Genomic DNA, 123,530 nt, shown 5'->3' on the forward strand with positions numbered 1-123,530 from the left:
TAAAGAATGCAGTGTGTACATAAAGAGTTCACAGTCTTGGCCTGCCTTTACATTGGGCAGAACACTCACCAAAAATAGTGTTTGTCCCACTAGAATCACAACATTTCACAAATTGTCCTGCTCTATCCGACCTGTTCTTGTTACTTTCACCACCTGTGGCTGCAGGTTTCTTTAGTTGCGGCTTGTCTGGATCCTGGAATGTTGGCGGCCCTATTTGGAAAAAAAAATGAGTACATTTAGAATATTCCAACCAGTCCCGGCATTAAATTAATAGCAGCCACAATTAATAAATAGGCCTTCCTCCAGCCTCAACATTAAAATAATAGTATTCCCATTTAATAAATAAACCTATTTCCCTCGCTCCAAACAGCCCCAGCAATAAATTATTAGTATTTACATTTCATAAATATACCTATTTCCCGCACCCATCACTGCCATTAAATAATTCATAGTCACATTTAATAAAGAGACCTCATTCTCTCCAAACTCACCCCAAAATTCAATAGCCCCCAAACCACCCCATCTTAAATTAATAGTCCCCACTATTAAATTGCCCCACCATCACCCCACAAACAAAATAGCACCCATTAGCCACCACCTACCTCACAATACATTGCCAGCCCCCTGTGTCATCCAGGGGCAGGCGGGCATCTGCACGCCGGGCCGGTCCCATAATGGGCTACCTTGGGTTGGGTCACTGGACCACCTCCATTTTTTTTTAAAATAGGTTGCTGAGTCGAGTCTTGCCCTCCCCTGGTGCCATGACACACACACATTACCACAAGACCCCTGTGCTATCACACTCACATTACCACAAGCCCCCTGTGCCATCACACACACATTATTGTGCCCCTTCATCATCACCACGCTGTGCCCCCTTATGATCACACTGCACCCTCCATTCTGCTTTCCCCCCTTCACCTGGCCCCCTTCATCACACTGTGCCATTCTGCTCCCCCCCTTCATCACCCTGTTCCATGCTGCCCCCTTCATCATCATTCTGTGTCATTCTGCCCCCCCTCCCCTTCATCACACTGTACCATGCTGCTCCCCCTCTTCATCACATTGTGCATTGCTGCTCCCCCCTTCATCACATTGGGCCATTCTGCCTCCCTCTCCTTCATCACTATGCCATGCTGCCCCCCTTCATCCCTGTGCCATCCTGCCCCCCCTTTCCTTCATCACTGTGCCATACTGCTCCCCACCTTCACACTGTACCTTCCTGCCCCCTCTCTTTCATCATTCTGTGTCATGCTGCCCCCTCTCCCCTTCATCACACTGTGCCATGCTGATCCCCCCCTTGTCACATTGTGCTATCCTGCCCTCCCTCTCCTTCATCACTGTGCCATGCTGCCCCCTTCATCCCTGTGCTATCCTGTCCCCTGCTCCTTCATCACTGTGCCATGCTGCCCCCCTTCTCCTTCATTACTGTGCCATCCTGCCTCCCTCTCTTTCATCAATGTGCCATGCTGCTCCCCCTCCATCACTGTGTCATGCTGCTCCCCCCCTTCATCACTCGGCGCCATCATGCCCACCATTCTCCATCATCACTGTGCTGTGCTCCTCCCCCCTCTCGTTTATCACTGTGCTATCCTACCCCCCCTCTCCTTTATCACTGTGCCATGCCGCTCCCCCCCCTTCATTACAATGTGCCATCCTGCCTGCCCCTTCTCTATCACTGTACCATGCTGCTCCCCCCCTCTCCTTCATTACTGTGCCATCCTGCCCCCCCTCCTTCATCACTTGGTACCTTTGTTTTCCTCCCCTTGCCTCTGTTCCTTTACTTACCTTTGTATTGGTTTCTTTCATCACTTGTCTTCTCTCTTCTGTCTTCTCTCTTGAGTCTTCTGTCTTCTTGCTTGCTCCACTCTGCACCGCTCATCAATGATGTCGGGCATGACTTGATGACGTCACGACTAGAGATGCTCACTGACCCCTGTGCTTTGGTTTTGGTTTTGGATCTGGATTACCGTCGTGTTTTGGTTTTGGTTTTGGTTTTGCCAAACCGCCCTTGCGTGCTTTGGTTTTGGTTTTGTTTGGTTTTGTTTTGCAATTTGTTAAAAAAATTACATTTGGGCTAAAATAACATAATTTAGGTATTATTTTGTACCTACATTATTATTAACCTCACTAACACTAATTTCCAGTCATTTTCATTCAATTTTGACAACCTCCTAGGTCACAATATGATTTTCATAAACTTTAAAAGAAAAATTGCTGCAGTTATTGCCAGTGATAAGAAAAAGGCCATTGTCATGCCTCGGCATAAGACCAAAAATCCACCTCTTAAGTGTGGAATTATTTTTACACAAATCCTGACAACAGTTGTCTAGCCATTTGTAGCGTTTTTAAAGCCACACTCAGTAGAGGTAGGAACCTTAACCATCTGGGATCCTCATCCATGTTACGTCATTTTTCAGCAAGTTCTTGGAAAGCTGTTGGGAAAATCAGAAACTTAGGTTAAAAAAAATAACAACAAGCATTCCAGCATAATCTACCTCCCTTCTCTCATCTACATCCCAGCACCTGCAATCTACACCCCCAACACCTTCATCGTCAATATCCCCAGAACCAACAATTTACAGTTAAACAATCCTTTGCAAGAGGAAGCAAGTATGAAACCTGTCACCCAGTCGCAAAGCGGATCACAGACGCCCTGGGTACTATGCTAGTATTAGATCTGCGTCCAATGTCCACTATTAATACAGTTGGTTTAAGACATTTAATGGAGGTGTTCTGTCCCTGTTAGCAAATGTCATCACTATACCATTATACTAGAAAAGCTATTACCCACCTGTACCTGAAGGTTCCTAAAAATGTAATTATTGGGCTACAAACTGCCATTCTACCCACTGTACACTTAACCACAGATATGTGGGCAAGCGGAATTGGGCAAAGTAAAGATTATATGACTGTGACAGCCCACTGGGTTGGTCATTCGCCTTCACAATCAGGGACAGCAGCAGCATGTACCCAAGTAGATCACATTTTTCAGAAGTAGGCTACTCTGTGTATCAGCAACTTCACTAAGAGGCATACAGCTGACAATCTGTTCCAAAAACTAAGGGATGTCATTGAAAGATGGCTAATCCTGCTTGGACTCTCCTGAGGATATGTAATTTCTAATTACGACCCCAATATTGTTCAAGCATTACAGCGGGGTTGAATTCCATCACATTTCCTGTTTTGCACACACAATCAACTTGGTGTTACAGAACTTTTAAAAAATGACATGCAGGAGATGCTGTTTGTGTCCAGAAAAATTTAGGGTCAATTTCTGGTTTCTGCAACAGCATGTAGGAGAATACAGCAGCTGAGGGGAATGTACTTTAGTCCAGCGAAGTAGTCTCCTGCCACTGGTGCCACACTGCTGCCTCTGGTGCAGGACTTACACAATCAACCGCATCCTCATCAGCGACCTCGTCGGCTACCCAAATCTCACTCTCATCCTCTTCTAATTCCAAAGTGTCATCCTTACTTGGTGTATCACCGGCTACACTCGGGTTGTTCAGGCACACATAAGCAGAACTGCTGAAAGGGCCCTTCTTTATGGGTACATTATCAGAATGCTCACAATTAGACATACCACTGGTGGATGGACTCTCCACAGGGATTGGTGTCATTTCTGATTCTGAGCATACATTATCCTCTAATGCCTTACTGTTTTCTTGCAGCTCGGCTTTGACGCGTAACAGTAGTTGTGCACCACTTTTAGGCTCCAAATTACTTGGTCTTGCTTGGTCACGAGTGACCGTGCAAGAAGAAGGCTCAGTAACATTTTTAGATCTGCCACTAATAGAGAAAGGCAAAGGCCTCATTCTTTCTTTGCCACTGCGCGTGTAGAATGGCCTGTTGGCAATTTTTTTTTTATCAGCAGTTAACTTTTCCTCAGTTACACTTCTTTTTCGATTCAACATGGCAATTTTTTTTGGTGTGTGTTTATTTCCCTGAATTAAAAAGACTATGTACTTTTACATAGGCTTTACCAGATGACGCACTGGGAACACTACTATCAGGAGTGGTGCCAGCAACGGCTTGCTGATTCCGCTCATATGTGGACTGCTTTGAATCCATTTTAATGAGCCCAAAGCAATTGTAGTGCAAAATATTGTATAGATACTGCTGATAAATATGACTTTTGACAGCCAGAAAAATTAGTGTTTCACACTGGGGAATATGGGACACCCCAAAGCACTTGTAGTGCAAAAAATTGTAGAAATACTGCTGACAAATATCACTTTTGACAGCCAGAAAAATTAGTGTTTCACACTGGGGAATATGGGACACCCCAAAGCACTTGTAGTGCAAAAAATTGTAGAAATACTGCTGACAAATATCACTTTTGACAGCCAGAAAAATTTATGTTTTACACTGGGGAATATGGGACACCCCAAAGCACTTGTAGTGCAAAATTCTTTAGAAATACTGCTGATAAATATCACTTTTGACAGCCAGAAAAATTAATGTTTCACACTGGGGAATATGGGACACCCCAAAGCACTGTAGTGCAAAATATCGAAAAAAAAAAAAAGCCTCCTCTATCCTCCTCTCTTGCTGCTCTAACAATTGCTAATACAATTGGAATTAATAATAGAATTGAATAGATTAGAAATGAAATAATATTACAAAGAATAAGGTGTACAATTATTGCTCTGTCTCTGCTCTAATGCAGTCACACTTGTTTCCAGGGATATCTCAAGCTGATGCTCGACTCCTGGTGCAAAAATCCATGCTGATGATGATGATCATAAGCATGGATATTTGCAGTGCTTAAAAACTTATTAAATAAATAATAATAAAAAAACACCACCTCCTTCCAAAAATGAACCGAGCACCAGCACTCAGAGCATGAGCTGGTTACAGCTAACATGGGGGGACAAACAGCATGAGTTCCCCTGCGCAAGCAGCTGGTCCCACTATTCCAGGGAGACCCACTGCTATATTCCTTTGAGTAATATGTTCCCCACTCCAAAAATACAGTCTAACCCAGCGGTTCTCAAAGTGTCACAGGGGTGCCGCCCTGGCAAAAGAAGAAAGAAAAAAACAAACAAAAACACTCCAGTGGCGCTGGATCATCCTCCGCCCTCCTCACTGTTCTCACTGACTGTCGGGCGTGACATCATTATGTCTGACAGTGTCAGTGAGGAGCAGCAGCATAGAGGAACAACAAGAAAGAAGACATAGGAGAATGAGGAAAGAAGGTAAGAAAGGGAATGGAGAGGAAACAGCGATAAGGGGGACACAGAGTGATTGGATGAAGGGGAACACAGTGATTTGATGAAACGGGACACAGAGTGATATAGTGAAGGGGTCACAGTGATTTCATGAAAGAGGACACAGAGTGATATAGTACAGTTGGACACAGTATGATCTGGTAAAGGGGACACAGAGTGATTTGATGAAATGGAACACAGAATTTATTTTGACCCAACTACATAAAAATCGGGACTACCCTGTATTTATTTAGGAATTAAAATTATGGAGCCTCTAAGAGTGCCTCAGACTGAGAAAGTTTGGTAACCACTGGTCTAACCCCTAGGAAAAAGCATCCTTATGGTGATGGCACTGGCGCCTCCCTACACCCCTAGGCAGTAAATGTTGAGGTAATAATATACCTTTCAGCCTATCACCCGCCTGATTTATCATGGACATGGGGGAAGTATTTCACACCTAGGTGCACACATCCACAAGACCCGCAGGGATAAAGGAAGAAAAGCTCCAGTCTTCACAGTCCTTCTCTGCAGCCTCTGATCCTTGTCAATCCAGCAGGAGCTGTAACTCTTAGTCATAGCCTTGTAACCTCTGGGTACAAGGTGGGCGCTCCCTCTTTTTGCTCCCTAATGTGTTTCTTATCTACTGGGGACTGGACCAGTACACAGGCTCTAACCATCTCACTTCGGGACAGACTGCTGTCGACAGCTCAGCAATGTTTGCAGATAATTGGTTCGCACAATGGATCTCAACAAAGAAGCCTAATTACTGTAGATGTAATTAACAATGTCATCATCTCTGGATTAATCTTTTGGCCGTTTTCTGTGCGTTAACAAGCTTTGGGCTGACTAGCACTTCAGGTAAAGTCTCTCTGGATGCTTAGTATCAGTACTTGCAGCAGCCAGAGCTTGTGCTTAACGCACTTTGGAGCATGTAGCACACTTTGGAGAAGCTGCTATTGGAACAGTGGACTCAGACTCCAGCTACAATTATTTAAAAGACATATTAAATGTTAAAATCCCAGTTTATATAACATTTTATTTAGACACATACAAGGGGGAAGCATTATTTAGCTGACCGAGGACCGTAGTCCATTTAATATGTGTTATGAGGTTGAGCATTGGTAGGGCGAGTTTAACCACTCATGTGTGTGGAAAATAGGCTCTTTTGCACAAAACTAAATCTCTAGTGCATCGGTATTTCTTGTTGTCCCACCTCCGCACGGTCCAACCCCGCACTATACCTCCGCACAGTCCCACGCCGCGCACCACCTATACACGGTCCCACCCCGCGCACCACCTATACACAGTCCCACCCCGCGCACCACCTATACACGGTCCCACCCCACGCACCACCTATACACGGTCCCACCCCGCGCACCACCTATACACGGCCCCACCCCGCACACCACCTATACACGGTCCCACCCCGCGCACCACCTATACACAGTCCCGCCCCGCGCACCACCTATACACGGTCCCACCCCACGCACCACCTATACACGGCCCCACCCCGCACACCACCTATACACGGTCCCACCCCGAGCACCACCTATACACGGTCCCACCCCACGCACCACATCCGTGCGGCCCCAAATGATGTTTGGTGGCCAGAAATGTTTGTTATATAGGCAAGCTATTACTATGATGTAACAATGACCCTCCTAATGTCAGTCATTTGTGATGAAATGGGTGTGACTGGTGGGTGTGACAAAACTTGTGGCTGTTTGCCAGCCATCCCTAATTTCCAGGGACAGTCTCATATTTTATAGGTTTTTTTTGTCCCATCAAAATATCTCTATTTTTCAATATCGATCAAGCGTACATTATAATTCCAATTATTTTACATATTGAAACCTATTCTTGCTATCTTTTTTCCCTTGGCTCTGTAAGTGCAATTTAATTACAATACTCTTCAGTAGATATAAATAAATTTCCATTATAATCATGCTCAGTATTCATATTATTGTGTGCGGTTCATATATTATGATGACCTGATTTTTTCGGTTTTTTTTTTTAATTAAAAGCGTATGTGACCCTAGTGAAGTGGTGGCATAAGACCAGAGGGGGCATGATCAGTTTTTGGAGGGTGTGCAAATTATGGATGTAGATTACAGAAGCTATGTTTTGTAAATGAACAATAGTACAGCACGTGTCATAGCTGCAACTATAAATATACACAACATGCCTAATCAGAACATTTGCCATCTCCTGCCAAATACATTGCTTCCTGCAGACATCTTTCTCACCATTGTCATGGAAGCTTGAGTTATAGATCCTTTTAAGTGGGTCAGGGAGCATGGAAGGAAGTGACAAAACGCGGTTCCCGCACCTGGAATACGGTGTACAGTTCATCAAAAAGACAAAAAAATGACAAACTATTCAGTGAAGGGCTTCTAAAATGGTGCATAGCTATATAACAAAAATTATCAGGAGAGACTACATGCTAAATATTGTACTGCTTAGAGGACAGAAGGGAGTGATAAAAACATAAAGATATCAAATATATTAATAGTTCAGGATGGCCGTATTCTTTACAATAAGAGAATTTCTAGAATAATGAGACACGTTTGGAGAAAAAAAGACTGAAAGGTAAGGAAGAACTTTTTTTTACCAAAAGAGTGATGGATTCATATAATAATCTTTCATCATTTGTGGTAAAGAGTCAGATCCCACTCCCACAGTCGGTACCACCATATTTGTGTCTCCACCTTTCCTTTAGGATATAAGCTCTCACGAGCAGGGCCCTCTTTCCTTGTGTTCTCCTTCTAATATTCCATCACCCTCTGTACCTCTTGGCCTGCTTCCCTAGCCCTGTTTTCTTAAGCTTAGGCCTACTTCCTGCTGATTACTACCATCACTCTCACTCACTGTCCCTCATATAATTTGATCTACATTATCGTGTTTCCTGTATTTTTATTCATTTATTATGTCTGGTATTTGTATTTTGGTCTTCCTGTATCATGTTATGTGTTATGGATCACAGCTTTCTGTATTTGTCATGTACGGCGCTGCGGACCCTTTGTGGCACTTTATAAATTAAGATTAAGATAATAATAATAATATATGTACACTATGTACAGGGTCGGACTGGCCCGCCAGGGGGCCAGACTATCCCCCGGTAGGCCCCGACCCTGATCGCTCCCCTCTTCATTGGTGGGGGGGAGCGGGAATCTTATAAAAAAACATTTAAAAAAATTACTCACTTGAACGTGGCGCTGGCGCCCCTCCTCTCTGCTCCGTTCGCACTGAATGTTGGGCATGACATCATCACGCGTGACGTTCAGTGAGGAGCGCCGCAGAGAGGAGTCGGCAAGAAGACAGAAGAGAGAAGAGAAGAAAGAAGCAGATATAAAAGGTAAGTGAAGGAACGGAAGCAAGGGGGGAGCATGGCAGAGTGGAGGGGGAGTACAGGCAGCATGGCAGAGAATGAAGGGGGAGCACAGACAGCATGGCAGAGAGTGAAAAGGGGCCAAAGCAGCATGGCACAGTGTGAAGGGGGAGCACAGACAGCATGGCAGAGAGTGAAGGCGGAGCACAGACAGCATGACAGAGAGTGAAGGGGGAGCGCAAACAGCATGGCAGAGAGTGATGGGGGAGCACAATCAGCATGGCAGAGAATGAAAAGGGGCAAAGACAACATGGCAGAGTGTGAAGGGGGAGCACAGACAGCATGGCAGAGAGTGAAAAAGGGTCAAAGCAGCATGGCAGAGTGTGAAGGGGGCCAAAGCAGTATGGCAGAGTGTGAAGGGGGGCCAAAGCAGTATGGCAGAGTGTGAAGGGGGGCCAATGCAGCATGGCACAGGATGATGAAGAGGGGCCAAAGCACCATGGCAGTGTGTGAAGGGGGGCCAAAGCAGCATGGCACAGGATGATGAAGGGGAGCCAGGAGAAGGGGGGGGGCAAAATCAGCATGGCAGAGGGTGATGAAGGGGGTTCAGGAGAAGGGGGGACAAAAGCAGCATGGCACAGGGTGATGAAGGGGAGCCAGGAGAAGGGGGGGAGCAAAATCAGCATGGCAGAGGGTGATGAAGGGGGTTCAGGAGAAGGGGGGACAAAAGCAGCATGGCACAGGGTGATTAAGGGAGGCCAGGAGAAGGTGGGGGGCAAAAGTCTCATTAATGTGGATGTCACACTCAACCTTATTAGCACCATTTTAGCACAGGCATTTCTCTTGAATTATGATTGCAATGGCTCAGTAGCTTGTCGATTAAGGGTCTAGACTTGCTTAGATGAGGTTTGGTGATCACTTTCTTCAAGAGTCCAGGAAATATCCCTGTGATAGATTTTGTTGGGTGATATGGTCAATCCACTCCTCTAATCGACCAAGATCTATATAACAATTACTTTTTGGAGCCCTTGGATGACTGCTGTTTTTCTGCATTATATAGTTTACCCATGGAGATAGGGAATTCGCGCTCACTTTCCTGGATCCTCACTGTTATGTTTATGCCACCTATCAGATTATTTGTTTGCACCTAGAGCAGCTGGATTGCCATAAATACTCCCATCCAAGCAACAACAATGCAGGCTTCAATGTACAATTAACATAAGCAAAATCTCTGATTTTGCTCCAATATATATATATATATATTCTGCGTGCATAAGCTATATAAAAGTTTTATACGTTACTTAATAATATTCCTAATTAGAACATGTAATAGCAAAAACTTCAACAATGATAATCCGATCTGCTTTTTTCCCCCATATTTAATTTTCAACATTAATAGCCTGATTTACAATATATTAGCTGTGCAGCACATCATAAATTGACAAGTAAATTGGCTTGAAGTCTGAAGAGATTACAAATGACTTGATAAACACGGGAAATGAGTCTTATGGCTTTATAGTACAATATTTGACTAATTAGGCAAAATAACTGCTTCTGAAATGAACATGTCTTCAGTGATTCACCAGTCAGACGATAGCGGCACAGCAGGCACAGTCTTATATGAAGGTAACTTCCCCTGAGCTCTTACATGTCTGGGGGGGGGGGGGGGGGGGGGGAAGCATTCAGATATTAAACCCTTTGTTGTTCATATGAGTTACAGATTTAAGATGTCACCTTTCATTGCTCTATTTATTTTAATCAATGTTGTCAGATCATTTATCCCCTTCAAACATCCAAAGCGATCGCACAGACTAATTTAAAGAAACGTTATTAAGAGCAACTGGCTGTGCAGTACAGTGTTAAGAAAAAAAAGTGTCAATTTAGCATAATTTCATTGCCACAAATTATTAGGTGCCTGTTGCTGAGTTTAAGGACAGCAGAATCCATTCCTGGCTACACATGTGGACAGATCCAGTTGTTTGGTGCACAGGCTGACTGACTGGATCACCTGTTAGTCCGATCTGCAGATGACCTCACACACAGACAGACAGTAGTCATCTGCCAGCTGGATTTATGGCCATTACTGAAAATGACCTGAACGATTTTGATCAGATTATTCATTGGCATAGTGCTCTTGGGTTATGTGCAGAGTGATATTGGACCAAATATACCTGCTTATATCATTGCATACATGTGGTCAGCAATAATAGACCTAGTTCTCATCTGTTTATCAGTTTTAGATACATTGGGGTCTATGTATTACGCTGCGATCAGCCATTAAAATGAAGAAATGACTTTTTTTATGTAAAATCTCAAAATGTATAAAGGGTTTTTGGCAAAAGAAATCATAAAGAAAGCTACACGAAACAAGGATGCTTCAAACACATCAGTAGCGAGTTCCAAATTACCATCAGACAAACGAACCAACATTCACCTATCAATAGGCCTCCTTCTATCCTCTACAGTTAGAGAAAATCTAACCTAATTCTTTAACTCTTTGAGAAGTAGAAAAATGTTAGTAACATCACGAAAACCTGCAAGAAAAAGGAGATGCCTGACAGTAACGTCACCATATATGCTTTATATTTTCCCACAGTAAAACAATGCCAAACAAAGGACAAAATGGGCTGTTCATCAGTCTTACCTCCGGCCTTCCTTAATGAACAAAACCCTTCCCAAACTGACCAGGCCTCCTTATACTTCTTCATAGTACATGGAGCTACTGTATTTTTTGCAAGGCCTTTTATACCGGATTTAAAATCTGCCAGACAAAATCAAGGCATGCAACACCAACATTGCTAGCATAAGGGGCTTGGTGACGAAATTTCCGCCAATTAAATTTTGACAAAGCATCCATTTGAAGACCCAGGCACATGTCTTTCCTTAAACACAATGTTAAAAGTTAATAATTTATAAATCAAATGTCTCAGTAACCTCAAAGCAGGAGGGGAGATACTTTTTTGATTATTGATAGCATGTACAACTCCTAAATTATCACTCCAGAAATTTATGTACCAATCCCCAAGGAGATGACCCCACAATTCCACTGCAACAATAATTGGAAACAATTCCAGCAACAAAAGGTTTTTTGTGAGGCCCTCCTGCCGCCAATAAAGGGGCCACTCACCATCCAAATAAGCCCCAAACCCAGAAGAGCCTGGAGCATCAGTAAAAAGCTGAAGCTCAACATTACTGGCGGGAGGAGGAGTCCACAAACAAACCCTATTGAAATTTTCCAGAAAAAGGCGCCACATAGCCAAATCATCCTTAATTTCCTTAGAGAGCCTTACAAAATGATGGGGGTTAGTTACCCTAGCTGTAGCCCTCTCCAGCTTACGACAAAAAAACCCTTCCCATTAATCCAGAGTGTCACGATTTGAGTATTTTTTTTAATGATCCCTTGCCTCTGTCTATAATGATCTACCTCAAAAGTGACAGAGGATAGTGGAGGCAACACTCAGGCTGAATATCAGTAGCAATAAGACACTGGAGAGATGATAAAATTGAAGGATATATTGCTTGATGGCACAACAGGTATATATGCTGATGGTATAATAGCAATGGAAGAATATATATAACATGGAAAGCACACACGGCAATGGAATACAAACAGAATGCAATTCACCATATATACTTCAGTTTGTTAGTAACTCTGAGCAACTGTTATGGGATGAAATAGCAAATAGTCCAGACATTAAGATGGTATATTCCACAAAGCAGGTGGTCACTGGTATCACGATAATTCTTGGACAATATATATCAATCCCAATATGATCAAATAGAGCAGAGAGCCCTTAAACAGTCCCTTACTTAGAAGTAATAGAAAAGCAAAGAATCCCAGCCGCGTGCCGCCCCGTAAGGCTAATATTCTCCAGCAACGATCCAACACAGAGATATCGTAATATATAGCAAAGTTCACAAGAAGAAGTTCAATAGTAGTAAACTTAATAGCAAGCTCGCTATGGAACACAGTCACAGTAGAATAGCGAGCAGAATCACAGGAGAGTCTTTAACGGGAGCCAGCTTGAACATGCAGCACAGGTGCATAGAATCAACTTGAATATGCAGCGATCAACTCACGGAAGATGTTTCCAATCTGTAACTTGACAGCGGTAAAGTTCCACGGACCACAGAGTACTACAGGTACCAGGTGCATAGATGTAAAAGCAAAAGTTCTATCAGCAGACATCCATGATAGTAGATTCAACATAGTAGAACTACAGGTACCAGATGCGAAGATGTCATAAGCGGAAGTCCAGCTAGCAGGTAACAGCAGCAGCAAACTCTGGGCACAGCGTAGAACTACAGGTACCAAGTGCAACGACGAATTGGGTAAGTCCAGCCGGCAGGTCACAGCAACAATAGACTCAGGAGACCCAAACAAAGGAACAGGTAATGGTAACCAGGAGCCAGGCAATCTGAGTAACACGAAGAACAGGCAATGACCCAAAGGTCATGGGTAGTTTAAATAGTACTCAGGACCAATGAGAATCAGGGAGGAGGTCCTGATCACACAACCAGCAGCACCTGTATGAAAGTAGTGTCTCTGAGTGGGAACAAGTCCAAAATATAGTTCATAGGGAAAAAGTTACAATGCCGGCACCTATCTACGGGACCGACGCGTGACAGTACCCCCCTTTTTAAAAGTGGCCACTGGACACTTAGCGATGATTTTCCGAGGAAACTTAATATGAAACTTCCGCAAAAGTGCCGGGGCATTAATATCAGAGGCATTCACCCAAGAACGCTCTTCAGGGCCAAACCCCTTCCAGTCCACTAAGTACTTAATTGTTCCTCGAACCTTCTTAGAATCCAGAATCTGAGTAATTTCAAAGTCCTTTTGTTGAGAAAATTCTGGCAAAACTGAAGAAGATGTAGCATGTGCAAAATGATTAATGACCACTGGCTTCAACAATGATACATGAAATGAATTGGAAATATGCAGTGATGAAGGAAGCCTTAATTTGAAAGTAACTGGATTAATAATCTTCAAAATTTTATAAGGACCAATAAATCTAGGAGCAAATTTCATTGAAGGAACTTTCAGACGAATGTTTCGAGTAGACAACCAAACTCTATCCCGCACCTTGAGGGCAGGAACAGCCCGACGTTACTTGTCTGCTGCAACTTTATAGCGAATAGAAGTTTTCTTGAGCTGAGATGTAACTTGAGTCCAGATAGAAGAAAAGTTCAGAAGAAGTTCCGCAGCAGCAGGAACATTGGTGGGTGGAAGGGCAGAAAACTTAGGTAACACAGGATGTAAACCATACACGACAAAAAATGGAGTAGAGGCCGTAGATTCATGGAATAAATTATTATGAGCAAACTCTGCCCAAGGCAAAAGATCCATCCAATTATCCTGTGTGGCAGAAGAAAACATACGAACAAAAGTCTCAAGATCTTGATTTACTCTCTCTGTCTGTCCATTAGATTGCGGATGATATCCTGAAGAGAAGTTAAGCTGGACTCCCAATGCTTTACACAAGGCTCACCAAAACTTTGAAGTAAATTGTACTCCTCTATCCGAAACGATCTCTTGAGGACAGCCATGTAACCGGAATATCTCCCGAATAAAATGTTGGGCCAAAACTGAAGAAGACGGCAGACCTACAAGTGGAACAAAATGAGCCATTTTTGAAAAACGGTCTACCACGACCCAGAAGGTATTATGACCCTTGCTAGTAGGAAGATCAGTTATAAAATCCATGCTGATGTGAGTCCATGGTTTAGAAGGAATTGACAATGGCAGTAACGGTCCCATAGGAGCCAAACGGGAAGATTTATGCTGAGCACAAACATCACAAGCAGCCACAAACTCTTTAACATCAGTACGAAGAGTTGGCCACCAATAGGAGCGAGAGATCAGTTCATAAGTCTTCAAAAATCCTACATGACCAGAAAATTTAGAAGCATGATACCAACGCAATACTCTCTTCCGGAGTGTTTTAGGAACAAAAGACTTGCCAGGAGGAGTAGATGGAGAAACTGTAGACACTTGCAAACACTTGGGATCCAAGATGGAATGACTAGTAAATGAATCCAAATCAGATGAAGTATCAAAAGCTCGAGACAAAGCATCCGCTCTTTTATTTAAATGTCCTGGTTTAAAGGTGACATGAAGATTAAAACGAGAGAAAAAGAGGGACCATCGAGCCTGACGAGGTTTAAGACACTGTGCCGTCTGTAAATACAAAAGAGTCTTATGATCCGTAAAAATGGTCACCACATGTTGAGCTCCCTCCAACAAATATCACCACTCAGCTAATGCCAACTTCATTGCCAATAACTCTTTATCTTCTATCGCATAATTCTGTTCTGCTGGCAAAAATCTCTGAGAAAAAAAAGCACAAGGCAACAAACGATTGGTAGATGATCGCTGGGAAAGAACTGCTCCAACTCCAACCGCCGATGCATCCACCTCCACAAAAAAAGGCAAAGACAAATTTGGTTGCTGAAGAATAGGTGCTGAGGAGAAGGCTTCCTTGAGATAGGAAAAAGCCTTTAAAGCCTCTTCTGGCCATTTTTTCGAATTTTCTACTTTTCAAGTCAAAGCTGTAATGGGAGCCACAATACTAGAATAGTTCAAAATAAACTGTCTGTAATAATTTGCAAAGCCCAAAAAACGTTGCATAGTTTTGAGAGTAGTTGGAAGTGGCCAATTTAAAATAGATTGAACCTTTTCTGGGTCCATTTGAAGGCCTGAACCGGAGATAATGAATCCTAAAAAGGGCATAGAAGCTGCTTCAAAGGAACATTTCCCCAGCTTACAATAAAGATGATTTCTGCGAAGTCTAGTCAAAACTTCAGCCACATGTCTCCTATGAATGTCCAAGATTTCAGAAAAAATGAGGATATCGTCCAAATATACAACGACATAAGAATACAAAAGATCTCGAAATATCTCATTAATAAAACTTTGAAACACTGCAGGAGCATTAGAAAGTCCAAAGGGCATTACCAAATATTTGTAATGGCCATCATGGGTATTAAAAGCGGTTTTCCACTCATCTCCAGACCGAATACGAATTAAATTATAAGCCCCTCTGAGGTCCATTGTGGTAAAGATTTTAGCACCTTTAATTCGATCCAATAACTCAGTGGTCAATGGAATAGGGTAACGATTCTTAATAGTTATTAAATTAAGTCCACGATAGTCAATGCAAGTACGAAGCGAACCGTCCTTCTTCTTCACAAAAAAAAAACCGGCCCCAGCTGGAGAGACCGATGGTCTAATAAAGCCTCTTTGTAGATTTTCTTTAAAATAGACAGACATGGCTTCAGTCTCTGGTTGAGAGAGGATAAACTCGACCTCTAGGTGGAATTTTATCAGGCAACAATTCTATAGGGCAATCCCATGGACGATGAGGTGGAAGGATCTCTGCACGAACTTTATCAAAGACGTCAGCAAAGGATTGATATTGAGGAGGTAGTGCAGAATATTCCAAAGACATAGCAATTTCAGAAGAACGAAGTGGTTTCACCTTAGTTAAACATCCAGAATGGCAATGAGAACCCCAAGATAGAACCTCAGCAGTCTTCCAATCCAATTGTGGAGAATGTAATTGGAACCAGGGAAGGCCCAAAATAATTTGAGAAGTAGTACAAGGCAAAGTAAAAAAAAGAAATTTTTTCAGAATGTAAAACACCAACATGCAGAAAAATAGACTTGGTCCGAGTGCGAATTATTCCTTGAGAAAGCTGCGATCCATCAATGGCTGTAATGGACATTGGGGTCTTCAAGGAAACAAATAGAATTGACCATTTATCAACTAGTCCTAGGATTTCCGTCTGTAGAAACAGGTGGGATAATTACTGACCCAGCCAAATAGATTAACTCAGCTGTGCATGATTAAAGAACTCCTAAAAACATGAACTGTTGATGGCCCTTGAGGACTGGTTTGCCCATCACTGCTCTAGAGCGAGTGTACATCCCTTGAATCAAGTAAATGTATTTTATGACATTCACATGTTCCTCCGGCCTGCTCTCTAGATCACATGCAGCAAAAACAAGGATGCCCGCTAACTAATTTTAAAAACTCTGATAGGCTTTCTCACCGATACCAGAGCATAACTTTGCTGCAGCCAAAGCGTCGTTTGCCTTATTTGTGATGGCAAATATATCCACAAAATGTCTTGTGATGGCAAATATATCCACAAAATGTCCTGTGATGATCTTACCATGCACCTTACTTTTAACGTCCCTAAGGACGGCTGTATTAGATCAGCACACTACATCATCACCCGTTTTTCTGCCTAGGGAGCTTTCACTTGCATCCCTAGCACGGCGGCGGGCACTGCCCAACTTTCTCTCCAGCAGCACTATTAACATCTTGTCTTTCCTTCCGGACCTCCTGGGAACCTCACTCTCAGAGGAAGAAGAGCCAGACTCGGAGCTAACACCAGAAACATTGCTGCTATGCTCACTGACAGCAACAGACCCTGTGCGACTATCGCCAACCACTTGCGACAATGATCCCTGGGCAGACATGGATGCGGCTTCCACAGTAGAAGTGCGCTTGCTCCATCGTCTTGATGCCATTTGCCTGGCTGAACCTGCAAGAGGAGTAAACAGAAGCAGAGCTCCCTGGACCAGGAGCAGCACTCCAAGAAACAATTGGCTGTGTTGAAGTAGTCAATAGTATTGGGCTCTATCAAATTTGAACTGGCCACCGCAGTCTGAGCCTGTTGCTGAACTGTATTGGTTTTTTAATTTTAAGCAACTGTGCAGGAAGTAACCAGAGGAGCCACCAGGGTGGACGCATAACCCAGCCCATGACCTGGACCACCAGCAGCCAACTGCACGGTGCTATTGGCCAGTGATACTGATGGGGTTAAAGCAGAGGCCTCTTTTACTTCTGACCCCATTGAAACTAAAGAGGATATAGCTGTTGAAGACAGAGCACTTGTGTTAGGCAAGGGATTGCTTTGAAATGCAGGAACATCAAAATAAGGACCATAAACAGAGAGAAGGGGATAGATAGCAAAGAGGAAAACCAAAAGGTTGGCTCGGAAATGGACAAGGGAAAGGGGGTGGCACTCTTATTAAATGGAAACCAGTCAGAACTAACAGTCTGCCAGGGAAAGGCAGGGTGAGAGAACGACAGATAGAACGTGCTGCTAGATGCCTGGGTAGAGGACCATGATGCAATATAACGCGAAAGCGGGGCCCATAATGTAATAGAGGGGTGCGAATGTAAAGCCAGGGTCCGTTGAAATGTGAGACTGCAAAAAAGAGTTGGGGGAGACGGGGGGTATGGATGAGTTAACTAGTCTTTCAGATGAACTGGAAATGTTAGATGGTGAAAGTGCAGGACACACAGGGGAAATGAGAGGAAAAGAAGGGGGGTGGGGGAGTAAGTTGAGAAGAGGAGAGAGGGAAGCTACTAACCGAGTGTGGGGAGGTGGGTTGACGTAGTGGAAGGGAAACGAGGGAGGGAAGGAGTGGGAATAGCATTTATATAGACATGCCCTGAAGGAGTTATAACAGTGCTTACTGGAGGCATATGCGCTGGATTCAATTGAAAATTGTCTGCAGTATGAACAGTAGAAACAGGGGGGCTACTAATTATACTTATATCTTTAAAGACTACATTGGAGGAGGTGGGGGGCAGCCAGGAACACTGCCACCACTGCAGTCAGGAAGGAAATTGGTAGTGAAAACTGCAGGAGGATTGGGCATGCTGCCCTGTAAAGTTAAAACAGAACTCCCCTCCCCGCCAGGTATAGGGGAAGGAACATGGTGGTGTGGGCGAGAAGAAGATGCCTCTCCCCTCCCGACGCTAATCTCAGCTAGTCGCTCGGGGAGAGAGAAACATAATCCCGACTTTCATCGCTGGCAGTGAAGACAGCTGCGGGCGCTCCCGGAGTGCCCACTGCCGACATGGCCAACGAGGAGACCGTGCGCATGTGTCAGTTTAGCTACCCTGCCCGTCTTCACACTATGCCATTCAGCATGAACTGTGCACTTAATATCTCTGTCCATTTAAACTGGTTCTCATAGTTATTATTCCATAGAATGGATATGTGCAAAAACATATAAGTCTGAGAAAGCCTCCATGTAGGTCTCTTTTTAGACTTTTATTTGTCCCTAAATTTTAGGAACAGGTGTAGTTCTTGCTATTTTCAATTTACAACTGGAAATGTCTAGAATACATCCACCATAAATATAGATCTCAGTTGACCCAGATCACAGTCAGAATTAGTATGCTTTTAGAAATTAGCAAACCTGATATGGAAATGATGCCCCAGTCTGCCATTAAAACAAATGAGAAATATCTGAAAATATAATGTACAAATGCCAGGGAAATAATAAATGCTGCTAACAGGACATACTGAAAATTTAATAAACTGCATAGATGATATGTCCTTCTCCTTGTACTTAAACCATTAACAAAAAGTATCTCTTATTACTTTAAATCATGAATAAACACATGGACAACGGATATAAATTAGAAAAAGCTAATAGTTTATTTTAGTTAAATGAAGTAAACTAGATTTGGCAGCGAGAGCAGAGCAGTCAGCAGTCCAAAACACAAAGTCAAACAGTGGAAGGTCATACCATTACCCACTGGTCCCAGGAGTAAACTCCTTTACGATTGACTGGTGTTAAATTTGGGCTAACGAGGCAACTGCGTGCCTCCTGGACTCAACATTGGCGCCCGCTCAAAGCCTGCCAAAGGGCCCTTCACTCAGGACCATGAGTCGTGATTCTTCGAAAGGGGCAATGACGCCTCCGTACCGCCAACACATCTGCTTATTCTCCCGCTCTCCTACCACAGCTGAGACTTCCTACGAACTCACAGCCCGCCACTACACGACCTTACTGCCTTAATCAACTGTGCAAAAGTTGTCCAATAAAGATAGCCATTCCCTCATTGCTCAAATGGACACCGTCTTGCCGAAACAAGTGACCTTGCTCCACCCTTATTAAAGGATGATTAATAGATAAACCCCCTAGCTCTTTTATGACTAGCCCTATGGACATTTTCAGCTTTCTCATGATAATGCCCATCTTTTTGCCAGGGACCGGGGATCTCCATGTGATTCGGGAAATAATATTTGACCACAGCAAAGTAATTGAAGGCCATCTTGACCGAATGGTCCGTAAATCTTCTCTTATAGCTACAAGCAGGCCCAGTGACTTACCTACGCCTAGGTCGTTCCCGCCCAGGTGAATCACTAATATGTCTGGTAACCCTTGCTTCTTAATTTTGTCCTCAATTAATGGAATAAGAGCCTCCCATTTTAATCCCATTTAAATGGCTAAATGGTGTCTGCCTTCCCAGTACACAAAAGAATGTCCCATGATACAAATCTTGATCATCGAAGGGATGAAACCTAGAGCAAATGAAATGAAGCTCTTAATACGAGTTTGCAGTGTGGGAATATACGAGGGGAGGGTGGGGAGGGGGGAGCGCGGTAATCCAAACATAGGTAAAAACCCATAAAAACTCTGGAGACACACCACTAATCAGGCCTTTATCCAAGGAAAAAATGGGAGAAAATCCCTTCTAGCCCCTGCTAAAAGCGATGAGCAGACCAGCCCTGGATTACCAGCCGGGAGAAAGGGAATTCACTTTTGGGGTCTAATGTAGTTTTGTTAGCTGCGGATTTCCAAGGACCTAGTTGTTTCATGGCCTCCGTAGAAGCCCCCATTTTGGCCACAGTGGTAGCTGCCCCAATTCTGAATGAGTGGGTGCCGTATAGTTTAGAATCATAACCAACTTGAGCGAGGGATAGCTTCATAAGTGCGTTGAACTGAAATTTTGTCAGGGGGGAGCAATCAGTATGTATCCACCATATGTCTCTCACCTGAGGAAGTGCCATCTTACACAAAGGGCCACTGGGCATATGCTTTGGTCGTCTCTGGCCGGCAAAAACAGCCATTGGCCCTTGCCGAATAGGTCAGTCTTGGACTTAACAACTTTACAGTACAAATAGTATCAGTGCTCACCATGTTCCTAGTTAGCAAGGTAGTGCCATGACTTTCCCTGAACTGCGCAACTAACTCGCATACACGATAGGCTCCATGAAAAACGAGGGAAAAGGCTATGCTAAAAAGGAGGGCTTCGAACGAATCAGTTGCCATGACTGGCAAAACATTAATGATTTGTTTAAGTATATTATTATCAATGGGTCTTCTTTTATCTTGAGGGAGTCAGCTATTCCGTTCTCTGTACCGGGAACATGCCGGGCTCGAAATGTGATATCGTGAGGGAGACAATGCAAAACTAGTTTCCGCAGCAAGTTGACTGCTGGTAACGAGGCGGTGGTTTGGCTGTTAATTGCTTGCACCACCCTGAGGTTGTCACATCAAAATTCCGGACAATGGGTGGCGCACCAATCCCCTTGGAAGAAAGCCTGAAACCGATGGCATCGGAGGCATCTGTGTGTAGATTGATGGATGGGTTGGAAATAGCTGGGGCAGGCAATATGCCAATTACGTTGAAACTCTGTAGAAATTTCATCCAAATCTGCATATCTTGTTTTACCTCTCTCTTAAGGCGGACCCTAGCATGTGTCTTAACTAAACCGGCCGTGGCCCACTGAAGCTTCCTACAGATTATTTTACCCATCGGGATGATATGACAGGTAAAATTAAAGGAGCCTAACAGGGATTGAACACGACGAAGAGGGCTCGAAAGGCCTGACAGGAGCTCCACTATTAAGTCAGATAGCTTCTTGACCTTATCAATAGGCAACCTGTGGCACCCGGCATCGGTGTCAATCTCAATGCCCAAATAATACAAACAGGTTGTGGGAACTTCCGTCTTATCCTAAGCGATTAGGACACCCATTTCATTGAACAAAGCTTGAGCTGAAGATAGTGTGTCTCTATATGCCGGAGACCCATGAGCAAAAAGTCATCTAGGTAGTGTGCTATCCCATGGTGGCCCATACTAGCCTGGATACACCAGTGCAGGAAGGAGCTGAACCTCTCAAAAAATGCACATGAGATCAAACACCCCATGGGAAGGCACCTATCTATGTAGAAATCGTCTGGAAGCCTAAATCTCTTCAACTGGAATGAATCAGGGTGGAGAGGCAGCAGTCGAAACGCGCATTCAATGTCCAGCTTCGCCCACTGCTTTCCAAAATGTTTGACTAAAGTAAGGGCCTCATAAAAAGACTGATAAACTACCGAGGTATTGCTTACCTCGATGGTGTCATTGACCAAGCACCGTTGTGGATGGGAAAGATGTTGAATTAAACGTAATTTTCCTTCAATCTTTTTAGGTACTACACCTACTGGGAAAATTACTATATTAGCTATTGGTGGCGATTTAAAAGGACCAACCATGCGTCCCAATCTGACTTCCTTACGAACCTTTTCTAACAGTATGCAATATGTAAGCCAATTTAAGGTTTTTGATGCTGCCGTTCTCATCTCCCTATATGTGGGAATTCGGAAACCGTCTTGAGAGCCTTGTTTTAGGAAGTGGGACTGGGAGGCATTGGGAAATAAATTAAGCCATCTGTTAAAATCTGGAATGTTAATTGGTGACGGGGCCTTGCCCAGAGTCTCCGAGGTTGTTGCGACCTCTGCCCACATTCGCTACACTCCATGGGCAATCTTTTGCTGGGTGAGCCCCACGGCAGGTGGAGCATGCGAGCTGATACATGCGAGCATGTGGCGGAGTGAAAGGCAAAACAGCGGTTCCTGGAGCCCGGGGAGGGCCACGCCTCTCCGTCGCTGGAAACCTGTTGTCCGCTGTTGTTTGGGAGTCTGTTACGCTAGGTCGCATCAGCGCTATCCATGTCTCTACGTCCTTAAATGCGAAAGGAATTATTAGTTGGGCTGAAACTTTCCCTCTGAAACTCTCATCGTATCTACGCCATATTATCAGTCCGTCGCAGATGGCCATTTCTGTGATAAGGTGTAGGTAGCGCCATACGTCTATGTTGGCCTGTGGTCTAGTCTCTAAGTAACAACCAGCAAACATACAGAAAGCTATTAACCAGTTAAGAAAACAAGTAAATGCCCCTAGACCTATACCTCCTCTGGAGCAGGCTGCTATGGATTCCTTTCTAGCCTTTTCCGTGAGAGAGAACATAGCCACGTAATAGACTTTCTGTATCATATCCCTTATGCTAGGGCGAATTAAAGTGAGAAGTACCCTGTTTTCGCATTTAACTAGAAGTCCACCTAACTTTACCAGACTGACCGTTCCCGGATCCGCTTGTCTCTGTGAACTTTTTGCTTGTTTAATATTCTTATTAATTTGCGCGGTCCCTGATCTGAACCTGAAGAGCCCTCGCTAGGTGTTGATCTAGATGGGCTGAGTGTATGTGTTGACAGAGGGGTGCGAATGTCATGCTCACCCACTTGCCCAGACTGGCATTCAGTGTTTGCTTCTTGTGTTGCCGAAGTTGCTGTCCCCTCTCCCCACTGCCTGCAGTGTCGCTCACTTGTGCTAAAGATCCGGAGGCCTACTACTGGCTGCCCCACCTGCCGGGTGCCTCCTTGTTGTGTGCCACGGCGTTCACTTCCTCTGTGAGGGCCGGGCGGATAACTTCCGCCACTTGATGCCGGGACTGGGGTAGAAGTAGACGGGGCTTGTGTGCCTGGGGTGCCTGACTCCTCTCGTCTGGAGCGGTTGGACCGCTCCCCTGGGTCTGGGCATAGCGAGGGGCTATAAGGAAAGGGGGGGAATGTACTGGGAATAATCTAATGACGATGGGACGAAGATATGAGGGGAAGGTGGGAAAACGGGGGAGGAAGGCAGCAATACAATGCAAGAATAAGTCTTGCGATAGAAGAGGAAAACAGATAGAAAAGAGGTTGCAAGGAAACAATGAAACTGCAAATAGAGTAGGAAAGGAAGCTGCAATAAACGATACTGAGCCTGTAACTCCTGTGTGTTCTCCCAAGCGATGCAGGAACCAAGAGACCGGCCCGCCCCCAGGGAGAGGATATGTAATGTGAAAACTGTGGACCCTCCCTGTGGCACTCATTGGCTGGCCTCTGCATCATCATTAACCCCCTTTAATGTTAAGTCCCTGCCAGACTCATACCATCAGTTTAGGCACGTTCAGCCTATTACATCTCTCAGTACAAATGATTGACAGACCAAAAAAAGAACATGAGCATTTTTGGTTTGGGACCAGGACAGGTTTTTTTTTCTTCCTTCACATCTTGTTCTATTGTCCTAATGTTTGATCCATCAGATATTTGGCAAAGTGTCAGAGTGTACTAACGATGCTGTTACTATAGGGATTAATGATTCAGATTTTAATAGTGTTCAAATTGCATTGAGAGCATCTCAGGCAGAAAATACAGCAGGCATCTACAACTACCCATGTATGAGGACCTTCACACACTGGGAGCAGTACAATAATAACATTACAATTGATATCTCTGAAATAACTGAAATTTTTAAACTTGTAAAATAAATTAGGATTGGCCTCTGTCCCATTCTGTTCCCAATTTCCCTTTTTGAAAGTTGCTTAGATGGGGAAGATTCTCTATAATGCAATTACTATTAACATTTATCACATGTTAAAACACATAAATTGCATGGAATTCTTGTGTGAGTATAATATGCATTTTATAACCATTTACAAATGTGTTAATCTGCATTTTTTTAAATATGCATCTGAGACAAAACAGGAAGTTTATTGCATTCACAATGAACTCTCACTTACAAGTTTTCAACTGTGTTGATGCGTGTGAGACGGAATGACATGGAAAAAGAAGCATCATTCAGTATAATGATTTTTATTTATTAAGTTAAAAGCTTTATCTCAACACCAGTATTGAGCTTTGAGGCTGTGCAGGAACATAAGTCTGAATGACAGGTTTAATGGCTCTTAGTTAACATACATGCGATGAATGGTTCTTTCACACACAGATGCACAGCCATGATGCAAGTTTAATATATATTAACTGACATGCTATTTTGCTATTTCATCTTTTTGCCTTATATTAGCACCCTTTTGGTTATCACTTGAAAGGATGTGCATGGAAGCAGGATATGCTTTTTGCCGTTAGTAAAGGAAGAAGACGAGTATACTCCTTCACACTTTACTCTTAAAAGTGCAGTAAAAAGACTGAAGAATGCTTTTTAACTTCATTTATGCAAATATAAGGGCCTTTTTGACAATGTGGACTAGCTAATCAAATATTTATTTCATTTGGTTTCAAAGATATATTTTTAGCATATATCACAACAGCACAACATTTATTTCCTATGATGCTGGTATTTCATCCCTCCATTTAGTTGCTTCTCAATAAGTCTGTCCTTGTATGCTGTCCATCTTTGGAGCGTAGCGTAGCTTTCCCTGATCTTCGTCTCTGTTGGGAAAGTATTTACCAACTCTTGGGCAATTTGCTTAGATTTGATTGGTGCTTCAGACAGAAATAGCTTGGTTGGAATAAAAATGCACTCAGCTCCTTCACTTATCTGTTGTAAGAAAAATAAATATCGAACACAAATAAAACTGGTATTGCTTACTAAAGGCAGTGATTTCCATTTAATCCTGGACACGCCTGTATTGTACTGTTGAACAAGGTTTGTGACATGTGTAAAGGTAATGCAATGTAGTGTGTATTGTGGAGGGTAATATGTATACATATATATATATATATGTATATATATATATATATATATATATATATATACACACATACACATATATATATATATATATATATATATATATATATATATATACACATATATATATATATATATATATATATATATATATATATAAATATACATATATATATATATATATATATAAATATACATATATATATATATACATACATATCTATATACATATATATATATATATATATATATATATATATATACATACATATATATACACATATCTATATATATATATATATCTATCTATATATATATATATATATATATATATACACACACACATATATACATATATACATATACAAGCCAGCCCTTGCTAGATGTAAACCCCTATACCTGGGAGGGTCTCGCTTGGTACCTACTTGGAGAACCGCCACCTGTGGGGCAGAAGTCGCTAAGCCCATATTCCTTGTGGCGGTCACTGGTGAATACCTCCTGTTCTATTAGACTCCACGACTTCCTGTAGGTGACACTAAACCAAACAGACCTTGAGGATCCCAATTCACCTGTTTGTTTGTGACAAAACCAGAGGGGTCCACGCCACTGTTATTGTACTAGGATCTTCTGGATCAGCATTGATTGAGGTAACCAATTGGATAATCCATGGTGGCTGAAGATTGACTACATCCTCACAGTCTACAGGATAATCCTACAGATAAGCCATTAAGCTTTTGGCTTCTGGTACGCATACATCTATACTGGTGTGACCTGTTTGTCTATATACTATCTTGAATGCCATTTGGCCTTGTGTGATCTCTCACCCTATGAGCTAACATATCTATCTTAGATATTGTGGATATCCACATGGTGGGAAGCTCTGGCTCACTCCTTTCTGGTGTTTTGGTTCCTTTCCTGGATTCATACTTGGCTCCATTAACTTGCTATACTACACTATTGTGCGCCTCCTCTCATTTATTTTAGATTTATTCCTGCTACACCGCTTGCTACAGAGGATTGGCAGCCGCCCGCACAGGGGAAGTGTTACATAAGAAGGAACCAGTTCAAGACATTGGACTCTAATATTATTGTACTGGTGCAGTGTCATAGCGCCATTTGTATCTATTTTGTGATATATATATATATATATATATATATATATACACACATACATACATATATACATATATATATATATATATATATATATACACACCTGCAGTCATACCCCCCCACCCGCACCCGTGTTTGCGCCCCCCGGCACCTGCTATGAAGCACCGGGGCCCACCGGGGAACAGGGCCACCATCAGGGGGGTACGAGGGGTACTGCTGTACCGGGCCCGGGCTCACCAGGGGGCCCGGTACAACAGTGCAGCACATACTTACCTGGGGGCCCGCTGTCTTGCAGTCCGCTGGTCTCCGCTACTCTGTCTTCAGCCTGGCTGTCACCGTGATCTGCCTGTGACAGCCAGAGCACATGATCGCAGGGGGAATGAGTCCTCCACCCCTGCAATCGCATTTTGGTGCCTGGCTGTCACAGCCAGGCTGAAGACAGAGTAGCGGAGACCAGCGGACTGCAAGACAGCGGGCCCCCAAGTAAGTATGTGTTGCTCCATTGCTCATGGGGGGGTGCTCATCGGGGGGGGGGGGGGCATATTGGGCCCCATGATTTCTGAAGGCGGCCCTGCCGGGGAATACCCTGGCTCCCCGACGGTGGTTGTAGAGAGCAACTTCAAAAGTTGCAAGATATTGCAAAGCCTTAACTGAGGTTTTGACGTCTTTCAACTCTTTGAGGAGGGACACAAAGTCCTGATGGGTAATAGGTAATCCGACCTGGCCTCCTGGAACCACCTCATTATCTCCTGGCTGGGCAGGATTATAACTGTCAAAATGAATATCATACCCAAATGGCTATATATTTTCCAAACATTACAAGTCACTGTCCCTGCTTCCCTCCATGCTAACCAGAATCCCAAAAAACCCTCAATTGATTCATATGGAACCAGAGACACACAAGGGTTTCAGGCAATGTATTAAAAAGACCCAGAGCTGGAGGCAGCAGGGGCCTTCAAGATATTAAACTATACTACCTTATCTCCCATTTTTCCCAAATTGTCGCATCAAAAGCCTCTTCTGGTTCCACCTCCTGACTAAATATAGAATCGGCCATATCACCTTGCCCAATCTCACTAATTTATGGGGCCTACCCCTTATAAACCATGCTCCCTCCGCCAAACTGCTTCCCACCATTAAATTTAATGCAAGCTTTGGGATTCCCACTCCTTCAAACTGAAACTCACCTCAGCACTTTCCCCCCTTACACACATTTGGAATAACCCTGTATTCCCTCCTAGATTTTCCGCTGCAAGACATCATCTCTGGACCTGGCTCGCCTCAAATTTCTGAAAGACTTCTCCAAGCTGGGTCATTGGCTTCCGCTAGCAGAGCTCCAAAGCCGCTCCCCATCCTGGGCACTAAGCCCATTTGAATTTCAGTCACTTCCTACGGTTCTTACCGCTTATGTATGTACTATGAGATCTCACCCCCTTTAAGCGTCTCTGTAAACACCATCCCATGGCTAAGGGTATGATCTCTAAACTTTACAGTATCTTTCTTGCTACCACCCTTCCATCTCCAAGACCCCATGAAGAAGACTGGGAGAGGGACTTTGCATCCCCGTGCCCGAGCAAGGAGGCCTGTGAGGACTTGAAACTGGGAATAGCTAAATGCTCCATGTTAACCAAGCTTAAAGAAACCTCCCACAAAATTTATTATCGTAGGTATTATACTAGTATTTTATGACTCCATAAAATTTTCCCTTCCTCTCCAGCCAACTGTTGGCAGCGCTGTGGCCACAGGGGCTCTATGCCCCATATTTGGTGGACTTGACCGGTTATCGCCTCCTTCTAGAATGCGGTTCATGGCTTCCGTAATTCTCTGTTTGAGGCTCCCGTTGCAAAAGACCCTTGGGTTTTACCCTCTCCAGGATCTTGACAAATTTTCCAAAAATCTGACCACACACATACAAGGGGCTGGCAATTCCCTTATAGCACTCAACTGAAAAGCACTTCCCCCCGTCTCTCTCTACTCTTAAAAAACATATTTGGCACATTGTGACCATGGAAGAGATTACCTACTGCCTTCACGACAGAGGCCAGGTTTTGAACAAAATATGGGCCACATGGCAGTTCGCAGAACACACATTCCACTCTGGCCCTCAGCTCTCCCATCATGACCCATGTGCGATGAGTGTTATGTTCTTCCAAGCACTCCCTATGCACTATTCCTCCCCCAAGTACACACTTTGCTCGACTTGACGATATGCCCAATTTTTTAGAAAATGAATGTATAACCATCTGGGCCAAGTGCTGAGGCATTTTTTATTGCTTTACTAGAAATGAAACTCTCCCCTAAAGAGATTTTAAAAACTATTAGAGAGCAGTGTCGGACTGGGGAATGAATGGCCCACCGGGGGACTGCAACGGTAGGGGCCAACCAGAGGGTGTGTGGCCAGCCATCATAGAGGCGAGACCAGACACTAGAGAGGGAGTGGTCAGCCCACAAAGGACAGCTAACACCATAGTATTGTATATAAAGAATGCAGTGTGTATATAAAGAGTACACAGTCTTGACCTGCCCCTTAGATTTGGCAGAACAGTCACCAAAAATTGGGATTTTCCCACTAGAATCAGAACATTTGACAGACTGTCCTACCTGTTCTTGACAGTTTCACTACCTGTGGCTGCTGGTTTCTTTAGTTGCGTTTTTTCTGGATCCTGGAATGTTGGGGGCCCTATTTGGGAAAAAAATGGGTACATTTAGAAAATTCCAACCAGCCTCGGCACTAAATCAATAGGTAAGTAATAATTAGGCCTTCCTCCAGCCCCAACATTAAAGTAATAGCATTCCCATTTAATAAATAAACCTATTTCCCTTCCTCCAAACAGCCCCAGCAATAAATTAATAGCATTTACGTATAATAAATATACCTATTTCCCGCAACCGCCATTAAATAATACATATTCACATTTAATAAATAAACCTCATGCTCCTCAAACTCAGTCCCACATTCAATTAATAGCCCCCAAACCACCCCATCTTAAATAGTCCTCACTATAAAATTAAATAGCCCCACCATCACCCCACAAACAAAATAGCACCCATTAATTAGCCACCACTTACCACACACACATTACATTGCCACAAGCCCACTGTGCCATGACACACACACACTACATTGCCACAAGCCCCATGTGTCATCACACACACACTCCATTGCCACAAGCCCCATGTGCCATCACACACATTACATTTCCACAAGCCCCCTGTGCCATCACACACACATTATTGTGCCCCTTTATCATCACCATGCTGTGCCTCCTTATGATCACACTGTGCCCCCTTATGATCACCACACTGTGTCCCCTTATGATCACAATGCGCCCTCCTTGCTGCTTTTCCCCCCTTCATCACACTGTGCAATGCTGCCCCCTTCATCATTCTGTGCATTTCTGCCCCCCCCATTCTTCATCACTCTGTGCCTTTCTGCTCCCCCTTCCCCATTACTCTGTGCCTTCCTCTCCCCTCTTCTTCATCACTCTGTGCTCCCCCCCTCCTCTTCATCACTCTGTGGCTTTGTCCCCCCCTCTTCATCACTCTGTGGCTTTCTGTCCCCCCTCTTCATCACTCTGTGGCTTTCTGCCCCCCCAACTCTTTATCACTCCGTGCCTTCCCTCCCCCTCTTCTTCATCACTGTGTGCCTCCCTCCCTCTTCTTCATCACCCTGTGGCTTTCTGCCCCCCCTCTTCATCACAGTGGGGCTTTCTATCCCCCCACCTCTTCATCACTCTGTGGCTCCCCCCCTCTTCATCACTCTGTGGCTTTCTGTTTCCCTCCCCTTGTCTCTGTTCCTTTACTCACCCTCCTATTGGCTTGTTTTCTCTTTCCTTCTCTTCTTGTCTTCTCTCTTCTGTCTTCTTTCTTGCGTGCTGGGTCCTCTTTGCGCTGCTCCTCACTCAATGTCGGGCTTAACGTGATGATGTCATGCCCGACCTTCAATGCAAACAGAGCAGAGAGTAAGGAGGAGGGGCGCCGGAGCCGCAACATGGTAAATATTTTTTTTCCATTTTGTTTTAAAAGTACCAGCTCCCCCCACCAATGAAAAAGGGCGGAGTTTACAGGGGTCTAGGCCTACTGGGGGATAACCCAGCTCCCCGACAGTCCAGTTCGACCCTGGTAGAGAGACTTGATAGGTTATAACCGTGGAAGATTTTACTTTGGAGTTCAGGATATGTATGGGCAAAATGTGTTTCTTGAAGTGAAATATATACATTTTTTAAGAGCATCTCCCACCCAGGTTGGTTCAATGGTGGGCTGGGTCACTGGGCCATCTTCATTTTTTCCCTTTAAAATGTTCCTAACAGGTTGCTGAGTCGAGTCTTGCCCCGCGGGCTAAAATTTGCCAGCCCTCCACTGCCAAAGTCCATGTAGAAAATATCACATATGAAATATTGTCAATTATGAAACTCTTTCAAAATAACTGATGATTGTTTATTGAGCACATGTAAAAGACAGATACAGTTGTAATACCCTGCAAATAACAGGTATATTACTGTATGCAATCACTCAGAACACTACAGTTCCCCAGAGTGCCCCCGGGAAGTTAAATGCAAATTGCAAATGCTATTGGGCAAACAGTAGTGAATGAACTAGAAGGTTCCAGGAGATTCTTGGAAAAACGGGAGGAGCCAAAAATGGACTGGCTAGTGAGAGAAGTGATGTATGTGACTGCTAGATGAGCAAATGAAGGATCTTCCTACAAAGAGCCACTGAATGCTATGGCTGAATTGTTGTCCTGAGGGATGTTGGCAGCCAGCCCAAAAATAAGCACCATTGCAGTATAGGAAAAGACCTAACTTGCACTGCCCATGAGATGTCTGCAGGACTCATATGAAGACAGATAAGTTTATTTTGCTTTGCTATGTTCAAGTTATTTAAGTGAGACATCAAACTATGTTATTAAAACCTCTGGGACCGGGACTGTAATATTGCTATTGGGAGCTGTTATAGCACTGGCTAAAGGAAGAGTTTGTTCCAGCCAAATCTGCTGTATTTAAAGTTTTGTGAAAGCTGACTGAAACTGCCTAAACTGGTTGCTGATGAGAGAATTGCAAGTTATTTAACCCTACAGTTGCTGAAAGAGAGCTGCTTATTCCATTAGATGGATTGCTAAATGGACACTGTCCTTTACACTGAAAATTATTTACTGTGCAGTATTGCTGTTGTTTACTGAGCTCAGGAGTCATGTATGCATCAAAGTGACTACTGATTTCAACTTGTATAAGTAAATAAGCTTCATGTGTCATCTGAAACTTCGCTTAAACCTGTGAATTATAATTTACTCCCTTGGGTTCTGTATATGATAAAATAATCTAGAAAGCATCTAACCTGAAAAAGCTGGATTAATCCTTGTTACATATCTACTAATTTTTGTCTGACAAGTATAATTGCACTAAAAGTATTGTGATTGATTGGTTTAAATTATCTACTGCCACAGCATTTACTATAATGGTCTAATTAACTTGTAGCAACCAGTTGTCTCCTAAAGTATCTATCCAGTGAAATCCATTTCACTGAAGCACAGGGCCTAAATTTAAGATGGGATATATTTATTTAATGACCTATGTCGATTGGTTTGCATATTGTTGAACAAAGATTCCTAAAGTGTTATTTATTTTGTGACATGTTGAATAACATTGCATGTTGATTGTATCGTGCTATCACTTCTCTTCACTACTGCTACTTATCTGCTGCTGTGGTAAAGCCTTATGTCACAAGCAAACAGAAAAAAAAACAAGTTTATGCAGTTTTAGCCCTGTGTTCCTTGTTTTATTCCAAAACTACTGGGCGGACCTTCACCTCTCTACCATAACACCGGGCCTGTGGAATCCTTCCTTATACTACTTTTGGGTGGTCAACCATCCACCCCCTTACACAGTCATATCAGGTCAGGGGAAAAAGCTCATTTGCCAAAAATACACCTACAATGTGACTGCAACATGGTTTGGAGGGGCATCTGCCCCTCAGACCGGGCCTATAGTGGGCTACCTGTATTTTTTCCTTTAAAATACTCTTAATAGGCTGCTGAGCTGAGTATCGCCCCCCACCCGGCCTAAAATTTGCCAGCCAGCCCCAGTCTCTGAGAACAAATTCTGTGAGACATAACATACCAAAATGTACACTCTAGAAATGTTTTATTTAAAAATGATCACTTCTTTTATCATGAAGAAAAGTGATGTTTGTCCCTTATTTCCAAACCTTCTAAAAAAAAGTGTGGAGTTGTTGCCCAGGGCAACCAATCAGATCCTGCTATCCTTTATCTAGAAAATGATAGATAGACTGATTGGTTGCTCTTGGTAAAACCTCCACTTTTTCCTTTTAGAAAGTTTGATAAATCTACCCCTAAAACTACTTTGTCCATTGTTTACAGTCTGCAATTGCTGCCTTACAAATAACTGATCACATCCTTAATTACAATATACATGAATTTAATGCTGTTTGATATTCTAGTTAAATGTTACCAAGAAGGTTAGAGCAAATACTTGTTTGTTTGAAGTACACGACTAAAATATAATGTAATATAATGTAATATACAAATGTGTGTGTTACAACAATGGCCTTTCCTTGTACTTCCTCTATTCATTACTAAAATCTATGTCAAAATTATACTTACTAAATAACCTTTAGATGCAAAATGACAGGCTGAGCACACTGGAGAGTTTGTCCTCACTAATTGTTACCAGAAATGAGCCCCAGGGGATCTCATTACTTATCAATGTGGCAATTAAAATATTCAGTATAGTTAGTTTGCAGACATTTGTGGCTTCCGGATCAAAGTAATAATATTATTAAAGTGTGATTGTTAAACATTCTTATTGCTGAATCACCCCAGTATAATTTGTACTGGGCTTATTGCATTCAGTACAATTTACTTATCTATATTTTAAAATCCAAACTGAAAAAATCCACATGGACAAGATGGATTTAAAAAAAATAAAAATCATCCTTAGTGTTATGTCTCATGCTCAAATCGAATCAGAAGATTATTTTACTTCTTAAACCATCTGTAAGCCTTGTTGAAGGTTAAAGAGGTATGCTGTCATCATACAATTTTAATTCAATGCTTTGTACATATACACCTGACACCTTTACTAAATATGGACCTGTAAGTGTTGTGTTATCGTATATGAAATGATTTGCAACACGGACACTCACGGTTGTTGCTACCTTGTTTTTATCGTTAATATATATACATTTTTTATAGCATACTTCAGACTTTACCCCAGGACAAGATATGTTGATTGAACAATTTGTATGTGCTTGCCAATAAGCGGTTTATGTAATCCTTATCTTGTTAAAAGTTGTAGTAATGTTTATGTATATGTGGATTGCTTTGTATTTTTGGGAAAAACAATAAAAACAGACTTGACTAAAAAAAATAGATTGTTTTATGTTTTCTAAATGCACTGTCCTCTCTGTCGGGCTTCCTTTTGTGGTTTTCAGGCATGTCTTTGCATTACCTGATATAGTTGTTTATATGTCTTGTCCTGTAATACAATACAAAGCTGCTCCCTGGATACAATTTTTCAAATACAGACAGTACAGGGGACTGTGTCATACCCAAAGGCAACGCGAATAATCAACTCTGACTGTTGATATCAATAAAAGACTAAAGAACACAGTAGAAAGCCAGTAAGACAGAACAATGTAATTAGTAAAAGTTGCATGGCGGCACCTACTAGCCAATATCCAAAGATAAAAGCTTGGCGGTCTCTGTAGGAATGAAATACGAGGGTGATAATTATTGTCCTAATGTGCTATGAAAACAGATACTGGGATGGGATATTTATTACATCAAGTCTTGCGGTTTATATTACATGCTTTTCAATGGAGATATATATTAATGTAAATTGTAGGAGTAATATGTATATTTTAGATCTTGCCATTTGTAGACTTAATAGGATTGCTTTCCTCTATGGTTAGGTAGCTTTGCCAAGAAAGCTGATTTTTAAGGACACACACTTGGTAAGCACAGTAGCAGAGCTACATATATTATAGTGGAACAGGTGTAGCAGGATGCCATAAACTATGTAAGCTCTCACGAGCAGGGTCTTCTCTATCTATGGTCTCATGTCTGCCTACTGTCCATCTCCCTCATATATCCTGTCATGTCGTTTGCTACATTCAGTGTGTGTCCTAACAGCTGTACTCACACTAATCCATTCTACTTATCTGTAATTGCCCCATTTATTTGTGATTGATTTTGCTTACTGTATTAATAATGTCCTATCTATATTCATATGATTGCACCTATATATATATATATATATATATATATATATATATATATATATATATATATATATTGTAACAAAGGGAGGCAATTTATTGACAAGAGGCAGAGAAAGTATACAAACAGAATAAAACATTGGCACAGTTATGCACCTAGGTTGAGATTAAACCAGGTAAAAACGTATGTGTAGTGTAAAGTTTGTTAGCTTACATGATTTCCTCTCAGCAAACAGACAGGGTGTGTCTGGGCAAACAGAGCCACTGATGGGTGTTTTCTTTTAAAGAGAAGGTGGGTGTGTCACCTGTCCAATAAGCTAAGGCTGGGGGAGGAGTAACATGTATAAAAGCTTGTTTGTGCCATTTGTTCAGGGAGATCAACGCTGGGGAAGCTGGCTGGTCTTGAGAGAGCAGAGCTATGTCTAGCTAGCGTTGAGGGTCTCCAAGAAATGCTGTGAAATCTGTACGGTGTCAAAACATTTACCATCCTGACAATAAAACTACATAAAAGGAAGAAGTTGTTCGCGTGTGCTTCTGCAGTAGCGGGCTTATGCCACAAGTGGTGTCAGGAGTGGGATGCTCCGGGAAGCAAGTTTCCGCTACCCAACCCGCGCAGACGTCAACATGGAGGAAGTACTGAGAACACTCGTGAATGTGGCTGCTGCGCAGCAAGAACAGCAAGCTCGGATGCTACGAGTTGCCGAGGCACAGGTGGAAAACACAAGGCTCTTAAGAGAAGAGTTAAGCCAGGTGAGGCATGACAGAAATGAACCACTTGGTCCTGTTCTCCAGAAAATGTCGCCAGGTGATGACATAGAAGCATATCTGGTGTCCTTTGAGAGACTTGCAAAAAGGGCATAATGGCCTCCTAAACACTGGGCTGAGAGGCTGGCACCATATCTGACTGGTGAAGCTCAGCGAGCTTATATGGATCTAGATGAGGAACGGGCCTCTGACTATCTGTGCCTAAAGTCTGAGATATTGGCTCGCATTGGAGTTTCTGGGCCAGGCCGAGCCCAGAGCTATCACCAATGGCGCTATGATAGAGAAAAACCGGTCAGAGCGCAAGTGGCTGAGCTTTCTAAAATTTTAAAGAAATGGCTGCAGCCTGAGGAGAATTCGCCTTCTCGGATTATTGAAGTTCTGTCAATAGATCACTGCATCCGGGGGCTGAACCGCGATTTGCAAAGGTGGGTTCTGCAATCAGACGCACAAACTTATGAAGAGCTTGCCACCGTGGTAGAAAGGTTTTGTGCGCTACAGCAAATGACTAAAGACCTGGCATTTGTGCCAAAGCCACTGCCACGCCAAAAGCCAGGTTTGACAATCCTTGCTATAGGGCCCAATGGCAAAACTGCTACGGACAGAGGGCCAGGTGCAAAGCTGTCATATCTGATGTGTTTTGAATGTGGTGAGCCAGGCCACTTTAAGGCAGAGTGTCCTAAACTACCGGAACCCATGGACTGTTCCGTGGCACATATTGGGCCTGCTTTTCCAAGCTGTTTTACCATGAGTCCCACATCAGGAAGTCCTTGTTTGTTCCGGGTGACTGTGCTAATCAACCAAAACCTTGTTCTGGCCTTGGTTGACTCAGGGAGTGAACTCTCATTGGTTTCCAGCTCTGCCTTACCCGAAACCATAACTTCTCGGTTGCCCAAGGTGAAGGTTCTTTGCGTACATGGCACGACAGAGGAGTATGAAAGAACAATACTACCAGTCACAATCAAAGACAAAACTGTTATGGTGGTAGCTGCCATAGCACCTGAACTCCCATATCCACTCATTTTGGGGCGAGACTTCCCACTGTTTAATGATGTCCTCGGTGAGCAGATCCGGCCGGACATGCCGGCAATTGATGCAACGGTCGGAAGCCCGGTCTTAAAGGAACCGCCTAAGAATCCAACATCTGGGCATCGATCTTTGGGAACCGCCAAACCGGAATGCCATCCTAGGAGTCACAGCAGGAGTTCCACAAAAGCATCCAACTGTGGGGAACCATAGATAGTCCAAACTAGCATTGGTCGGTGATGTCGCAGATGAGCCCACCCCGCCTGTCAGTGAGGATACGGACTGGTCCGCAATACCAATTTTGTTTCCTTTGCAGGACTTTGCTCGAGACCAACTTAATGATGCCACTTTGGAACATGCCTTCAAAAGTGTGACTGAGGTAAATGGGGTAGCAAAAGCCGCCCAGCCTGCAGAAGGTATACCATATTTTATTGTTAAAAATAATTTTCTGTATAGAGTTGCTACTGTACAGGGGGATAAAGTAGAACAATTAATGGTTTCTCAGGTCCATGTAACCCTAGTGTTAAAAGCAGCACATACACATGTCTGTGGGGGACACCTAGGGGAGGATAAAACACGCAAACGAGTTCTGCTTAGGTTTTACTATCCCGGTGTACACATGGCAGTGAAAAAGTATTGCCGGTCCTGTCCCATTTGTCAGAGAACCTGTCCCAAACCCATGTACAGGGCACCTCTCATTCCAATACCAATAGTACATGTTCCCTTTGAACGGATAGCTATGGACCTTGTGGGGCCACTGGAAAAATCCGCACGTGGGCACCAATGTATACTAGTGGTGCTTGACTATGCAACCAGGTATCCAGAGGCAATTCCCCTACGAAACATAAGGTCCAGCACCATAGCTAAGGAACTTGTATTGATGTTTACACGCTTGGGAATACCCAAAGAAATTCTCACAGATCAGGGTACTCCATTCATGTCTAAACTAATGAAGGACATGTGCCAGTTGCTAGGGGTTACGGCGCTTCACACCTCTGTATACCATCCACAAACAGATGGCTTGGTGGAACGCTTTAACCGCACATTAAAGCACATGCTCAGGAAAGCAGTGGCTCAAGAAAAAAAAGATTGGTCTCCAAGAAATGCTGTGAAATCTGTACGGTGTCAAAACATTTACCATCCTGACAATAAAACTACATAAAAGGAAGAAGTTGTTCGCGTGTGCTTCTGCAGTAGCGGGCTTTTGCCACTATATATAAAAATGAGATAAACAATAATACAAATAATAATAATAAACTACCTACAGCTACTAAGTTTGTTGAATAATATCTGCTAATAAATATTTAAGTAAACTGCATGAAAAGACAACAAACATTGTTGTAATGTTCTAATCAAATACGTATGCACATACTAGCACATTACCTAAACAGGGAATGCAATGAGTGAGTGTGGTTACAGTGTGTAAGGCAGAAGCAGAGGAAGAGAGAGGATGCTTCAGTGTGTGGCTTGAGTAGAGTGTTCAAAGTGAAGTCTGGTAATGGAAACATCAGAATGCAAGAGGTTCAAAGTATGAAAGAAAAGCTGAAAGTTATGACTACAAGACAGAGATCAAACGGCACCTAAAATAATGTAAGCAGAGTTGGATGTTGAGAGCATTGGAGAAAACTAGAAGATTCTTGAGTGAGTAATTACAGCAAATACCTGTTCAGTAATTGCGGATAATCTTGATCTGTGAGCAGGGGCGGGCTGGGCCGGGGGGCAGGGAGCAGATGCCTCCCAGGCCGGACACGAAAAAGCAATTTTGGGCCGGTACAGGGACCTGCCCAAGTTTCTATTACTTTCTGGCTGGCCCCGCCTCTGGAAACAGCCACAATCCATCACTGGCTCCGCTTGTCTCTCCCCTCCCTGGTGTCACATGGGATGCGCACCATGTGACAGGTGCCGTCCCATGTGTGAAGATCAGCATGTGTGGAACAAGGTAAGTGATGTGTATGTGTGTGACAGTAAAGTGTGTGTGATGTCAGTAAAGTGTGTGTGTGATGTCAGTAAAGTGTGTGTGAGATGTCAGTAAAGTGTGTGTGTGAGATGTCAGTACAGTGTGTGTGTGTGTCATTATAATGTGTGAGGGAAGTGGGGTTTTAATTTATTGTGGGAGGTAGTAAGGGGCTATTTATTTAATGGGTGCTATTTTGTTTGTGGAGTGGTGGAGGGCAATTAAAATTATTGGTGGGGCTGTTTGGAGGGAGGTAAAAAGGTTTATATATTAAATGTGTTTGCTATCTAATGTCAGGGATGGTTGGAGGGAAATAGATCTATTTAGCAAATGTGAATATTATTATTTTAATGTTGGGGCTGGAGGAAGGCCTAATTATAAAACGTGGGTGCTATTAATTTAACACCGGGACTGTTTGGAGTTTTCTAAATTTTATGTACCCATTTTTTTTCCAAATAGGGCCTCCATATTCCAGGATGCAGACAAGCAGCAAATGAGTTAAGAAACCAGCAGTCACAAGTGGTGAAAGTGACAAGAACAGTTAGGAGAGAGCAGGACAGTCTGCCAACTGTCCTGAATCTGGTGGGACAGTCCAAAATGTGGGTGACTGTCTCGCTTAGGACAGTTGGGAGGTATGTCCTGCTTCACCGTGTACTGCTCGTGAAGGCAGAACTGTGTGCACCTAACTGTAGAGCACACAGTATTGCTTGTGTATTTGTCTAAAATGATAACCATGTTACATTATAGGGACCCTCTGTCTAAAGTACACCCTGGCGCCCCAGCTCTGAGCCAGCGTGTCAATTTGACACCTAGAGCTCTACTCCTCCTTCCAGTACCACCCCTAATATTATTTGGTTTAGGTTAACCCTAAAACAAATAACCCTATTAGTAAATAGGGCTTTTTGCATTTTATAAATTGCATTATAATCAGCCAGGTATGTTTAAAAAGTAAAAAAAATGGTGTAGGGAGCAGGAACATATACAATAAAATGCAATATAAAGTGAGGTTTGTTTTTGTTGCATTATTTATTTTTATTATTTAAGATTTATTATTTATAATAATAAAGTAGCGCTGGATTAAGCAACACTAAAATAGCCTCTTTTTATATTGATAAATATATATTGTACTGAAAACCACCCTTTAAGGATGGGCCACTACTTATGGGTCAGTGCTGTGTGCTTGCCCCCAGGCTAAAGTCTGCCAGCCCTCCCCTGCCTGTGAGTGGTGTCAGAATCCGAGACACCATAATGTGAAGGCTGGTGACATAAGTATTGAGAACCCATGTTTCCAATATATGTAACCATCCAGTATAGTGACAGATATTACAGTGCTAGAGGAAAGAAGGGAAGTAAGGAGAGACAGTCCATAAGCAGTAGGTGTTAGTTCTTGAGCCAAGTGTTCCAGTTATGACCTGATAAGCCTAATGATGGGTGGGATAATAAAGGATGACTTAATTGTAAAGTAAAGTTATACATGCCACAAAGAGTTATCAGATGTGAAGACAATAGACTATGAAAAGAGGCTCTAAACACACACACATTATATATATATATATATATATATATATATATATATATATATATAGACATACGTATATCAAGATTTCCTGGCACCTATTATTTTCATCAGGCATGCCTTTATTCACCTGTGTTTCACCTTTTTTCACATCTGGATGTGAGGGGACCTCTGCTTGCCCACACTGACCCATATCCCCTGGGATGGACAAGAGACTGAGCTGCAGTTGGGTGTTTGACCAGGTTATCACCAGGTATGTGTGGGTTGTATAAATGTATGTACAAATAAATATAAAAACATAAATACTTACCAGGCTGTATCGGAGATTAGTGGACTTGGTTATTAATTCTGCCAGTCCCTGTGAAATGATAGACAATAAAATAATAATGTATTTTCATAATGGCAATAAATCAATGAAAACACATCAGTGCAGTCTTCTATTATATTATCATATTACTACCTGGCAAATACTGAATCTACAAATAGTGTTAATAAAAGTGTATCATGTATGTTTCTCTATTATATACTGATACATCGCCCCAAATTCCCACTGGTATCTTCAAAACGCTCATATCGGAAAAGCACCATTTTTATATTCCAGTGTGTTCATGTCAATGGAAATTTTGGAGAGGAGCCAGTGTATAGTATGCCTACTTATGTGAGAGGGGCCCCCTGAATGTGGGACCTGAGAAGTGGGTGCAGAAAAGAAGAAGAGAAGATTCACCTGTCCAGCGATCTGGTGACGGTAAGTACTTTCTTCTTCCAGGTTCCAGCGCTGGTGACAGCGAATGAGAAATGATTCACTGCCAGCCAATCAGTGGCCGGAATGGTGAGCCAATCAGGGCTTACCTCTGCCCATTTGAATTTTTGGCACTGTGGCAAACCAATCAATGCTCACCGTGTCACTAGTCCAGAGGAATTAGATGCCACTTCAAAAATACCAGACCAGTCATCCAAGTCCAAGATCTCCCCCAAATTTGTTTCACATCTAGATTCATAGGGATCTTTGTGCCACTTTAAATAAGGAACAAGGAGCTGTATAGGGTAGGGTCTAGAGGAGATCAAGGTCTTGATGTAATGATACAAATTTGTAAATAGCAATTTGTAAATAATGGTGAAAAGAGGTTGTGCTAAAATCACAGGTAGATCGTAAAACAGAGAAAGAGAGGAATACCCCAGTCTTAGTAAAGTCAATTAGGGATCTAAAATTTAATTTATGCCATGGCAAAATTGTATGTAAAGAGCAACCCAAAGGAGAAGCTGAGTTGTTCCAAATAGAACTCAGAGTAGAATGAGAAGAGGCTAATAGCTGCCTAAGTAATCTATCCTAAGTGTTAGGGTTTGGTTTAGGCTGTGGGACACAGAATTGCCGTATTAAAACCGCTAATATGACAGTTGCACTTTAAAGTGATGTCAAAACGGCGTCTCGGAATTTCTTTCCTTTGGAATTTATGTCAAAAATGTCGGATACCTTAGGGGTCATTTTTAAGGTCAGTCTATATTTATATATGGTTGGCCATGTAAGCATTGGGTTTTTTATGTCGCTATAATAACTGTCGGGCTTATCATTATCGGGAAAATGACTACCACCGAATGTGGAGTGGTCAACAGATTATGTCACTATTCAGGTTCCTGATCCAGAGGGGGAATGACAACTAGTGTACTGTGCCTGATGAGCCCCATAATAATATTATGGGAGAAATTTTACAAGCTGGATCTAAAAAGTTATAATAACCTTGATAGGATGTGGTCATCTTGTTTCAGAAGGTCAGATGCTTAATTAAAAATTACAAATATTTAATTAAGAGGACATGCCAATTAAATTAAAATTTAGTTGTAAGAGCTTTTTATTTTTATCGAAAATAAAAAAAATCTAGTATTTCAGTTTTGTTAGAGTTAACTTTAAAATTGGAAAGGTGGCCAAATCGATTGCCCTTGTGAAAGAAATTAGGGAGGGGTGTTAAGGGGTTAGTTATCCAGAAAAGGGAATCAGCAGCATAAAATGCTATATTATGTTTCTGGGGGTCAAATGAAATTCTAGTATCATCAGAGTTTATATGAATCCTGGTGGCTAACAGCTCAATTATGAGCGTGAAGACAGGTAGAGAAAGGCAGCAGCCCTGCCTGGTGCCATTCATAAGACTGAAAACGGGTGAAGAAAACCATTTATAATACAGAGGCATGGACTGATATCCCTTATAATAATTACCCCTAGAGGCCAAACGGTATCAAAACATCAACAAAGGCTCATTATGGTCATCTCTGTCTGCTCTAATTATAAAAAAGAGTGGTGGCCCAAGCAACTAAGTGGGCACAAATCACACTGTTTTACCTGTTTATAATGCAAATGGTGTGGAAGATTTCCAGAAAGAGTCTCACAGTAAAAAATGTAATGGTGCAGCAACAAAATACATTCTCTACATGTGGATCCAGAGCTCCCCCCACACTCAACTTATTTAAGGTAGAAATGTTCTTACTCATGCGGATGGACTCTGTCACGGCAATAGGGTTTCTGGGATCCGTCTCGGGACCCCTGGGACTAGCTGTGGCAGTAGTGTAGTAGAAACTGGGCGGGCGGATGAATGCCTTGCTCATAGATATTGCTCTAATCCTGTATACTGGATGTTAGGAGGAGGAACCACACAGAAGATAACAGCAGAACTCTGTACACAAGCAGATAGAATGAAGGTGAATCCACACGAGGAATAAATAACGAAAGTATTTATTTTGGCAGGCAGAATGAAGCTGAATTCACACAAGGGTTAACGGTTTGCAGTTCATATAACAGCAACAGGATGAAGCAGCTGAATTCACACAGAGAGTTATTGGTTTGCAGTTCATATAACAGCAACAGGATGAAGCTGAATTCACACAAGGATTACTGATTGGCAGTTCATATAACAACAACAAGATGAAGCATCTGAATTCACATAGAGCGTTAATGGTTTGCAGTTCATATAACAGCAACAAGATGAAGCAGCTGAATTCACACAGAGAGTTATTGGTTTGTAGTTCATATAACAGCAACAAGATGAAGCAGCTGAATTCACACAGAAAGTTATTGGTTTGCAGTTCATATAACAGCCAGCAAGATGAAGTTGAAGTCACACAGAGAAGTCCATAACACAGCTGCAGGATGTGACTGAATTCCCTCAGAGGATAAATGGTGGAGATCTGTATACAGCAGGAGGATTAAAGCAGCAACCAGGGTGAAGCTGAATTCACATGAAGGGTTGAGAACTGTACATCTGTACTATACAGCAGGCAGAATAAAGCAGCAAAACATACAGCAACTGTGGAGATCTGGAGCAAGGAACTAGGAAAGTGTTGCACTGACACTTTGCTGAGTGTAGGAGGAGACTTTTATAGTCTGCAGAGGAAGCCAATTGGTGGATGAGATCAGGCGTTCAGACTCAGCAGGATGTTTAGCAAATGTCTCACCCAAGATGGTAGCCTCCAGTACTGGAGACAGAAGTCAAGCATGTCCCAGAATAGAATGCTGCATTCGACCAGGAGGGAGATGTACAGTGATATGGTACTGCCGAATGGTGTAAACAGGACTAAGACCCCAATTTGTGACAGACTTGTTGCAGGCATCCCTCCAGAAGGAGAGGTTAACCAGTAAATTCTTTGAGACATTGTCCACCTCTTTGAGGGAACGGCTTTGAGAGTGTTTTCGCCAGATGATCTGGTATGAAGTCTAGAGTATTCCTCCAAGATCCTCTGATTTGCCTGTAATGGGTATGTGTGTGCCTCCCCTCTGGTCTCCCCGCACCTTGGGTCTCTGTTCATAAGTCTTTCAGTTGTTCTGCCAGGCTAAGAACACTTTGAATAAATGAATCGCATGACCTCTGAAGACAACGTTTATGATTGCTCATTTATATAGCATCACCATACTACACAGCAATGTACAGAGAATATGTCTTTGGAGCGTGGGAGGAAACCACAGTACCTGGAGGGAGCCCACACAAGCACAGGAAGAACAAACAAACTTCAAACAGATAGAGCCCTGGTCAGGAATCTAACGTGACCCCAGCGCTGTGAGGCAGCAATGCTAACCACTGTGTCACCATACTGCTTCAGGGTTTAATTAGGGGTGAATACATATGTAATCATTATTATCTGTTTTTTTTATTTGTAATTAAGGAGGTTTAGCTTTGTTTTTGTTTTTTTACATTTGTCATTACAGAGGTTTTTTGTGTGGATCAGAGGTAATCATTCACAAACAAATCCATTATAAATTCTAAGAATAAAATAAAATGTGAAAAATGCCAAAAGGGTTGAATACTCTACTAGCCACTGAAACTTTATCTATAGCCACAATAAACTTTCCAAATTAAAATTAGATACAGGTGCTAATTGTTACCATCAATGGAATTCTCATATACAAACAAAATATTTAGAACATAAATATGAAATTTGATCTTCATCAGAATACGTTTTACTCCCAAGTGAAATTAATACTTAAGCTGTATCTCTAAAACTAAATAAAACACAGTCTGAAATGCTCAATGAATATGTATCAAAGGACCCCCGTTACAAAACATTGGCATATTTTCAATCATGTTATATTAAAGCTGTATTAACAATAATACAGAAGTGTCAAATCAATTCATTTGCCTGGTTTTCGCCCAGGTCTGTGAGAAAAACCAGAGAAGCCCTGGGAAAAATGGCAGCAACTAGGGGCTCCACCTAGGGGGAGTAAGTAAGTAAAATGTAACATGTAGTATAGGCTTTCTCAAATGAAAAATAATAGGGTTTTATAAAATGTGCACAAAAAATATTTGTAGGTACTTGAACCAATAAAACTCACAAAGACACCTCCGTATCCCAGTGTCCCAACAGTTACAAAACGAGGTGGCAATGATGTGTTTTCCTGCAAAACAATAAAAGTAAAACAATTGCATGTTACATTATGGTTATTTTAGACAATATTATAGTAAAAAATGTATTTGCAACCATTTATGATGTCATTATCATATTACATAATGTAGCTAAGTACAGCAAACGCCGCTAAAGTCTACCAACAGTTTATTTTCCCAGATTTTCTTATTCCTATTCTCCTACTATACATACATTTGTTTTCAACAGGCATTTTGTAGTTTTTACTTTTACAGCCTAAAACTATGTCAACTTTGAAGTGTCTAAGCGTTTTCATTATTAAATGCATTATTAAACTTAAAATAGAAGTGGTTAAGTTACTGTTTGAACTTCGTATGTGAACAGAAAGGATAGAGAACAATTTCTGCCATAATTTTCAGTTACATAAAAATGATCTATTACAAACTTGTTTTACAAATGTTGGTTAGTTCTAAAAATGCATCAAATTAGAAAACAAATAGTTCACATTTACTACTGGATGGTAAGAAGTTATAGGGAATCACTGGGATGAAGAAATATAATATATGATAATATAATTAACCAGCCATAGGAGCAATGTATCATCCTAACATGCCATTTATTAAAGGGTTTTAATTTATCTTATTGTCTTTTTATCTATGATGGATACTGTCTCAGTATATTTTGTTATCTATTTAAACAAATACTTGTATTTTATTTTCTATCATAAAAAATGGGGAAAAGGAGTTATATAGTTATAGATTTATAATTATCATTGTCGTTAAAACTATACAAGGGGCTGGATTGATATAACGGGAGAATGTAGATACCGTAATTCATCCCACAAACAGAATATTCCAGTAGTCATGTAAATCCCATTAAAGATCATAATATCATCATCATCATTTATTGATATAGCGCAACTAATTCCGCAGCGATGTACAGAGAATATCTGTCACTCACATCAGTCCCTAATGACTAATGTGAGTGTGGGATGAAACCGGAGCTCTACACAGATAAGGCCATGGTGGGGAATTGACCCTAGTGCTGAGAGGCAGAAGTGCTAACCACTGAGCCACCGTGTTGCCCTAATATATAATATAGTGTAATATAAATATAGTGTAATATAATATAGTGACCTTACTTCCTCATTTGACTGAGGTTGCCAAGGTTATCCCACACTTTAAAATGTTGAAGCTATATCACTTTTCTTTATTGGTAAAATAAACCGTTTGACATTTCAACAGTGGAAAAGAGCTGCCTCTCACATACAAATGACAAAGTTTGTTCTTAAACTATATCTGAATCGGAGTGTACATGGTGAAAATAAGATCCATGCACAGACAAATTTAGAATATAAAATACTTACAACTCTTTAAACATTTGCATAGTATGGCTATGTAACCAACGTTGGAATATGAATATTAATGCAGTGTTAAACCAGTCTTTCAATTTCATTTTTGTACATATTACATTATAATATATTCCATTATCTTCACATTCTAAATCACAGTCAATCTATACATCACAATAAACTGGTAAAAAACACATTTTCTGTATTAATTTTACGCTACAGTTATTTCATTTGTGTTCTCAAAAGTAATATTCTTCTTAGATGTGTAACCCCCTTGTTATGAATATATATATATATATATATATATATATATATATATATATCATACTTACTAACTTTGGAAAAATAGGTTTAACGTGCCTATTTATGAACAGATGTGTTAATACAAAATCAAATAATCTAATAATTTTGGGTGCATAAAAAAATTTTTAAGAAAAATACCATTATTTAAATTCTATTGCACAATAAAAATACACAATTAAAATGTTCATACATTATTTTATACTGAATTGTTGGAAATACAGGTAGAAGCAGGTGGTCAGAGAGGAGGTAGCGGCCCAGGAGCGAAAGTAGGGAAGCCAGCAGAAAGAGGATGCGGCCCAGCTGGAGGAGCAGGAGAGGTTCCCAGAGAAGTTCTATATTCTATAATATAAATCTCATATATAACATGCCTGACACTGTATGCATTTCCTCATATGTGCGTGTGTGTTTATGAGCAAATTCATATATTATTGTGCATTTTAAATGTTCTTTACCAAAAGCACATAATGATTTGTTCTCAGTTCCTGCATTTGCTCTAAAAAGTAAATTAACCAAAAACTGTTTACTTAATCAGTCAAAAAATGTTATATTGTACAAGAAACTGTACTGTAAATGCTGTTTACAAATAAATGTCACCAACATAATTATGGCTCTTGTAGAAAAGCACTGTTATCCTTTAATTTTGCAATAGAAATTTTATAACATGTTCAATTTGTGCCTTTACACTAAGCATTTGAATCAGTAATACTGAAAGATAGAACATCAATCTATTCTATGTAAAGAACAAAACAATATTAACCAAGTTAGAGATAATACATGCTATAACACAGACACTTATGAAGCATTACTGGAAGAAGTCTAGACTTAAGAGTATATTTTACAAGCTTGCAGAGGCAGGTTAGAACCATGCAATACATCCTATTTTTTTCTAACGTTATTATATTATTCTTTTGTTGTAATTGGCATTTACTGTTAATAAATATCATAGTTTTCTACAAAACCTGTGTTTATAATTTGCTAACCTAAAAAATATAGGTATATTGCAAAACCCACAGCATAGATATCAATTGAAAACAAAAAAAAGATCATATCTAGAACTAAGTTATATCACTAATATGAATTAGGTTGGAGAGAAGTTCACATATTTAATAAAACACACACACACACACACATATATATATATATATATATATATATATATATATATATATAATTAAAATGTAGGTCTGACTTATTCATATGCACAACCCTACTGTGTGCTACTATATAATTCATAATATCTCATGATCCATATATGTATCCTATATATTTTTATTGTATTCCATAACATTGGCAACTACAATCTCCATATGAATGTAAAAGAGTATTCTCCATGAATATTGAGCCCTATTTAGTCAGACAATAGAATCTGAGATTCAGTTTGACTGGTCTCACCCACAACTCACAGAAGACAAAGATCCCCAGACAATGTAGTTCTATTGCAGGAAAATTATGTGAAAATCCAGCCTTGAAGCTCTCTTGAGTAGAGAGGGCAAATGTTCCTATGACTGCAATGAAAAGTTGATCACTATTCACTCCTCCACTTACGACTGTGTAGCAACTCCATTCTCCCATATAAGGAGTTACTATGGATAGGAGGAAGAAGGAGTAAAAATATATTCATTCATAAAATAATATTATACCATAGAGGTCCTTCTGGACAGGTAGAAGTACTTTATCACATTTCACTAACATGCAGACCATTTCTTCAGAATTGTTTAATGAATACATTAATTGATACATAGAATTGATTTTACACTTAAATTAGCCAATCAGTGTAACACACAAATTGCTTATTTAGACACAAGTTTTAGTAACTTCTCATTGACTTGATTAAAGCGTAAGCAATAATATAATTTACAAACAAGCAAATAAAAAGAATATACAATTGCAAATGTATTTAAAAATACATGTTTAAATTTATATTAACTATATTTTTATTAAAAAATTAAAAAAGAAACAAGGAGATCTGATGTCTTTGCAGACTAATTGATATTTGCCAGGTCCACAGTTTTGCTGAGGCCAATGGCATGTAAAGTTTGCAGTTGCATTTTTCATGGATTTATTCTCATAATTTGTAAATAGACAATCAAGACACTGTGATTAGATACACCATTTACTATATTTCTACAGTGATCTAAAAAAATAACAACAATATAACAATCTTGTGACGTGGCCCATATATTAAAGGCCGCAACCACATTTCAAAACATAGATCACGAAAGTTGTATTGCAATTTATGAAATTCCTAACTTGAAAGATCTCACCCGAGCAGGCAGAGTAAACTTCTAGCAATTTGTTTAAAAAAATATATAGGTAAATATCCTATATCACTAACACCCATCTAGCTTTGTAATTAACATACAACATATTTGCCTTATCTATATGCTTCTTCTTTTCTTCAAAAAATGTAAGGCGGAAGATTCCACTAATTTGTAGATTTTGAAAAAACATTTTACGCTGTCAGACATTGATACACCCTGGGATCTTGTTTAAAAATTCTATAAGATTTTCTTAGTATAGTTTTTATCAAATTCATCTGTTAAATTTGGAAACAAAAGAAGGAGAATCATCATGCTAAAGTATTTTGCATTTTAAACTTCTATTTGGGCTAGTTTCCAAAAGACCATATTGAAATCCGGAGGGTAGCATCTCTAAAAATTAATTATTTAATACTACACTTTATTCTACGAAGAACAGTTCTGTTTAATATACTGAACTAACCAAATGGTATGTTGTTCGACCAATGTCTATGATGTTGACTCTTATAACATGAATCATTAGCTTTTTAATCAGCTTCTGATAAGTCTAAGAAACTATAAGATTAGTGATGTGAGTGAAAGACAACTTATATTTAGAATTTATAACGTGATTAAATTGACTAGAAACAAAGACTCCCCCTTCCAAATATTAATCAAATAATTAATATACAGGCCAATATAAAAGCCATAGAATATTTGATTCATGGCATAAGAATGGGACCAAATATATTGGTCCTCAGAATCAACCATGTATAAATTGACATAACTTGGAGTGAATCTGGTGTCCATGGACATCTTGTGTAACTGTAAATAATATTGAGAATTAAAATTGAAAGTGTTATGAGTAAGTGAAGTGAATGCAATACAAAACCCAATAAATATTCGCTGACTCTCCAAAATCCCACTATCAGTTTCCAAATATTTGGAGTTCAAAAGTACTCCCTGTACAAAAAGATGGCACATTGCATTTAAACTTTCACAGTGCTGGTTACTCCTGGGAGAGAACCAATTGGCTGAAGTTGTTAATAGACAAATCATGACTGGCTCTTAGTCCTAACAAGTATGGGTCAAGTGAGACAAAGTTGCAGCCAATAATTTGGAGATTGGAGAATAATTAGGGATGAAGCCAAAATCAATAAACAGGCAAACAAAACAAGATTCTTTGAAGCACTAGCAGAGAAATGCAATTACAATCTTTGCTTGTGCAAAGCTTGATAGGAGAGTGGACCTTATAAAGGCTGCATACAGGTGAGATCTCTTAGTCCTATCTGACAACCTTTAGCAGAAGTCCTGGTAGTGGTAAGTGATAAAGATTGTACAGTGTCAGCGAAAAGTTGTGCACTGACACCTGTAGCTGACACTGCAGTGGATTCTCACGTAAACTAGACATATTGGTTACTCCAAACTATATTAAAGAAAAGATTTAATAGAGAAATGGTGTCTTTGATATTGGACAACAAATGGTTGAAAATAAAAATCAATATAATTTGATAAGTTCCTGAAATATATGAATGCCCTGGTGGATTGTGAGAGACTTGTTTTGGGAACATGGTACTAAATTGCAGTGGTAGAGTATTCAACATACAACAAAGATTTAGTGCCCCTGGAGATCACCTCATCCACAGCCACAGTGTCCAAAATCGCACTTAGCTTAGATTGATATGACTTAGTATGATCACAAGAAAGAGGCTTATAAAATGTAAAACCGATGAATAAAATTTAAGCTTAGAACCTCCTATTGGGCTTAATTCTTTAATGAAAGTAATTTAAAAAAAGAGGAGTTTCCTCCTGAACAAAACCATGTTACAATACAAGGGGGGCAAATTAGTTTATTATTTTGCACATAAGTTAAATACTGGCTGTTTTTTCATGTACTACACAAATACTTGATAGCTTTAATTTTACCCTAAAATTTGAAGGTGATCTAGGACATGCTCTAATCAAACTAGAAATCTGCCATCATATTTTAAATTAAGGTCCCGCTCCAATGCAACATGGTTTTGCCAAGATGCAAAGTTATTCATTTTTTTGCTTTACTTTCCTTAATGAATCAAATCCTTTGTCTCCAAGTTTGATAATGATATCATCATTTGAAATTCAGGACCTTAAAACTGTTTGTTCTGACTTGTTTATATTAGAGAAAGAAAGACTATCTCTAAATAAAATCTTCTAAAACAATTATATAAAAACTCATATAAACTAACACATACTCCTTTAAATTAAAATGGCTAAAGAATATTTAATTTGTAGAGATGCAAATTTTCCAAGAATAATATAATTGGTAGCAGAAACATTATCATCAAATTTTATCCTATTAAAAAAAATGGTATTGAGTGTTTACAATCCACTGAGAATATTCAGTCCTATTTAATAGGGACATTTTGGGGTTACTTCCAAGCATTCTGTTTCATTCATATGGGGATTGCTGTTACCAATGTTGTAGCCTACAATTAATATATTTGTGCATAATTTATTAGAAAATAGGATAGAAATATAGATGGTAAGGTGTTTATATAGAAATATTTGGCTTATGAATTAGTAAGACCTAAGTTTTAATATTATATTTTAAATATATGAGTTTCAATAAATATGTGAACTTTTATTCCACCTGACTAATATTAATGATAAAATTTAGCTAAAGCACTTAATGTTTCTTTCCTTTCTAAATCAGGCCCTGTAGGCATAACAGTGTTTTTTAGGAGATATCCAGAGTATTATTGGAAATTTTCCCCATTTCATTTAACCAGAATACACAAAAGACCTTGTTGTATTGTTTATTATAATTGACTAATTGAATTAATTTACATGACAGTAGTTAGCTAGGACATTGGGAATGGTTCCAGCAGTAGTTCTAAGCAGTATATAACTTTTAAAATCATACCTACAGTACAGTATTTGAGTTTGTAAGTGTACATCCCATCCTATGCTGTTTTCTTAAACTTTTAATACATGAACTGATGTGAACTTTTCTACTTTAATCTTACATTAATAGCCATTGCTTTTTTTATTTGACATTAAAACATTTATACTACACAGTTATTATGTTTTGATCAGATACAGTATGAGTGAAAATGCACCATACACATTACTCAAAACTACTCAAATAGAAAACATACTAATAGTATTGCATACTATGCATTTACCTTTACATTTAGACACTATGAAGCCATATCTCTAAGCTATTGTTGTGTGTAAGTATATACATTTGTATGCCTGAAATTAAAATACCGCAGGGTTTTAAGTATTTTGACATACAGTATGTGCAACTCAAAATGTACATGTAAGTCCACAATTGAACTGTATATTTTCAAAATGTAAGAAAGTATCAAACGCTAAATTAGGCCCAAAGTGACCTTCAATAAATTTGCTGTCATTAAGCCTCAGACACTTTGTAATAGCTACAAAATATGTGCCATTTTTATGTGCTGAAGAACATGGAGCTTACACAGCATAAAAAACACTGTTAGAGGTCTCTGCTTGTTACATAAGTGTGAGCTTGTATAACATAACAAATAATATTTAGAAAATTGTGACTTTTCTTCTGGGGTTGTGGACCAATTCTAACTATCTGCCTCAGAATCAGACATGCCTCATCAGAGCTGTTAGGTTTTCATCTGCTTTGTATTCTGATTGCTGCTCAGATCTGCTTTGTAGTGCATGTGTGTCTCCTTCTTACTGCTGATTGGAAGGAATCACTTTATAAGCTCTCACCTGTTCTGCACTCATTGCCATTGATAGCGTTACACACAAGCTTCCTGGTTCCTGTATCCTGTGTAAGTCTGACCTTGCTTCAAGTTCCTGGCTCTGCATTCAGCAGCACCCTGGTTCCTAATTCCTGGTTGTGCAACCTATTGTCTCCTGGTTACTAATGCTTACAGTCTGCCTATCCCTGATATCTGACTTTGTATCTGCATGCAATTCATATAGCTCTACACAGCATGCAATTCATATAGCTCTACACAGTATGATCAGGCACGGACTGCAGTAATTATCATTGCTCATTCTGCTGGGCATTCACAGTAAAGACTTATAACTGCATTTCCATAAAAACTGTGTTTATTTTTGCATTGATACTTACTTATTTGTAATAGCATTGCCACAGAGACAGTGTTATACCTGCATTTCCATAAAGACTGTGTTTATATGTGTATTGCTACAAAGACTGCTTAATCCCAGAAGTGCCACAGAGACCATATTATATACTTGTAGATTTCTGAATTACCTCAAAGATTGTATCACATTTATGCATTGTCTTTTGGCTATGACTGCATACTTTAGAGTGTGTGTTTTTACCAGGCTTCTCCTGATTACTGCAATATCCAGTGTGTTTATATTCAGACCTTCTTTATATGTACTGAACTGCAATAAACTCCATTATATTTTTCACAACATCACCTTGTATTCCTGTGAATTACCAACATCTGCATTGGAGCACCCTATATATTTTGATTCTAATTTACATTGGTTTATGTGTGCATATTAGTGCACTTCTACTGTGAAATGTGCTTTCATGGCCCAAATGGCATCCCAGTGAAAGCAGTGTCTGAAAAACCACACGCAGTGGCTGAACTACCATAGCAGGGGGTGAAACAGCTACAAAGCTCAGCGGTGAGGGTGGGTGGGGGCGGGGTAACCTCGGCTCTCACCGCAACAATGGCTGTAGTTCTGCATCTGTCTGCACCCACTGTCATCTGAGAGCAAGAGCAGCAGGGCCAAAACAGGTCACAACTGTGCATGCGTAGGCTCCTGCACATGTTCAGGAGAGCAGAGCAGGGGCCATAGGGCATAGTGCACCTAGCCCGTAATCTCCATAGAAACCTTCCATGTCCGCTCAACTCCTCCCATCATAACAAGAAAAAATGTGTTCCTATTGAGATTGACACCATCTTGCAGCTATGACCTTTGGGAGTTCAAAGGTATTGCATAGAATCCTGCATATGCAGATGCCTCAAAATATTTTAGTTAGTAAGTGGCCACAAAAGATTACACACACTGCTTGAGATCTGATGTGGACATTAGCAAATCCAGAGGCTACCCCCATTGATGATGTCACAGTGATGTCACAAGGATGTGGAAGTGACTTATATCATTACCAGTAAATAAGCCAGATTCCATGTGTCACCCAAATTCCAGCAAGTTCCTTAATAACACCACTGTTTACTATTTACCTGATAGGCTTAATTCTCATGAACATCCTGCAACATGCTGCCTCCGCTGTGCGTGGTCAATGCTTCCATTTAATTGACCTTTAGTCTTTTTTCATATTATCCCACAAGGATTCTTAGTTGAAGCTATAAAAACTGACTTCTACCACTGAGCAGAAAATAATGAATGCTTCTAGTACTTCTAGACATGATACAGAGGTAACATAGAACATGGCAGTGGTACAAACTGTTAAGAACTGGAAAAAAATCGGTTTGAGCAGATAAAATTGCTTTACTGTACTCCTGAAATGAATGTTAATTAATTCCAAGTAAAATATATCTTACATGTTGCTGGCCACGTACTCCTTTGTCATTCAGTCTTTTGTCTGTGCAGAGAAAGAACACAGTTTTTATATTATCACTCTGTGAAAGTCAAAACATTTTAATCAACAATTGTTTTCTATTTGTGTTAACATGTATGTGTTATGCAGCTGCCATCCAATATAAACAAACTTAATTATTTTATGGTTGCCAAAACACAGTATAAAAATAAAAAAAAAGTCACTAAACGATTACCACAGGGATTACCTGATCACATTGAAAACCTTTAACACGCTTGTTTGTATTAAAGAAACGTCTTTTTCCTCAATAATCCCACATTCTCATATAGGAGAAGAATGTATTGTACTATACTGTATACACCACAGCTATGTACACTGGTTAACTGCTTCGTAAGAGTCCAATTATTTCCATCTTTAAATGGCATCACACATTTCAATGTGCACACACACACACACACACACACACACACACACACACACACACACTGCACATTGTGGGCCTTATACATTCAGGAAAGTAAGGCAAAAAATGAGTACGTCTTCTCCTGGAAAAACCATGTTACAATGCAAGAGGTGCAAATTAGCTCTTTATTTTGCACATAAGTTAAACACTGGCTGTTTTTTATGTAGCACACAAATACTTTAGCAGTGTAAGCATAAGGGAGGTGTGGCATTTAGACTAAACGAAGTTAAAATCATGCGGGTGAGTGACATGATGAATCACCAATCATATGTGGCTTTCAAAGTGTTTCAGCCAATAGGGGCTGGAAGGGAATGGTACTTTTACACAGTTATAAGGCAGCTCATGCAGGACTTAGGTGTTTCTGCTTCCGGATTCCTCCCTCCCACCCTTCAAGTGGATTTAGTAAGGGATTCAGGTTTGGTTATGGTGTTTTAGACGGGGTGGGAGAGCAGTGCAGTCAGTAAGTGTGCATATGGTGCTCGGTTTATCTTGTTATAGGTCACTACTCCCCTTTGTTCATGGTGTCACCGTATGGTTGGTCCGCCAGTGAGGAGGACCCTCGGCCGCTATTTCCAGGTTTATACTGGCGTTTTATAGGGGGGTGTAGTCTTGCTGTTGGACTTGATTTTTAGCACTGGCCAATAGATAAGGTATGATCCTGGGTTGGTGGTACTATGGTCTGTCCTTTCCACCTTTATTGGTTTTGCTGTTGCTGACTGCCTTACAGTCCTCTTTAGCTTCTATTTAGAATTCATTCCAATGTTAAAATTTATAAATCAAGTTAATAAATCCTATAATTTATTCCAACGTTAATTTGGTGTCTGTGTCTTTATTGTGAATGGTAAAAAGGTTATGCTACAGTGTGGTGTGAGTCGAGGGGAACTTCCCCGCTATGCATTTTAAATAGCTTTATGCTTACACTGAAATTTAAAGTTGATCTAGGACACGTCCTACCCCAACTATAAATCTGTCCCCACATTTTACATTTACATCCCCCCTCCAATGCAACATATTTCTTTATCCAAGATGGAAAGTTACTCATTGTTTTTGCTTTATTTTCCTCAATGAATCAGACCCTTTGAGTTTTAAAAAAATAGTTTATGGTAATTAACTACATATTTAGCTAGTAATACAGATCTTTATCTACCCAGTTATCATTTCCTTTGCATATTGGATCTCCAGACATAATATTTTGTCCAGAGTAAATTAAAAACTTAAGAATTCTTTTTTACTTTTCTTGCATTCAAAGACACACATAAACCTTGTTTAAGTTGTGAATAAAACTCTTTAGAAAGCTCACCATATTATACTGATTTAAAGGCATACAAATAAATAAAGTGTGGATAGACTTGCATTGTTTAATGTGTTTCATATTATACTTCTTTTGTGCTAAAAAGTAGAGATACTTCATATTTTCCTTTGTCCCTGATACCCATCCTGAACATTAAATGTCAGTCTCTACTCCCTATGGCAATACTAGCATTGATACTACCCACCTAACAACTTTTCTGATGAAAAACCATTGATACCCTGCTGAAAGATCTCTTCTTCACAAAACATATAATGATAAACATAAATGACCTGTATCTTTGTCATTGAGACGTAACAAAGGCTCTACATTGAAAATATTATACATATAGTACTTGACCCTCAACTAACTTGACTGTATGGAACTTTGAAACGCATCAAGCCTGATTAAAGTTACCCTTAGTCTAAGTATTCCCAATATATTGTCTTCTACTCAAACTTCTCAAAAGTAATAATTTATTTTTTAGCAAATCTGCCCTTAATCCACGACTGAGCGACAATCCTCAAAAGCTTGAAGTTAAATACATTTTGTTTGACTGAAAGAGCTATGTTCTAGAAGAGAGATCCTTGTTCAATATCCATTGAAACTAGATAGACGATGCCTGGTGGTTTGCCAAAAGAGGGGGAGTACAGGGTGATCCATAAGTATGGAAACACTTTAAAACGGAAATGACTGAGAAAGGAAATATTAATCCAGTGTCTACACATATGATCTGGGTGTGGTGGTAATCTTGTATGCGACTTTACTTTCAATTGTTTTTTTCAAAGGGTATTTCCACGCTTATGAACCACCCTGTATTATGACATACTTTTGCTCTCAGAAGCACTCGGGCATGCCCCATCCTGCCTGTTGAGCATACTCAAGCCTCTACTGTCCTTTTGTAGGATGAATAAATCAATTACGCAAAGATTTTTAACATAGAATATCAACATCCCAGACAAGCACATACTTGTTCAATCTAACAAACTAAAGGATCACTAGAGCTGCAATGCAAACAGGGTCAATGATTATTCTTCTGTGTTTTTCGATGGATTGAAATATTACACTGTTACGAGCTGTGGTGACTCGCGACTCAATCACGTCCTGGCTGCTATGGCTACAGTCGGGGCGTCATTTGCCTCTTCTCTTTCTGCTAAGCATTCAACGTGGCGCCATGGCCAGCGGGACAGCCGGGTGTGTGCGTGTACTACTTTAATTAAACAGCCTACTGAGGCTGATCGTGGCAAGTATGATTGCACCTCTCTGATTGGTGCATGTCAGTATTTAAGGCAGTGGGGGCTTAGCCTACCTGCCGGTCATAGTGTGTTTGCTGTGCATAGCTGACCTGCTCTTGTATCCCAGTGTTATCTGTGATATTTTGTTACTCTCCTGATTGACCTCTGTTGTGACCTTTGGCTAAGTTTCTGGACCCTACTTGTTATCTGATTACCCCAACCTTTTGCATGTTTCCCGGATATCCATGATCGCTGCCAACCCTAATCATTTGGCCTACTCTGCCTATGTCGGACCCTTGACCTTGGTCCGCTTCTGACTACCCGCTATCATCTTGTGTACTGCCTCCTATTTCCTCACTGCAGTATTACTCATCAGCTTACACTGTGCTAGAGCTTATGATCTGGGGGCATCTGAGTACCTGTGAGTGTGACAAGCTCTATGGGAAAGGCGGCTGCTAAAGCCGAAGATCTCTATTCCTGGTTCTGCAAGCTTATGATAATAGCCGATAGCCGTAACATAAACTAACAGTAACGGTTAATAATCAGAGATTTCAGAGCTCCTATTCATCTCAGTTCTCCCTACTTGTACATGTTCTAATGACAGAGGGCAAGACCCTTTTCTTAGTATAATTCATTAGCTGAAATACTGACAGGATGTTTGCCTACAGAGAAAAATATTTCTTCACATCACTTCATTTTTTGTTCTATTAGAAGATGGCTATTTTTGCATCACATATTATTCTGTCAGCGCATTTCTAATGTTTAGGAAAAAAGAGACTTTTGTAAACTTTTTTTTTCCTTTCCAAAATATACCCCATTTATTTGCAAGATTTGCTTACCATAATCTTTAGTTAGTGCATGTATACATCTGGATTTTGATACTGTGAAATTAATTTTAGATGCTTTTTAGTGGATATGTTCACCGACGCCCGTGTTTTGGTTTTGGTTTTGGCTTGAATATGGATTAAGTTCGTGAGTTGGTTTAGGCTTTGGCAAAACCGCCCATGCGTGTTTTGGTTTTGGTTTTGGATCTGTATCTTTTAGAAAAATAGCTAAAATTACTTAATTTTGCTCTATTTTGTTCTTACATTCTTATTAACCTCAATAACACTAATTTCCAGTCCTTTCAAGACAATTTTGATCACCTCACAGGTCACAATATTATTTTCATACACTTTTGGACAAAGACTGCAGAGACCTGGCTGGATGCTTAACGACAGAGCAATGACACAAACACACGGCAGTTCATAGCACATCTAGGAAACATGGCCACACAGCAGTGGCAGAAAAGAAAAGTGGTGCAAGATGGATTTGGGTGTCAGACTGTGTGTCAGGCTCAACAGTCAGGCTTTTACTATTTAGGATGATAGACCTCATTATTCTTTTTGGAATCTAGATCCATTATTTGTCTAAAATGAGAATCTCTCTATATGAACATTATTTCAGGGAATAACACTCTTATGCATTCTAACTAATTACTAATAACAATTTATTTGGAAGGTTTTGCAGTACGAACTCCACCTAGTTCAGTGCTCTCACTATATTTATGGGAGACTAACCCAGTATCTGTGACGGGTTCTGTATATGCTTGATCAATGGTCAGACTCATACACTTTAGGATCACTGCTTAAATGATACTATTGGGAGATATTAACCTGACATTTATGGCAAATTACATATACCCCAAGCTAATAAACAAATCTATATGCCTCATGGGCCTCAATTTGAGAGGTATTATCGGGACTACAATTCACGCAGTTAACCCGGCATCTGTGATTGACGCCATATACATCTGATCAGCATGCTCTAAGATTACTGATTTTTGGGATATACTAACTTGACCTATGTGTGCCAATCTTATATATCCCAGGCTAAATAATCACATTTAGATGCCTTATGCTCATGAATTAAGAGATATCATTGGGGCTGCAATCAATTTGACATTTATGATGGACTCTGTGTGTGTCTGATCGGTAGCTGGGTTTTCGGGGAAGTTATTTATATTATTAACCCGGCACTTGTGATGGATCCTGTGTGTGTCTGATCGGTGGTCGGGCATTGCATGTCCCGTAGACTGCGGCCGGGAGTTACCAATGGGGCCCGGTTATTAAACATCAATCATTAGATCACTGAGATGCTGACATGCATAATATTAAATATCAGATTACTTAGGAAATACTATAAGATCAGCTATGGGTAGGAGTAAATACTGATTGAATAGACTCCTGATTTATACACTTGTAATTTATGATCGATTTATGAGTTATCTTATTTACATATCCCATCAATATTTAGGAGGTTATCTTAATATTATATATTAACTTATAGCAAAATACAATAGATAGTACAGCGCGTAACTCTGGGCAGACAAATAAGTACAAATTAAAGTCCCTTTAGATAAACGATAGTCATATGTTCAGGCGGCTGCCAAATCCCCACAAGGCCAGATGGTGAACTGGATAAAATCTAAAACAAAATAAGCGGGAGGGGGCGCCACATAGTATAATACTGTATGTAACAACACAGGCTAATGTGCCAAGTAGTAGAAATAAAGATCACCACGTGGGTACAAACACACAGGTTGAAGTGAATCAATAGAATAAGTGCACTCTGGAGTACCAGCACCTAGCAAATATAATATGCGTACCAGATACAATATCTTTAAGGCTTATCTGTTGGTATCCTGCATCATCAAGAGCTCAGGTTTTTCTTCCAAGTCAGTATTGCCTCACACAGCATTAGGGGTACAGAGCTGGCACTTCATATGTTCTCAGTAGTAACCAGAATTGCAAGATGAAAAACTCACATAGTGTGATACTGTAATATCAGAGATTCCTTATCACCTTCAAGTCGTGTCAGTCGTTCTTGATAGGTCTCATTGTTTACAACTGTATGATTAACCTGATTATTATTTATTTTGATGGTGACTTATCTGGTTTCAACCCCAGCTCTGCATATGGTGTATATTCCTCCAGGCTACAGGATTACAAGTAAGTTTCTGGCTGCTATCTAGCACTGAGTCAGCGTCCTATCCTATATATTAACTTGTTCATGGGATCATACAGGAACTAATTTTCCTAATATAACGCTACCCATAGACAATAATATTATTATATCTTTAAGAACATTTATATAGAGTTATCCCGATTATATATAGATTTATCATACCCATCTCATGCCACATCCCTATAATTCATGATACTAGGAATTAAACCTTGTATACTATAATATATTATATTCATATTTCGCTTTTTAACCAGTTATTTTATTTTTAAAGCATATCAATACATTTTGTTTTTATGTGTGGTGTTAATTTATTTTTCTATCCACTTTTAGGCTCATATGAATTTATAAAGAGGGTCCTCATTTCATTTGATTTATAATTCATATTTTAGGTGTGCCTTCCTTAAAGTAGTACTTTTTCCTTTTTTTGTTTATGGTAACTATTTACTACTGGAAGTAGCACCCTTTAATGGTTATCTCAATATTACCTTTGCAAATACTATCTTAACACCAGCTGCATATACTGTTCATCTAATTGAATTTGATTAAAAAAACATACTTAATGTATTACTATATTGATGCCTTCTCGAAGAAATGTTCTTGTGCGGTAGATAATCTTATTGTTCCTGTTAAGCTTTGTAAGAGGAAGACGAGGAGATAGCCGTCACCCAGAGTACTCCTATAACACAGTTGGAGATGGTGAACCATTTTCTTAAATGTGATCTTCCAATCATCTCTTACTTTAATGAAACTGGATTGTAGGCTTCCAGTGAAATAAGTTTCTAGAATATAGATGTTCTTTGTATATGATTAAAGATTTAGGAATGTGTGGAAGAGGGTACTGGTTGTTCTTCATGAACATTTTCACCAACTGTAGTCAAAAAAAGGATTTAAAGAATGATACCTTTTTCCATCAAAAAAAGTAATATATTTTTCGATGGACCCCCTTTAAAAATGTTCTTTTTTTGTGTTTTGAGTTACCTTGAATTCAGGTATGGACAGAGCCGTGGTACCTGGGATTAAATCAATAACACAATTAAATAGATGACATAGTAATATGTAGTAGAGCAGGACACACCTACACCTGAATTCATCAGCGCACGCAGATCCATTCCTTGTTGAAATCAAGAGTACGCAAAGCCGATATACATGTGTTTAAACGCAGGTTGCGCTCAGAATGCGCGCCTTGATGAATCAGGCCCATAGAGAGTTGAAGATCACAGGTTTCTTGTAACAAAAATACCAAAATAAGGAAGGTTAGGACAGGACCCGACAGGAACTCCAATTGATGACAGAGTTGTTGTTAGAGCCAATGTGCCCTTAAAAGGACCAGTATCAGGAACTTTTAGATGACATAGAAACAGATTTCCTCTTTATAGAGAATCCCGATTTGTAAATTAAGGGAAGAGATTTATGGCAAAAAGACCCTCTATGAATCATACTTCTGTCAATTGCATGAATATATAGATGATATAGATGATTTTCAAGAGGGACGACTGGAATCTGATATTTTTAAACCAAGTTTTCTGTAATAATATTACACAGTCGCAGTCCTCAAATTTAAAATGTTACAAAAAGCATACACTGAAGATAACAAGTGTAATCTGGTAACTGCTTGTAAAACTGGTCTTTTATACTACAATACATAAAAATAAATTTTATGCAGGTGCATTCCTCTTGAATGATCCCCTTCCCTAGGCTCCACTGTCGAACAAAGAAATGATCCCTACAATTTAGGGACCAAAGGAGTATCTCTTTTACGAGAGCACTCTCTGACACAGACATCCATGTTATTGGAGAGAAAATGAGCTGGTGAAGAAAACATCATGGTGTGCCAATTCATCTCTAAGTGTCTTTGAAAAACCAAGAAATGAGGCCAGTGTATGAAATCCCACAGACATTGTCAGAAGCGCAACAGTCTTGAAGAAGAGAAAGAGACTCAACATGGGTCATCAAAGACCCTTCAAAATTCCTAACTAAAGGCAGCAGTGTAGTGCTTAATATTATGTTCCTTACTAAATAGGATTAGGTCAAAATGTAAGCTTTTATAAAGAGTAGAGAAATAATGTATGCCACTTAAGCATGTTCTGAGATGGGGTTTGCAGGCTGTAGCTCAAATTGGACAGAACATTTATTTAAGAAACTCAAACAAGCATGTAGCAATGTAGCAAGTCGGAGAGGGAATATTCATGGTTAAAGCAGGCTAAACAGGTGCAGAAACTTAGAAACCAGACACCAGGAGTATGCAACTGCATAATTGGACACATTTGTTATCCACTCCCAGGACTGGGAGTCACACCTACCCAAGGTGGAGGCTGTGTTAGCATCACTCAGAGCAGTGGATCTGACTTCTACTCCTGAGAAGTGTGCATTGGCTATGCAAGAAGCCAAGTACTTGGGGTACGTGGTAGGACAAGGCAAAGTAAATCTCCAAGTGGATAAAGTGTAGGCTGCCAGAGCCTGTCAAAACCAGTGTGGAAGACTCAACTGAGAACTTTCCTGTGTTTATTAATGTATTATCGCCGGTTTATGGGAAATGCTCCCAGTCGCACATTTTGCAGAGAGAGAAGAAATAGTACATGGTGGAACAGAAAGGCTTAGCCTTCAAATGGGTCACTGAGGCTCTCAGGTACTACCTCCTAGGAAGAGAGTTCACAATGGGAACTGACCATGCAGCATTAAAAAGGATGAATATGAACAAGGAGGTGAATGCCCGGTTAACTCAGTGGTTCTTAGCGCTTCAGCCCTACCGTAGAGCATATTCCAGGCAGTCTGCACAAAAATGCTCCGTGTCACCGAGGTTGACGAAGCTAAGGGAAGGGGTATGTGACAAAGAGGGTTATTTGCCACACCTCTCCTGCATAGGGATAGACGAAATCCCAAAGAGTCTGCAGGTACAGGCTGCAGACAGGGTTAAATTCCCACTCATGCTTTCATACAGCACACAGACACACAGGTGCACCACATGGCTGGAATTAGTTTGTTTTCTTTACTGATTAATTAGTGTTTTGGCAGAGAATAAAATACTAATCATATATATAAAAATTATTGGTTTGTTTGTCTGTCTGGTTATGCATTGGGACACCCATGCACCAATTGGGATGAAACCAATGTGAGGTCATCTAATTGGATCCTGGCCAGATTTTAGGAGGGTTAGGGTCCCGGTTGGACCTCCCATTGGTTTACGCTCAGCAGAACTTTTACCCCTGGAGCCTGCTCTGAGCCTGCATTCGAACACCCCTGCACTGAATGGGATGAAACCAATGCAAAGTGGTCCAGTTGGATCCTGGCCAAGTTTTTTGAGGGGGGGTCCCAGTCTTAGTTGCTAATTATTTTTAACATTTTGACGGTTACATCCAACTGGTAGATAACTTAATAACTTGAAGATTTAAACCTGGGCAGTGCTGGGTACTTCAACTAGTACATATATATATATATATATATATATATATATATATATATATATATATATATATACATACATACATACACACACACACACAATACTGTGCAAAAGTTTTAGGCAGGTGTGGAAAAAATGCTACAAAATAAGGGTGCTTTCAAAAATGGAAGTTTTAATAGTTTATTTTTATCGATTAACAAAATGCAAAGTGAATGAACGGAAGAAAAATTTAAATGAAATCAAATTAATATTTGGTGTGACCACCTTTGCATTCAAAACAGCATCAATTCTTCTAAGCACACTTGCATACAGTTTTTGAAGGAACTCGGCAAACATCTTGGAGAACTAACCACAGATCTACTGTGGATGTAGGATTGCTCAAATCCTTCTGTCTCTTCATGTAATCCCAGACAGACACAATGATGTTGAGATCAGGGCTCTGTGTGGGCCATATCATCATCATCATCAACATTTATTTATATAGTGCCAGCAAATTCCGTAGCGCTTTACAATTGGGAACAAACACTGATAAGACAATACTGGGTAATACATACAGACAGAGAGGTAAGAGAACCCTGCTCGCAAGCTTACAATCTATAGGACAATGGGAGTTAGAAACACAAGGGCATGTGCTACGTCATATTGCACAATGGACCAGCTAGAAACCAAAGGTAAAAGTACTGAGTGGGCTGTGTGTGTTGCAATGTTGGTCAGAGGGTTGTTGTCTTGCGTTAGCAGTGTAGAGGATGGTAATAGGGTAATCTAGGGAAATTAAGATGGTGGTTGAGGAATATCATAACCTTGTCTGAAGAGTTGGGTTTTCAGTGAACGCTTGAAGGTTTGAAGACTAGAGGAAAGTCTTATTGTGCGTGGGAGGGAATTCCACAAATTGGGAGCAGCTCGGAAAAAAATCCTGTAACAGATAATGGGAGGATGTGATGAGAGTGGAGGAGAGATGTAGATCTTGTGCAGAACGGAGGTGTCGAGTAGGGAGATATTTTGAGATAAGTGAGGAGATGTTTGTCGGTGCAATTTTGTTGATGGCCTTTTATGTTAGTAGAAGAATTTTATATTGGATTCGTTGATATACAGGCAGCCAATGTAGAGACTGACAGAGTGGCTCAGCAGAGGAATAACGGTTAGTAAAGAAAATCAAACTAGCTGCTGCGTGCAAAATAGATTGTAGCCATATCATCACTTCCAGGACTCCTTGTTCTTCTTTACGCTGAAGATAGCTCTTAATGACATTAGCTGTATGTTTGGGGTCCTTGTCCTGCTGCAGACTAATTTTGGAGCCAATCAGACGCCTCCCTGATGGTATTGCTTGATGGATAAGTACCTGTCTGTAGTCTCAGCATTGAGGACACCACTAATCCTGACCAAAACCCCAACTCCATTTGCTGAAATGCAGCCCCAAACCTGCAAGGAACCTCCACCCTGCTTCACTGTTGCATGCAGACACTCATTATTGTACTGCTCTCCCTTTGGCGAACAAACTGCTCTTTGTTACAGCCAAATATTTCAAATTTTGACTCATCAGTAGAGAGCACCTGCTGCCATTTTTCTGCACCCCAGTTTCTATGCTTACGTGCATAGTTCAGATGCTTTGCCTTGTATCCACGGTGAAGGTTGGCTTTGTGACTGCAATTCTTCCATGTCTGGCTAGACTTCTCCAAAATGTAGATGGGTATACCTGGGTCCCACTGTATTTTTCCAGTTCTAAGCACTTCTATTTTTGCAAGCATTCTAACTTTGCAGCATTTCTCCACACCTGACTAAAACTTTTGCACAGTATATATGTATGTATATATATATATATATATATATATATATATATACACACACACGCATACTAGTTTAAGTACTCGGCACTGCCCGGGTTTCAATCTTCAAGTCATTAAGTTATCTATTAGTTTGTTGTAACAGTCAAGATTTTAAAAATAATTAGCAGCTAAGATGTCATACGAATCCATCCAGTGGAAGGTCCAGAACAGGCTCCCTGTGTCAAGGTTCTGCCCAGTGTACACCAACTGGAGGTCTGACTGGGACCCTAACCACGCTAAACCTTGGTCAGGATCCAACTGGATCACCTCGCATTGGTTTCATCCCAATCGTTGCAGGGGTGTCCGCATACTGGCTCAGAACTGGCTTCCTGGGTCAAAGTTCTGCCCAGCGTACACCAAAGGTAGGACCAACTGGAACCGTAAACCCGGTAAAACTTAGCCATAATTACTGTTTTTGTGTTGGGAATTACTACTTCTCAAGTATTATTACTCGGAACTCCTCACAGGAAACTATAATATTGGTGGTGTACCTATCTATGCTACTGCCTGAAATGTGACAAATGAATTGGCTCTCCTCTTTTTCCCTACAATATCATAACATAAACATTTCTATTAGTTTGCAGTACACAAAGTTTATTTTTAATTAATGACATATTCTGCTACCTTTATATTTTTTCCTGATAGATTATACAATTTTGAGAGGTTACTTGCTGCCCTTTTAAAACCTTGTATATGTTTGATTACAAAATATTGAGCAACTAGTTAATAAAACTATAATAACATCATGAATTAATAAAACTAGCATACTGTACAATTAGACCTCAGCAATTTTCATTTTTATTTTGTCATAGTTATTCATGAACATCTCTATTGCACCTTACACACTATTGCCATAAGCTAAAGGTGACAGACTTGCAAAAAAAACACAGCCATAACCATAGGTCTCTCCTTCCACATCCCTTGTTTACTATGTAATATGGCATAGCTCATTTCTTCATGACTCACAAATTCCATGATGTTACTATAGTGACATAACACATCAACAGCCTGTTTGAGCATCAAGCAAAAGAACCTATCACCAGTGAAAAATTGTGACATATATATAACTTGTTTTCCCCTACAGATTTATTACCTGCACAGACTAAATCACAGCGATTGTTCCTGTCTCTTAATGAGACGGTTGATGGGCCTGCAGTCTGCAAAACATTAAACAGGAGTAAAATTAAGGCCATTTGTCACAAAAAATAGACTGCTCAAGGCTGTTTAACTAGCGTCATGACAGCAATACGTAGACTAAAGAAAGACGCACTGTCACTTAAACTTCATTGTGTTCTGTAATCTATCATTAAGAAGTGTTATTGTGACTACTGTCACTAATAGGTGGGCTCTCAAGTTTCTGGGGGGCTGCATGCCGTAAAATAATCATTTTAATGCTATGCCTGGACAATTACCATTCTGTAATTTTCTTTTTTTATTATGTGTAGACACTGTTAAAGGTCTCTCGGAGAAAACTGACATATTGTACATGTTAAATTCATTTTTCTTCGACCTACAAAGTGTTGGATGGATTTATATTAATTTATGTTTCTGTGAGCTATTGCCATTATACTACGCATGACTTCTTCTTGAACTGAATGAATAGGTCAGTGAAATATCCATTTTTCTGAGAAATATTCATATTAGTGTTCAGAGTCCTTACACGGACCAAGCCACTGATTACGTTGCTTAGTTTGTTTAGTGAATTGGGGAAGTATCCTTCCTATAAACCTGTCCTTCTATATATTGAAGCTTCGCTCTCACATGGAAGGAGACTTCCTTTGAGTACCTAGGAGTCAACTTATCCAATTAATGCTTAGGTCTATACAGAGCCACCTACCCAGCCATTATTAAACAAATTCTGACATTTATGGGACACTCTGTTATCCTAGAACTATCCTAGGTCGGATGAACAGCAGCTTTAAAAATTATTTTACTGCAGAAAATGATAATAATTTTTCTATATGCTTCCAATCAGTTCCACCAAGAGTGCTCAAGCGTCTTCAGAAGTGTTTAACCGATTTTATATGGAATGTGAAAAAACCCAGAGCGTACAGCACTATCTCACAAACAATAACTACATCTCAGAGCCGACCGACATTTCCCAATGTAGATAAGTATTACAAGCTGCTCAAGAACATTTTTGTCCTGGGGGAGTCATCCCGGTACTAAGTATTGCCTAGAACTTAAAAAAAACATCTGAGGAATAGAGACCCCATGGGAAGCTTTCATCTACTGACATTATGGCCCACACATATGTTTCACTCCTAATTTACCACTTTCCAGAATCTTAATAGGAAATCTTTATAAACTAAAGGCCTCACTTCTCAGTGATATCAAATAATATCATCACCAAACCAATACACAGGAGGAGTGTTATAGTTTCCAGTGGGAAGAAGACATGGATTGACCTTTAAGTTAAGAGGAATGGAATAGGAATTGGGACATGGCAGCCAGGTCCAATGTCTGCATCCCCACAAAAGAACGTCACTACTCTCCAAAGAAAAGCATATATATCACAGTAGTTTACACAGATATTCACACCACTCATGTATTATATGCTACATACCAACCCCACTTTACTGAGCTACCAAACAGCTCTCACAACCGTATTTCTTTAGCGAAACAGAATGATAAAGGGCAATATGGTAGAGACAGGTAGTATACAGAAACACTACAAAATGTACATTACCTGAGGCCGGGCTCTCATATGCATCTGGTTAGAAGCATTTCTATAGTAGGCTGAATGTGACACTCTTGGTAGAAGAGACCCTGATTACAAAACAAAAGCAATAATATATTAATATTACTATTAGCAGCCCCTCTGTACGAAATCGGCTAATTTGATATGAAACGCAAAATCAATACCTAGCCTTTTGCACTGGCTGATGGCAAATATGTAATGGAACCCTATATTTGTATTACTATTTTATTTGTCCAATGTAAATATAAGGCAATCAATATATAAAATATAAGATATGTGTATCATCAGGGGTGGGGTATAATACAATTGGCTAGGTCTGGCAATTAAGAACAATATGTCAGAAAGCAGGTAAAGAGGTATGAGACACAACATGTTACGCTTGTGCAGAGTGATATGTCCAGCATTCATATTTCCCATGTACTATGCACAACTAAGCAAATCAATTTTTGCGGCTTAGTCTACTTAAAAAGACATTATACTAAAATGTTAAAATATTGAACAAAGACAATTTTCTGTTAAATAGAGACAATAATAAAGACAAAGACACACTGTTATAATTTAAACTTTAAGATGATTCTTATATTGCTTATACAAGCACTTAAAAGTCTCCTTGTGTCGCCTACTGCAAATTTCCTTGTAATTGGGTTCTCTGGAAAGACTACTTACTTATTCATACAGTTTGTTTTATTGAGTACCTCTAGAACAATATTCTAAACACCCTACCTAGGAACACAGAATATCGTGACCAATAATCCTGTATTAAGAGTTGGCACCTGGAAGAGTTTCATTATACATTTTCAATTTCATTATTCAGATTTCTTCTGATGTACACCATTATGTCATTGCGCATGTTATTTCCATGCTACAGATTTATCATAAACCAAGAGAAAGAACACTTTAACTGAAATTGAAAGCTATATGGTGTTGCCATGTTTAGACAACCTTTTCCTATAGTAAATGGTCTTTACGAAATAATTATGCAGTATCATCATCATCAGTTATTTATATAGCGTCGCTAATTCCGCAGCGCTGTACAGAGAACTCATTCACATCAGTCCCTTCGCCATTGGAGCTTACAGTCTAGATTCCCTAACATACACATACACACAGAGACTAGGGTCAATTTAGATAGCAGCTAATTAACCTACCAGTATGTTTTTGGAATGTGGGAGGAAACCGGAGCACCGGGAGGAAACCCACGCAAACATGGGGAGAACATACAAACTCCACACAGATAAGGCCATGGTCGGGAATCAAACTCATGACCCCTGTGCTGTGAGGCAGAAGTGCTAACCACTAGGCCACTGTGGAGTATGCAAAAGTTACTCTTTTTTTTTTTTCTGCCTATACTCCTATCCCCACACTATACATTTCCTTATATTAAATGAACATGATATGTGGGATCAGACGAATAGAGGATTCAGTGAGGATTCATCCTAGGAATCTTAGCAGGATTTGGGTTTGGCTAAATATGCAACAACTGTAGCCAAAAACTGACTTTTCTGAAATTTTAGTGTGCAGGACATAAATGTATCATTTACTGAACCTAAATTAACAATAAGTAAGAAGCTTATCTTTATTTCTCACATAAGGGTTTTGTTTAGGTTTAGTGTGTGGCAGAATCTTTTGTAATAAGATTTGGACAAATTCTTGAATAAAGATGTGGTGCATTTCTAAAAGCTACAACACATGATGTTAGACAATATTGATCTTTCTGAGCAGCTTTTCTAAGCTCCCTGACAGTGATACTTATGGCATATCCCCAAAAGCCTGCAAGAAGTTGTGAGATATTACTGCCAGGACCATGAGTGACTTAAGTCCTCATATGTAGATGCTGCTTGTTCCTCCCTGATAATAACTCTGACTCATGTGGGTGAGCTGCTTATTTTTTCATGCAGATAACCTATTCACATTATAAACTTCCCATACATCAGAACTAGAAATAGCATCTATATATAAAAGAAGAAGCTGGTTTGTTTGGCTGTTGGCGAAAATCTTCGACACCCCTGCACCGATTGGGATCTAACCCATGTGAGCTGGTCCAGTTGGATCCTGGCCAATGTTTTAAGGGGGTTAGGGGTTGGACCTCCCGTTGGCGTACGCTGGGCAGAACTTTGACTACGGGAGCCTGTTCTGAGTCTTCCACTGGATGGAATTGGATAAAAGTGGTAACATTGGAACCCAGAAGACATACTAGTTGTTAGGAACCCCAACAGCCAGCACCACAAAACCCAGAGTCTGCTCTGAAGTCTGGTGTTCACTGGAGCCCCTAGTGGTGGGGACAGAGTTGGCCGCAGACAACAAAGGGTCGTGAGTTGTGCACTGACTGGGGAAAACCCAGCGATAGAGTATAGGAGCACACAGCGGAATGAAGTCCAGGCAAGAGTATCCAGTAGACAAGCCAAGGTCAGAGGTCACAGGCAAAACAGCAGCGTAAGAGTCCAGGCAAGAGGTCAGGGGGCACAGGCGATTAATCGTAGTCAGTAAACAAGGCAAGGGTCGGCAACAATAGTCAGAATAATCAGAGAGCAAAGGAACACAGCAGGCTTAGTATGAACAAGCAGGAACTATAACCGGCAGGAAGGGCTTGTCCTTGTGCCTTATAAACATGCAGGGGCCAATGAACAGTGCCCTGCACAGAGAATACTTAGCCCAGCTGGGCTATAATTATTTTGCACATGCGCACGCGCCCGGCTGCCCTAGATGCCGGGACGCGGCGCTGATCACTGCTGGCGTCCGGACCGTTGCCTAGGCAACGGCCAGGAGGAAATGATGTCCCGGTCGTCATGACGACGGCCAGGACTCAGAGACAGGACAGGAAGCGAGTCGCGGCGGTGGCCGGGGCCGCAGCGGCTCGTAACTCTAGTGGGTTGAGGTCCCATTCGGACCTCCTGTTGGTGTACGCTTGACAGAACTTTAACCTGGGGAGCCTGTTCTGTGCCTTCCACTGGATGGATTTGGATGACATTTAATATAAAAACAAAAATGACACTGGGCAGCCACCTAATGAGTGTGTTGGAAGAGTTGCAAAGCTGCTAATTATTTTTAAAATGTTGACAGTTACAACCATATCATTGTTAACTTAATAACTTAAAGATGTAAACCCGGACAACGCCGGGTACTTCAGCTAGTAACCTCTAAAATGAGTAATCTAGAGCGGAAAAAGTTGAGACTACTGTATATTGTCCTAAAAGACAGACTCTACAGAATGATCTTTTTCCCAAAGTATCCAAGTCTTTATTTGCCAGGTCCAGAGTGATGTGTTTGTAAGATGCACAATGTGCTTAAAAAAACATTCAATTTCCATATTGTGATATAACAGGAAGAAACAACTTACTTTCAGCAGGATAAGCAGAGCTTTCCCTTTTCTCCAGTAAAAATGGCAAGGTAGGAAATCGGTTCAACAGTGAGCAGTATTTTCCTGTGTTACTAGAAGCAGTAGATGGTCTCTCCTGGGTGATCTGCACCATTATCAGACACTTTCCCTGAGAACAATAACATAGACCTGCGTTAACAACTTTTCAATGCAGCCCTAGTCACACAGAACATGCAGCAGACCAAGTCGGTTCTGGTAATTTTAATACCAAGTTCTGGTAATTAACATTTCTTATTGCAATGATAAGAAATAATTAAATGTACCTATTTTTTTTTTATTATTGTTTATAAAAACAAAATTAAAAAACAACACTAGAAAGATTAGACATGAAAAGTATCTAATATGTCTGGAAGTTATGTAATTAATATATAATGTTTGCATTACTGTATACATTAATAGACTTAACATTATATAGCATGTAAATAGTAAAATTTCCATGTACATTTTAAATGTACCTATTTATAAATATTGCTCAGTCGGGACATCTATAGTAAAGTAATTGAAATGACCTGGCCTATGCACTGCACATGCAGAGCCATCAGGCTGCACATGCTCAGAATACAATTAGCGGTAGGAGGAGAGGAGCACAAAGCCTGGCGGGAAGCATCTGAAGATCTCTCTTCTGTGATACTCGCCCTGTAGTATAGAATGACTAACGGTATCTTCAGATGGTGTTAGATATCAGGAACAATTTTTAAAAAGCTAACCTTTTGGAGCTTTGTAAATTGATCCAGAGAGTAGTCTCCATTGAGAATTATGGGGACTGTGGTATTCTGCGATAGTCTAATGTAGGAGAAATCACAGATATCTCCTGTGTTAGACATTTGATAAATAACAGCCTGTTAACTTAATTTTGCCTAAACCATGCAGTAACAGATGTTTCCGTGTGATTTGAGGGCTGATAAACAGGCCCCTTTAGATAGAGACCATGCAGAATGTGGTGCAATTCCTCCATACCATGTGCTGTGTAGTAAAATAGATGCATCTGGTACACTGGAGAGATAGCGTGTGAAATAATATAGTGAATATTCTGGAGCCTACCAGACATTCCGGTAGAATAGGCAAGTATGGCTAAACATTTTTACAAGATGGAAATAGGGGGAGTCTTACTTAATGAACTTATGCCATCTCCATACGTTCCAGAAAATCAGTTGGACATGTAATAGGAAGTGTATAACAAATAGCACAAGACACTAGGATACACATTGTTATTCCTCACTTGGCCACTGTTTACCACTCCAGGAGCAGGGCACACAAGTGGAGGTGGATACAGAAGTGCTATTCAACCAGAAATTACATTCACTATGCAAACAGTGTCCAACAAAATTTGAAATTTGATAGCAATACTTGATGTGCCACATGACAAAACAATGAAGTTACATTTCATAAAAAATTATTGCAACTACTTAACTAGCTCTTTTCCTGTTCTATAGCTCTAAATATGTGGGTGAAGTCCTGTCCTGTACAGAGCCACTAAGTCCCCAGAGACTTTTGTAGCTTATGGAAGTCGTCTTCAATGAACAAGGCACAAATTTCATGTCCTGATTAATGCAAATGGTCCTGAAACTATTGGTTTACTTGGTTAAGACATCAGCCACCCATCTGCAGACTGGCTGAGTGATTTATTTGCACATTAACTGAAGGTCCTCTTAGTTTGGAGATCAGCCTACCATCCATAGCCTGGCAGCTTAGTCGAACAATTTAATTGCACATTGAATACAAGACAATGCTAAGAAGGTTTGAAGAAGGACTTCTTTGTGGTCTGGGAGGTCCCCAGTTTTTTGCTGTTTGAACATTTATATGGCAAGAAGCCTTGAGGTATGCTTCACCTTTTGAGACAATTATGTTAGGAGCAACCTTTTCTGGAAGAAAGGGTTGCTAGACATAGTCGATCAGTTGACCAGAGAAAATTTGAGAAATATGCAAAAGACACTAATGAGGTTGTATAAACCCCCACTTATGTATTTGCTCTAAAGTCATGTTGCTATTCCTCAAATAAGAGCTTATACTGGGTAGATGGCAGGGTCATTTTGGGCTACTTAGTAGAATTGATGAGGTAAATGAGATGTATTTATTTATACATTTATCTAATTATCTATTTATTTACTAAATAGGGGAAAACAAATTTATCATTTAAACTTTTGACGGCTCGGGAGCCTTGTTTGTACATTCCCTTATATGATTATGATCATGGCCTTCGGGTTACAGTGTCAGTGCCCTGGGCCAATCGTAAGCTGTTCCTTTCTTCTGATCATTAGGAGTCTCTGAATGCATTGGCTTTGTAGTTTTCACATGTGTTCTTTGGCCAAAGAGCCTTTAGGTAGAAGAAAAAAAAAGAACCAGTAAATAAAGAGGTTCAAGAGATTTTGAGACTTGATTTTGAGGAGTCATCAGAGAGAAAGGTTTGGGCATTGTTCTTGTCCCAAAGTCTGACAGGAAACATCTCTTTTGTGTGGACTTGTGTACGAACAACAAAGTTTTAATTTTTGATGCTTACCCAATGCCACAGATAGAGAAGCTCTTCAGCCATCTTTGGGCTGCCTGATATACTTTCACACTGGATTTCATAAATTGATATTGGCAGATCTAAATGGCCAAGGCAAAGCAATGCACAAAACAAACTACTTGTGTCCACTGTTCTGTCGAAGTCAGCAAATTGGAGTCATTTCAATTAAAGTCTAGCAAACTTGGTTGTCTTTGTCTGAAAAGATGCGTACGGTACGCTATGTCGTACAAGGGCACGCTACGGCGTGAAAGGGCGTACGCATCCACTACACGTGGCAGCAACAGTAATTGGTCTTTTACCATACATTTGCACAAACACGCATACTTATAAAATAGTACACATTATTGGTAGTTGCAACACATAGTCAGTTATGTCGAAATATAGTAGTATTTATATGTTATATCAGAGTTACATGCATATTAGTGAAATACACAGAACGGGTTAAAGGAATAACATCATGAGTGGTATCATAATGAACCTTGTTACATATCCTACTGTTTGGTGCGCTCTGCGAGGGAATCGCAGAGTGCATACGCAAGTTATGAATGATAGGGAATTATGAACTACTTAAGAGGAAGGAATTCTGGCGGGAAGAGCAGAGCATACCCCCTGCAGAGATGACCCCCTCCTTTGGATTCCTTAGGATGAACCAGCCAATGATTGACGACCCCTTGGACATTCCTGAGACCCGGACCAATAGATGCAAGCCATACCATCTTCATTGTATTACTGTACTTGATTGTGTATATAAGCAGCAGCTTGTGATCCAGAGTGCAGACTTCTTGTCCCCAGACTTCAGGATTGAATGACTGCACTGGATCCAGAGCGCCTGCGTTAAGTAACGGCTGTATTTACTATTACATCGCTTGAGCATATTTTTTCAACTTATTGCGAATAAATATTTGTGCGTTGGAAACACAAATCGAGGTTCGACAATCGTTATTGGTTAGCGACCATACGCACATTACAATTTGGGGGCTCGTGAGCTTTGGAGGTTTCGTTGCCGATGATACGCAAGACCAACGGATTTCGGTTCCTCAACAAAGGGTGGAGACGCGTCATAAACAGGTAAGAACGCATGGTGTTCAAAACCTGAATTTTACTCTGTGTTGCGAAACCGAATGTCCGTTTTGCATTATCTAGGGCACTCTAACTAGAACCTAGGGACAAAAGAGAAAACTGTTTCTTTTTTCTGTCATTGTGCGTTTTAACTGTATTGCATTGTTTAGCGTATGTGTACTTCCTGCTGTGCGTACGCGAACTTCCGGTAAACTTGCCACGTGGTTAAACAATCGTGTTGATAGTTATTATACATGCATAGTATAATTACTTGTGAAAGCCTCTGAGACATTATTACTATTGTTGGGAACTTTTGATTTTCTGCGCAGAAAAGGTGTATAGTGTGTGATGTTGTAACGTAGATACACTGTTTTATTGTTGAGGTGCTCAGTTGCTGTCTGACGAGGCGGATTGCCCAACTGAAGGACGGTATACAGGGCAGGTATACCGAATGCGAAAACTGGGTTTTCTCAAAGCGCTACCAATAGATCGCAAGGTTTGCTAATAATTAGTATTGGTAGGCAGTGCGATCCGGTCGCACCGTTAGTGCGAATTGGTGAAGCAGCTAGGAGGAATTATACTGGAAAGGCAGGTTGATTGTATCGACTTTGCGCTCCCAGCGATAATAAACTCAGCAGATTTTGTGGTTTAGCCAGGGTATCGAGGAGCTGATAGCCCTTGGGGCCCACAGTGATATTTCTGTATTAGGGAAAAGCGAGTGAGCGCGGCTAAAGGAAATACGTTCACCGAGGATTATAGATCTCTAGCGGTGAGTATAGCAACAGAGTTGAAATTATTAGGTGGAAAGAACAGAGCATTGCGGTGTGTCTGTATTTCACATTTGGCCGGAAGGAACAGAGCATTGCGGTGTGTCTGTGTTCCGGGTAGAAGGTATATTGTTCAACATGGGTGCTAAGCATACGCTAGAGATGGTCAGTGTACTGCCTAAGGAAGGCCCTATTGGTTCAGCGAGGTTTCTCATGTGTAAGAAGTATGGTGCATATGCAACTGTGTATTGTGACACGTGGGTCGGGATGACCAAAGCTTGTGATAGGCCTTTCCCAACAATAGGGAGTTTTAATGCAGAGGTACTGAATACTGTAAAAGATAGAATATGGTTGATCAAGTCAACGAAAAAGAGAAATAGACATAATGATTGTTTAAAATTGTGGCAAATGGAAGGTAACACGTTGCAGAGCAGCGAATGCAAACCGGAAATAGGCGTGGCGAAAAGCGCGCGCAAGGCGGATGTAACCATTGAGAAGCGTGACGAACTCAGCGCAAGTGCGACCCCGCCACCTTATGTGGCGGGAGGGGTAAGTACAGCCGTTGTTAAAACTGAAAATAGAAAAATTACTAAGTTGTACCCTGTTTTAAATCAGTTTCAATCAAGTGTATCTGAAAACGAAGATGAACCCACTGTGATTTCGGCCATTGCCCATGCTGTTAATGTACTAGAGGCTCAGCGCAAGTATGAGAAAATGGCTGAGATAGGTGAGAGTAGCGTGATCACTAGGAGTGAAAGTGTTCTAAATCTAGGGCCTGTAAATCCTGTAGCGTCCCCTGAAGTTAGTGTACCAGAGGGTGTGTTCCCGGTCCGCACAATATCAGTTCCCAATGGGAAACCAGATAAGGATGGTATAGTTCCTTTAAGAAATGTTACAATGCATTGTCCCTGGACTAGATCAGAATTACGTTCCATTATGACTGAATTCCCAGATCCTAGAAAAGAGTTAGCTAAATGTCAGAAATTTGTTAAAGACTTAGGGAATGCTCATGAACCAACCAGTAAGGATTGGCGGGTAGTGTTGAGGGCGTGTCTTCCTCCCAATACTAACATACAAAAATTTATTGGAGATTGTTTGTTGGAGGAAGATGACACCCTGACTGATGAGATTAACCAACGGAATATAGAACAAATTGTCAAACACTTAGCCATCTGTTTTCCAGTAGTAGTAAATTGGAGTAAGATTTTCACCATTAAACAAAAGGATAGTGAAACTGCCTCAGATTACTTTGCTAGAGCTATAACAGCGATTGCACGATTTACTGGGATATCCAACATAAGTGAGGACCCACATCACAGAGAGGTAGCTGTAGGGGTACTGATGGATGGCCTTAGGGAAAATTTAAAGACGAGAGTACAAACCACATTACCTAATTGGAGAGGCGTCACGGTAGACTTCCTTAGGGAGTCTGCTGTGGAGCATGACAAGAACCTTTTTAGAAAAAGGGAAGAGAAAAGTGATAGGTTAATGACGGTAAGTATACAGGCTCTAGAAGGGGTGCATACACGACCACCAGCATACAACCCATATAACAGGAAACCTAAAGTGATCAGGTGTTTCAACTGTAACGAGGAAGGACATTACAAGAGAGATTGTAATAAAGAAAGACCCAATACACATAGGGGTGGGTCACATAGATATCCTCCAAGAAAGGATTCACATAGACTAGAAGACTCACATCTACCCGCGCATATTACAGCAGCAAATGCTGCGCGGGAAATCAATAGTCAGCGCTAGGGGTCAGGTCATACCTGTAGTCTACAGCCAGTGAGGTTAACTGAGAGTCAGAGTGAAGAACCAACAATGATAGTTGACATAGCTGGCAGGAAACAAACTTTTCTTGTAGATACAGGGGCGGGCCGATCTGTGATAACCTCTCCTTTCAATCTACAGGTGACCAGCAAAACTATTCCAGCTATGGGGGTGACGGGAAAAGTGTTACATTATCCTCTAACTAAACCCGCCGAAGTTACTATCGGGCCTCTGCATACTAAGCATTCGTTTCTCTTGGCTGCAGCGGCTCCTACTAACTTGCTAGGGAGAGACTTGTTATGTAAAATGGGATGTGTCATATACTGTACTTCAGATGGTGTGTTCCTAGATATACCCGAGAAGGTTGCACATGAGGTACAGGACATATTGGACACCCCTCCAAGGTTAATGTTACACTCTCCTGTTATAGAACAAAGTCCATCTCAAGTAAAGGGGATGTTGCTGGAAATACCAGGTTCCCTATGGACCAGAGATGGACAGGACACTGGACTGATGGCAAACGTAGCCCCTGTCATGGTCAATCTAAAAAGTGGTAGGATAGCCCAAAAAAATCCCACAGTATCCATTAAAACCGGAGGTGGAACTAGGGGTATATCCTGTTATTGAGAGGCTGTTACAACAAGGGATTTTAATTCGTACAGCCAGTACAGCAAATAGTCCCATTTTCCCTGTGAAGAAGAGTGGGGGGAGGGGCTATAGATTAGTCCAGGACTTAAGGGGAATTAACAAAGTTGTTGAGAGCCAATTCCCCGTAGTGCCGAATCCAGCTGTCATCCTCATGCAGATTCCACCGTCTGCCAGTCATTTTACTGTCATTGATCTATGTTCTGCTTTCTTTTCAGTCCCTCTTCACCCTGACTGCCAATACCTTTTTGCATTCTCCTACAGGGGAGTGCAATACACATGGACCAGACTACCCCAGGGGTTCATTGACAGCCCCAGTATTTTCTCCCAAGCCTTACATGACTGTTTGCAATCCTTTCAACCCCACAATGGGTCTGTTCTAATTCAATATGTGGACGATTTGTTGTTGTGCTCTGATTCTTTTATGTCATGTTTACATGATACTAAATTGTTGTTGCTTCATCTTTCACAAACAGGGCACAAGGTGGCAAAGGATAAATTACAGCCATGTCAGACTAAGGTCAAATACTTAGGACACTGCCTCACTAAGGGGCTAAGACACCTGACAACCGACAGAATTGAGGCCATACAACACATGACCCTGCCGCAGAGCCAGAAGCAGATTCGTACTTTCTTGGGGATGTGTGGATACTGTAGGTCCTGGATCCCAGGTTTTTCTATTCTGGCATTACCATTGCAGGAGCTAGTCTCTTCCTCAAAACCAGAACGTGTCGTACACACAGAAGAATCGGAGCAAGCGTTCTTTAATCTTAAAGATAGTCTGACAAGAGCACCTGCATTGGGAATACCTGATTATGAAAAGCCTTTTGAGCTATTTTGTACAGAAGCTGATGGCTGTGCAGCAGGTGTCCTCACACAGAAACATGGTGACGCTAGCAGACCGGTAGCATACTACAGTGCACAATTAGACAATGTGGCAAGGTCACTCCCAACATGTCTCAGAAGTGTAGCAGCAACGGCCCTTCTAGTAAGTAAGAGCGAGGATGTAGTATTAGGACATAATTCAACCATCTATACACCCCATGCTGTATCAGCTCTGTTAAATTCAGCCCAAACCAGACATGTTTCTTCAGCTAGATTCACAAAGTGGGAACTAGCCTTGATGGCACCCTCAAACATCACCATCAAACGATGTAGCACCCTAAATCCAGCTACATACCTTCCGTATGTGTCTCAAGAGACACAAAGGGTGGGAGGTGAGGAGACCCTGGTTGATGATGAGTTAGGCAAGAATACTGACACGCATGACTGTATGGAACACCTGAATCAGACCTTTACTGCAAGGCCCGACATATGTGACACCCCCTTAGAAAATGTAGATTTTACGTTTTATACAGACGGAAGTTGCCATAGACAGACAGAGACAGGAGAGCTATGTACTGGTTACGCTGTTGTAGACGATCAGGATGTGGTAGAAGCTGAACCCCTTGGTCCACCTCACTCAGCCCAGGTGGCGGAACTAGTAGCACTAAGGAGAGCGTGTGAATTGGCAGAGGGTAAATCAGCCAACATATATACTGACTCTAGGTACGCCTTCGGGGTAGTGCATGATTTTGGGGCCCTTTGGCGTCTTAGAAACTTTACGACAGCAGCAGGTACACCAGTGGCACACTCACAACACATAAAAGGACTTCTGACAGCGATACAGTTACCCAGAACAGTAGCCGTCATAAAGTGCAAAGCCCATACCTTTGAAGAAGACCCAGTGTCATTGGGCAACAACAGGGCAGACGAAGCTGCTAAATGGGCAGCAGGGCAACCTATGACTGTATCGACCGAGACTATGATGGTTTTTCAGACATTAGACACGCAGAAATTAATTGAAATGCAAGATTTGTGTTCCCTGCAGGAGAAGGCGGTCTGGAAGGCGAAGGGATGTGGTCAAGAGTCCTCAGGACTCTGGAGGGATGGACAAGGTAAGCCTGTAGCTCCCCGAACATACTATCCAAGCCTGGCTGAAGCAGCACACGGCCTGACTCACCTGGGTAAAGAAGGTATGTGCAAACTGGTGAGAGCATACTGGTGTGCTCCCGGATTTTCCTCTCAAGCTGGTAAGAAAGCAATGTCATGTCTTACTTATTTGAGGAAAAATGTTGGGAAAACTATTCCAACTGAGCCATCCCACATCCCTCCTACAGACGGACCTTTTCAGGTAATACAAATTGACTATATCCAACTACCACCGTGCAGGAATCTGAAGTATGTGTTAGTGTGTATTGATGTGTTTTCCGGTTGGGTAGAAGCATATCCGGCAGCCACTAATACTGCTGTGTTCACTGCAAAGAAAATTGTACAAGACTTTGTGTGTAGGTTCGGTATCCCTAGAATCATTGAAAGTGATAGGGGTACCCATTTTACTGGTGATGTCTTCCAAAATATGTGTAAACTCATGGGAATCAGTAGCAGACTTCACACCCCTTACCGACCACAAGCCAGTGGTAAGGTGGAGAGAGTAAACGGTACTATCAAGAACAAACTAGGTAAGATAATGGCTGAAACTGGGTTGGCATGGCCTGAGGCTTTGCCGTTGGTCCTCCACAGCATTCGAACCACTCCTAGACCTCCTCTTAATCTGTCCCCCTTTGAGATACTGTTCGGACGACAACCTCATTTGATCGTGAGTCCACAAGACGACTTAAAGTGTAATAATGAAGTGACTGTACAATATCTTATAAGAATGAGTAGACAGCTGAAACAACAACAACAAAAACTAAAAATGCTGTCACCTGGTATGCCAGAAACGAACTGTCATGATGTTGAACCTGGAGACTATGTTATGATCCGCAATTTCTTACGTTCAGGTTGTTTAACAGACCGTTGGGAAGGCCCGTACCAAGTGCTGCTGACCAGTACTACATCACTGAAGGTTGCAGAGAGAGACACTTGGGTCCATTCCACCCACTGCAGGAGAGTCCATAATCCGGAGAAAGTGCAAGACAAGACTCAGACCGACGATATAGAGCTGTCACTTGTGAGCCTGTTCCGGGAGACCTAAAGCCTGCAGTTAAGACACCTGAACCAGAGACGTTGCCTCAGAACTATCTTTCCAGCGATGGAGTGGCGGTTTTTGTTTTTCTTTTGTTCCAGGATTTTCCTTGTTTTTACTTTTTCTAGGACATTCTATTTTTGTGAAGGAGAATGGAGGATGGAGGAGAGTTCTGGGAGTGATACGGATGAAATGGAGGCCGAAGAAAAGTTAATAGGATATCCTGAGCAGCCCATTATCAAACTTGGTCCAGGGGTTATGAAAAGGTCTGCTAGCTCAGGAACTCGGAGGCAGTGTGAGGGGCTATTGTCTGATGAGTATTGTATCTGCAAGTTCTGCAACTCCCTAGTTGACGAGAGATGCATCCAACGATGCCAGTCCCCCAGTACTCTGAATATAGGCGGGCATCCATTGGAGGATTATCACTCCCTGGTGGGTAAGGTGCTAAACCAAACTGAGTGTTGGGTGTGCTCTCACGTGCCTCAAGGGCAGCATAACATAGGACTAGTGCCATTCCCGCTAAACATATCCGAAGTACTCGAATTAAGGGGTGGGAGGCCCATAGAAGGGAGGTACAATAACACTAGGTCCCCTAGTCTGACGCTTCGACAATACTCCATAGGCAGATCGTTGCTGTGCCTAAACATATCTCATGCAAAGCGCCTGGAGAATTGGGAGGCTGACCTATCAGATCAGACAATGGCTCGCCACACTCATTTTAGAGAGAGACCCACAAGGTCACTACTAGGCAGGAATGCTGATGGAAGTCACAAGTTAGGGCGTATAACCAAACATAAGAAGGTATCTATTGGAAAAGTCTCTACAGATAAATGTGAAAATATCATTAATGCCGACACGTGTCTAGAGCAGATGGAGACACTAGGCATGGGTAGTTTTATCAAAACTCTGTGTGATATAATTCATGGGCATACTGTTCCTTATGTTCTCCCTGATGATGTGTATTTTGTTTGTGGGAGGAAAGCTTATTCCTGGGTGACTCCGAGTTCCAAGGGCTTGTGTTTCTTAGCTAAACTGGTTCCTGAAATCATGACTATTACTCATGAAGAAATGGTAGATATTCACAAGACTACATCACCACCATACATACACACACAGTATGAACACCGTGGCAAGAGAAATATGATTCCTGGTGAGGAACCCATAGCTACAAAATTGATTAGTGAAACTGCTGGTTTCCAAGTTATGGTTGCTCTAGATCTCACCAGGACCACTCGGGGAACATTAAACTTTAAGTATATCCAAGACCTAGCTAAATTAATAGATAATATCACCGAGATGTATGATGACACTTTCAGGTATACTGGAAGGGAGCTACAAGCGTACAAGAAGGAGTTGGTGCAACATAGACTGGTACTAAATTATCTCCCCTCTATTACTGGTGGGTACTGTGTGACACTGGCCACCCAGTTCAGTGTCAAATGTTGCACGTACATTACTAATAATACGGAAGACCCTAAAGAGGTTATAGACCGGAAGATGGATGAAATTTTGCAGCTGAAATGGGAATTTCGAAAGAGCCATAATTCTTCGTTATATGAGGTCGGGGAAAAGGTGGCGGGTTGGTTCTCATGGTTGAACCCAGCAAAATGGTTCTCTGGTCTGGGGGAGTGGGTACAGGAAATGATTGCGAGTGTAGGTAAGCTCCTTCTCCTTATACTGGGTGTCATCTTAGCAATTGGTTTAGTTGTCAAATGTGTTCCTACTGTGTTGAAGTGTGGAAAACGGTCTCATAAGAGTAACACTGAGAAAGAGACTGAAAGGGTGGTACCAGATACCGAGATCATGGTCTGTGAAGAAGTATTGTATAATCCTGAACTTGAAACGGTGATTGGGTGATAGTTTATTACACTATCAAAGGGTGGAACTGTCGAAGTCAGCAAATTGGATAAAGTCATTTCAATTAAAGTCTAGCAAACTTGGTTGTCTTTGTCTGAAAAGATGCGTACGGTACGCTATGTCGTACAAGGGCACGCTACGGCGTGAAAGGGCGTACGCATCCACTACACGTGGCAGCAACAGTAATTGGTCTTTTACCATACATTTGCACAAACACGCATACTTATAAAATAGTACACATTATTGGTAGTTGCAACACATAGTCAGTTATGTCGAAATATAGTAGTATTTATATGTTATATCAGAGTTACATGCATATTAGTGAAATACACAGAACGGGTTAAAGGAATAACATCATGAGTGGTATCATAATGAACCTTGTTACATATCCTACTGTTTGGTGCGCTCTGCGAGGGAATCGCAGAGTGCATACGCAAGTTATGAATGATAGGGAATTATGAACTACTTAAGAGGAAGGAATTCTGGCGGGAAGAGCAGAGCATACCCCCTGCAGAGATGACCCCCTCCTTTGGATTCCTTAGGATGAACCAGCCAATGATTGACGACCCCTTGGACATTCCTGAGACCCGGACCAATAGATGCAAGCCATACCATCTTCATTGTATTACTGTACTTGATTGTGTATATAAGCAGCAGCTTGTGATCCAGAGTGCAGACTTCTTGTCCCCAGACTTCAGGATTGAATGACTGCACTGGATCCAGAGCGCCTGCGTTAAGTAACGGCTGTATTTACTATTACATCGCTTGAGCATATTTTTTCAACTTATTGCGAATAAATATTTGTGCGTTGGAAACACAAATCGAGGTTCGACAATCGTTATTGGTTAGCGACCATACGCACATTACAGTTCATTGACAGATAGGCAGTTCTTATGTACTCTTGTGCCACAGGCCTATTAAAGTAATGCTATTGTTTTCAAATAAGCATTGCCCAAGCGATTGTATTGTTTTTCTAATGCACAAAGTGATTTATTTTAGCAGATGCAAAGTTTAACAGTTCAATACATGATTATACCACGAGCCCCAGTGAACAGTATATCTGTTTAGAATACTGTAGTCAGAGTAGACTGAAAACTGGGAGAGCAGCTATGATCATATATACATTCAGTGTTACAGAGAGAACAATAGAAAACACGTGGCTTGCTTCTATAGGTCCAGACTTTGGGTGGGTCCAGGGTAAACAGGTCATAGGCTAGACTAAGGAATCCAAAGGTGGGGGTCATCTCTCCAGGGGATGTGCTTCAGTTACAATTAGCCCATTAGCATTTTACAGTCTGATATCAATCTGGCTATTTATTCCCTAACATCAATAACTAGAGTATGCAATATGCAATCTCTTCGGTGATGGAACCGGACAGCTGCTGATGAATAGGGGATTAGAATGATATCAGACATGACATATTTCATATAACCTGAAGCTTAAATAACACTGAAGTGTACATATAATCATAATATATAAACTAATAATAAACTAAATACTATCTGATCATAAATTACTGTGTAACGGAACCAATATGAATATGAATTATATAAATAACTAAATGTTGTAATGCGAGTGTGTACGTGCTTATTTTACCTTGCGATCGCCGTATGCCACGTGTAGCATGGCATACTGAGTGCAATCGACCAAAAAAACCAATATTAACCAATATACTTTCGTTCATCCAATTATACGACTTCGACAGTTCCACCCTTTGATAGTATAATAAACTATCACCTTAAAGATGTTATATGCAGGATCTCAGTACCACGTTTCATTGCTATGTAATGCAAGTCCCCCTTGGTGTATGACCATGCTGTTTGTAGCTCTAAACAAGTTATCATAAGAGAGAATCTTATTCCTCAAAACGATTTCTTCTTTTACTATAGACCGTACACTTCTGGAGCTTGGAGATAACATTTTGTATACCCTTCAAGGGTGCAATAAAACACGTAATACATTATTTTGAAGGGTACAGAATACAATAGAACATGTATCAGTTATCCAGAATACTCTACTACAGTTCTTCATGTCTAACAGGTTCATCTGTACAATGCATGTCTTTAAGCTCAGAATACATTTAAACAATTCATGTTCATCAATAGCATCATCCAATGTCTATCAATAATGCCATATACAATCTCCTTCAGCTTGCGTTAATATACACTCTTCTAATAATGTCATCAGTTCTTTTCATCAACACTTGTGGGCGGACTATTGTCTGTTCGTTCTTCCCAGTCTCCCAATACTCAGGTTTCTTTGTACCTGAATTAGTGGTCGGCTTACAAAATATTGGGAGACTCCAGACTAAGGGACCTAGGTGTCGTACTTTTCCCCTAGTGACCTCCCACCCATAATTCGGGTATCTCAAGAATATTTAGTGGAAAGCGAACTAGACCTACTTGATATAATCACTGAGGCTCGTGAGAGCACGCCCAGCACTATGTTTGGTCTAAAACCTTACCCACCCAAGAATGATAATCATTCTCAAGGATGCCTGCTCAAGTCCGAATATTACTGGACTGGCATCGCTGGGTGTACATCTTTTTTTTAACTATGGGGTCAACGTACTTACGGACGTAATGCTACTCAGACAATAGCCCCTCGCACTTTCTCCAAGCTCCAAGGTTTCCACATTTTCCTTTACCCCTGAATTGAATAGAGTAATTGGCTGGACGTATTATGCTACTAACTTCTTCTTCATCCCCAATTCCTCAATATCATTACTTGAACCAGCCTCTGTCACCTGTTAACAATTAAAAGAATTGACCGTCCTGAGAAGAGGATGAAATGAGAGAGACACAGAACAGGAAAACTACAACTTCATGATGGACAGCTGTCTTAGCCTTTGGCTCAGGTGCTGCTAACTGCATTCAAGGCCTTCCATAACAGATTCACGAGTGCCCTGGGACCCTTCTCTGAGTGTTGGCTCCTCTGCAGTGGATGGAATGGGTGTCTCTGCTACTCTTGGTGCTGGTAGCTTACACTTGGCACTTGTTTGTCAAATAACCTGAGCCTAAGAACTTTACTGTTCCACAACTTACTCTCCCGGTCCAACATCCTGACAGTTAGTGTTTCTTTTCAGGAAACAGTGTTTTGAACGTTCTCAGTTGCTGTCTCACTATTTACCTTCCCTCTCAAGGTCTAAACTAGTCTCTCATTTACAAATTCATCCCAAGAGGGGTCAAGAACATTTCAAAAGTCAACAGGTTAAGAGGCAGCTCAGGAGTGGTATTGATAGTGTGGAAGGACTAGTGGCCAGAGCTATCAGCCACCTCAATCAAGTTCCAACTCTCATTCTATTCAATTTGTTCTAATTAGTACCGTTACTTTATGTTCACACTGGTTTGTGGCTAATCGAAAGCATGTAATTTGTTACCACTACTCATACGTTATACATTATCAATAACATGAGTACCCCTATCACCTATTATAACTCTAGGGCTATCCCATTGAATAACAAAAGCTTTGAGTATGACATAGTAATACATTATTAGACACATTTCAATACACCTTTACCTAGACATATTTTATCGGTACACCAGTGTATACTTGAGGATCCTGCATGGTGGTAATTGGATGACGTGGATTTGTTTTATCTGGAGAAATTCTTCAGGTAACCCAAATCTTCGTATATTAACTAATATGTGTATGTGTGCATGTGTGTGTGTGTGTTCACATTTTAAAACAGTACAACGAAAAACAAAACAAAACATAAATTTGTCAGCTGTCACATAAAACCCTGCTGTCTATTTAACAGCTATGTTCGCCCTGGTGTGACAGCCATGTATAGTCGTGTGTGTAAGTGTGGACTTTACTAGCAGCTACTTCAGTTGGTAACTGTGTCACTGTATAAAGTCCTCTATGTAGTGTCCTACTTATGTGCTGGTATTGCTATAAAAAGATTTTTCAGTCAACTCAACATCGCCCCCTAGACTAGAAAAATGCTGAAGACCAATGTATATCAATCGATTTTCCCTCTGCCAACTCACATGCCATTCACATTCAGCTACTTGACTAAGTGAGAAAGACAAAGGGGTCTATTTCTATAACACTTTCTTCAAATATAACAGTACCCAGTACATGTCTGTCTAACAGTGAAAAAATATAAAACACGAAAATTCTACATTTTCTAGGGTTTCACATTATGTCGTATCTTGTGGTAAAAATCCTACTCCAATGTTCTATACAGAGATGCATATCTGTATGCTAAACCTCTAGCAATCTCCTGTCCTCCCCACCCTTTGTGCATCCATATAAAGGCACATTTTTGTACAGGAAGCACGAACCACAAAAACAAAAAAACAAAAAAACAAAAAAGATATGCAATCTATAAAACATGACTCGTATTTCCACAACAGAACCTTTTTGCTTAAAATCAGCAGCTTTTATACACATGAAAACAAAACCCCTGACTGTTTCTGTAACTCATGTCAATCTAGTGTGTGTATCCCTGAATTTGTCTTATGTAAAAAAATATGTCTTAGCCCCATTGATGAGACTGTGTCTGTCTTTTTTTGTTATCTCTACCAGAGCAGAGAGAGAGAGAGAGAGAGATAGAGAGAGAGAGAAAGAGAGAGATACTAGCATAGATGTAAAGAAAATGAGAATAATAGGAATACAAAGATTTTAATACAAGGGTTTGAAAACAAACATACATGCAGAATGGGAGATTTTACAGCAAAAATGACAGCTGGATTGGACTCTATGGGAAAATGGCTGTATTCATTTCACTAATCCGCTTAGCTATTCACCAAACTATGATCCCTCCCCCTACTTGACTAGGGGGTCTTACATCAACCGTGCAATCCAGTGCCGTCTGTCATTTGTTCATTAAGAACTCGGTATCACCATAACTACATACCTTTGCAATGGACTTTCCTAACTTATGATAGAGAAATGAAAAATTTACTCTTAGTGACTCATATTTCTCTGAAATACATAAAACGATATTTTGGAGCAAAGTATGTACATACTTCATTTTTGGATAATGATTCTCAGCCAAACAAATTATCATGAGTCACTGCAGCCTAAAACAAAGAGTCTTCCAATGATCTATTGTTAATTTGTCTTTCAAGAGTAATTTTTTTTATTTTTCTCTATCCCATCCCCTTAAGCACTAAGTCTATATTTCCTTTGTCTACATTTATCTGTGAAGAAAAGACAAGATAGTTATCTTTAAACAACAAACAAACCAAACATTTTCATTCTTTACCATCGACCAGCGATCAGGAATGCAAACATATGATACATAAAACAAACAAGCAATAACAACAAAATATACTTTTAAATCCGTTTCTTTCTAAACCTGCACATTAATACTTACCACGGATTAACCTTTACCTTGCCTGGTTGTAGGACTACAGGTCTGACCTAACCTCTAGGGTTGGCTATAGTTTTCCCCCAAGGCATTGGCTGCTATGAGGTACGCAGGCAACTGTTGATAAGCCTCTGAGACTTCTGTGCGCCGTCTCTGTGGGTGTCTGTATGATTCCCCCTTAGATGGGCCAAGTCTCTTTGCTTCCGCTCTTGTCATTGTACAGTCCTTTGCTTGGTGTCCCGTTTTAGTGCATCTAAAACACTTCCTCAACTCATGTTGTTTCTTTTCCTTAAACCAAATGTTATTATGCTGTGGTTGTGTGTGTCGTCCCTCTAGTGCTTGGATACTCACCATCATTAACCTATCACTTAGTGTCTCTTTCTGTTTATTTATATTCTTATCATGTTCTATAGCTGACTCCCTGAGAGCATCTACAGTGATCCCTCTCCAGTTCGGTAATGAAGTTTGCACCCTTGTTTTCCAATTTTCTCTAAGGCCATCCATTAGAACTGAAACAGCAACCTCCCTGTAGTGTACATTATCCTTTATGTCTGATAACCCAGTGTATTTGGCCATCGCTATCAGAGCTCTAGAAAAATAGTCCACTGCATTTTCACTGTCCTGTTGTTTGATAGTGAAAATTTTACTCCAGTCCACTACCACAGGAAAGTATATGGTCAACTGAGAGATTATGCATTTAATATTTTCCTGATTATCATCATCTGTTGAGGACTTCTCTTCCTCCAACATACAATCCTTAATCAGTATATCAGTACCGGGAGGAAGACAGGCCCTAAACTCATTCACCAATCTTTATTAGTTGGCTCATGTGCATAACCTAAATCTCTAACAAATTTCTGACACTTGGCTAAATCTTTCCTAGGGTGTAGGAACTCAGATATAATTGCACGCAGTTCAGATCTAGTCCATGGACAATGTATTTCTACATGTCTTATGGGAACTACGCCATCTCTGTCCGCCTTCCCATTGGGAACTGCTATTGTGCAGACAGGATGCAAACCTACTAAATCACTACATTCTGAACTAGTTGCTGGAATTGCTGTTGCAGTATAATTGATGTCTCCCCTGCTATTAATCTCTACATTATTCTCACCGATTTCAGCCGCTGTCCCTGCTGGTGGAACCGTTCCCTTTCCTTGTCCATGTGGTGCCTCTTGCATGTTACTAGCATGGGCAGTGGCCGAAATGACGGTGGGTTCACCTTCTTCCCTTGTTAGCTTATCCTTAACGTAAATTATAGGATACAAGTTACTGGTTACATTCTTAACATTTTTGGTATTGGCTGTACTTACCACCTCAAATCGCATTCGGCTGCGAGGGCGCACGTGTGCTCAGTTCTCCACGTTTCTCAATGCTCACTTCCGCTGTGCGCGCGCTTTTCGCAACGCCTTCTTCCACTGTGCACTCGCTGCTCTGCCACGTGATGCCTTCAATTTACCACAATTTTAAACAATCATCATGTTTAATTCTCGTTTTTGTTGATTTAATCAACCGCACTTTATTTCTAACATTATTTAACACCTCCGACTCAAAACTACCTATGTTTGGGAAAGGTTTCACACACCCCCGGGTCATCTTGACCCATTTGTCGCAGTATGCCATTGCATACGCATCATATTCATTATGCATAACATACCTTGCCGAACTAACCGGCCATTCATTAGGCAGCACAACATGAACTATCTCTGGCGTTTGCTTCGCATCCATTGTGAAAACAACCTATTTCTCAATGCTACGCAAAAAGGGCCTTTTTAACTGTTCTCGTTTCAAACAAAGCCTACTAGAGATTAACCGTGGACGATTTAATCAGGCTACGCCATCTACCTCCTAACACAGAAATATCACTGCGGACTAAAGGGCTATCAGCTCCTCGATACCCTTGACTCTCCAGCAAAATCTGTTTTCACTGTATACCTTATATACTACTTATTCAAAATCACGTACTTCTTCAATACACCGTATGCTACTCAAAATACCACATACTACCATAAAACCACAGCATATACTTCTTAGAATACCGTATATTACTTATAACACTGTATGCTACATAAAATACCACATACTACTTACAATACCACCGTATGCTACATAAAATACCACATACTACTTACAATAACACCGCATGTTACTCAAAATGCCGCACACTACTTAAAACAACACCGCACCATATACTACTTAAAATACTGTATATTACTTATAAAACTGCACTGTCTGCTACATAAAATACCACATACTACTTAGATTAGTGTTCTTATTTCAAACACAACCTTGGTCATCCAGTCCACCTCGTTAGGCAGCAACCGATATCCCTGTCTTTTCAATTGTAAATCACCTCTTTGTCTGTCTTCAACAGTATGCAAATTCTTCCCTTATCTATCTCTTTTCAACAGTATGCAAACTCTTCTCTTATCTTTATGCATACCATTCACATACAACCTTTTGTTTTCTGCACAGAAAATAGATTTCCCAAACAATGGTAGTTTTACAGAGGTTTTAACAAATGCTTATACTATACATATATAACAGATTATGAACATGATTGTTTAAACACGTGATAACAATACTGGAAGTTTATACACGCTAAACAGGAAGTACACATACACTAGGCAATGCAATACCTTTTAAAAAGCAAAACGACAATAAAAAGAAACATTTTTCTTTCTTGTCCCTAGATTCTAGTTAGCATTCCTTCAGATTATGCAACAATGGACATTCGGTTTCTCAACACAGAATGGACAACAGGTTTTGAACACATTGCGTTCTTTCCCGTATGTGACGCGTCTTCCACCCTTTGGTGAGGAACCGAATTCCGTCAGCGTTGCATACCTTCCGGCAACTTAACCTCCAAACTCAGAGCCCCCAAATTATTAAAGTAATTCTATTGTTTTCAAATAAGCATTGCCCAAGCGATTGTATTGTGTTTCTAACGCACAAAGTGATTTATTTTAGCAGATGCAAAGTTTAACAGTTCAATACATGATTATATTATGATACAGTACAATACAGCCAATACCAAAAGATACATACATACCGCTGCGCTACCACGGGCCCCAGTGAACAGTATATCTGTTTAGAATACTGTGGTCAGAGTAGACCAAAAACTGAGAGAGCAGCTATGATCCTATATATATTCAGTGTTACAGAGAGAACAATAGAAAACACGTGGCTTGCTTCTATAGGTCCAGACTTCGGGTGGGTCCAGGGTAAACAGGTCATAGGCTAGTTCAGACTAAGGAATCCAAAGGTGGGGGTCATCTCTCCAGGGGATGTGCTCCAGTTACAATTAGCCCATTAGCATTTTACAGTCTGATATCAATCTGGCTATTTATTCCCTAACATCAATAACTAGAGTATGCAATATGCAATCTCTTCGGTGATGGAACTGGACAGCTGCTGATGAATAGGGGATTAGAATGATATCAGACATGACACATTTCCAATAACCTGAACCTTAATTAACACTGAAGTGTACATATGATCATACTATATAAACTATTAATAAACTAAATACTATCTGATCATAAATTAATATGAATATGAATTATATAAATAACTAATTGTTGTAATGCGAGTGTGTACGTGCGTATTTTACCTTGCGATCGCCGTATGCCACGTGTAGCGTGGCATACTGAGTGCAATCGATCATATCAGTTATCCACTCACCATTCATACTGTTTTACAGTGTAAAGGCCTGCAGATACATGCATCACAGTGCAAGTAGACCAGTCTACCCAAGGACAAACCAGTGCAGGTGTCATTGTCCAATAAGTAAGAGGTGGTGTTTGTCCACTCCCTTGAGTATACTCAGCCACCTTCACCATTGCCACCAAAGTAACAGGAATGGAACAATGTCTGAAGATTATTTACAAACAGAACTATAGTGACTTTAATTATTACATTTGTTTTTCTTTCACCTAGCCATCTATTGTTCCGCAGTTATCAGCACTAAAACATTCATACATACAATGTTACTAATTATGTTCTAGTGTTGAATAAATCCAATTATTGGGTGTGTGTTCACATTGCCTCGATGGAGACTTGTACTTTACAATTGGGGATTTTTGTGATAATGTTAGAAGTAAATTCACCTTCATGGTGTACAGACTTAGGAGGTGGCGCATCCTAGCTGAACTATAAGCTGCAGTGTGAATATAAATCCCCATTATTTGTGTACTATATGTAAAAAATGCAGCATTTTCCCTGTCCTTAACACAATTAGACTAGCTATTAGTGTGCTTGAAAAAGTAAGGAATGGGAACTGAAATGCATTAGGAAAAGGCCTTTAATCAGACATTGGTTAGCAATCAGAAGCATAGCCTTGCAATATAGGATTGCTTTGGATTTTGTGTTTATTAATAAAGGCTGTGTGTGCTGTGTATGTACTGTAGTTGGTAAGAAAAGCTAAATTAAAATTCAATATAATTCCCAAGTAACATTTGATCATGCCAAAAACCTAAGAAAAGAACTGAGAGTTTACTTCAAATTAATTCTTGGAGCCTTTTTTAGTTGAATGAATATATTAAGTACTTGAATATTATACGGTATCCTTTATTTGTTTGTGATTTGTACATGCTTATTGCCTTTGTTAAATGTTGTATCTCTCACACAAATAAAACTTTAAAGATATTTTTGTAACCAGCCCTAAACAGTCATACAGGCTATACAGCACATGCTGAATGCTTGCAGGAAACTTCAGAAATACAAGCTTCTATCATTGTAATCGCTTCACAGACTTCTAAAAGCTTCTGACCAGGTACACTGCATAGAGCTTCTGTTGGTCATTTCCATAACAACTACAGATTCTGTAAAGCAAACATTCCCTATACTGCTTTCCTTGCATCACTGCTAATGCATACTGGCCAACTTTTTAAATCTGTACTCCGGGAGATCGGAGTACAGATCATGTGACAGAGGGTAGGAGGGGGCATGACAAAGTCATTATGTGACTATAGCCCCGCCCCTGCCATAAAATACAAAAATTCACGGTATTGAAAAGTGGGGGACAGGGCTTAATGACGTGATTAAGCCCCCCCTCCGTTATTCAATACTGTGAATTTCGGCAGCTTACAGCGTCCGGGAGGTTTGCCAACTCTCCTGGGAGGACTCCTGGAAATTCTGGAAGAGTAGGCAAGTATGTGCTAATGTTCTGCACTATACCTTCACTGTTACCTTTCTTTTAGATTAAACTGTTAGAAAATTAGGTTTCATTCCTGTGTAGATGTAGTGGAATCGAGCAGCTGAACTCAAAATTAAATATCTTTATGTATGAATTCATGTTGTCATGGCAATGTGTTCATATTGAAATAGTACTCTTATTTATCCCACCAAGACACTTCGGTATTAACAAGTGAATATAGGCTATTTAAAAGTGATTGTCTTTTTGATTTTACATGTGTAAATAATATCTGTAAATTATGCAGGTTTAATTTTTTTTATTCTCTCAATATTTGCAATTATTAGGACCTGATCCATCAAGACATGCATACTGAGGTCAACGTGCTTGTGTTTTAAAATGCATATAAATCGTCTATGTGGAATATAAATTTGCAAAAGACACGTAGAAAAAAAATGTAATTAATGTAACCTGTTAATAATATAGGCATTAATGATAAAACAGTTTAAAAAAAAGTGCTTTTTTTATTTCTATTTTTACCATGAAATACTTTTATTAGGATGGTCTTAATGTCTACTGAACATAAAATACATTTTTACAGTTGCTCCTGATTATAAACACATGTTAGAGCATTTATAGGAGACTGTCATCACTACTGATCAGGACATATACTAGCCGTGTAGCTGGAGCTACGGCAAATAAATAAGTAACTTTGCGATGCCCAGAGCTTGATTAGGACGTGGCTGTGTGCTGCGCTTGAGTTTAGCACGCCTGTACTGTAAAATGAGTATAATCGAACCCCGGCTTCCTACCCGAAAAAATAGGCTGTAGTAAGGGTCCTTTGCATACGAAGACAGTGCAGACAGGGCTGTGTTTACTGGCGTATGGTCCAGTTCTGGGCATGCGTATATTGATTTAATGTATGATATGTTCAAAATCGTCAGATATGTGCCTTGATGAATGAGATCCATTCGTGTTTAAGGATTGTCATACTGCTTGCCCAGGAAAGGTGTAAATAATTAACACACACGTTCCTTCTTATACTTCATATGGTTGTAGTTTTATTTGTTTATTTTTGTTTGCTATATACAAATCATTCAATAAAAAGACAATGAAAAAAACAAACAAACAAGCACTGACTTTAATGACTGATATCCCAAGTGGCTAAGGTATCGCAGAGTATGGTAGAATTCTTTTCAACGAAGCATCTCGGAGTCATGTGTAAGCAGTCTTGTTTTTTAGCATGTAGAATATAATGTTTTAAATCAAGAAATATTTCAGTACTATCAATGAATATATAGGCCCGGCGCTTCCATCAGGCAACCTTAGGCAGTTGCCTAGGGCGCCGGGACCTGCAGGGCGCCGCTGACTAGATTTTCTAATCTAGTCAGCGGTTTGCAGCAGAAGTGCAGTAGTGGCTGTTTTGTAGTGTCTTGGTTCTCGCTCTTAAGATGCGCCTGGGCCGCCGCACTCGCACAGTCAGTGATCATGTGATCTGACTCTTCGCTGACGCCTCAGTCCACCAATGTGCTGGTCCCCAATATTCTCACACTGTCTGTCAGTGACAGTGTGAGTAAAGTTATTTCCTGATGCCCCTCTCCTTCCAGCATGCACCGCTCCGCTAGCAAACTATGAGGTAGAATTTCTCCTCTCCCCTCCCCTCCTGTTGGGCGTGACGTAATTATCACATCCCAGCAGAGAGGAGCAGCTGTCTAAAGAAAAGTTTAAGGTAAGTGTTCCTGGTGTACAGGAGAGAGAGTGGCGTGGTAAGCTGCAGGGGAGGGGGACACTGGCTGGATGGATACAGTGTGATACAGGGGGGGGGGGCAGTGGGAGACACTGTGATACAGGTGGGGCAGTGAGCTGGAGGTGGACACTGAGCTGGAGGGAGACACTGTGATACAGGGGGGCAGGGAGCTGGAGGAAGACACTGAGCTGGAGGGAGACAGTGTGATACGGGGGGTGGGCAGTGGGAGACACTGTGATAAAGGTGGGGCAGTGAGCTGGCGGTGGACACTGAGCTGGAGGGAGACACTGGGATACGAGGGGGGCAGTGAGCTGGAGGTGGACACTGAGCTGGAGGGAGACAGTGTGATACAGGTAGGGGGCAGTGGGAGACACTGTGATACAGGGGGCAGAGCCATAACTTAGAATTCTAGCGCCTGGGGCGAGAAAGACAAATGTCGCCCCCCTAGCCCTCAATTTTAACCAAATGAACCTAAAATATTCCTAAATTGCGCCTCCTTGAGCATTGCACCCTGGGCGGTCGCCCCTGTCGCACAGCCCTAGTTACGTCCCTGACAGGGACTCGGGCGGGCAGTGGGAGACACTGTGATACAGGTGGGGCAGTGAGCTGGAGGTGGACACTGAGCTGGAGGGGGATACTGTGATACAGGGGGGGGGGGGGGCAGTGGGAGACACTGTGATACGAGGAGGGCAGTGAGCTGGAGGTGGACACTGAGCTGGAGGGAGACAGTGTGATACAGGGGGGGGGCAGTGGGAAACACTGTGATACAGGTGGGGCAGTGAGCTGGAGGTGGACACTGAGCTGGAGGGGGATACTGTGATACAGGGGGGGGCAGTGGGAGACACTGTGATACGAGGAGGGCAGTGAGCTGGAGGTGGACACTGAGCTGGAGGGAGACACTGTGATACAGGGGGGGGGGGCAGTGAGCTGGAGGTGGACACTGAGCTGCAGGGAGACAATGTGATACAGGGGGGGGGCAATGGGAGACACTGTGATACAGGTGGGGCAGTGAGCTGGAGGTGGACACTGAGCTGGAGGGAGACACTGTGATACGAGGGGGGGGACAGTGAGCTGGAGGGAGACACTGTGATACAGGGGGGGGCAGTGGACTAGAGGGAGACACTGTGATACAGGACGGGGGCGTGAGCTGGAGGAGGGCAGTGTAATGCGGGGGGGCATTGAGATGCAGGGGGGACAGTGTGTGATATAAGGCAGGGACAGTAGTGTGATACAAGGCAGGGGCAGTAGTGTGATGCAAGGGGGGGGCAGTGGTATGATGCACGGGACATATAAGTGTGACGAAGGGACATGTTAGGGCTGTCTATTCGGATTACTTGTCATTTCCCTTTGGACCAATAAAGGAAAGAATATGCCCGTTACTTTTAACAAGTACATAATACATAGACTAATTGTGTCAAGTTTGTTGTTCTGAAATCTAACACCTGGATACCTCCCCTCTAGAAATCCTGTGTCTGCAGTGGAGTCCGGACAGCGTTCTGCATCAAACATCACTGCATCTGGACCACTGGAGGCGGTAAGGCTTATCTTCTTTTTTTTTGCTTTTGAAAAAAGTCAAGTGTATCATGGTCTTGGAAGTGGGTACTTGATGTGTGCAGGGAGGAGGGTGAAATTTTGCCTAGGGCACAGAGAAACCTTGTACCGGCCCTGTGTATATAAACAAACATTCTGGAGCCCAGTTAGTAACATGGTAAAACATTACAATGATGTGCTGTAATGTCAACTAATCAGTTATCAGATTTTAGCAGTCTAGTGCAGTAAGACTAAGGAAAGGTAATACCAGGTTGCTATGATTTACTGCACTAATTTATTCAAATGTATGCTCGCTTTGGGACAACCTTCCATCCCTCTTTGCTTAGTCACAACTACATTATCTGTGAATGTCCTAAGCAGGGCCGGATTAACCCAAGATCTAACTGAGCTACAGCTCAGGGGCCTCGGACATCTGGGGGGCTCGCTGGCATTCATCGGGTCGGGGGTGTCCCCGCCCCTGGCTCCGACTGTCAGCTGGAGAATGGCAGGCAGCTAACAGCAAATGTTATGCTGTTAGCTGTCTGCTGTTACACGACGCACAGTAATCTCCTTACTGAGGGGATTTCGAGCCGCGGAAGGACAACAGTGACGGAAGAACGGAAGGAGGTAAGCGCACAGGGAGGAGGGGAGCTCACGTGGGGGGGGGGGGGGGGTCAAAGTACCCTTAGCCCGGGGGCCTCCATTCTCTTAATCTGGCGATGGTCCTAGGCCACCTTCCCGTTACATCATAGCAATAGTCTCTAAGAATTGATGCTGAGCAGTGACTGTTATATATAACATCTGGACCCTTACTATACTTCTTCCTCACAGTAGAGGGAGAGCTGTCCTATCATGGATGACTTATTTAAAATAAACTATATTGAGTGCAGTGAACCTTATACTATATTATGGCTTGTCTAATCTTCATTAATACTAAGAATAAGACGATAACCATAAAAGAGAAATGTATCGTGTAATATAAAACAGACATACACATTGGGGCTGAATTGGTGTTAGGAGCAAATACAGATCCTCGATGCATAATTTTGCACTTGGAATAAACATTTGATATTGCAGAGAGGATATAAGTAAAATGCGCACTCTGATTTAGAGTTGTGAGGGGGAAATGACATGGCTCAACCCTGGAATGTAGTATAAACATAGAGCTGGCCAGTGTGTGTGTGTGATGTGCAGGGTTATGCAGTAGTTGGTCTGCATACAATAACATTTCTCATTTGCACCTATTGCAGTGCAACATTGTTTGCACATCTGCAAATTCTACACCCAAAACTGCACGTAACTGTAAAGCAGCCCTAATATGTTACAATAATATATTTTAGTACAGCAATGATTTATGTTATGTATGTAATATAGTTACTATTTGCCACTACAATCTACAAATGGGATACTAAGAAGGTCCCATAATCACAAATGTAATTGTATCTACGGAACATAAATTTGATTAATGTGTCGATCACATGCTAAAAGTTATATAAATTCAACATGCTAGAATTAAAGTAAGGTGGATTTTTTTAGTGGCAAATGTTATGTACTTACGGATTTGACAAACACCAAGAATGAAGATTTGGTACTATCCACGACAACTGTTGTCCCAGCTCTGTAGAAAGAAAGTGAGAGATGTTAGTACAATATGGGAGCAGACAGGACTGTGCACATAACGAGGCAACCTGAGACAATAAGTTTCGGATGACAGCAAAATGAAGGGAATCAATTAAAAAAATTACAACTATCTTGATGCAAAGATATAAATCAGGCATATAGCATTATAGCAAGAGTTATGTTAACAGCCGGAGAGTCACTTTGCCATTCGTGTAATGCGCTGCTATGCTTTCAGGAAACACATCGCATCTCTTTCAAATCTTAATTACATTTCTTTACACAAATTTGCGATGGGGCCTGTATGAGAATTGCCAATCAGAGCAGCTTGTCTCTGATTGGCTGGAGCGTGGAAAAACTGTTCTGGTTGGTTGTTCATATATAGACCACTACATGGTCAATAAATGAACTTCATTGTAAACCAGGTCAATCCCACTCTTGTGAAAGGGTAAATTAATCAGCAATGATGAGACAGAGAACATACTTGCAAACAATGCGAAGAACAAAACAATAATGAATTATTGTACTTTACAAATCATATAATCTAATACACAGATACTTTTCAAACTGTACAGTTTATATGCTTATATACAGTGACATAAGCTTTTGGACGAATAGTTGAGCATGTTGTAGAGCTGATTGCAGATCAATAATGTTTGTTTGCATTGGTGGCTTTTTATATATTTTAAGTTGTACAGATGTTATTATTGTTCTTTACAAAGTATTTGTTTGCTAATACAATTTGTAGTTGTATTTAAAAATCTGACTGAATTTGTTTTTACATATACTACATTTTTTTTAATAATGAGCTGGCATAATAACAGTAGTAATGTATATAGTAATATTATAAGTCTAAAAAGTGTATGATATACAATACAGAATAGTGTAGGTAGAGTGTCAGCTACTTGAGTGTCACACACCGCTCTCCGGATATCTCCACCCGAGCATCGGCACACCTGCCCTCATCTTAATTCTCTTCATTGTGCATGCTGTCAGCAGCAATCTGCACCTGTGCTATGCTTCACCTGTGTTATCTGGCCTATCTAGTCATTGGTCAGTACTCCTTTATAAGGCTCCTCCCCTCACCTTTTCACTGCTGGTTCTTTGAGTCTTCACCTGGCCTGAAACAGCTTTCTTTTCTCCGTTGTATCTACCCCGCTATCTACTCTGCATGCATCTCTGACCTCTGCTGATCTGTTCCACCTCCAAGTGGTAATAGCTATGCTTCACCGTCTGCTGCATAACCTAGATATCGCTGATCTCTGCTCACCTGTTCCACTCGTTAGTGGTAATCGCTGTGATCAACGCCCGCTATCTACTCTGCATGCACCGCAGACCTCCGCTGATCCATTCCATTTCCAAGTGGTTCACCGTCTGCTGCATACCCTGCACACCGCTGATCTCTGCCTACCTGTTCCACTCGTTAGTGGTACTTGCTGTGATCAACGGCCGCTATCTACTCTGCATGCACCGCTGACCTTCGCTGATCCATTCCACTTCCAAGTGGTAATAGCTGTGGTTCACCATCTGCTGCATACCCTGTACACCATTGATCTCTGCCATGTTCCACTCCTTAGTGGTAATCGCTGTGGTCATCGTCTACTATCTACTCTACATGTACCTCTGCCCTCGCTGATCCGTCCACCCTCCAAGTGGTAATAGCTGTGTCTCATCGTCTGCTGTATATAGTGTGTATCTCTGATCTCTGCCTAGCCACCTCACCATGGATTACCCTGTTCGGGCTCATCATCTCCTCCTCTCTAGTGTTCTACTAGGACTCATGTATCTGCCCTTCACTGGGTTTACTCCTCAGTGTCAAGTTGCCTCTTAAAGTCACCCCTCTGTTCTGTTTCACTGGGAACTTCCCTAGAGGGCTGCGACCTGCAGGATGGAAGCCGCGTAAGCCCAAATCTCCTTGCGGGGATCCCTGGTGAATATCTTCCACTCTGTTAGACTCCGCACCTCTGGGTGAGTCTAGCAAATACCATCTGAGACAGCAGGATCTCACTCATCCTTCGTGTACAAACCTGACATTGAGGTTGTAACTATACATGAAACCCTATGCCTTTTTTTCTAAAACTTGTAATGCATAAACTAATGTAAACTGTACTACTCTAATCTAATATGACATTGATAATAATTGAGTTATTTTTATGTCATTAAAATATTTATATTACATAGTAATGCAATAGGTATGGAAATTGCAACATACGCATCACATAACAGTGCACTCAGGTAAAAAAGTACTATAATATTGTGCTACACTGTACAGTAGATGCAGCCTTACCGATACATTCAGAGCAAAGATGCTTGTGACGTGGTACATAACATTGCACCAGTAAAGGCATAAGGCTTCTCCATTCAGTTTAATATCATTTAGTTATCAAATACAGTAACAATGGAAAATGTGTACATAATATGTATAAAAAATTTAAATTGTACCACACTGTATTGTAGATGCTGACATATGGATGCGTCCAAAGCAAAGGTGCGACAGTTATCATCAGCTTCTTCTCAAAGCTGTTTGAAAATGACTTTGAACTGCATTGACCTGAACAAACCTTCATTGCTCAGCCAATAACAATCATCCTGCATGGGAAAAGTTTTCGTGATTGGTTGTTCACCAAAGGCTTGTCTGACTCCCTTCAGTTCAGAAAGTATGGTAAATGTACCGTACACATAACATAACATAACGGTGCACATACTGTAACATTGTACTGCACTGTATTGTAGATGCTGGCATATGAATGCTTCCAATACAATGATACATCATATATACTACATATCATAGCACATTAGTCTTCAGTAAGACCTCTGAAGGAGGAACATAGTATCTGCTCATGACAATTAACATGTTGAGCATAACTACTTGTCTCTCGATGGAGTGGAGGTAGGAATCAGCACTGCAGGACTCTAGTCATCGAGTTCTGCAATCATACAACAGTGACTACACAGTAGGCAAAGTTACATAATCCAGAAGAGTGGGGGGTAATAAAGACTGTCAGCTTTGTGAGCATAAGCTCATGAACATGAAAATGGTTGTGAGTGGAAGATTTTTCTTTGCTGTGGCAGCAGATAACTACTATTTATTCTTTTTCTGAAAACTAAGTCTCAAAAGAATATATGTATATATATATATATATATATATATTTATATATATATATATATATATATATATATATATATATGTATGAATATTAATTTGTTGCACACAATACATATTTTGTTTAGTTCAGCATTAGAATAGCCAGATATTACCCATGCACTGAGATCTGTCTTTTGACTCTCCAAGAAACCACATGACAGAATTTACACTGAGCCGTATTCTGTGAATAGGGCCGCATGTGTCATCATTTATCTTCATACCACAGACTGTAGATATATGACAGTTCTTGTGCTAATTAGGCTACACTTGGGTATATTTATTAAAGTGTTCCTAAGTTAAAAAATATAACACATTTTACCTCTCTGCCGCTGAGCCAATGTTGCCACTTCTTGTGCTGGTCATATTTTAACATCAATATCAGTCACTTATTTCTGTGGTACCCACACATATTTAACCTTACTCTTTTGAGACTTAATTTTCAGAAAAAATAAATAAAAATTATATATACATATATATATATATATATATATATATATATATATATATACACACACACACACACACTGGAGATAAGCGGTTTGGATTATGTGAAATCCGACGAAATACGATGTGGGGGATCCGAGGGAAACAGTCTTGACTATTTCTCCCGCCAAATTCTGATCTCGAAATGAGGTGATATGTCATTTCTGTGATTTTTTTTTTTTATATGCTCTGTGCCAATATGCTGCCCTTCTGAATCAAACCAGATGATTTGTGTATATTTATGGGGAGGGAGGAAAAATCATTCCTTCGAGGTAAGCTTCGTCCAACCCCCGAGGTAAAGGGGACTGCCCAAGACTTGTAGAGGAGGTGGTCCCCAAGACCCATGTATATAAATATGGAATGTCTATAAAACTATATTTATATGTTCTATTAGTAACGTATAAGAAATACTGTATTTAAAAAAGACAGTTCAGATAGGTCAATAGTCGCCCTTCCCACACATGCATGTATGTATAATACTTATATTGATGCAGATTTGGTTGCCCAAAATATGTCTTGGCAATGCAATTGAAAGTCCACAAATTAACAGGACCGATTTTGGACCTAGCAAAGAATACATGTATAGATGGAGATATGATGGATGATGATTTAGTCTATTTGATGGAGTTAGAGAACTTTAAAGAAGTATGGTTAATTATTTTTAGAATTGAATTGGAGAAAGCAAATGCACCGGTGGCAGATTTAAAAAATCCTTCATTACGACCACAGTGGACAAATACGGACAGCGGCACAATGTTAAATGGTGCAAGTAAAGATGGCATTGTCCTTGGAGTGAGGTACATCCGTGCCATAATGCTGCCCTTCTGAATCAAGCCAGGGGAATCATTATTATTTATGTGGGAGGGAGGGCAGAAAAATCAGTTCCCCAGGGTAAGCTTCGTCCAACCCCAGGGTAATGGGGACTGTCCGAGACTTGGGTGGTCCTCAGGAAGGGGCGTACTTATTGTGACACCAGGGCAACCTTGGCGCCAAATACTCCCGCTGCGTCCTGACTAGTGACAGGCAAACGGGGCGCACGGCTGTTATTAAATTAACAGGCAGAGGTCATTGAATGGACAGTGGTATGAATGAATAGAATTAGACATTTTGGAAAGTAAATAGACGTAATTGTCCTGCACCCATACTACAAACATTCACATATTAGGCACACAATACATTGCCACAGCATCCATCGGTAGCCAAGAGCAGGGCTTTCCTACCGTTTGTCCTTATATCATCATCAGCTATTTATATAGCGCCACTAATTTCGAAGCGCTGTACAGAGAACTCATCCATATCAGTCCCTGCCCCATTGGTGGCTACAGTCTAAATTTACTAAGATAGACCCACACACAGACCAAGAGAGACGAAGGTCAATTTAACAGAAGCCTTATTTGCTCTATTCCGTAATGCTGACCTTCTGAATTAAACTAGGGGACTCGTAAACATTTATGTGTGAGGGAGGGTGGAAAAATCATTTTGTCCAAACCTGGGGTAACAAGGACTGGCCAAGACTTGCAGCAGAGGCGGTCCCCAAGAAGGGGTGTACTCACTCTGACGCTAGGGCAGCTGGGAAGCCTCACACTGCCACTGCATCCCGGCTAGTGACAGGTAGCTGGGGCACGTGGCTGTAATTAAATTATTGCTGCCTCTTGATTGGACGAGGGGGACGTGCTCTTGGCTCCATTTCTCCTATCTCCGTGCTACCGATTATTGCTCATAAGCTTTTACTACATTGAGTTAAGTCCTGGGGACATCTGAGTACCTGTGAGTGCGTCCAACTGTACGGGAAAGGCGGCTGCTATAGATGAAGACCTCTCCTGCTGGATCTAAAGCTTATGACAGATACTAGGAAGCCGTAACATTGTAAAGGATTATATCCTGAGACTAGTGGTGTAATGGCAATTGGACTTTCCACTGTTTGGTTTTGCTATTAGTTGTTAGCTGACCCGCAGTGCTCTCTTCCCCACCATTTTTGTTTAAATAAAAACTGTGACCTTTTGTCAAATTTACATTTGTGTCCGTGTGGTTATTTATTTATACAACTACAGTAATAGTAAGTCTGAACATGAGAAGGAGGCTTGGGTGCAATGAAAGTTTATTATGTTTTTAATTGAATCAGAGAAAGTAAATGCAATGATGGCACAGTTACAATATCCTTCATTAAGACAGCTCACTGCAGACCTTGGCCAACATTGGTGAAAATTGGGACCGTTGTGAAGGGATAATTAGAAAATAGACTGGAAATTAATGTTAATGCTATAAATAGTAATATAGGAACAGAAACAGCTCAAAATGGCATTATTTTACCTATTTTTCCACACTTTTCAATTAAATCCAGATCCAAAACCAAAACCCTTCTCGTAAGTTCAACAAAACCGGTAGCAGAGCTGAAACACGAAGTTGGGTTAGAACAGACACCAGTTTTGAAACCAAAACACGAGGGTCAACGCATATGAATCAGCATGAGGTCAGAGCTCGTCATTGTGGCAAATCGAGAAACATATTAGTGTATCTTACAAGCCAGTAAAAAATAAAAACACATAAAACCTCAAGGCCTAATCCAACAATGGATAGAAAGCTTAGAAATATAAATAGATTCCAAGAAACGGACATAAACATTACAGGAAATAAATCTAGATAACATTAATAAAATATACTGCCAGAGTTATTTTGTTTTTCCCCAGTAATGTTGTATTACCTTGTTGATGTGCTTTTATATTTTAATTACTCAGTCAAAATGTATTTACAAACATGGTTAATTATATGGAAACCCTACAAGCAATAACCTGTAATAAATAGAACACTTGATTCGATCTTGTTTTGTTCTCTTTATGAATTAACTTGATTCATTACATTGACATTAACAGACTCTCAAATGTGTCCCCTTTCAACTTCAACAAAAATACTCTGCTCACGAAATTCCCACTTAACTTACTATTGCAGTTACCAGGACTAAATTAATAAATTGATGACAAGGGTTTACAAAATCAAGTAATTCAGCCCACATAACCACAAGAGTAATTTAAGGGGAAAGTTTGTGAGCAAATTATTTTGTACATGGTAAAAGGGTCACGCTGGAGGGTTTGCATTAAATCTTAGAACAATATCAGGCTTATAAAAATATTAACTCTGGTCTACAGACAAGACAAAACAATTAAAATGAAAATAAAACAAGGTTTTTGTGTACATAAAATGTAAACCTTGATCAATTTTTACTGTTAATGTTATTTGTATCTGTGGCACATGGTTGCCAAGGTTTGAGGATGACATATGCTGGCAGTTATGTATAAATGCTAAAATGTTGAGGAAATGAGGAATTCTAATTATATTTGTTGAGGAAATGTGAAGAAACATGCACTATTGTAGGTCTGCAAGAACATTGGAGACAAAATCTGCTATAAATTGGCAGCAGCTCAAAAAAAAAACCAGAGTACTAAAGAATAAATGCTGAGATAACAATAAACTATACAAATTCAAGGGAATATAAAGAACACAAATACATATAATATAATCTGTGAAGTTGTGGGCATCAATCTTATATACCTGCAATTCTTTTGGGAGTTAAAATAAGCCTGTACATGTTTAGGGGGGAATACCAGTTCCAGGAAATACCAATTAGATCAAAAACTTGATAATATCAGCCTTCTGTTTCTTTATATGTGCAGCCATTAATAATGCAATGGTAGGTTTTCATGTGGCCTTTATGTGAGACCTTTATGTATATATTCATATACAGTGCAACAATTGTTTAGCACAAGCAGCAGTACCTTGTCTAAGAACTTTCAGGAAAGTGGATCAATATATTTATAATTGGGAATATGTTACCCACAGTGTGACCCATTCTGGAATATAAAATTGGGTGGGCCTTATGAAGTGTACAGTAGCAATGCATTTATATAACAATCACATACCTAAATCATTTTAAGACTAATATGTAAGTATGGTGACTGTTGGTGGGCTACCTTGGGCTGGGTCACTGGGCCACCTACTTTAATTTTCCTTTAAAATGTTCCTAATAGGTTGCTGAGACCAGTGCCATAACTCGACATTTTAGTGCCCTGGGCGAGACAGGGCACCGGCGCCCTTCTTCTAAGTGGGAGTCACATTTGCAGAATGGGTGTGGCCAACCTAATGTGGGGGTGTGGCTAGCACAAAGACTTCTGTTACACATATTTGCAAACGCATGATATATATATCACACTTTGGAGTGTGGGAGGAAACCAGAGCACCCAGAGGAAACCCGCACCAATCCTCACCTTGTAAGAGCATTTTTGTTTGTTCTGTAATAAATAAAAATGCACGATCTTTTGTAGATTTCTCTATTTTATTTCTGTCACTTGCCATTTACATATTGTCTTAAATCTGCTGGTGTGGCAGTGGCTGGAGGCTGTTGGAATTCTGCATGAGGTGCAGCCACTGCCTAGAATAAGGATCCATTTAATCAGTGCTGACCATGCTCTTACGTATTGTGAGACATACTGTTCTGACTGTATGTAATACATCACCATTACTGCAGTAAAACTATCACCAATAATATAACCGCTAGTATACTAAAGAGTGAAGCCAGTAATGGGTATAAAGAAATAAATACATAAACACTGCTCTAAGCGACATTGTAGCGCAGAAAAATTGAACAATTGTTTATGCAGGATAATTGTATAAAATACAGCCATATAAAACTCCACAGCTTTGCTTAGCTTAAATAGATTGTAAGCTTTTATGAGCAATTTTCTTGACATTTTGTACCATAGTGTATGTGATGCAGGCACCGCTGTGCAATTGCGCCTGTGTCAGAGAGATTCTTCACCCCTTCAGTTCCGCAGTGGAACGCATATGCGTTCCACTGACAGGAAGTTCGGCATTTGAAACGCACATGCGTTCCACTGTGGAACTGAAGGGGTGAAGGTACAGAGACAGGTAGCGGGCGGCTGCTGCGCCCACTTGGCCTTGCGCCCTGGGCGACGGCACCGCCCGCACTTGCCTCGTTACGACTCTGGCTGAGACTAGCCTTGCCCTTCCCCCTTCCCGGGCTAAAATTTGCCATCCCTCTCCTGCCCAAATTGATTTGGTATTAATAATAGACTATGTCACTTTGAGGTAGATAATCTTCCACAGTGATTCTTCAAGAACTAATAATAGTTACAAGTCAAAATGTATATTTACTAAACTGCGGGTTTGAAAGAGCGGAGATGTTGCCTATAGCAACCAATCAGATTCTATCTGTCATTTATTTAGTGCATTCTACAAAACGACAGCTAGAATCTGATTGGTTGCTATAGGCAACATCTCCACTTTTTCAAACCTGCAGTAAATCTAGCCCTTAGTTTTGATTTAACAACAGTATATAGCACATTATTTGCAGTACATAAAAACTATGCAGGCAGAGCGGGATGAAATAGTTATGGGTAGAAAAGGGGTCTAAGCAGGAGGCTAGTGGTCAAAGCAGATAGGTAATGAAACAGCTGAAATTACTAGACACCAAATAGCATGCAATATAAATACATTACATGCATTTGAGCCATTAATCTAATAGTAGTATTAGATTGTAGTGCAATGTATTATAACTACTGTAACATTACTTCAAATCATACTTATAACAATCCCAATCAATAGCAAGATGACTGGCAAGTCTAGAGGAACTAGCAGCTAATGGGACAGGGCAGACATCACTTTTATATTGTTTTATTGGCATTGATCAGCAAGCAATTGCTTTTACATTTGTCACTAAAGGGAAATTGATTTGTTTATAAGACATCTTGGCAAACAATCCCTCAGAATTTATGGGATTGCTTTGGCCAATAACCTATAATTGGCCAAAGCAAACACTATTTCCTTAATAATTCGCCTGCAACCTTTAATTCTACACTCATTTAAAGTTGACCACAGTTGTCAAACCTCCATTGTTTTTAGGTGACAGAGTTTAAAAATGTATCCCTTTTTTATTTTTTTTATTGACCAAGCGCACAATACCACTTGACATGTTCTGCAGAGTGTATGCAGTGTCAGGTCTTGCATTAAGATCCAATAATAGACACTAATGAAAATCAATTAGTAAAAAAGTTTTGAGCTATGATCGTGGTTAGTGACCGTTTCATGTTGGTTATTGTCCACAAATGAGTGCCCTGCACCTAGCATGTACAGCAGCAAACTATCCCTCTAACTTGTATTCAAGTGTTGGACAGTACTACAGCTCTTAAAATGAACTAATAGCTCAGTATCTGAAAGAACAAATACTGACAAGCATGTCATAAGAGCCACTGACATATGTATTGCATTATGAAATATTGCTTATACTGGTGTTTATTGAAATAATTTCTGCCTTTGATATCCATGTGTTTCCACATTTCAACTGTGCTGTTTTCCATGTCTCTAGCTAGACTGGGTGACTGGCAGTGAAAAGCAGATAAATAAGTTTTATTATAAATCTAGGACATGCTTGAAAAGCAGATGTGACTCTTAATGTTCTTCTTACTTGAAAAATTCTTTATAATTATACTTGAACTAGTGTGATTGCTTTAGTTTAGATATTGGTATTTACATAGTAAACTCATACCTGCTAATATGATCTGGGACACCATTCTCTGCTCCCATATTTAACTTTAACTTTTAACAGAATTAATTGGGACTGAAGGGAATAATTGCTTATAATGTGTGGAGGGGGGGGTTACATGAAGTATTAATTTAGTCAAGGTTAATTCAATGGGGGAATTATGAATAGAATATGCCCTTTATAAGCAATATGCAAACAAAACTCGTATCCGTTCTCTCATCATTTTCTGCCTCGACTACTGCACATATCTGGCATTCTATCCCTGCTGCATTCCTTCCTGGATGTCATGGCAAGACTGGTCTTCCTCTTTGATGCCCCATATCCATTGCATCACTCTGCAAATACCAACACTGACACCCCATATCCTCCAGAATGTAATTCAAATTACTTATCCTCACCTACAAAGTCCTCAACAATAACACCCCTTCATACATCTCAAACCTCATCTCAAAATATTCTTATGGGACAGATCGGGGGGAGGGGGTGGATTGGGACAATTGCTTCCCCCCCCTCCCAGCACACTGCCGACTACAGTGCGATGGCACAGTCAATGCCTCGCTCCCTGCTACCTCCTAACTCCTCCTCACTGACTGATGGTTACAACGTCATCATCGCGTCCCAACACTGTCAGTGAGGAGGTGCGCTGAGAGGAGCAGCTGACAGAAAAGCAGAAGACAAAAGAAAAGAAGACAATAGGAAGGTAAGTAGAATAGAATGATGTGATAAGGGGCAAAGTGTAATGAGGGGGACAGTGTGATGAGGGGGACAGTGTGATGAGAGGGGTAGTGTGACAAGGTGGACTGTGTGATGAAGGGGACAGTGTGACGAGATGGACAGTGTGATGAGGGGCACAGTGTAATAAGAGGACACAGTGTGATGAGGGGCACAGTGTAATAAGAGGACACAGTGTGATGAGGGGCACAGTGTAATAAGAGGGCACAGTGTGATGAGGGGGACAGTATGATGAGAGGGGTAGTGTGACAAGGGGGACTGTGTGACGAGGGGGACAATGTGACGAGGGGTGCAGTATGACGAAGGGAACAGTGTGACGAGATGGACAGTGTGATGAGGGGCATAGTGTAATAAGAGGGCACAGTGTGATGAGGGGGACAGTATGATGAGAGGGGTAGTGTGACAAGGAGGACTGTGTGATGAGGGACAATGTGACGAGGGGGGCAGTATGACAAAGGGGACAGTGTGACGAGATGGACAGTGTGATGAGATGGACAGTGTGATGAGGGGCACAGTGTAAAAAGAGGGCACAGTGTGATGAGGGGGACAGTATGATGAGAGGGGTAGTGTGACAAGGGGGACTGTGTGACGAGGGGTACAATGTGATGAGGGGGGCAGTATGATGAAGGGAACAGTGTGACGAGATGGACAGTGTGATGAGGGGCACAGTGTAATAAGAGGACACAGTGTGATGAGGGGCACAGTGTAATAAGAGGGCATAGCGTGATGAGGGGGACAGTATGATGAGAGGGGTAGTGTGACAAGGGGGACTGTGTGACGAGGGGTACAATGTGACGAGGGGGGCAGTATGACGAAGGGAACAGTGTGACGAGATGGACAGTGTGATGAGGGGCACAGTGTAATAAGAGGGCACAGTGTGATGAAGGTAAACAGTGTGATGAATAGGCAGCAGTGTGATGAATAGGCAGCAGTGTGATGAATAGGCAGCAGTGTGATAAATGGGCAGCAGTGTGATGAAAGGGGAAGTGTGATGATGAGGCAGACATATCTATTATTTGTTGCTCTTATTGCTGTGATTTTATAGCTGTATAGTGTTTTACATTAAATAAAGCAAAGAACAAACCTGACCGACTTGTATCCTAAAATACATTAATTTGTGAGACACAGAGTGTAGAAGGGCACAGGGCCTACAGGAGTTGGACTGGAGGAATTCCCTACCACGCACCATCATACTATCCCACACAGCTTTCAAATCTTTAAACGCTCTCTGAACATCCATCACTTTTTTAGAGTTTACTCTACTCCCACCTATGCTACCTACACTGGTACACCCTCAAAACTGTGCCAATCTCTGGTTTGAGCCACAATCGCTTCTCTTGTATTTATTTTGTCCACCTTGTATATCCCTGTTTTCCCCACTGTCTAAAAATGAGAATAATCTTCACAAAAGGTGTGAATGTTTATGTGATCAATTATTGCCTGTTTTTATCTGTAATTAATGAGTCAAAAACTGTGTTTATGTCACATGACAGAGTATTCTGTGTCAGTCTGTGGTACGAATCCCAAAATAATGTGTTTTGATTTCATGTAAGAAAATAAATTGTGCAAAAATGCTTTTTATAGCCACTACACATTCCAGCACAACGTTAGCAATGTTCTGTGTAGTTATGAATATTCATGAGTATTAATAAGAGTGGGAACAGCCCATATACTGGCAATGCTTACATTGGCTCTGAATTGCAACATGAATCAGTGTCACAGGAACCAAAATCTCATTTAGATCATGCCTAAGGAATGTATCACACTGTGAGGGAAGGGCACAGTTTTATAGCTGATTTTCCCAGTAAAGGTTTGAGTGTTAATTTTATAATTCAATTAGGCTGTTCTATCATACTCTCGCAAAATAGTAGGCATCCTCCTGGGGTCCAGTGGAGGCTGGGCTTAATGAAGTAATTTGCATCATTGGGCCCCACCCCCAAGCTATGCGATGCTGTGAATAGCACCATTTTATAGCAGGGGGAGGGGTCACAGTAACGTAATCTCCCGGAGGGGAGGTTATAAAAGTAGACAAATATGGTTTTAGTAATGTTTGATGTTTCAAAACTGCATGAAGATATAATTTAGGTAGGAGTAGCAGAAATATGTAATGTCCTACCAGAAAAACTGGTATGAGAAAACTAAATAGATAGGGGCATATTCAATTAGGTCCTGACACTGCAGCTGTGTGCCGGAATGGCCCGCAAAGGTAATATGTGATACCGCAACATAGGGTTGCTAACGGAAATCTGCAATGTTGTGGTACCTTATTGACATACTTACATGCGCAGCCGCAATGCCCAGACCTAATTGCATATGCACAATAGTGTTAAAATAGTTTGCATGACTTATTATGCAAGTTCATTGGATTGTACTTTGCTGAAATGTTAATATGGGTTAGAATAAGATTGCTGTTTTAAAGCCAGGAAGGATATTTTAGGTTATTTAAGCCAAATGGACACAGAGGAAGTGGGGTTTTTACCTCCTGGATCAAGAGTAAGCACAGTGGGAGCAGTTGGAAAATAGTTAAACTTGAAGTACTTTTTAGCAACCTTATAACTGTTAATCTTTTTCAATTAAGTTTATCCAGTTTTTCTTTGAATATTCTTTATGTTTCATGATGAAGCTTTTGTTTGGAAATGCACTAAGCAACTATTGGACCATTCACAAACAGGTGTTTCTATTTTTGTATTGTTGAAACAGGTCAATCAATTAATTATGAGGCCTCTGAAGTCTACTAATTGCACCATATCAAAACGTTACACACCTTAGGTTATCAATTATTGTCTCTTTTATATTTGTAATTCATTAAGGAAAAGCTGTTTTTAAATCATTGTGGAGTATTTTGTGTTAAGAATTCCAATATAAATGCATTTTAATTCCATTAAGTGAGAAAATAATATGTGAAAATGTAAAAAGGATGAATACTCTTTATAGCCAGTGCAGGTTAGCGTAACATTAGCCATGTTCTCAGCAGGTATGTACATACATGAGCATTGGTATGAACACCCCAAGTAGAGGCAGGTGCATGCTCACTGTGCTCCTGAGAGGCCTCCTGTTGAAGCACTGACAATGTACATGAGTGTTTCCACATTCTCAAATTTATTCGGTAATCTAGGCAATGAGACATTGATTAATCTTGATAACTTGCGTTTTGCCATAAGTGATTCTGGTATTTCAGGTTCCGCTGGTCTTAGCTTCAAACAGATTTCCTGTCCAGGCCAATTGTGTAGATGTAATAGATTGATAAATAGTGGCAACTACCAACACTAGGGAAACATTTTCTGATTAATTCAGCATAGAACTGCACGCAACTAACATATTCAATTGGAGGTTGATAATAGCATCTATCAAAAGGAAATGCATAGAACAGCTCTGTTTACATACAGTTTTACATTTAATTAGATATAACAGTTTATATTCCGTGTCTGGAGAACCAGTGTCGGCCTATCTGCTTTTAATATGCTCACCTTCATTTAATAATTGGACTAAACGGGAAACCTAGGGCTCTCTATGACTTTATTACCAGCATGCCACAACTACAGAGGAAATAAAGCCATTGTATAATTATAATTCCTATATTAATATTATAATCACTCCTTTACACAATTTAACCCTTATTATGCCCTTTTTGTATTAGTCCTATTCCAAATTAGTTTTCAGAATTGTATCTACTGTTCTGGTCAGATCTATGATAGACTTACCCAATAAAATATAATAATTTATCTTCTTGCTGGTTGACACCTTGAGTTCCAATGGCTTACAGAACGTTTGTCTGAGTTTCAGAAAACTCTTCATTATATGGGGCAGATTCCATTGACCGCAACACTCTCAAGAGTGACACGGTCTGCGCACTATTAACGTTAATACAGTAATTTTAACTGAGCCGCGGGCAAAGATCAGAATTGAAATTACCATACTAATAATGCGCACTATTACCGTATAGATGGTAATAGTGCTCAGGCTGCGTTATTCTGAAGAGTAACGCTGTCAATAAACTCTGCCCCTATGTGTCAATATAACAGACCTGAAATGACTTCACTTATTCCTATACCTGTGGATATCCACTGGCATCCAAACACAAATGCAATACATGAAAACGTCCATTCTATTCTATGTGCAGTGGTAGATTGGGGGGGGGGTGATAGGGGCAATCCTTCCCTAGCAGCATAAACTAAATCACCCCTAGAAATAAAGTCAATATCCGCCTCTGTTTATGTGTCCATACCCGCTTGCTTTCATATTTGGTTTAAAACTTGCGTCTGCATGCTTTTACATTGTGACACATTTTTTTGGATGGTGCTTGCTCCATTTTAGTTCATTCAAATCATTGCAGCAAACTTAAAAAATCCACTGATCTCTATTTCAAAAGTATGACATTTCCCTTTAATCAAAAACTACAAGAATGCCAAAAAGCAGCTTTGGGGAAGAGAGACGATCACCAGGTGAGGAGAGAGAGATTTGCTGCTTAGCAGAGGGCATATAACATCCCATGAATTAACAGACAGGAAAATTCCCATGGGATTATGGTGGTGTAATAAAGGGGTACATGAGGGTATTGAGATGTGTTTTATTTAATTACACTTTATACAAATGTGTGTGTTTATTTAGGGTTTCTTTTATACTAATGTGGAGATGGTGCCCGAGAAGCGGGCGAAGGTACCCGCCATCGCTATGCCCCTGGAGGGGCTGAAGATGTGCCTGGTGCCCGGGAAGGGGATGAAGAGTCCCCTGGTAGCTGAGCCCTGCAAGTGGGTGAAGAAAGAAGAGGAGAAGAACTTACCCGTCCATCGATCCAGCGGCGGTGAGTATGACTTTCTTCCTGCAGGTCCCGTGCGCGGGGGAAGGATGAGCCAATCAGGGCTCATCTTTCCCCGCTGGCCAATCAGCGGCCGGATGCGCGAGCCAATCGCGGCTCGCGCCCGGCCATTCAAAAGATTGGCGCCGACGCGAGCCAATCAGCGCTCGCGCCGGCTGATGACGTCATGCCGGCGACTATATAAGTCGCCGGGTGGCGCCATTTTGCCAGAAGTCCGTCGGCGGAGAAGAGGAAGGACGTCTCTTCACGGCGTCCAGGACCAGGACCAGCGGCAGCGGTGGCAGGGGGCCCTTGTAAGGGCCATGAGCTACCCTGCCGCCAGAAGACTACAATCAAGCGGTGATCGCCGGCGGGGAGCCCTTGTCAGGGCTGAGAGCGCCCCCGCCCCAGCAGCAACGGGAGATCCAGCGCCGAATCGGAGAAGAGGCGCCGCCGGCTGGAGGGTCTGGAAGACCCGGAGAAAGAAGCAGAAGACGGCGTGGCAAGCTGAGATTCCTGCGCAGAGCAGGTAAGTGACTCAGCCTTAATTCGGGCACTAGGCCCGGGGCCACGGTCGGGCACAAGGCCCGTTGGCACTAACTTAGGGGCACAAGGCCCAGGGACCTGGGCACTAGGCCCCAATAAAGTTAGTGGGCCAGTAGGCCTTATTACTATGACAAAGGGGACAAGCCCCTGTTAGTTAGACAGGGGGCGCAGAGCCCAGGTACAAGGGCACAAGGCCCTTAGGTAGTTAGTGGCCTAGAGGCCATAGAAAGGCCAGAGGGCCTGGTTAGGGGCTGGTAGCCCGTAGGCTATTAAGGGCACAAGGCCCTAGTGAGTGGGCTCAGAGCCCTGAGTTAGAGAGGGGGCTGAGGCCCATGAAACAGAGCAGAAGGCTCTGTGTGTAGCTGGGCAGAGACCCATGGTGTGTAGGGCATAAGGCCCTGGTGGTGTGTGGTAGAGGCGTGGGAGCCTCGTGAGTGTAGGCGCGGTCCTGTGTGAGGTGAGCACACGTAGTTAGGAGGTACAGTAGAGCGGAGGCTCCTGTGGTGCTGTAGCAACCTGCTGGTTGGCTAACAGCGGTGTGCTCTGGTAAGTAGCTTACAAAGTACTGTATATTGTATTCTGTCTGTGAGGCGGGTATTGTTGAATTACAGTATTTTGGGTGTGCTATGTAACTGTGTCCAGGGGCAAGACTTCAGGCCCCCATTAAAGGTAGGCTCTTGTTCCTGTGGTTTCCTGTGCTAACCCGTGCTGTGGGGACAAGTGTAGTTACCAGCATACACATAGTCAGGGGAGAACATACGTAATTTCCCTGTCCCTTAGGTCCCCGGGGTCACACTGGTACCCAGAGGGGGTGGCTGAGTGAGTCGGTGGCAGTGCAGCACACCTTGAGGCAGTTCCAGGGGCGGCCGTGGTTCTGATCAAGGGTCCTCAAGGCCGGTTCCGTGCAGGTGGACCTGTGGTTCTGGACGTAGGGACACGTGTGAGATACCCGAGTACAGGCAGTCGGGCGGTTCAGTTCGATCGGCTGTTCCGTGCGGCAGTCGGCCCGCGGGTTAGTGTGCTGTTCTACTGAGCCTCAGCCGGGCTTTAAGAACCGGTCCTTAGGGTCCGTGGGTGACCCCATAGCAAGAAGGCAGCTTCTTGGTACGACCTGGGTGAGGGGGTTAGGAACCGCCCTCCGGTTTAGGCTGTGAACACCGGCTGGTGTTCCCCGTAGCGTGTAAGTGAGCAGTTCCGTTAGTGCACCACACCTAGTTAGTCATAGTGGTTTGACTTAGTTGCGTTGCCGACCATTAGAACGTTGTTAGGGTCGGGTCGCTGTTGTAGTCAGTCCAGTTTTGTGGGTGCCATCTTAGTCTCACGGAGAGCGTAGAGGGAGGCTGTGTGTTCTTGTCATCCGCAGGAGTCGGGAAGGTGCAGGAGAACCGGATCGGAAGTGGGAGTGTCCCGGTGAGTATCACGCTCGATTCCTCCTTTCGGTTAGGCCCTCACCGGCAGGTGTGTGAGGTACTTGAGGCGGGATTAGTCCTCGGACTAGTCTTGGCCTTCAGTGCTTGTAGTCCCCCGCGTCTTGGCAAGAACAAAGTGAGGAGGCGGCAAGGAGCTTGGACTGACTGTGCCCTTGTTCTTTGCCGTAGTCTCGGACAGCCCTTACCTGGTAGGCACGGCCGTAATCTCTGTCTCTTCCGTAGAGGGACGTGATTGGAGGTGGCGGGTTGCGGCTGCGGATCTGCTGGGATTGGATCGCAGCTGGGATATTGGAGGCGGACTGGAGGTGACCATCGTTTACAAGGTAAGTTCTTTTGTGTTGCGTCTGTCCCTGTCTTTCCCCGCAGGGGGCGTTACACTAATATAACGGGCAATTGTTGTTTTGGACTCCTTTCCCATTATACTGGGACCACTGAGGTGGCAAGGCTGACACTCCATAGGCAAACCGAGGAGGGGGGGGGGGGGGTTCCTAGTGCCTGGAAACCTCCCTCCAAGCTTGGGGCACTGTATAATTGAGGTTGCTGGACCCTGCCCCCACTTCACACGGCTCTGCTCGTAAAGAGAGAGCTGCATGCACCTAACAGTAGTGCACGCAGCATTGCCCATGTATATTATGGGGATAGGGATAGTTGGAGAGCAGCCAAGCACTTTCTAAAATTATAGCCCCGCCCCCATGCATGCTAGTCATGCCCACTGCCTGCGTGGTGTGGAAACCCCCCTCTGCAAATCCTGCATTTGCCCCTGCACTCAATATGGGGCTTCAAGTTACATACACCGACTCCGTGCATGCTCAGTAAAGAAGAGAGGGGGGTTTAGAAGGCTGAACAGGTATCTCTGGGTCCTCCCATAAATACTGCCAGTAACTGACTTTACAGTCTTTCTACAGCTCTCCATAAGAGCCTGCTACTTTATTATTCAGATTCACAATTCAACATATACTGATTTACAATTCCCAACTTCATAATTGTAGAGAAGCGTAGACCTGTGGAATAAAACTCATCTTTAATATGTTTGAAATGGTTGTTAGCACAAAAAGCACTTTGTCAATTCATTGTATCTCCCCTATTGATCACCACAAAAACAGTATTCAGACTATTAGTTCTATACAGAGGCCGGAGAGAGCACATGGAAGTGAGATTTTTTAATATAGTATTAGTAACAGAAGCACTGCAGTCACAGCCAAGGCTGAATGTTTAAAATACTAAGCACAATCTCTTTACATAGGTAGAAATAATCAGTTTATGTAACAAACATCGTGCCTGACCTGTAATATCTCTGAAGAGAGCAGTGAACAAGAAGATCTATTTTCTCCGATGGCCATGATGAAAACAAAGGCAGACTCCTATTTGAAATTAAACAAAACATTGATTGAAAAATTGTACAAAGTAAAAACAAAGTTTCACAATTAAAAATAAATTTCTTAAGGATGCTTCACATGGCCAATCCCTGTCGGCAAGTAACGGGATTAGTTCCCTATTTGGCCACACACTTTTTTTAGGCCATTTTTTTTATACAAATTGATTTGAATGGAACTCTAAAAACAAACCTTGGTGTACTTAAATGGAATGTTTATGTCCAAAACATTCTTGCTTGCAGCAGCAATGCAGCTGACTGGAGCATAAAAAGGGCTCAAGGTAGCACAAGGTAGCACAAGGTAACACAAGGTAGCAGTGTTTCCCCAGCAGAGTTCTAGGTGATCCCAGCGAAGCATGAGAGAGGCATGCTTGCCAATCAGCAAAAAAACTTACTTAAACTACAAAAGAAGTGATAAATCAGTAATAAAAAAGTAACTGTCAGTAAAAACAGACTCCAGGCTCTTATTGAAAAAACACACACAAAAGTATCACACAAATGTCTATGAGATTGTATAGGTTTGTGAACTCCTCACTTACAATCACTAAGCCTATTTTTGTTGTTGTTGCTGCTTGCTGTTGCTGTTCTGGACAAATTTGTATATAACATAATATCTGTCAGTAAAAATGCTAGTCATCACTAAATGTAACAAAAATTGTCAGTAAACAAAATCCTCAGGATCCAGAGGCCAGGAAATGAATCCAGCAGAAACAGTTCAACTGAATCTACTTGACCAATTGTTGTACCTGGCACAGAACCCTTAATACAATCCACCCTGATTCTAAGGAAAAGCTCCCAGGGCAAAGAATGTTCTTCCAATTGCCCAAAAGGGAGTGTTTTGTGGCAGCTAGCTCTTATAGGAAAGGACCTGGGGTCAGGGCAGGACCACCTAATGTGACAAAGGAACCAAATGTCTGGTAGGTCTAACAGCATGAAAGGGAATAAGAGGATAGAAGGACGAGCCCAGCCCACCAGTGTCAGATACCATCTGTAGATATAGACGTCCACTCTGCTGCTTCCCAGATCTTACCCTTCTCCTGTTAGATCAAAGCCCAGATTCTCATCCCAACTGTATAGTTGATGCAACTCTAGGTAACATATCTCAAAATTTCAGAGAAAAGAGTTAAATGAACCCTGTAAAAATATTATCAAGGATAGGCGATTGCAGGGAGAGGGTGAGGGAATGCTAATTGTTTCAACAACATTTGTATTTAGTTTCCCTTTAATAAGTGTTTAGCCAATTTTGTCATTATAACTGTGAATCACTGCCAATCGGCACCTGTTAAGGAATAAAGAAAGTTTAGATTGGTTACCTAGGATACCAGACCATAAGTGATTTCACAAATTTAAAGGAAAACACATTTGGCAAGAAATATTTTTTTTTACTCTGTTTCAGTTTTCAGCCTTTGCAGGGTAAATATTCTGTTACTATTACTTCTAATAGCTGTTTGCTTTTGAAATCTAGAGGTTAAGTTGTCATTGTTGTATCTATTATCTATCATCCCCTATAGATAAAACTAGCTGTGAGCTACTTAAACTCAGCCGCTTGTGTTTCCTGTGTGCCCCATCTACAGGAGACTGTGCTGGGCTTATTATCTCACTGTAAATATACAACGGAATACTGAGGACTGAATACATGTTTACAGCACACATAAACATGGGCAAGAAATTGTCTCACTAACAGATTTGACTACTTCATCCCAGTGCATCATAACTTGTGCATGTGTCCATCAAATAGATTTGTTTTTGTTGGTGTTGAGTTTCTATGTCCTCTTGAGACAGTATTTCCATTTTAATATGTTTCATCAACAAGTTCTATAACCGCATTTTTTTCTTCTCTATGTTTCCTTTTCTTGCTATGTGAAGTTATTAGCAGTTTGAAGAAGTGCTGCCAAAACATTGTGTCACCCATAAGAAAAGATTGCATGGCTCTCTGATGACCGTACTGCAGACATTCAATCAGCAGCACCAATAAATAAATAAAGGATATTTTGGAAACATGCTGGCATTTGCTATGCACAGATAACACGCTTAGTAAGGCCCAAAATCAGTTTCAATTTTAGGAAGACAACCAAATTGAAACATAATTTCATATGGTGCCATTGGGATGGGTGGGATGGTTCTGGTTTGTTGGTCTGTCCCTCTATCCCAACCGTGGGCACCTTTGTCCTGAGTGTTGGAATGTTGGGACGTATGACCCATTCACCGCTGCCCTGCACAACAGAATGGTTTCGAACAGGTGGCACGTGTGTCTGCCACTATTGTGCCTGGCAACACAAGAGAGTTTTTAAGGGAGAGGAAGGGGGTTAGGGGCAGCCTAGCGCTTCAGAAATGGCATTGTGAAGCTGGATATGTTTACGCAATTTAATTGATTTATGCTGACACTTTATATGTTGTTTGTGATGTGTTAACCATGGACAATACTTATTGACATTAAGGGGTAGATTTACTAAACTGCGGGTTTGAAAAAGTGGAGATGTTGCCTATAGCAACCAATCAGATTCTAGCTGTCATTTTGTAGAATGTACTAAATAAATGATAGCTGGAATCTGATTGGTTGCTGTAGACAACATTTCCACTTTTTCAAACCCGCAGTTTAGTAAATATACCCTTAAGGGCCTGATTTATATCTGGACATAAGTCCCGTTGCGTCCAGCATCTTGCGTGAAAGTGCTCTGCACATGCTCAGAAACGGACTTTACGCAGTGAAAGCAATTCCATCCAATTCATGTCCAATCGCAAATGACATGAATGCCTACGACTTGAAGGGTGGAATGAAGGCAAGAAGGGACGGACGGACGTAGGCAATGTACAGTAAGGGTGTGCCTAGTTGTGCACACGCACATTCTTCTGATTCAAGCTCAGGACATCTCCTAGGTACTTGTTAGTTAATCGCATTACTTGCCCCAGTTACAGGGCAGGTGTATAGTGATGACCTATACGTATACATACAATAAGAGAAAGTTGTTGACTGGTGCTCACAAACAAACAAAACACACACATATGCCAGAAGATGTGCTTGCAAGAAAAAGAAACTATAAAAATGTATTTTTTGCACAGTACGCATTAAGAACATCTTGAATTATGTATTTCATTAAAAAAAAATCTACATATATTTTGATTAATGATTATAGTATTAATAGTTGTGAATTAAATTACTTAAAATAAATGTGGTGTATGCATGTGCGTATCCTGCAGTCTGTCTGTCTGCATGCGGCAAGTAACATGTAGCCAGAACATACTTATACCTGTATTTAAATTAAATCATTTGTTGAGTTCCTCTTGCATTTGGGCAAATGTGCGTGCAAGTTACGTCCAATGTTTTTAAACGCCAGTTGCCTTCACATTGTGCTCGAAGATAAATCAGGCCCTAAATGTCTTTTTATATTTGTATTTTATAAATTTCTGTATGTAATTAAAAATTGTATTTTGAAAATCAAATATAGTTTATTAACCCTCCAATTGCATCTCTTATTTCATTTATTTTTAGTATTCTGTTAATTAAATCTTTTTTTTACTGTTCCAATTTGTGTGATGTAAAGTACATCTACAAAGTTATTTTGTGTAAACTGCCTCATAAGGACAGTTATTACAAGGTGTAATTGATAGATTTGCGCATTATACAGAGTAAACAGTAATGTATGTGAGTACATTAGTGAAAATATGTAATAGGTCAAGTCATGCAGGAATCTCAAGATTCACCTAAGATAATACAAGAGATGTTTCTCTTTTATACAACCAGGAAAACTGGCTACATGTACTTTAATAAGTTTATTGTAATGTGATGGTGGATGCTGAACTGTGATTGGCTAATTTTGTTTGCTTAACATTAATTGATCTAATTCCACATGGTGCTTAAATTATCTCCAGAAACAGAAAATTGGAGCCGATTCACAAACAATTATTTTATAGACAAGAACTGAAATTATTAATACAAGTTTCAGACAGATTGATTTGTTCGACTCTGGACTCTTGTCAGAGGTTTACAGGAGAGTTTACAGTAATAAGAGAATTTTAAAACGCTTAGGACCGAGAGATTGAACTGCGGAATGTTGTAAGTAAGGAATATGTTGGTTTCCTCACTACAGCGGGCGACATGGAGACGGCAGCTGACGATAGTTGCACTTTGGTTCAGCTCTGTACTCTGCCTCCCACATAATCATCTTCTCACAATTATAAAATAATTAAAAAGTTGTGAAGGCAGTTGTCACGAGCCGCGGCGGTACTCACAGCCGCCGCGGCTTGCTTCCTGCGCTCCCTGGTGTCCCAGCCGTCACCTTGACAACCGGGACGTCACTTCCGCCCAGTACCCAACCTAAGGCAACGGTCGGACGCCTCTTCAGCGCCGCGTCCCAGCAATGCAGGAAGCCGGACACGCGCGCGCGCGCTCAGTAGGTGCATTAATTAATTACAGCCTGTGGGCTGAATTAGCTGACATTAGCCTGCGTGTGTGTGTGTGTGTTTCTCAGGGACAAGCCCTGATTGGTCTCCCTGAGTATTTAAGGCAGTGAGGTCTGCAGCCTCACTGCCGGTTATAGCGTCCAGTTTCCCTGTCAGCTAACCTGCTCCTGTATTGTGTTAGTGGAAACCTGTTGGACTGATTTCTTGTGTAGGACCCCTGCTTGGATTATTGGACTCTGCCTGTTTTGCTCGTGACCCTGACCCTTCTTGCCTGTACCTTGGACCTTGCTACCGTGCCTGTGACCCCGACCTCTGGCGTGTTTATCGATTACCCTTGACCTTGGCTATTGTACTAACTACCCGCTGCTTTCTACCAGTCTCCTGGCCCGCCGCTGTGGTCCTGTATTTCCAACCCACACTACACTTGGAGCTAAGTCCTGGGGGCATCCGAGTACTGGTGAGCGCGTCAAGCGCTAAGGGAAAGGCGGCTGCTATAGGCAAAGATCTCCTCATCTGGTTCTGTGGGTTGGGGATCAGGGCCAGCAGCCTAACAGCTGTGAAGAAATTAGAGAGTAGTTCTGAGAAGTTTCATTACACCAAGGACAGGGTTGTATCGAAGATCTACTGGATCCCATCTCAGTTTAGCTGCTGGAGTTCAACTCTCATTATTGTTGCCACCTATGTTCCTCCTTCACTGACCTTCAGGGCCTACTTGGTGGCAGCAACCTCTGAGACCCTAGGGAGCAAGTTCTCTGTCCATGAGGCCAGCAACAAGCAATATACCAAAGAATAATCCCGAAGTGGGCAGATAACCAAGCAGAACAAAAGCAAAGCCCTCTCCAGAACCGGAAGAGGAAGGCCCCTCAGATAATAATAATGGTGATAGACAATCATAGTTGCCAGAAGCTGACTCTTTTAAGATTTCTAGCTAGTTAATCTTTTGTGTGTCCCCCTCCCACTGTCTCTTCTTATTTCAAACATACCACACCCCCGGTAGTTGCACCAGCCATTGACGGCTGCTTAATTATTGGTTACTGATAAGGTTTCTGCCTTACAGGATCCACACACTTTCCCCACCACCAGCTACAATTGTGCTACCTCCCTATGTATCAAGTGTTACATGTAACATGTAACATGTAATATGTTGTCTTCTTATAAATAAAGGATAATAAACACAAGGGACCTGAGTCATTAAGCAGAGAAAAGCATAAAAAAGGAGTAACTTTGCACCTGGCCATGTTACATTGGAGGGGGGAGCTCAATTTAAAATGTGGGGACAGATTTATAGTTGGGATATTATATGTCCTAGATCAACTTTAAATTTTAGTGTAAAAATAAAGCTACCAAGTATTTGTGTGCTAGATGACAAAAACACCAGTATTTATGTTATGTGCAAAATAATAAACTAATTTGCACCTCTTGCATTTACTCCTTTTTTGCACACTAGATGGACTTTTTAACTGTAACATCTCAATCAGCAACTGGGGCTACTAGGTCATTGTATCAAAATTGGTACATTTACAGCCCAATTGTTGACTTGTCAGAAAAATTCTGAAGTTGGTTTAAGCCTTTTGCCTAACCAGTTCCATCTGAAAGGACAGGAATCACTGCTGCTTGCCCTGTAGAGAGTCATAGGTAAAATAAAATGATCCATTGAATGGAACACTTGAGATGCCTCGGTCCCTGGGTCTGGTCTGCTGGGACAGTGGCGTTCTGTCTAGTGACTGTGGGCTGACACTTCTCCCTACGCCAGTTATTAAAGCCAGTGGTCCCAAAAAGTCAAAAATGCCTAAATTAATTTACTAACGTCTTGCAATACTATCTGGTGGCAAAAAAATGAAAAACAAATTCTGCTATTTAATTTGTGTCTCCTTG

The 123,530-nt window shown here is 41.1% G+C and overlaps 1 protein-coding gene across 1 annotated transcript; it reads right to left on the reverse strand.

Moving 5' to 3' along the window:
- Positions 1-24,243: 24,243 nt before the first annotated feature.
- LOC142104592 (uncharacterized) lies at positions 24,244-117,239 on the reverse strand. The gene is made up of 9 exons (XM_075189365.1): positions 117,166-117,239; positions 98,138-98,198; positions 71,196-71,343; positions 67,847-67,926; positions 66,251-66,314; positions 53,947-53,987; positions 44,517-44,579; positions 40,014-40,061; positions 24,244-24,944 (listed from the first exon to the last, which is right to left on the reverse strand). Exons 3-9 carry the CDS (start codon positions 71,326-71,328, stop codon positions 24,723-24,725), a joined length of 651 nt encoding a protein of 216 aa, XP_075045466.1. The 5' UTR covers positions 71,329-71,343; positions 98,138-98,198; positions 117,166-117,239; the 3' UTR covers positions 24,244-24,722.
- Positions 117,240-123,530: the final 6,291 nt, after the last annotated feature.

The sequence above is a fragment of the Mixophyes fleayi genome, chromosome 1 (genome assembly GCF_038048845.1).
Source record: "Mixophyes fleayi isolate aMixFle1 chromosome 1, aMixFle1.hap1, whole genome shotgun sequence".
Lineage (NCBI taxonomy): Eukaryota > Metazoa > Chordata > Amphibia > Anura > Limnodynastidae > Mixophyes > Mixophyes fleayi.

Excerpts from the sequence above, each read along its gene's own strand:
- LOC142104592 (XM_075189365.1), bottom strand. The coding sequence starts at position 71,328 with ATGGTGCAGATCACCCAGGAGAGACCATCTACTGCTTCTAGTAACACA. Across the intron at positions 67,927-71,195 it reads CTCTGCTTATCCTGCTGAAA|GGTCTCTTCTACCAAGAGTG; the intron begins GTAAGTTGTTTC and ends TTTTGTAATCAG. Across the intron at positions 40,062-44,516 it reads TGGGATACGGAGGTGTCTTT|GGACTGGCAGAATTAATAAC; the intron begins GTGAGTTTTATT and ends ATCATTTCACAG.